Source organism: Daphnia pulex, chromosome 10 (genome assembly GCF_021134715.1).
Source record: "Daphnia pulex isolate KAP4 chromosome 10, ASM2113471v1".
NCBI lineage: Eukaryota > Metazoa > Arthropoda > Branchiopoda > Diplostraca > Daphniidae > Daphnia > Daphnia pulex.
Window position 1 is genome coordinate 7962637 of NC_060026.1, and position 121896 is coordinate 8084532.

General features: G+C 35.1%; 1 protein-coding gene across 1 annotated transcript; it reads left to right on the forward strand.

Annotated features, from left to right (window-relative positions):
• The first annotated feature begins 63370 nt into the window (after nucleotides 1-63370).
• LOC124203482 (myosin-11-like) lies at nucleotides 63371-120934 on the forward strand. The gene is made up of 10 exons (XM_046600157.1): nucleotides 63371-63551; nucleotides 63604-63783; nucleotides 82210-82339; nucleotides 82432-82631; nucleotides 82684-82863; nucleotides 101319-101448; nucleotides 101541-101740; nucleotides 101793-101972; nucleotides 120487-120616; nucleotides 120709-120934. Exons 1-10 carry the CDS (start codon nucleotides 63371-63373, stop codon nucleotides 120932-120934), a joined length of 1737 nt encoding a protein of 578 aa, XP_046456113.1.
• The last annotated feature ends 962 nt before the right edge of the window (nucleotides 120935-121896 follow it).

Sequence of the window (121896 nt, forward strand, 5' to 3'; positions counted from 1 at the left end):
AATCATATGTTGTCTCTTGCTGGAGTCATTCCTTGGAAGAAATGCGTTCAACTCGTCTGCAAAGGAAATTAAAACAAAAGATGTTTCTAGCATTTTTGAAAAAGCAAAATATCCTGTTAAAAAAAATTAGGTTGATGAGTACTATTGTTTGGAGGTTTGGTGCTAAATCTTTTCACACGAACAAAGTAATTTAGTGGACCTTTGATATGTCTGTCCATAAAAAAGAAATCCTGTATAGACACAATAACATAATCTATTGTGAAATTGAGGAACACCAAAATTATAGTTATATACCCTTGGACTCTTTGAGTATTTGACGATGTGTTTTCTGTTGATGGGTAGACATTTCCGATGGACTTGGCCATCTTTAATATCTCCTGTGATTGTAGGATAATTTTCTTTCGACCTTAACCTTTATAAAAATGATAATTGAACGTTCCTTTATACTCAATAGATTCATTGACAGGAACAATAAATGATTTCTTGTTGGTCTAAAGAAGTGGAACTGATGATTTCGAGGTTGAAAAAAGTTCACAATTTTTATTTGAATTACTACGTTTCCACATCGTGAAATTTAAATTCTTAATTTCTTCTCCGAAAATGCCTCGCCCTAAATCCCATCGAGAAATTGACTTCAAAATTGTTTGAAATAAGCATTTCACAAAAAATGTATTGCTCAGCTGTAAAGAAAATTAAGAATGTTTTTTAAATCTGGCGGATTGGGATTGGATTATTAAATTTTAGTTTGAATTAGTTTTTTTAATTCGCCTGACGAAATGTGATGAAACGGACGAGAGTTGGAATTGCAGTTTTCTCGATTCTATTTCCAGATAATTTCCTAATCTTAAAATAATAGATAAATGGTCTTTGCAGCATAAGAACCATCTTGCAGTTCTACTTCAGCTAAACCTATTCTGAATTTTGGAATCCGAATTTTGAAGTCCAGAATATTTTTCCTAAACAGCCTCTGTTACAAAAATTGGCTAACAACAATACCAACTTCAGATGTAGGAATCCAAATCACCCATTGCCAAAGTTTGTCTAATACTGCTACCACATTCTAGTTATAAAACCCTTTATTTCATTATAACAAATTGTAATGAGCTAACTTATTAGACCAAACTATACCAATATATCTTTAATATAGATATCCGATACATCTCAAATCTGTATTTGATGAAATATCGCCAGCACTAGTTTTGTTATCTGCTTGACCGTTTCTAAACTTAATCAACGTCTTAATTACGTCAAATACAAAAGGCCAACACAATGACAATACTGGTATGTGTTAACTTAGATGATCCCTTTAGATGATCCCATTTCAAAGCACTTATCCAGTTAAATGGGAAAATCGACTATACTTTAATGTGTTTATCCGTGCTCTTGTTCAAGAAACTAGATTTGCAATAAAAGCAATCGCCTTAAGGCAAATTAGAATCACAAACGAGCACAGCCTTGGGAATGATCTCTAATGTAATCTTAATGAATTTATAAAAACACACGTGTAACTAGGCTACAAGACCTTAGGCTTTCTATGACATTAGAAAGCCGCCCTTCTAACTATTGGAGCATAAGAAACAACAACTCACTTTACAGTTGGCGGTCGCATACACACTCAAACTCACTGCCAAAACTGCAAAAATATTTCACAGTTTGCTTGGTGTTATCATACTCAAACTTGTTCAAAACTCCAATTTTCTTACATAAATTGCTTGGTGTTAATTCTATCAAACTCAATAAATTAGTGGAGAATAAGTGATAAAGAAGAATAAGGAATATTTCAGTTAGTTATAAGCCAAGTACCAGTAGCTTTTTTCCCCATGCAATAACCTGTCTCGGTTGCTGCTCACTTTAAACTCAAATAATCTTCCAATTAAATCTCGGGCAGTCTCCCCAAACAGTTTCACACATTTTTATAAGAATTTCGTCAACTGGATAGAATAGTTTTCAAACAAAGAGACATAGTTATCTATATAGGAGATATAGCAAACTAAACTTAAAGAAATTCTTGTGTCGACTGCTGGATTTCTGACAGCTGTCTGGATCGTTATTTTCATTATTTTGATTGCTGTTTTCTGACTGAATTTAAATGAATTGTATTGTAGTATTTTCAATTCTCTCATTCTGGATGGACAGTAGTTTGCTTCGTCTTGTTCCTCCTACGTACATAATGATGACAAAAATGAAAAAGGTAACCATGCACATTTACAGAGACGGATAAACATTCTTAAGAAAATATTAAGTGAAATCGTTCTTGTTGCTGGGAGCCTGGGGCACATCACTGGCAGTAGCTACTTTCGCCTATTATAGTTTTAATATATAGAGGCACTTTATTGTACAACATTACTAAAACTTCGTCGTCGGAAATAATTGTACCACAGCAAGTTACAATGTCACACACACCATTTAGCTCGTGTGCTTCGACACCTAAAATAAAAGAACATTATAAATCAACATAAAAAAGGAAATAAATTTTCACACACCTTTGAATTTTTTGCCTGATAGGTAATGAAGGGGGAAAACTTTTTCGGAATTCTTAAATAGATTTTGATTAGATGGGACTGGCTATGTAAGAAAAAACGTTAAATTTGAGGCCATAATTAAATCCACTTTTTTGGATTGCATTCTGACACCGATTTTCTTAGCAAACACTGCTTAGATTTTGAATGAAATTTTCGGTAAAGTGATTCTCGGCTTGGAAGTTCCTGGTCCGCTGCCCACAAGAGAAAATTCGATTTCAGTAATGCCTCCAGGTAAAAAATTGAGAATGATAAGTATCTCGTTGTCAGTTTATGGATCTCGATAAGCTTCGATCAAAACTGATTGTTTGTGGTGGAAAATTTGGAAATTCATTTTTCCCAGGTTTCCAGTTTCATCTTCGGTTTTCGATCTTTGAACATTTCAGAAAAACAGTGCTGTTGCCAGAGTTACTAACACACAGCTGCCGTCATCAACTGCTTCATATAGTTTCCTTTACTATTATTTAACAAATAGAAAGATTAAGTTTTTAGATTATATAAAGTCGCGTGTTTTATGATAGGAAGAAGATATGAACTTTATCAACGACGAATATAACATAAAATATTCAGAAAAAATTAAGCCTTTTGTAAAAATTAATTTTAGAAGCAATTCTTTCGGCTGGGTGGTTCGAATTCCACACTTTATAGGAGGAGATCACTTAAGAACATTTCAAAAATGGAAAAAAAATCATTAAAAATAAGTTGAAAGCTCCTAATACAAAACCAGTTCAACAATACAAAAACCTTTTTGAATGGTGAATATTATAAAATACTTACATGCTGTCTCAGCTCGTTAAACCCTGTTTGAAATACATTTAAATTGTATTTCTGGAATTCTTGATCCAGAGAGATTAAGGAGTATCATCTGCAGTAATCTTGTCATCTTTAACATTTGTCAACAATTGTGTAAGCCCGACAAGGGTTTGGGTAACGTTTCAACTTAATAGATGTCATAATAAGGAATCATGTCAAATCGTATCATTATGTGTCTAGTGGGTAATAAGTTCGCTTTTCAAACTCAGAATTAAAGGTTCAAGACTCCATAGGTTTATATACCTTTTGTTTAATTGAAACATTTCTTATCGAATAGCGCTTCAAAAATAGCCATGTAGTTTCATAACTTTTGATTTTCAGAAAACGCGAGATGCGATACGAACCTTTTTTCTCAAAATTTTTGCACAATTTTTGCAAAGTCTTTTTTCAAGACTGATACACAAAGTTTCGTTCGAGAGTAGTAGAATAAACAAGAATAATCACAAACATTCAGTCGCCATTAAATATGGAAAAAATAGAAACTTAACGGGAAAAAATGAAAGTAAAGGAAGAAGGCAAAGTCGACCTCATTCTGGATTGAAAGTAATATAAAGAATATGAAGTCCAAAACTAATAACCTGTTAATATTATGAGTGTTGCGACTTAGGTTTGGTGGAGGCGCCACCCCACGTCGCTTTTCATGTTTAGATTAAGTTATAGCAACATTTATTACTATAGTAACATGGAATTAGAAAAATTATTAGTTACATATAAACTATAAGGAAATAGATGTGCTCTTATAGAAGTTAGATTAAACCATCGCTGAAAAAAATCTTTTTTCAGGCATGTAACCTAAGTTTTTTACGACCGGTTCCGCAATCGATACCGATGGTAGCTTCGCTAGCGATATTACCATAGCTTTACTTCGTATTTCGTTACATTGTTTGGTGTACACACCAACCGGACCAAGCTTTCCCTTATAACTCAAGTCAATGTTGGTCTAATAATTTGCAACCCGGGCTGCCACTCATATAATTTAGGGTTCGAATATCGAACAAGACGCCTAGGAAAATTAAATTTGAAATTTTTGAAAAATTACACTTTTAAAAAGCCTTCGGGGTAAATGGAAGTGGAAGATCGGTGGTAACTCTTAACGACCACCAAAAGATCTTGATGACTGTGGAGAGGACAAGGGAAGAAGAGAGAGATGACCCAGAGCTTCAAAACGAGTATAATCAAACATTTTAAAAATGTTCCTCAACTTCTTGGTTGATGACTAACTGTTTAAAAAGGAGGAATAGAAATTTTAGCTGATTAAAAAATTTGTTAAAATCAAGACAAAAAACAGTTAACAAAAAGAGGTAATAATAAAACATAAGAGTTAAAAAAGTAATAATGGGAAAATACAAAGTAAAAAGAACAATAAAGACGAAATCGAACAAGAACAATAAAAATCAAATCAAATAAGAAAAATAAATATAACTCAGGGATAAAACTATTTTTCTTTCCGCTTTTTAAATTAAGAGTTCACAGATTGTAGTACCATACCATATTTAAAACAAATTTAAACGAAACATTCCGAATTTGAGTTTTGAGCTTGATCTTTCACGAAACAGGAACGGAGGGAACAAAAACGCGATGATTCCAATGAAGATTGCAATATAGACGAATATTTAATTTATTTCTTCCCATCTTTATTTTCTTTCTTAAAAAAATCCGCGATTCATGTAGTGTTGCCAAGTTCTTTCAATAGGTTTTTTGCTCAGCTGATTTATAGAATAGGTGTGATGCAATCAAACATACTATAAATGATATTGTAAGTAAACCACAGGGTTATAAGTTAAAACAAACTTTATAATGTAGGAAATTAGTTGATTAACAAAGCTCATTTATTGTTTTTCATAAAAAAACTAGAAAAATTTACACAATTAATTAAATGAAATGGTTTTTTAGAAAATTGAATTTTATCCTATCGCTTTTTATTAATTTAAATAGGCCTATGTTCGCCACCAAATTTCTCGGGAGCTTTTGAATTGCAGATTCCTAAAAATTGCATTTTTTCATAAAAGAATTTCGATATTAACACGCAGTTGCTTTTTTGGTCATATACATCCTAAAGAAATCTAAAAAAATGAAAAAGTCCATGTATTAAATTGCAAAAACAATTAAACGTATGTTACCTTTTTCTATGTTTTCAAATAAAGCTGAACAAGCTTGGACTTATATGATCTCTCATATCTTGGAAGTAAAAGTCTCATGAAGTCACTCTTATATTTGGAAACCATTTCATATTCTCGAATTTTGCCAATTGAAGTTTGATGTTTTGCTACGCATGGATCCAAGAACGAAAAAAGATGAATGTCCAGCCATGTCTTGGAAACAACATGCGTAATGGCTCTCTCGTCATTCCGAATTCGGTTCAGCAACGCGAGACAAGAAAAAACTACGCAAATATTCTACCCTTTTCACGTGGATCATAAACATCAGAGGAATGAAGGGAGTTTCCTCAAATTCCGTGTATCTATAAGTAAAAACAGTCGCATAGAAATATTGGGTATCAAAAGTAGTTCCGAAGAAAGACATATTGTAGCCAAATAATCGAGAGCAATCAGTAGTTTAAAATTCTACGCAGTTTAAAAAACAATTTTTGAAGCAAATGAAAATTTCATAAGGAGAGATGACGATGTAATGGATGAAATGCGTTTCTTCGTTTCTCTTCATTCTCTAAACGTGATTTTATTCTTTCTCGAATGATTTTATTTTGCTCTTGCTTCAAGTCACGAACAATATCTGCATTTTGTCTAACTTCTTTCACATCATTCCCTTATGCCTCTACTAACATTTCACAGTTCACTTTCATTGAATATTTGGTCTTCTGATTCATACTAAAATTAAGGAACGTCAATTCACCGAAAACAAAAATTTGAACGTGGCAAAACAAAGTGTTCGTTCCTATATACAGCGACATGGGTTGTATTCCATTTTGTATAAGGGGAACTCGGAATGCTTCGTCTCCAAACAATAGGAAATTATAGATCCGATTTTCTTGTCATCACGGAAATTGAAGCTTAACCGCGGAAGGAAAGGATAAAAAAAACTTTGTTTCTGGTTGAGTATCAAAACGTTGTGTGCACGAGTCTTTTCAACCCGTGATGAGTGACAGGTATTTGAGGTAGTTTCAAGTAGGATTAATAGATTTTAAGTGATTGGTTTGTCCAAGTTCATTGCATACAGCCAAGTTATTGACTAAAGTAAGGAATTTATTTCCAGTTTTTTGTAAAGAGAGTGATGTAACATAGCTATATCCCATAACATTATAATATGACATGCCACGCGCTGCTATGTAACGAGTGTTGTCACGCAACGTCAACGCATTGTCACTACATTCACAGTAGTGCAGTTATTCAAGATATGCCCCGTGCACTGTGTAGCCCATAAAAGCATATCCGTCAATAAACACGGAACACTCCAATGAAAGCACTCAGATTAAGTATATCTAGCTTAACAGATCTTACAAATGATGTTTTAACAGCCAATGGTACTTTCGTTTTGATCGGGAAATTCAATTAGGATTGTATAGAGTTGTATTTTATGCCTAATAATTAAATTCAGCAGCCATAAATTAATGGCTCGTATTTGTTGTTCTACTAACGTTTTTTTTACAATACAAAATGCTTGTGGTCAAATGAACACCAAACTCATCCATGCAGCTCTTTCGTCTTTTTTGTTTCTTCTTTCCGAAAAAAGATGGACGGTTATGTTGACGATACCCGACAGCTACAAATCATCCTTTCGTTTTCCGTCATTCGTATGTCTGAATGCAAAATGCAACACTGAAAGAAAAAAAGGACAAATTTCTTGGGAAGAACGTTATATTTTAAAACCTGTTCAAGATACTTTGAAAAGCGACTGTATATGGTAGAAATGAGATGTGAGTTATAGAAGACTTTTCAATTTTTTTTTTAGAAATTTGCGAGGTTTTCAAAGAGGATAGCGTTTTTGCAGAGTAGATGAGGTTGGGAAGGCCTAATTTTTGAGAGTTACAGTTATAACTGGGCTAGCGGGACTCGATCGATGTTGCTTGAGAAGGATGTATCTGTATAGAAAATGTTTGATGGACTCGCTTGTTGTACCGCAATTGAATATAGGGGAAGCAAATAGGTTGACATAGAATAAGTGTTCATTTAGGAAGATGTGTCTGGATAATAACTGCGTGAAGGATGGAGGTATGTTTGGCGTGGTGTGAAAAGGGGTTTGTTGTCTGGCAATTGGGAGATAGGAGTGGCGGTGGTTTACTTTTTTTTACATCGGCTCAATTCTGAGTTCCTATTTTTCCTGCTTTTTTGAATGGAAACGATTTCTTTTGTGGATTCTCGGAATAAAGGATGTCATTTCAGGGAGATTAATTGTGCTGGAATTTGCTAGGAGGTTCGCCATGTTGTTCCCTTCATGTTTTCTGTGGCTTGCGATCCAGAAAAGATTGATAGTCATCGGGGTTTCGTTGAGAAATTTTTGTATCTCTTCTATGGTGCTTGATACATTTTTGGTTGATACGCAGGCCAAGAGGGCTGCTTTTTTGGAGTCGGTGAGTATGTCAATAGAAGTGATGAAGACTAGCTGGTCGCATTTAATTGCACATTCAAGCCATTTAAGAATCGACAACTTCAGCTATGTAGACCTTGACATGACATTCTACATTGGATTTTTTTGTATCTTTGGTTTTTCGTAGATTGCAATGTCATGTTGGATGCGTTGAGCGATAGTTTTGTGGATGAAACCCATTGTTAGATGGATGAACATATGTGTAAGTCACCTGAAACACATGGAAAGGATCGGTTGCAGTTTTGCGCATTTGTGATTAATTTTTATATAATTTTAAAATTTTTTTATTATTTATTATTTTTTATTAAAAAACCCATTACGTTATCCCAAAAATTGACATAATTCTGCACAGCTATGTATCGGAAACCTCGAAAGAAAAATATTTAAACATCGATACTTTACCTAAAAGCAAATTCAATATAAACAAATCTGTTAGCGCGATGATGTTGGGAACTTTCACACATGCATATTTAAGATATTAATATAACAATTCATAAAATATATCTGATTGCATATATATATTTCTAATAGGTCACACAAAGTCAGGACAAGGTGGAAAAAGGGAACTTAAATGCGGAAACCTATGGATACGAAATATTTGGGCCTTATAACTAATAATATAATTTAATATCTTAGTAATGTAATAGGTAACAGTTTATCCTTTTTTGTATGTTTAGATCAACTTGTGAAGCTGTGGAAAAACCTACCTTGAGCAACGAAAGAAAAACTTTAACAACTAATCAGTAAGGGACTGACCATGTTCTTTAATAATTATGGAAAAGAATGTGCAAGACAAAAAAAAAATGACTGTAGCTCCATCTAATACAAACAACTATAGACTTTAAAGCAAGAATAAACAAAAAGAGTCAAAGATTTTAATAAGATCAGAATCGACGACGTATACAGAAAAGCTTACAGCGTATTCCCAGCCACGAGCCAAGACGCAGATGTGACAGCACTCTTCAGAAGTGGAGCATAGATCGTCGTTTTGCCAAACGGATTGAAAACCCCCATAGCAGATCTAGTCTAGGATATACCCAACATCCTGAAAACAACTTATACAGAAGCCTTCGATCTTGCAGAAGAATGTGAAAAAGTTGTTGAAATCAAGAAGATATCAAATAATAAAGATTTGTCTTCTGCTATTACAATGATATCAAAAGAAAATGAAATACCGAAGAGATCAACGACCTAAAAGGACTCAAAATTTTGATATTCACAAGATGATGACAACTTCAATCTATCACTCAGTCATAAACAGAAGTACTAGAACCAAAGATAATAGCCACACTAAACAGATTCGCAATAAACAAACTAGACGGCAAATCGCCTGATAGGAACTGCGAGAAGTTACCGTCGTGGACGAAATAGAAACCCGAACAATTGGTTCCAGAGGAGCAGAAGCGAAGAAAACTTGCAAGATCAACCGCTAAAGGAAAAATTTAAAACAGCAAAGAAAGTATCACGTAAATACCCAATATTCATAAATACAAGTTATTCCACGTAGAAATCAGAATAGATAATTAGTAGACACTGGAGCATCAGTGAGTGCAATGTTCCAATATTTTTCCTCTAGCTTATCAAAAAATATAGTTAAAAATAAAGTAGAATGTCAAGATAAAAAACTTCATAGTATTTGTGGACGGAAAATGAAAATTTCAATATTATTTATGAGATACCGATCAGTGTAGATTCGAACGCAAACACAATCAAACAACAATTTTACGTGAGACCAAATCTAACAGAAAGTTTTATTTTAGGAATGGACTTTATCACAACAAATTCTGTTATATTTAAAGGTATAGCTAGAAAACTTTCACACGTTGTAAACAAGAAAAGAATCACAATTGAAGGCAGAATTTAAAACATTAGACAGAATAAAGTAACGATGAAAGGTGTAAAAATATATCAGTAAATGAAGAAGCCGACCCAATTAAAATAGAAGATCCAAGTCTAGAGATACACAGAGAAAAAAAAGCTAAACTGATAGAAAAATACAAAGATATGACAGCAGATAAACTGTATGAACTAGGAAAAGCAGAAGGCATTAAACACAATTTACCAAAAACTGTCGAAATAGCTTATCAAAGGTCTGGACGACAAGCGAAAACATTACAGAACTTTGTAAAAGAAGAAATTTAAAAAAATTTTAACTTATGGAAAAATAGGCCTGAGCACAAGCCCGTTTCCATCCACCTTGCTAAAAAGAAAGGAGGAGGACACCGATTTTGTATGGATTTTCGCCAATTAAATTCGTTAAACACAAAAGATAAATTCCCACTTCCAGAAATTGACGAGACATCACAATTTTTCTCAACACACGACCTGATCAGAATCCAGATTTCAATAGTTATTTCATCCAAATTGTTATTTTCATGAAATTATTCTTTATCAGTTTGGATAAGTTCGTTGACTTTGTTTTCTGGATCAATGAAAGTACGACGTCAGTCAACAGTAGTCAGTGTGGGAAACTGAGTTGACCTTAAAATGATTTAGCAGATTGTTGGACAAAATTAAATCCATTGTGCATTTATTGTCATTTACAAGAGTAAAAAAGACATTTAGTCCATTCTTCAGTTAGCCTACCTTTTTTGTAACGGCAGTCTCTGCTGGTGTTTTCATTGTTATATCGGTTTATTCAAAGTGTTGCTGTTTTGGTGGACTGTTTAAAATCAAATCGCAAAAATATGTACAACTTTTAACACCTGAATGAAAGACAACAATGATGTAATGATTACAATTTCTTTGCAATTGGGTTGAAACAAAGCTTTCGATTCAATTAATATTGATTTGGTTTTAGCAAATTGATTATATATCTAGTATTGATTACGATATTTATTTTGAATTTCTTGTTTTTTAATTCAATAATGTCAGAAAGAGAACAGGCTAGCCATGTCAGTTTCAAAATTTTGTTGTTATTTTTCACAGAAAATTGTTTTTTTAAGACAAGATCTTGTGCCATAGTTTCCACCCCTTGTTTTATTTCGTGCCTTGCAACAAGGGGCTGCAACAAACATTTAACGACCCAAAAAATATAGAAGAGAAAAATCGTGTTCCGTTTTCCAGTTTTGAGCAGACTTTTTATGCACAGGTGGCAATTTATGCAAAGTTCAGTCCAATTTTTTTCTATGCCATTTTTTGAATTTCCATGCTTTTGCATAGCTTTTTATTTCATCTTATGTTGAATTTTTTTAGGAATGGCTAGCACTCAGGAGTTGGAAGCTGAATTCTATCATCAAGTTGCAAACTTGGCCCTGTACATGGCCAAAGGAGTATTTGGAGTAACGACCATTGAGGTGGAAAAGGTGATACTGTGGCCTGCCATTCAATATTATCTACAGAGCATTGGCGTTTACGAGAACTGGCCTCCTCGTTCCAAGGGTAAGCCTTCTCATTTAAGTTTTAAGTTATAAAAATTTTTTAATTTTTTCTTAAGCAGGGTCACAAGATGACAAAAAGTCTCCTACGTTGATGAGGAGTCTCCTCCTGATCCCAGTTCTTCAAACGTAGCTGTTACTGCTGGTAAAGGTTGTGACCGCTGTCACTACCACATCGAACATGAAGCTGAGACCTCCAAGCTTAAAACAACCAAGAAACCATCGACGAGATCATCACGAAGCCACCGGCAACCACTAAAAAGCCAATATTTTTCGGGAGAAGGTCGATTAAGGACCAATTTATCGCCGATGGATCTCGCGCTGCAGCTGCAGCGTCAATATTCGTCGTTAATGGATCCTCAATAAGCAGTCCTACTACCAGATTTCAAATATAAATTTGCTTGATGACCTGGACCACATACTCAGAATCGACATCTTCTGATCTAGAAGCCGGTATTGGCAAATTTCGATCGAAGAAGCTAGACGACAAACCCAAAGCAGCCTTCTCGACAGAAGATGGATATTATTAATTTCAAAGAATGCCATTTGGTTTAACAAACGCACCTGCTACTTTCCAGCGTTTTCTGGACGAAATCTTGAAATCAGTAAATAGGAAATTTGCGTTAGTTATACCTCGACGACGTAATCATATATTCAACCACTATAGAAAAGCGAAGCATGTTAAATATATAGACCAAGTATTAGCAGGGTGTCTGCTCATAACATGTCTCGCTTTTCCATGACTTTTGAAAGAGTTCCAGACTAAAAAAAAGAATTCCCTGACTTTTGCTAGAGCAAAATTTAACAAAATAATTAAGTGACTAGTCATTTCAGTATTGCATTTTTAAAACATGAACTTAACTAGGTTAAACGGTCTGTGTTTCCACTTAAATTTCAAATGATAGAAAGATGATTCGATAAGGTTTGGGATGACTTGAAAAGGCTGAAATAAAATCTACATTTGCGACAACTGCGTTTCAAGTCGTCTTCGTTCCATTGATAATTGTTTCGAGTCATTCGTATTTTTAGCTCCACGAGTTTCTGTTTCGTTTTTATTTTTTTTTAACTCCTCCAATAACAACTTTCTTTTCCGCTCTTCTATAGAATAACTTGCTTCTTGCCTCTTTTTGCTCTTTTCAAAAGCCTGCCGATAGCGACTACGGAAAGTCGACATGCCGTCATCATCTTCTTTATAACTGGAACGTCCGCCAGTACTCTACCATAAAAATTGATGTTGTCGCTCATTTTCTTAGATTGACAAGGGGCACTTCATGAACTTTTTGAGAGAGAAACAAATTTCGTTGCAGAAAAAACAACTTTCGACGTGAGCTATATCAAGTGGTCGTAATCCATTGCTGTACCGTTTTTCAGTTTAAAAACACTTTGCAGGTATGTGGATTTACGATCTGGTTGTTTTGAATTGTGGTTTTTCGGATCATCGTTACAATCATGGTCGTAATCCATTGTTGGCCCGTTTTGGGGTAACAAAAAACTTTGCAGGTATGTGGATTTAGAAGTTGGTTGTTGACTTGTTCGGACCATCTTGACAATCAAGTGGTCTTAATCCAATCTGTCCTTTGTTGGACCGTTGGAAATGCTGTTAAAAGAAAACCGATAAGTTAATGAAATGTCAAGATTTCGGTTGGTTTATGGCTTCTATTATTTTATTACTCTTGATTGTTCGGCTTTTTTTTAATGCATATGAAGAAAGACATCAATAACATTTTGAAACTAGGAACAATAAGGCAGGTCCAGTGAAGATTTTACGAGCACGGCCCACCGTACACATCGAAATAGTCAAAATAAAATCGTCGGGCGAAGGTTAAGTCTTAAATAAGGCTAATTGCAATTGCGACGAAGCCTCCTGTATTTCAAGTGGCTCGACAAACTACTCTCAGTCTCTCACCATAGAAATTCTCTTACATTCTCGTTGGAAATCGTTTTTCATTAATTGCAACTGTTTAGCAACACAGAAGAAAAGTAAGACTGATCAACAAGATTATGGAAGAAGAGGGAATATTAATCAAATACCAATATAAAATTTACAAATAACAAAGCAATAATTACATTACTACATAGTGAAACCCATACTACACGGTCTACGATGCAATTCATATTTGTAGTTATTGAAAACATTGCGAAAAAATGATAACCTTTTTTCTGTATACATCTAATTTCTGCTGTGCAATGCAATCCCTGGAGAAATTCCGAATAAAATATTTTTCAAGAAACATTAGTTCTTATTTATTCACGAACGACATCAATTCGCATAGCTTTTACCTTCTCAAAAATGACAAATCAACCAGCAAAATGATTTCATGTTCTATCGAATGATCAACATTAAGTAAAACCGGAGATTAGGCACGCTAAAGAAAACAAATCCAAAAGAAATTTTACTTATTAATGTCTGATGCAGAAATTTTGTTGAATGTGGCAGAGTGGGAATAAAAATCATGTGACTAAATCTTTTTTGCCAATCTAATCAGACTTGGGTTATACGTAGCAAGACAAAAATGTTGTCAGTTCGACGAAATGTTTATTGATGAAGGGAGTGATTCCACTCTCATATCCAGACCTTGTGCCTCGACATTAAACCTGTGCGGAGATCTGCAAATATTACAAGTAGACGGCGTCGTCTGTACTTGCTGGTCGAAAAAGGGTCGACTTGGGAATGATGCGCCTTGAAATTAAATCCGCCGACGGCAGATCGTATTTGAAAGGTTTATTTACCTTCAGGCTCGATGACAAATTTCTCCAGTAACTGTTTAACCACAGACTAAGAGGATAAAGACTACGAACGGGGATAGGCCTGAGAAGAATGGTTAAAGACATGGTCGTCCTATGCCGTATGGTGGCGGTTCGATCAGATGATCTTCTACAAATTATTTTTCCTCGTCTCCCTACTGACTTGAGTCTTCATACACCGTAAGTTTGTAATTAAACCAATTAACATTTCAAGGATTGTATTTATTTTTAAATAGACTTTGATATTCCCCATATTGTATTATATACTTCATATTTCCATGTGTTCTCGAGACATGATCCATAAATTACTTTATTAAACCCTCTTTTTCCCTTTTTCAAGCCCATTTTAGAGAATCGTTAAACGCTGCATTGTTGATTTATTGGCAGATATTTTCATTAAACAGCGGTGAAAGATTTACAGAAATAAGCAGGAAAATGGGAAAAAGCGGGTTATTAATAAAAATTCAAATAACTGAGTTGTGGATGGAAAATAAATAAAAATGGTTAAAATAAGAACACGTGAAATAAATAAACCGAACACAACGTGTAATAATTGCACAATAATGAAAATGGCAGGTGTTAGCTAGACATTACAGAACAGATTAGAGACTCCTAAATTGACCCACTAACGCCTAATGTAAAAAAAATCAATATTTTGCGTCACTTGTTTGAATAACCTTGCATTTACAGTGAAGGTCGCTCACAACAGTCAAATTACACGTGCTGCGTCATCAAATCGCTCAGTCTACTTTTCGTCCTGAAAAACCAAGACATGATTTCAAATGTTTTGCGTGTATTTAAAGATGCTAATGACATCTCACAGCACATTAAAATTTTTGTTACGTTCAGATAAACATTGCTATGCATATTTTATTATCACTTTTATTTTTGGGCCTTACATTCAGTTGATTCCTTCTTGTTGTAAATTGTCCTGCGGGTAATGTATTACATTCTAATGGGTAGATCTAATTTGGGTATTCAAGCATAATTTTGATTCTACGTTATAAATGTGGGAACAATTTTTGTTAAAGATGAGTAAATGATATTTTTTAATTTGTGGAGGGTTAGTTGCGAATTTCAAGAGTGTTACTTCTGTAGATGTAATGTAATTGGCCTGGAGCGTCTACAAGTTTAAAAGTTTCTTCGTCAATTCTTGTTATCACACCAGCGCCTTCTCTTAATTCTTTGATTTCGCATTCTTTTGACAGATCTCGTTTTTGTTGAATCCATACAATGACTGAGTCTTGATGGATCACAAAAGTTTCATTTGGATGAGCTTTTTACTCCAAAATGAAGAGGTGATCGGACAATCGATACAATATTAAAAAAATAATAATATTCAGGACCAAGCAGTTTTCTGCTTTATAAGTTTCCTTTTGCATCCATACGCCTTCTTCCTTGGGATTAGACGTGAACGAAAATTTATTTTTATCTCCTATCATTTCTTTTTATTTGCACCGTTTAGTTTGTTTCACTTGCCAACAATCTCGTTCAGATAGATGCTGTGCTTCAGAGGAGAATACAGTATCTTATCCTCCGTAGAAGAATCCATCTATTGTCTTCTTTTTCACCCATGCTTTACACAGCTATCCTTCCCGTGACATGTGAGGTTTTTCTTTTATAAAGAAACTGTAGTAAGCAAGGATAATATCTTCAGTTACTTGTTTAAGACAATAGGCCGGAGTTTCTGTGTCCAAAATTCCGATATTTTTGTTTTTCAGTGATTTTCAGGGGTGATGATGATGGGGTTATTGATATGAGTGTAAACAGGAAAATTTAAGTCGAAAAAGATGCCATCTAAAAGGATGAATTTTATCTGTAGTGAGTTTGCATGCGGATAGATTTCCTTCAAGAATATCTGGATTCCTTTGTTAGGCTATCTTCTTTATTTGGAACAATATCTTTCTCTTTTGTTTTCTCAATAGCTACTTGTTCGATGACATCCTTTCCGTGAAATTTTTTCATTCTGTCTACGTGGACTTTCTTCATCTTTTTATCGTCGGTTGAATATATGTTATAATTACATTCGCTGTTTTTATAATTTCCAGCGCATGTTGAACTTGCCTGGTGTGTTGGCCATTTCTTTAAATATAGAACCTGATCTCAAATTCTTGCCTCTTTTTTTATTTCTATCGTAACAATTTTATTTTTATTTTGCTTCCTCTTGATTTTCTTTTGCTATTTCTAGTGCAACATACCACATTTGTGCAAAAATATGTTCGCCAAAAAATAAATCAGTCATATTCCGATTTCTGACCGACTGCATCATGTTTTGTGGTTCTGTTGCTTCTCTTCCATACATTATTAGGTAGAAGGGACTGTATCCTCTAATTTAATGAACTGCTGTCAAGATGGTCAGAAAACCAACAAGTCAACCACCAGATCGTAAATCAAAACCCATCTTAACTAAGCTGTTGTGGAAACAACATATCCAAAAGAAGATATTGTCATATTTGAGTCTGTTTTTCGTTAAATACATAAAGACTGACCGCACAAGTATTCTTAAAAGTGATATGTCAAATCATGAATATTTATAATCATATTCTCATTGTCATTATATGAGTATGATCAATACTTTCTTTTGTTTCAGATTGTGTCGTTATAGTTCCCTACCATCAGTTGTAGCTCATGGTCATCAAGTTACCAAAACTATAGTTGAAGCGCGTGCTAATCAAGTTGACACATCTATAGTTGCAGCATGTGCTAGTCAAGCTGCCACACCTGTAGCTACAGTTCGTGCTAATCAAGCTGTCACACTTATATTATGCTGTTACACAAACACACTTCAATTGCGGAATATTTTGAAGGCTCCTAACAACCACGATATTAATGTAGCTACGACAACTGCCTCGCTGTTCTTTCTGAACATTCGTCCTTCCGTTAATAATCCCACAGGTAATAATCTGTTCATTGTATCTAATCAAAACATTTCAATATAATAAGTTTTGCATTATTTTGTTAAGATAACAAAAGGTGACCGGCAGTACCATCAGCACACGAATTTGTAACTAATTCGTTCTCCCTGAACTTCTTTTCGAGGGCCATCAACTGCTGGGTGGTGAACGGCGTTCTCGGCTTGCGGTTGGGCTTGTGCTTGCGAAAATTGCCTCGGAGTTGACTGCCCGGCGGCAGTTTGGACAGACAGTCCAGGAGGTGGTAGTGGTGGTGATTTAGGCCTTGATGGTGAAGAGTCTTCACCATCAAGCCCATCAAGGTCATACTTGCTAGCCATTCTCCAGTGAATACTGGCTAGAAAATTTCCTTACATCAGATCCATCTTCTAGAGAGAGAAAAAGAGAGAAAACAAAAGGTAAATTAAACAATTGAAATTGGAGGATTTCGTAGAAATAAGACTTGATTCTATCCCTCCCTTTTACGTGAACTGCCGTACAAACACACATCGGAGAGACAACAAGAATGAAATAGATTTTTTAATGAGATTTTTGAAGCTTAGCTTATTCTCTCCCCCCACCAACTGCTGCTGGTGGATATGCCCCCGCTAATTAATCCTCCCCATGGCGATTTAATAAAGCCATCTATCTCCCTTGAGTGTGTGTGGATTGTCCGACCCAAACAGAAAATGAAAACAGAAAAAGGTTGAGTGACTCACGCTACCAAACATCATTAGAAGACGTTCTCATCACACAATAGTTCCGATTAACCGACCGCACGCGTTTCCCAAGCCAAAGCACAACCCTACACACACAACAAGCTTTCATATAAGTTGGACGGAAATGTATAATTATCTTTTCCCCCTTCTTCTTCTCCTTGTGACCATCCGGCCCCAAAATCGCTCTCTCGCCCCTTAATTGCGTCACTTGTTGTTCTTGTTCCCGACCTCGTTTCTTATGCCCATCAGCAGCCGTGCAACAAAAACAACAACAACTTCATTAATCAGAATTTCACCCGTTATCAATTTCTGTTTTCTCTTGCCCTCAACTTTGTGATTAGGCAATCAAAAACTTCTTTTTTTTCACTTTATAATCCGACGGACAAGTAATAACAGAATCCTCATTTTTAAATTTTCCCACAATTGTAATTGAACTTGTAAATGGTTCATCTCTTTATAGGCCCCCCGTATAATTTAATGGTAATGAAAGAACAAGAAAAAGAAAAGAAAAGAAAACGTGAAACTTCCTGGTAACAAATTGAGATGCGTGCTGATCCCAGGCGGCTGCGGCCATTCCGTAAGGTAAGGGCCATCCGTGCGAGACCGGGCCAACGGCTGAACCGGGGAACTGAGACGGACCACCGATGGATGCACCGGAATTGGAGTTAGTTGGTAATGACTCATGAGGTTGGCTAGATGGTGCGATTGGTTGTGGTGGAACATGCTTGCGGCCACTGAGGCCAACGTGGGATACGGACGGGAGATTTTGACGTTGGGCGTCGAGTCAGAAGTCTTTGACATTCCCTCCTCTTCTTCGATGTCTACATCCTTGTCGTCTTCGTCGATATCGACATCACAGTCGACCTCCTCCTCGAGTCCAACATGGATTTGTTGTACTCCTCGTCGCTGGACGTGCGGAACCTTCGTTGCTACCGGTTATCGTATGTTGTCGTTGTTGCAGACGGAGCGGAGATGGGTCTGGTGTTGCGGCTTCTGGGCCGATGAAGACGAGGTCCGGCGGACGTAACGATGACCACGTTTGACCCTGTTTTGACTTGTATAAAACCCAAGCCAACTGAGCTATTCTTCAGTCAACGCTAGGCTCCTGTTTAGTCAATGCCAGGCTGTTCAGTCGGTCTGGTGTTGGCTCACTCCTTCTAGAGCTCAGTCTTCCTAGCCCATTTTCTGTTGTTCAATTGTCACTAGTTGTTCAGGCGGGATGAGGCCTCAGAAAGTACGCTGGGAGTTATTCCCCGTCTGTATAGCTGGTAGTAATCGGCTATGTTCTTTCTCTATCCTGTCTGACCTAATTTGTGTAATTGCTGAATGTATTGCCCGTCTCATGCTAGAGAAGTCTCACGCTTCGCATGTAGTCTCATAAAATTAATATGATTAGTACCATGAGGCGTTGTCTCTACACAGAGGGAGAATATGATGAGTATTTTCTCTTAATATTATCAGGCCATTCTCCCTCGATGGCTATGATGATGACGATAATATGTTGGGGCTTATGAAGCGATGGCTGCCCTTTTTATTCTTCGGTTCCATTTTTTTCTTTGGTGCTGATCGCCGTCACCTTATTTCCATGCAACCAGCAAGTGGGCACGCGCAACAACAGCTCACTCGAATGTGTGATCCATCATCGATTGCCGACCTCTTACGTAAAATCGCTTTCTTATTATTTTCAGATCAACGCTAATATATATCGAACAGCATCACAGGCTGTCAGTTTATCGCATCAATCTCTGGCGCACATTCAACTTTTTTTCTTCTCTTTCTTTTATACCGAAAAATTTTCCCAAGTCTAAAAAAAGATAATTATCTATTACGATGAGAGAGAAAGAGGGTCTTCATTCTATGATTAAAAAAAATGCTGTAAATGTCTCTGGCTAAATGAGAAAAACACATGTTTCCAAATCACTTAAAAGCTCAATTGGTTTCTTCTCAGTGATATTAATTTGGCGATGTTGCGCTTTTTGCCTAGAAGTTGCTTTCTTGATGCAATTATCTCATGTATCAACCCCACCCAATTCAATGTTTCAGTTTCCAAAAGATTATGTGATTGTCGTTTTCTACTCATTTCATTTTTCTACCTTGACAGGGATCGATCCAACTAACTTGAAGCTATGATTTCGTAGCTCCGATATCTATCAACTGAGCTACCTGTTATTACATCATGTCATATCCGATTAAAAAATACGACGATTGGAATTAAGAAATGTTTTAGAAAAATGAAAGATACGCGAATGTTAAACTAAGCCGCTTGTTAACAAGCAAGAAGCATAGACATCAAATGGGTTATAGGCTTATAGCCCATATATTTCTATTAAAATTATTTTTTGACTATGCAGCATCACATTTCAAAAATTTCATAATTTTTGAATTTAGACTTTGCCGTTTATTACAAAGGGCAATTAATGCAATGGATTGCTGCCATGTTTCTTCCACTGATATTCAAGTGGGTGGTGAACACCTGCTATTAAAAATAGAGAATGAGGTAGGAGAGGACAAAAGGGGGTGTGAAAAGAGGATCAGATCATCAGAAGCATACTGCCTTCTAAGGGGGAGTATAAGAGTACGGGAGATGATGTTGGCCTTCGTTCCCCTTTTTTGCCAGCGAAAGTAAAGGAAAGGGAACGAAAAATACAACTCTTCAAAGCAAGAGAGGGCGGAAGTGAGGTCACACAAAATGCAGATGGAAAGAGTGTCGTCTCTTTGTTGGACAAAATGGCACGTCTTCATTTTTCGGCTTCTAGTGTTCGTCGTTCTAGTTTTTTTTTGCTGTTTTCTAGACTATACAGCATAGATATTTAATCAATAGTAAAATATACGGTTAAAGGGAACAAATTTGTCGTCTTTTTCATGACTGTGTATCGCATAAGTGCAATCGACAAGCCATTGTCGCCTTTTTCACAACAACCATTTTGAGAGAGTGGTTTATATGGGAACTCGTAAAAAAAACAGACTCTGCCCTAGTATTTTCACTGATTGTTTTGCCTGTGGTGATGTAGTTTCCATTACCCAATTGAAGTATATAGTATGGGAAAAGCGATATCGCAAAACAGACCTAATATTAGATCTGTTTCGTCTTTCTATTTTCACTTATGCCGTTTTGCCATTTGACTAATGATCAAAAACCAGAGCAAGAGGTCCCATTTTTTGACACTCTCACCCTCAAGTCATAAGCAGTGTTCCATAATGTACTGCGTATAATAATCCTTTGTAGATGGAGAGCGCAACATTCTTTTTTTTCGGGTGTCCTTTCATCATTTTTCGATATTATACACACGTGGATCGTTGCGACCAAACGACTCGACCGAGCGCCCCAAATTAGCTGCACTCATAACGAGCAACATCTGCGGTATACGGTAGCTAATGATGAGCATGGGAGGTAAGAACATTGAAGCGGACGGCAACGAAAAAATCCGTCCAATTGTTGGATATCCACCAACCGAACCTGCTGACTGCTGGGCACCTATATCTCAAATGTCTATAGCTAATGGATATACACAAAAGGAGACCCGTTTCTACTCTAAATTCCCAATTTATAATTTATAATAATATGTAGCCGGAGCGTGTGTGTGCGCCGACACTGAGGGCTCTCTTATAACAGTCACCCCTTTTTGCTGGGCAGTATCCCAACCGGGTTGGTTTTTTTTCTAATGGACGAACGAGAAGAGAGTCATAATCTAACAGTTAAGAAATTACATTAGAATTACATTACATAAGAACTAGCTTCAGGAACGCCATGTGGCTCGAATAAAATACAAATAAAACTATTTCGTCTCTCAATGCTGTTTGTACACACCCTAATCTTTTTGGGGGAATGGATTTGCTGTCGGGTCAGATCGGGATCAGATCAGAAGAAAAAGAAAACCAACGAGTTGACAAACACTTTAAAGTATATAGTTTCATATCGAGAGAGAAAAAAGAGTATATCTTTCCAAAATAAGGAAAAAACGAAATGGTCAAACAAATCAAATTTCCTGGATACTGTTTTCGGAGTAACAACTAACAGTCAAAGTGTCTTTTTGTCCTATCTTGAATTTCATCACTAATCCAGAATAAATTCCACACATTTTCATCCGTTTTAAGTTCGCTGAATCCAATTTTTGAAAAAAGCACCCGAGGGAAGAATTTTCATTTTTAATTTTGAAGTGGTGAGTAATGACTCAATGAGTAAAGACTCGAGCAATTACCCGCCAAACCGAAGTTTACCCTGGCCGTCAGTTGAAATAAAAAATCCACGCACTCAGTCACTAGAGAACCAGTTCATACCTGTCACTGGGTCCTCCATACTTCACGGTTTCATAAATATTCCTTTCGAGCGACGTCATTAGCTCATTACACATAGCTCTTGTTTAATATAAGGAAACTAGAAGGAAAGCAAGAATGACGTAATATTCCATCATATCATTGGCACAATTTTACATAGTTAAAAACAGCTAAACAATTTGTGGAATCTCCGAGAGGTCTTAATAATTCCGCTGACAGAGGACTTCAATTAATTTCCAATTACAAGAATTCATGCTTTGGCGTAGAGGAGAGATAATTTCTTGCCCAGGTAGTTGAAATACACAATATGAGCTTCAAAGAACCATCGGGACGCAAAATACAATAACAAAATCATGAGATCTGTTTTCCAGCAATAACTTATGTTTTTCATAAATGTTCAGTTCATTCAGTCAATTATTGTGAGAGGTCTCAAAATCATTTATAAGCATTTTTCATTCTTTACAAATCTTACAAGCTCATTTATTAGATGTCGCAATCATCTTGACATTCGATTGCATTTCAATTAATTAAAATATTGCGTGTTGAAAACTTTTGAAATGTTCCCGGAAATTGTGTTTACCCGGTCTCCGGAATTTCTGTATTACTTTACTAAAAGAACTACTAAACGCTTCAAAAAAATATTGCTGAAACACGGACCACTATAGCATTTAATGTACCATAGCACCATAGTAGAATTTGCATTTACCCGGGTCGTGTCCGGATTTTTCTGCCAACTAAACGCTCAGAAAAACTTATTACAGAAAAACGGACCGCCATAGGGATCCCCAACAGGGGTCCACAGTACCCACCCAAAATATTACACACCGGGAAGTTTTTAGGCCATTTTTACATGGCCTCTTATGTTAGAACGACTATGAAGACCCCTGGTGGGCGCATCTTGAATGTTCCACCACTACACCTGCAACTAAAGCCATTTCATACATTCACCCCCAGTGGTCGGAAAAGACAACTTTACTCGTTCCACTATGATAAGTTTCCCATGGAAGGGAAACAAAATTTTGGGTCGTAGAAATCCAGTAATCTTAGGGACTTTTACGGACTAAACCAAAAATTTCTTGATTATACAGGAATAAAATTTAGCTTATTCTTCTCACGGGAAAAAATTTGAAGTTCTTGCGACTTTTTGTTTGAAATATATGCACGAAAGAAAAAAGGGAAATTTAAGGGGGGGGGGGTTCACTTATAAAGAAAATGTCGGAACGAAACGGAATAAAGGGAGAAATTTTCTACACCCAAATGCACTTAAACCGTTCAGGGTATAAGACACACATAGATGCGCCAAACATGGTTTGAAAGAGAACTCATCCATGAGTTTGATGATTTTATTTTATTTTTATAGCTATTACTGCTGAGCAGTTAAGTTAAAAGGGGGGAGGGCATAGTGCAATAAGATGCCATGTAAAGCGTTTATTATTTTGGGTGGGTACTGTATGTCTTATTCCATTAATTCAGACCAGGATAATTATTTGAAATCTGTTGTAATTTCACACGATACAGATTTCAGGATTCCTAACTTAGTAGATTGAGTTATTAAGGGATCATTGAGTCATCCAAGTAAGAAACAGATTTTTTTTATTTTCTGCTTAATTACAACTTTTCATTTTTGATTAATTCTCACAATTGTGTGACAATTGTGAAAATGAATTACCAATTTAATTGGTAATTGACGAATAGATTTAAGTTCTGTTCTGCCATGGAAGAAAAGGCTAGACCACTTATATGAACAAGAGCAGTAAATTTTAACAGGCAAAAAATAAATAATTTCAAATCGATTTGGTAGGTGATTTGAAAAAATTAACGTCTCGTCGTTCTTCCAAAGCCCGAAGCAGTTCAAGTTCCTCTGCTCGAAGGGAGTCTATTTCGTTCTTTCTATTTCCGATCATTAGACACATTAATTGTGGTAGGTCTGGAAACCGTATAAGGAACAGGTCCCGCAAAGGGCACATAAAAATCAACGTATGACCCTGATAGAATATCGCATGAGCTAGATCTTTGGGACCAATCATGGCAATTCAATCAATCCAAAAATTGTTGTTACCAATAGTAAAACACCCAAGTAGATAAAAAAGATGGTCATATACGACAGTTCCGTTCATGTTCCTTGGTTAGTTGGTGGCTCAATTTCTTTGATCGGAATACGTGGATGACTATTTTTTTTCCTTCAATAGTGAAATCGATATTATATTCCAACTGCAATTACCGTTTGTTTATACACACAGAATTAAGATTAACTGTAAAGATAAATTTTACTCCATAGTAACCAAAATAGTCATATCCTTCACACATGGCCATAAGTTTTTTTTCGAATTGGTAAGCATTGTTCATGTCTGTTTTACACATCCAGCCCGTTTATAGGTAATTCAATTTTATCTTTGATTCTCACGTTGCACCATATTATGAAATAAAAATAGGGAAATGAGTCAAAATTAAAGCTTGTCAAAATAAGTACAGAATTCCAACCAAGCATTTATCCAACACATTTCCATTTGGGAACAGCTGGTACCCGTCTACTATTGGTCATTTACCCATGGTTAAGGGTCAGTTCCTCAATTTTACACATTTGTATTTAGTGGTCTACAATTAAGAAAGTTAATTCCATTTAAATCTTAACAATGTTTAACACTGTTTTTACCTGGATTTAAGGTACCAAATTTGATATGAAGGCAGAAAAACCCTGAAATCACTGTCTTTATGTTTATTAGCATTTTATTTTAACATATAATTGGCTATTGACCTTCGTGCTCACAGAATTCAGGATGTGAAGGAAACAAATTAATCCAGTGATGCTACCAGCTTTAACTTTTCATGTTTCGTCACAACGACTACGTTACGTAGTTCGTAATGTGATTAACTTTTGGGATTATAAGTTTCTGTAAATTGTTAAAAAAATATTCCTAGTAAAGATGACATTTTCTACCATAAAGTTGAAATAATCATTGAAATAACCAAAATTTTATATCTGAATGGATCATTTTCCATTTGTTCATTGCATTTGTTCTAACGTTTAGTATGCAATAAATGCATCACGTCAGACCTAAAATATAATTTGTAACGCCAATGACCATATTATTTTCATATACTTAAACTTTTTAGTGCCTCCTTTTAAGCATTTGTTGCAGTCAGAGACAACGAAGTGTGAGTTAATTTAATCTTCCAATAATTTTTTCCCCAATTTTAGTTGGTGGAATGAATCAATCCATAGTTGGTATTTCGAAGTAAGAACGTTGGTTTAGACTAGAACTGTATTAGTTTTTTAATTTGGCATTTTTCGGACCAAAATAATGATTTTCCGAAACTTTCCTCGAAATCCGATTTTGAACCCGAAATCTAGTTTAGCAGATTTTGACGTTTCATTGATGTTGTTTGTATGACAGAAATTGAATGTCATTATGATAAAATTGCATTCCAGTAATACAAATGAACTGTTATTACTACTAAATTATATACTTATTTTCTCATTACATTCTTATAGCTTACGAGGGTAAGCTATAAGCTATATTTACATCCAATTTTTAAGCGTTTAATTCGTCGGTCCATAAATGTAAGGAATTGGCTAGAGACACAGCAGCAACACACAAGTCATGTGACTGACTAAAGCCAGTGACCTTCGTTGCCCTCACTTCTGCGAGGTCAAGCTAACGGTTCTCGGCCAGAAAAGTGACCCCATTTGGAAAAACCGAAGCTTGACCTGCAGACATATCGTCAATATCGACTCAAAATGTTACGAGGTTCCACCCACCTATCACACATGACAAAGGTATTAAATAGAAAAGGAAAGTAAGGAAGCGAATAGTTGAGTTTGAACTTGAAAATTGAAGCCGATACCAGTTTTGTTCAGACCGAATGACCCATTCCATTGACCAGACCTTTGACTGAATCCTACCGATTACTTAAGATGAGCAGAATATTATGGTAAAGCCATGATTTCCCAACTCTACATTATTCTTCATGTTGATAGCGTAATTCTTACCAAGTGACTTATTACATAAACGATGTGTCATTTTCTTTGCCTTTCACAAGAATAAGTTTTTTTTACTTATTTTGCATCTCAGCTTCCGTTCATGCGTCAAAAGAGGTGGGTTTTTAGTTTGGAAAGAGTCGGTTGTCGATAGTGCATCAGTTGTGTCGTCGCTTTTGATCTCGTTGCTCTACTGATGATCATTAACTATGGTATGAAAGTAAAAATTCACAAAAACTTCTTCTCATCACGTGTAATTCAAGCAAATTGCACAAATTACGCAAAACATAACGCAAATTACGCAAATTTTCGTACACCTAAGACATCAGTGGTGAGCCCCTCTACATTTTTTAACCATTAAGCAGACGAATAAAACTTTAAGAACCTTCGGTATATTCGTAAGAATGAATGTTACCCTTCTGACGTGATGCATTTATTGCATACTAAACGTTAGAACAATTGCAATGAACAATTGGAAAATGATCCATTCAGATTTGGTTATTTCAATGATTATTTCAACTTTATGGGGGGAAAATGTAATTTTTACTAGGAATATTTAAAAAAAAATCAGTAACTTATAATCCCCAAAGTTAAACACATTACGGGCTACGTAACGTAGTCGTTGTGACGAAACATGGAAAGTTAAAGCTGGTAGATCACTGGCTTTTTTGTTTCCTTCACATCCTGAATTCTGTAAGCACGAAGGTCAATAGCCAATTAAAGTTAAAATAATATGCTAATAAACAGAAAGACAGTTATTTTAGTGTTTTCTGCCAAACAGTGTTAAACATTGTTGGGATTTTAATGGAATTAACTTTCTTAATTGTAGACCACTCAATATAAATGTGTAAAATTTAGGAACTGACCCTTAACCATGGGGAAATGACAAATAGTAGATGGGTACCAGATGTTCCCACATTGAAATGTGTTGGAGAAATGCTTGGTCGGAATTCTGTACTTATTTTGACAAGCTTTAATTTTGACTCATTTCCCTATTTCTATTTCATAGTATGGTGCAACGTGAGAATAAAAGATCAAATTGAATTTAAATTAAAAGGGGTGGGTGTGTAAAACAAACATGAACAATGCTTACCAATTTGAAAAACTTATGGACATGTGTGAAGGATGTGACTATTTTGGTTATCAGTATGTTTTAGGTGTATCCTATGGAGTAAAATTTATTTTTACAGTTCATCTTAATGCTGTGTGTATAAACAAACTGTAATTTCAGTTGGAATATAATATCGATTTCACTATTGAAGAAAAAAAATAGTCATCCACGTATTCCGATAATAGAAATCGAGCCAATAACCAACCAAGGAACATGAACGGAACTGTCGTATATGACCATCTTTCTTATCTACTTGGGTGTTTTACTATTGGTAACTACGATTTTCAGATTGATTTCTAGACCTACCACAATTGATGTATCTAATGATCGGAAATAGACTGAACGAAATAGACTCCCTTCGCTAAGGGTTAACTGCGTTTTTCACATCTGCTTGTTTTTTATTTTCATGGACTTCTTCTAGTCAAATTATTATAAGTTATATCATATATCTTTAAATGTTTAAATGTTTAAATTCAGTTGTTTCCGTTTTAACACCAATAAGATTATTATAGTTACTGCGAGAAAATTGGGTGATGAAAAACATACAATGATTATATATGTGAATGCAATTTAATCAGAATTTTAAAAGATTCCTTTTCATCCGCCATTGGTGGTTGAAAATTTCCATGCAAAAATGAATTGGAGTTGATTGTAGCAAAATTAAGAAAAAGCTTTATGGGAAATGTTTTCAATTAGAAATTGCCAGGGTTTGTTTATCAATCTCAATTGACTTTGCACTTTTTAACTTCGACATATTACTGATGGCATGAAATACATATAAAAGTTATCAAGAAAGATTAAGATCGTCGTTTGTTACTTTACTTACTTTTTTAAATTGTGTTCTGGCGGAATCTGGCCCAGTCAATCAGACGAGACCTAGGTATACATTTTCAAAGATGAATAAAACATTTGGAAAAGTATTATTAATTAAATTTGATATTATCTAAAAGGATTTATTGCTACATAAAGTTAATTTAATTACTTTTTGTTTTGTTTTTTGTAATAAATAGAAATTTAACAAAGGACCATGATGGAAGGCGTTTGGATTTTGTGATGTAAAGCAATTTATCGGCACTAGGATTAAATTTTATTGGAGAAAAGGAATAAGTTAGAAATGAGCTTACCACAAAATAACTAAATTGAGAGTTTCCACCATAGAAAGTTATCCTATTTATGAATCATTGACTATGTAAGACAATTTTTTAAATAGCCCAAAAATGAATCAATACAACCGACTTTAAACAATCAGAATCCTAAAAAAGCTCTATAATGTAACTCAGGCTTAACATCAGATAACAAAATAAAACTTTGTGTATTCGTTTTCGCTTTTTTTTCCTTTGCTCTTTTTATCCTTGGACATTTTAAGAAATTGAGGCTGTTAAATCAAGAAAAACTTTTTTTGATCAGGGGCCGTATTCTAGCCTTGGCTTAAATTCTGGTCTTAAACTTACTAAAATATCTTATAAAATTTCCTCACGTAAGCTAAGAAAATATGTAAGTTCGTTATTTCAATAAACACGTATTCTAGCTTAAATTTTCTTACTTTTATTTCTGAACTTAGTATAAGTTGAAATTATAAGATCAGATTTTTCAAGCATAGAATTTTTTATTTTCTTAGAGGGCGGGGCATATCGCAGCCAATAAGATCAGTCGTTTCATGACATTGCGTACAATAATAGATGCTGTTTAGCTTACTTAAGGAAATTTCCAAAGTCTGCTAGAATTTTGTTTGAAAGTTTTAAGACTTTTGTATTGCAAATTATAGGAATTTGAACTTTTAACTAGTGTTTTATTGTCCCAGTAAACAATTAACGTGCGTTCTTTCCCCAGCAGCAAAATAAAAAGCTGTTATGACCAAAATATTTGGTTGTGAAATGAATCGCAAGATAGGTAACTATACAATTGTGCTTAAGTTACTATAATTTTAACTTAATTATTGCTTGTCTTTGGTCTAGAACCATGTTTTTCTTCTTGTCTTGAAGCTGGATACCAAATGAAGTGATGGTATCACATGCAGCATATTAATTGGTAACCCAAGTATTGCTGAATCTATGCGAAGGGTGACAAGACAGGTATTCCAGCATTACGTTAACTATTTTTTTTTTGTAGGTGGTGGGTCACAGAACAGTGAAACTAAGGCAATTGCTTTTCAAAATGTTTTCGCTTATGGAAAACAAAAGCTGGCTCTTCAACAGAGTTCTAAAATCTTAGCTTTAAGAACGCAATGAAATTTCTAAAGTTTTAAATTGCATGTATGTAAAAATATGTATTCTAATAAACCATAACACATAACAAACATGAAATTGATTTACTTTAATTAATCTGGCACTTTGCAAAACTTTGTTATACAGTAAGAGTTATAGTTAGGAGCAAATGTTTAGGGAAATATAGGGAATTGACACGTGAAAATACTAAAAACTAGAACAACAATAGCTGTAAGCATTAGCTTTAGCACGGAATTGTAAGAAAATAACCGCTGTAATCCAACAAATAGTTGGATTACAAAAATTTGCTAACTTAAGCTTAAATAGACAAGTTAAAAATATTTCTTAAGCAAAAAAGGTGAGTTGAAAAAAGCTAGAATACGGTTTTAGGAAAATCCAAGCATAAATTGGATTTTTAAGCAAAAAACAGTAAGTTAAGAAAAAAATCCGTGCTTAAGTCAAGGCTAGAATACGGCCCCCGATATCACATTAAGAAATGAAACATTGCGAATCGTTTTGGGTTTTTGCCCACAAACGAAATGTGGCCGGTAGATGATTATTTTTTCGCTTTGAAAATGCCATCCCCAGTTCATATTCCCCTCTTTCCTTTCTCTTTGATTACGCTAAACATCGTCAATTAAAATTATTAAGCTAAAGGAATGCATAACTGTTACTTATTTTTATTTTTGCAAACTTAGAGACCCGAATGTTTAGCCAGAAGGCATCTAGTTTAGTTTTCTGTAGCATAGCCTACTGTATTTAGGAAGCCGAAAGGTTTGGCCTTTTTCTTGAAGCAAATATGCCTTCCCTTCCTCCAATGTTACCCAGCCTTCAAGTGGATCCACGGCAGCCGTTGTATCGCCTAGTGGCGATACATGAAAACTTAATTTTTCTATCGATATGATTACGTTCGCTTGGTGGCCTTTGTTTGTTTGTGAGTTGTGTTGTTTGTGTGTTGTGTTTGTTTGTTTCTGGATAAATTTCACATACTGCAATAAGTGCTTTTGGTAATAGTAAGCCGTCCCGTGTGCCTTCGTCAGCCCTTACGGCAAAATATTAATGGGGCGTTCATAAATTACCGCTCATAAGCCCGGGTGATTCCTTCCCCCTCCCCTACATAATTTCAACCACCAGGTGGCTCCCGTGGGTCCACTTGGAGGATGGGAAATTGGAGGAAAGGTGAGCAAAATGTGCTTCAATTTTCCACACGGCGGGGATGCCAAACCTTTCGGCTTCCTATATAGAGTAGGCTATGTCTGTAGATGGCAATATATTCTAATTTCAAATTGTAATTGGCAATGCTGTATATTTTTCAGCAAAAAACACTAGTTGATTTACTTAAATGGACGGGAAAAAAGCTCTGTCTCTAACATAGAATTTCCTTTAGTAAAATTTAAAAATATTTCCCCACACAAAGTTTCCAAAGTGATGGTTTTTGTTGATTTTCTATTCATGTTCTCCAAATTTTTTAACGAAATTTTTTTGAGATATAACGCCTCATCTAAACAGAATTTCAATTTTTACATTTTTTAAACATTTTAAAGATAAACCAGCATTAGCTGTGAATTTATAATGCCATAAACTGTTCTTCGGGGAATTCTGATGTCGCTTATTAAAGGAAATTATGGATTTGTAGTTCTATTTTTTGGAAATTAAAGTAATAACAAAATGTATATAGTTCTTCTCTTTAAATGTTCTTCGGAAACTGGAGTTGTTCGGTCGGATTTGTTATTTTTTATTTGAAAGTATAGTTCCATGTCTAGAATTTGTGTTTGCTTGGAGTTCTAATGTTAAAAATACATTCATAAATTTTATGCATGCGGCCTTGATGGCGTTTCCAAGTATCCCCTGGGATGTATTTATGTGTTATTACCTGTGGCACCTCTTCTTTAACCCTCTCCCTTCTTAAAGTCACACTATCTTCTTTGCATGGAATCGTCTTTGGTTTATCTCATTCTTTTTACTTTCTTTACGTTCTTCTACATCGTATTTCATTAATAGATGTCGTTTAAATAAAACATCTTTAAAAAAGTTCTCTAATTTTACTTAATAAAAAATGCAATTAAAAATACCAATTACGATCCCAAACGGAAAAAAAATTGTTCACGCCAAACATGCCATTCTCTGGCTTTTCCTATTTGATTCTCCCCAGTCATTAGCAAATATGGTCCATTAGTGATTTCAAAAAGATTTAGGAGCACAATTGATTTAGATTAGGCTCATAATCAGATGAACTCAATTAGATAAATTACAATCATCAGATGCTGTATATGTATATGCCACTTTCACTGGTTATTTAATGATCCCTTAATGAGTTTATCAACAAAAATGGCAAGAGAAGACAGTTCAGTCAGGCGCATTGCTCAGGAATAACCTTACTCCTTATTTATAATCAACGCCCCAAAACAGTAAAAAAAAACATTCATGATCGTGATGACGTTCTCAGGCAAAGCCAACTCGTAGAACGGAGTCTGTAGCGAAGGTGTTAGAAACACAAGAATTCAAGCGCGATATTACATTATAAGAATTTACCTTTACGAGAAGAAGGAATAACCCTACGAATACATCGAATACATTGTACAGCGAAAGTAGAATAAATAGATTTTTATGCTCAGGTAGTGTGACCTGCCGTAATCCCGTATTGGTTGGTTTTCTATATCAACAGCCATCATTCTACTTTGAATTGAATTTTAATTTAGAAGATACTCTGACTGGACGTCTGGCCTATCTAAGAGTCTATAACCACACTGAAAATCATGGCATGAATGGATCTTGTACCTCACTGAAAACGTTTGAAAACGTTTGGTTGTTCGAAAATTTTTTTAACCTTTCTCCGAATTTCCACGTACACGGTTAGCAAGGTGAACTCTTTCGCCGAATTAAGTACAAGGTCAACGATAATCACGTCATTGCTTATGGATTGAAAACTACAGATTTGTGTCGAATAACGCAATCTAATATGAACTCATGGAGGAACGAATCGACACGATAGTGTCAATGTAAGCTCCTCAATGGAAAATATCGACTGATTGCACCAGCTGATGACGGCCACACGACAACTCGTTCCACTCATGATTGATGTCCATCTTTTATTGCTGCTAACGATAATGGCAGAATGCAAAAGTATCATTAATCACGAGCTCAACAAGTAAAATATCCTGTAAAAATTGTATTAAGCGCTAAGTCGTCTAGGATCAAAACCTGGAATACGACCTCTACTCGTCCTTCAACTTTTTACTTGTTAGACGAAAGAGTTCGATTTGTAACGTTTACTAATTTTCTTAAGTCATGATGGCATAATTATTTTATTAAGAGCTGAATTGAGCTAACTTTTAATAAGAAGGATATAGACTTTCGTTTAATAAAAACTGCTTTGTATTACAAATTACTTAATTTCAAATAAATGGCGGTAAAAGTGATCTCAGAAGAATTTTGAATTGATACTAGGCAGAGATAGTATGCTAGGATAATATGACAATAGGAATAAGGAGAAGCGAAACCAACGTTTTAAGAGCAGAGCGAGAGGCAGAGTCAAAAAATTAAGTTGGAGAACAGAAAATAATTACTTAAGTCTTGTACACAAAGAGAGCACTAATCCCTTGACAAATAATGACTATACCCATAAAAAAAATCATTACGACATAAAAAATGAACTGATTGCTGATAAAATCTTTATAACACATTCCTAACCCAAGAAGCTCATCAGAAGTTGTCGTTTCATCCGGAAAATGAACAGCCAACTTGGTCTTAAGTGAAGAAATTGAATACAAGCAGGGCACGATGAGAAGTAGTGCATGCAGAACTACGGAAATCTGTACCATAGTAATTACTGGAGCCATTTTTCTTCTAAAATGAAACGAATAATATTTAGTCTATCAGCAGTTTGCGCACGAATGAATGATTACTTACTTTTCAATGTTTTCTGCATACAAAACATACAAAAACAGCCATTGTTATCAGCTGGAATCCGCAACTAAATTTGATTCGGTCTAGGACCTTGAAATATTAACCACATATTTCATATCAATATAGGGGCTAAATACGTTGGCAGTAAAAATTTAAGTAATAAATATTAGCTATCAATTGCTTTACTTGTGCAAAGAAAATATATAACGCCATGGTCGAATTGCAGAGTGACAACAAAAAGAAGAGAACTTTACGCTCCGACGACGGGATGATCATTCTCCACAGCCGGTACTGGATGTTCTTCGATAACAAGTGCAACAATTTTACTTCTAAATTTCAAGCCAAGAAAACTTTGAGTTCAATTGGATTTGGAACCAACACGAACGACACGACTGACCTATCAAAGAGTCGAGATGCAGTTCACTGAAAACTTTACGAAATGATTTGTTGGAGTTTGGAGTGAAAGAGCCGAAGTAGTTGACTGTGACACTAGTCAACAGTGTTAGTGTACTCGTCCGAGTCAACTGTATTCTTAACACGGCTGCACCTTGAATTTCAATTTGTAATCCGTTAGTTAAGTTTCAAAGTAATGGCATTGCCATAAAAAAGAGCTGCGTTAACTGATCGGTTGGATGTAAAAGAAACAATAGTCAAATTTTGATTGCAATAGAATTGGCTAAGGACGAAGGGGTCGCTACAGTGGTTCCCAAATCCACATAAAGTACAAAAATCTGGTTCAAAAATACGAGAAAATCCGGGATGCTACAGGACCACGAAAGATTTGGAAATTCTTCGATGTTTTTAACGATGCATTGCGCAATAAACCTGAAATTGCCCTTCCCAATATCAGAGATATTGGAGAAAAAAATAAGGTATTATTGATATTCACAAGACTATTTATAATTCCCAGCACAGTAATCTGACATTTAATTTTAATTGGTAGATTAGGTTAGGTTAAAATATTTTTATATCCCTTTTTAACAAAAAAGTATAAGTTATTTTAACTATGGAGATTCTGATGATAGTGGCCCAAAAAAGATGAAGAAGGAAATTAAAAGCATCAGATTACTAAGAGGAAGTAATGCTTCAAGAAAGAAGGCGAGAGGAGAAGGAAGATCAGCGTTACCGAAGCAGCAAAGCAAACAAAGAAATGTGACTAGGCTTCGTCAGAGGCTTTAAATGAATTTAGTGAAAGAAAGGCCATTCAAGCCGAAACGAATAGTCAGCAATTTGCAGCACTGGCTTCTGGCAAATCCTCAAAGTAGTTCTCGGACTGTTCTTACACTATTTGAAGTGTGATTTTACAACAACTCAAGAAGATCCCTAAGACCCCCCCCCCCCCAAATATTATCCCCAGAATCAAGAAGGGGGACAATAGATTTCACTTTTTTTTTTGCTTAACATGGCATTCACACACGTAACTAGCAGAGATGTTCAAGTCTTTTATTAAAAACTTGAATTGTATTGCTATATGACAATGATGAGATTTTGGAAAACAAGTAAGTACCTTCGTCCCCGAGTAACATTTTGTAAGTTTTATTAATTGTATCTGAGAGTTTTGACAATAATTGAGATATTTGCCATCATAATCAATGGAAGACCAAGAAGTGAGTAGAATAATTGACCTATAATCCATAATTAATACAGGAGATTTTTAATTTCTCCTCCAACCACAGTAGGACAAAGGACATTTCAGATATGCTCAAACTAAGATAAAAAAAAGGTCGTCCAAAATAGATATTGTAAACAATTATAGGCCTTTAATGCAGAAATTTACAATTCTAGCCCTAATGAAGGTAAAATAATGTTTTGACAATTTTTTTTTGCCAGATAATGATGGCATTTTTTTGTTTTAGATGACTTTCAAACATTTTGGTACCAAACGCTGCTTGTAAATCAGATCATTGGCCACCCCTGCCAACATTATTTCTTTCTTTCTCTTGACCAGACTGTTGAAAACTGATTATCACCTATTATCAAACACCTACAAAAAAATGAAGCCAAACCCATTAGCAATTACGGATTTGACTGGAAGTTCCTTCAAAAACATTGTGCAATTGGCAGATTTGCAGATGGGAGGAAAAAACTTGAAAGTTTTTTTATTAAAACAACATCATCAGCTTTTAATCAAGATGAAATTTAAAGTGTTTTCCATCAAATAACCCACTTGTCTTATTATTCGGCAATCTTGTGAGAAACATTCAAACAAATAAAGTACATTCATCTTGATTTTTTTTAAAATTTATCATTTATCTTGTATCTAGATATAATGTTTAATCACTTATCAAGATGTGGGCCATCTTGAAATAAACACATTCTGTGAAAGAGCGCTGCATATCTCATAGCAACAACAAGAAAAAGTAAAGCCAAACACATTAGCATCAGTTCTTTGGAAACTCCCCAGAGTAGTCTTTTATGTTACATGAAAACAACATCTAAATTCCATTTTTGAATTGCATAAAGGAAAAAAAGACTTTCTTCATGGAAATTTTCTTTTTTCCAATCTCGTCGACCGTTCCTGATTGACTAACCCCCGCAATGAAAATAAAAAAGTCCACTCTAAATATTTGAACACAATTAGGGGTATTCAATTGAAATAAATTAAATCCTTTTTTTTTTTAATTTAGTATACCGTTTACAAAGATAAGGAGTACATTCCTAAGTTTAACATATAATCAATTCCTCCCTAACACCAAATAAACAGTTTGAAAATAATTTTTTTTGAATGTCTACTATCTATATGTTTCTCCATAGGCCCTATACTGTTTGCACCTGATGATTTCGTGAATTCATACATGCAAATTGACCCTACGGCCGGTAGGCCGTTGGAAATTTGTTGAGTTCATAGGCCTTGCTTGATTAGATTGAAGGCCGATGCATTATTAAAGGGAAAAAATTTATCAGGAATAAGTATGACCAATAGAAAAGCTTAAGAAGTAAATTCTGAAGTGAAAGCTGAACGTGATTCAAAAAATGTTTAAATAAACTAAAAAATCATACTTTCCCATTGAATAATAAGACATTAATCCCTTCAAATTTTTTCGAGAAAAGGTCAATAAGATGTTGCAACGAGAAAAATGAAATTATCTTATTTTAAATCCTGTCCCCACATAAAAAATTGATACGTATACATGTCTTGTTATAACGTAGACGAAATGAAAGAAATTGCTCATCTATTTTTTTTTAATTTAATAATTTAAAGTTCTATCAAAACTATCATTATTTACTTGGACTTGTATAGGATAATCACAAGAAGCAATGTGAAACATTGCTCTTTGAGTTATGAATCCACATTTATTATCACTAATGTGTGCCTCTGTTTCCTTTACTAAAAAAAGTCATGTTATTTTATAAATAAATAGTTTTAGAATTTATAATATCTAAATTTTCTTTCCATTGACTTTATCCAAAATAAAACAGACCAAATTGGAGACATGACATTTCCAACTTTAAATTCGAACAATGTTGTGGAGTGACCCTAAAATATAATATGGAATTGAATTTATTTACCACATAGCATTCACATATTTCACGTTTTATTGAATAAAGATAGATTTTAGCCATAATTTTTTTTCAATCTTTTTGGATCCACAGATTAATGTCGTATTATTATTTAGATGTGGTGAGGCCCATGTTTTTTTATTTGGCAGGTAAGTAAAGTGAGTGTGATAAAGAAGGCAGCCAAAGCTGCCATACGTCTTTGGGTCCATGTCCCTTTGTCGACGGCTTCCACGAGGTGATAGGCAAAGTGGCTAGAGACACGATCGTATTTAAATCAGCATCAACGCCTAACCAAAATAGGGGGCCAAATCATCCACTTTAAAATTTCTTTCGTGGTGACTATTGCCTGATAATTCAATCGGAATTGTTCCTTGCGGGAGGAGCCGACTGATTTTTTAATATTTTGACCTTTCTCACCAAATCCCCGAATCTCGGGGTGAGGAGGGGATCAATTTGAAAATTCAGCTTCAATGGCCTCTGACTTAGACCAGAGAATGTATCTGGTCCGAACATATCTGATGCATTGTCCCAATCATCATATACAACATCAAAATCAAATGCACTGTCAAAGCCATATAAGCCTTTCAGCTCTTGCATGACGTTAATCCAGTCGGTTTTTTCTACCAGGGTGCAAAAACATCTTCAAATAACCCATGGCCACCTAACCGCCCAAAAAAGGAAATGGAGTTTTTGTATTGATTCCGACACCACATGGTGGCATAGATAGGATGCGTCGGGTTTACTCGAGAAGTTGGTCTTGTCCTTGCTCCTTCCCCGTATTTTGAAAATTAACGTTATCGAATACACAATACAGTCTCAATCGCCGAACTTTTCCTTCTAGCTCCACACAAAGCTGATAAACTCGGCCATCTTTAAAATTCAAATAATTTTGCTGGTCCATACTCCATACCAAAAATTCTGGACCACACAAGCCAAAGGGGGGGGGGTGGTCTAAAGGCCGTGGACATCAAGGTGGATCTCCAAAATCAAAGGTACTCACCGTCTAAATTTTAAAATTAAGTGTCGTCAAACCCAGAAGGGGGTCGCCTTTTTGTGGCGATTGACGATGGTTCCAAGAGATTGTTTTAGGATAGTGTATGTTCCATCACATCAAACCCTTGGGTATTAGGCTATTATTGAGAATCCTACTTCAAGACATAGTTTCATCCCATTCTTCCCTTTTTCAATGTTGCAAAGAGCAATCGCAAAATTACGTGTGTCGGAAGTTCAATAACTACGTAGTATAGATAATAATAATAACCTATAGTGCTAGAAAGCTGCAATGTTCTTCGAGTGTCTAACTCTGCATGCGTAATAGACAATTTCTCGAACATTTCATTTTTCTCTGTAGTATTTATCTCTATAGAAACACAAAGAAACTTTCCCCCAATGATTTCGCAAAAACAGTCGTTATCAAAACACGACAAAAAACCTGAGTTAAGAAAAGTTAAGTTCTCTTTTAAAACCATAGTCTGTTACCTTAAGCTAATCTAATTAAATACTGATTCCTTCAACGCGATTGCAAAAAGGGAGATCAGAATGCTCACGTGTTGGCTTTCGCAGCTGGTAAAGAGTCGAATGAGCGAGACCTTCTTCTAACTACACGCACTTCCTCCATCTTATATTTGTTTAATGCTACTGACATGATATTTTTTCTAAAAAAGGGATTCAAGCATGATCTATAACTCAACTCAATTCATTTCTGATTCTAATGGACCTTACATTTAAACTGAAAGTTCCACATTCACAGAGTTTTAGCCAGTTTGACGTGTTTTTGTATGAAAAACACTAAAATTGATGTAGAAGAAGCCATTCAATTTCAATTACCACATTGCAGCAAAGAAAGCTGAAAGAAAAGGCCCCGATGAAAGAATTAGGAAAGCGACCTTGAAACGCGACGTAATTGGATAAATTGTGCAATTTCCAGGAAAAAAATGTAGACATGGCGAAAGTTTCGTCGTATCCACTTAAACCGCAACCCCTTATGTTTCAGTCACATCAATGGCCAAATTTGAAAATTCCTTGTCTTCTCCTCTTTCATTTTTTCAAGAAAAATCTAGCATTAAGAGACCCGTCAATACATCTTGGTCTTTTCTTTTTTGTTTTCTTCTTTGCGTGTCTGGCTGTAGCACATGCTGTTGTTGTTGCTGCTAATGTTATTGTCACTAAAGTTCCAGCACCCGCTCCCGCTCCCTCTCAAGCACCCGCCCCGGCTCCAGCTCCAGCTTCAACCCCTGCTTTCGCTGCAGCTGATCCTGTTGAAATTGAAACGAAATTCACAAGTTTATTTCACGGAAACACATCAGTTTCCCATTTCCATTTTTTTGTGAACTAAACTTTTTTTTTAAATATAAAACGAAAACGAACACGAATACAAAACGTTGCTAAACTTTTAATGTATTTATCATGAACAATTACAATTTTTTCAAATGATTGAAAATATTTGTATATTTGTTTGTATGAATCAAGGGTTTATTCATCAATACAAATTGGACTTGATACATAGGAAAGAATGAAAAAGCGAAGGAGTGGACAAAAAAGGTTGCAAAAAACACATAAACTGAAAACGGCAACGCCAAATGAAATGGCTCAACAATGGGTCGAAAATCACAATAATCGTGATATCTCAGACATCTGAACGAATTTAAAAAAATGCTTTTGGATTCTGAAAGAAGGATGAAACAGCTACATTTTCCATCAATTAGTTGTTTCTACAAGCCGAATATACGGTGAAGAGCGATGCGGACGGAAGAGAAGACTTTGGGTTTTCGTGATATTTCACGAATTTGAATACCGATTATCTCGGGAACGAAAAAAAAACAATCTGGAATGTAGACCGCTGGAAAAGCCTTGTGATTCTGAGTAGGATAGACCTATTCCGGATTTTTAAAGTTTCTTTCCGGATTACGATCCAAAAACTACCTCCGGAAAAGGGGGTATTTCGGACGCCTTTGAGTCACGGATCACTTGTTAGAAATCAGAAGGATGAAGAGTAGTCACTTCAATATCTAAGGGAAAATAATAAGTTCGTATGTGCAATCTAAGTATACTAAAAAAAATTGGGGGTAATCAAATTTCTGTTGTGGTTACTATACATACAATAATCAAAGGACATCAAAGATTTCTATCCATGACATATCCTGAATATAATGTTATAAAGAGGTTTTTCTCATTCCGTACGGCGAGGATGAATTCTTGGCGACATGACGTCCAATAGACGTCTCCCAGATGACAGAGGCCTAGGATAGATCGATAATAAAATCTTCTGTGATAATTACTGTTCGTCCAATAAGAGTTGTTTTATAATCAACAAAAACTATAGAAATTTAGGAAAAAGTCTGGATGACGGAAGTTCTTCAACGACGTTTTCTCCTAGTTCTTTTTCCCCCTCTCCCTTTGTATGAGAGTAACGTAGCTAACCCTGTCGTTTTTCTTCGACGGAAATCTATACACTATTACAAATCGCTAACGCACTAGACTAAACAAGCGGTAACCACTAAAGTGTAGTTTCGTGGGGAATCGGCAATGGTGTGCTTACACACTTTTAAGTGTGTCACTATCCATTTTGAAATTTACGATTTCAAAGTCTAACATTTATAACGGAAGCTCCCAAACTTTTTGGGTTTCCAAATTTTGGTCTAAAGGAGTATATTCTTTTTATGATTTAAAATGTCAAAATAAATTAAAAATCAATAGCATATTTTTAAAAAATAAACGATATAACTTGTAAATGATGTTGGTGTGATTCAAAAGTTAAACGCAGCACAAGCCATTATTTATCTGGCAACCAAGCGTGGAGAACGAGTTGGGACCACGCTGCGTTGCCAGATAAAAAAGAAAAACAAAACATCCATAAAATGGCCTATTTGTCAGCATTTATGTAAATAATTGAAATTTTTTAAGGAAGTTTATAAAAGAAAAGTTATTTCAGTCCTTGAAGAGTTCTGAAGAGATGAATAGTCCTATATTGGGCTAAGTGTTTTTTATTTTTAGTAGAATATTATTTAAAAATATTTCCTTCCTGACTTTTTTTTGTTTGTTTAAATTTTTGCCAACTTTTTCTGTGAAAGACATGAAACACATAATGTTTCGTAAATGGCAAATAAAAAAGATTCCATTCAATGGAAAATTGAACAGCATGCAATCTCATGGTTGAAGTCATCGATACCCACCCAGCCACCATTGTTAAAAACTTATCGTAAAAAACTTAACAAACCTACCCTAACCTAACCTATCCTAACCCACAGAGGAAGAGATGAAGGAGAGACAACGCCATGTTAATAAAACGACTACCAGCAACACCCCTTCTAAAAAGTTGCCAGGTTGAGAAAATTGTACTGCATGACCAGGATTGCCAGTAGGGTTCAGGTGACTTATATTTTGAATTCGGTTGTCATGAAAATTTTCCTGTTTTGACAGTTGTCTTTTGCTTTTTTCATTATATCAATATGTCAGTCAGCGTGTCACACAACAAAACGAGTCACTTTGAACAGACGACACGACTGTCGTCATGGAAGCAGAATTTTTCAACTCTTTAACTACAAGGAAGTTTTTTTCAAAACTGGCACCCTTTATCATCCAGTATTTCATATTCCAGTCCAATTTCCTCAATCTGGCATCTTTTAGTAGGGGGTTTATAAGTAGGTCCAATTCGTTCTGTTGGGGTTATGGAGCGTTGTCTCTCCTTCTCTCATCCTCAATGCCTAACCTAACCTAACATGCTTTAATGTCAAATAAAGAAATGGTATTTCTTGGAAATAGCCAAATATTATGTGTTTACCATGACATAAGAGACTTGAGAGAAACGGTTGCCACTTGGTGGTTCGAGTTTGCCATCTTGGATGATCATTTTTCCACCTTCGTTGCAGCCACTACTCCAATTATAGGCATGTTTTGGGTTTTTTCTTAAGCAAGGGGAAGAAAGGAGGTACTGATGGAAAGACAAAAAAAGAGTGAAAAAAGAGGGATCGAACCCTTTCTTCCCCAATCTATTTTTCCCTTCTTTTACTGTTTAACGGAAAGGACCCCCAAATTACGTTCTGTCTCAGAACGTACTCCGTCTGCAGAAGTATGGCCGTGGGTTCATGGCTCGCAAGAGATACCTGCAATTGGTATGCAATCCCAAGGCATTTATGATTTAAAAAATGGTTCACGGTTTCTTAGCCGGACGACGTTATCTTCGTGCACGTAAGAGCATCATCCTATTGCAGTGCTGCTAGCGTCGTTGGTTCATACAAAACTCTTCGTTTGAAGGCCCGATCTATCAAGCACGTCAAGAATCTCAACAAATGCTTGGAAAAAAAAATACGATGCAACATAAAATTGAAGAAATAAACAAAGAGCTGATTTAGTGTGAACTAGTGTGAAGCAAACCACGGATTAGCCAATAAGTTAAAAGTTTCTGTAGGACTGATTGGTGAACTCGAACTATTAGTAAAACCATTGCAAACCCAACTGGATCGTGAGAGAGATGAAAAGATGGATCTCGTACAAGAACGTGACAGGGTTGAAATGTACGATTTGACAATATTCAGAAAGAGCTCGTTGAGTCAACTGAAATCAACCAAACTTGAAATCAGGAAGTTGAATAATCCATCCTATGAAGACTGGACCAGGAACGAGTTATGCTGGATCAGGAATATGATCAAGAAAAAGCAGCCTACCAGAAATTGCTTCAGGACTACCACGAGCTGGAAGAGCGCATGGAAGAAGCTGAGAGAGAACTTGAACTTCTTTGTGAGGAACCAGAGAAAAGCAGCAGGAGTGAAACTGTTCTTGGCTATTCCTGCAACGCTTCGAACATTTGTATGCTCAGCAATGCCAGTGAATGAATCGCAGATCTTTATGATAATGGTAGTTATGGATCAGTTCTTCCCTAATCGGTCGGACAGCGAAGATAATGGTCTGGTTGTTAAGCTGAAACAGCGGTTGAAAACGTCTCGTCGTTCTTCCAAAGCCCGAAGCAGTTCAAGTTCCTCTGCTCGAATGGAGTCTATTTCGTTCTTTCTATTTCCGATCATTAGACACATTAATTGTGGTAGGTCTGGAAACCATATAAGGAACAGGTCCCGCAAAGGGCACATAAAAATCAACGTATGACCCTGATAGCATATCGCATGAGCTAGATCTTTGGGACCAATCATGGCAATTCATTCAATCCAAAAATCGTTGTTACCAATAGTAAAACACCCAAGTAGATAAAAAAGATGGTCATATACGACAGTTCCGTTCATGTTCCTTGGTTAGTTGGTGGCTCAATTTCTTTGATCGGAATACGTGGATGACTATTTTTTTTTCCTTCAATAGTGAAATCGATATTATATTCCAACTGCAATTACCGTTTTTTTATACACTCAGAATTAAGATTAACTGTAAAAATAGATTTTACTCCATAGAAACCAAAATAGTCATATCCTTCACACATGGCCATAAATTTTTTTTCGAATTGGTAAGCATTGTTCATGTCTGTTTTACACATCCAGCCCGTTTATAGGTAATTCAATTTTATCTTTGATTCTCACGTTGCACCATATTATGAAATAAAAATAGGGAAATGAGTCAAAATTAAAGCTTGTCAAAATAAGTACAGAATTCCAACCAAGCATTTATCCAACACATTTCCATTTGGGAACAGCTGGTACCCGTCTACTATTGGTCATTTCCACATGGTAAAGGGTTAGTTCCTCAATTTTACACATTTGTATTTAGTGGTCTACAATTAAGAAAGTTAATTCCATTTAAATCTTAACAATGTTTAACACTGTTTTAACCTGGATTTAAGGTACCAAATTTGATATGAAGGCAGAAAAACCCTGAAATCACTGTCTTTATGTTTATTAGCATTTTCTTTTAACATTTAATTGGCTATTGACCTTCGTGCTCACAGAATTCAGGATGTGAAGGAAACAAAAAAATCTAGTGATGCTACCAGCTTTAACTTTTCATGTTTCGTCACAACGACTACGTTACGTAGTTCGTAATGTGATTAACTTTTGGGATTATAAGTTTCTGTAAATTGTTAAAAAAATATTCCTAGTAAAGATGACATTTTCTACCATAAAGTTGAAATAATCATTGAAATAACCAAAATTTTATATCTGAATGGATCATTTTCCATTTGTTCATTGCATTTGTTCTAACGTTTAGTATGCAATAAATGCATCACGTCAGACCTAAAATATAATTTGTAACGCCAATGACCATATTATTTTCATATACTTAAACTTTTTAGTGCCTCCTTTTAAGCATTTGTTGCAGTCAGAGACAACGAAGTGTGAGTTAATTTAATCTTCCAATAATTTTTTCCCCAATTTTAGTTGGTGGAATGAATCAATCCATAGTTGGTATTTCGAAGTAAGAACGTTGGTTTAGACTAGAACTGTATTAGTTTTTTAATTTGGCATTTTTCGGATCAAAATAATGATTTTCCAAAACTTTCCTCGAAATCCGATTTTGAACCCGAAATCTAGTTTAGCAGATTTTGACGTTTCATTGATGTTGTTTGTATGACAGAAATTGAATGTCATTATGATAAAATTGCATTCCAGTAATACAAATGAACTGTTATTACTGCTAAATTATATACTTATTTTCTCATTACATTCTTATAGCTTACGAGGGTAAGCTATAAGCTATATTTATATCCAATTTTTAAGCGTTTAATTCGTCGGTCCATAAATGTAAGGAATTGGCTAGAGACACAGCAGCAACACACAAGTCATGTGACTGACTAAAGCCAGTGACCTTCGTTGCCCTCACTTCTGCGAGGTCAAGCTAACGGTTCTCGGCCAGAAAAGTGACCCCATTTGGAAAAACCGAAGCTTGACCTGCAGACATATCGTCAATATCGACTCAAAATGTTACGAGGTTCCACCCACCTATCACACATGACAAAGGTATTAAATAGAAAAGGAAAGTAAGGAAGCGAATAGTTGAGTTTGAACTTGAAAATTGAAGCCGATACCAGTGTTGTTCAGACCGAATGACCCATTCCATTGACCAGACCTTTGACTGAATCCTACCGATTACTTAAGATGAGCAGAATATTATGGTAAATCCATGATTTCCCAACTCTACATTATTCTTCATGTTGATAGCGTAATTCTTACCAAGTGACTTATTACATAAACGATGTGTCATTTTCTTTGCCTTTCACAAGAATAAGTTTTTTTTACTTATTTTGCATCTCAGCTTCCGTTCATGCGTCAAAAGAGGTGGGTTTTTAGTTTGGAAAGAGTCGGTTGTCGATAGTGCATCAGGTGTGTCGTCACTTTTGATCTCGTTGCTCTACTGATGATCATTAACTATGGTATGAAAGTGTAAAAATTCACAAAAACTTCTTCTCATCACGTGTAATTCAAGCAAATTGCACAAATTACGCAAAACATAACGCAAATTACGCAAATTTTCGTACACCTAAGACATCAGTGGTGAGCCCCTCTACATTTTTTAACCATTTTTAAGAATTTTCGGTATCAATTAGAAGGTATTTTGGGAGTTTCTTTCGTTTTTAAACACGAACAATTATTATTTTGTAACCGTTTAGGGGATTACATCAACTTTAGTTATGTGATCCCTAAACAAGATTCAAAGACAACTGAATAGCTCACCTATTGCCAGAACAAATCCTAAAGGCCACCACAAAGTGGTGTTATTTTTTTTGATTCTATCAATTTTATGCTGCTTTTGTATACCACATTTGATGCATGACTTTAGACATTAATTTGACATTACAATTATCAAATTACGAGTCAGCGTCAGCTATATGTTACAACACCCTAAATTTCCAATTTTCTCTGCTGTGATTTACGTAAAAAACAAGATTCCTTTGGAACTAGCCTTCGGGTAATTTTTTTCCTGTTTTTTCTCGAGGTTCTAGCTAATAACGGGGTTTCGCTCGCTAGCATTATCTAATGCTGGATCTAAAGGAGCGATTATCTTTCTGTTAAGTTCCTCATCATGTTCGAACAACATTCTAGTCTACGCTGGGTTGGGATATGTAATGTATCTTTTAGACACTGAAAGAGATTGATTGATTTAAAATAGAATACAGTTAATACATAGGTAGATTGGAAACTTTCGAGGTCTAAATTTCCATCATTAACATATGAAATACCAGCTCTGTTTTAACAACTTTCTGAAATGGAACAAATGCCAACTCTGTTCGAACATCTTTTTGGGCTGGAATGTAAAGTATAGATATAGATAAACACATAGGTCAACTGACATGGTCTAATTTTCCACCATTAACACAAAAATTCCCAGCTCTTTTCGAACAACTTTCTGGGCTTAGATGAATGCCAGCTTTGCTCGAAAAAGTTTTTATGCCTGTAGTTAAAGTAATTAAAGTGTAAGTAAAGTATTTAAAGTATTTTTTTAATACTAAAACAGGAAGATTTAAAGTTAAGCTAAAACTTATATATATAGCTAGATTGCAAACTTATGGCTATAATAAACTTATAACACTAAAAAGTGATGTGTCAGCTTTGTTCAAACAACTTTCTGAGATGGTCAATTGCCAGCTCTGTTCGAACAACTTTTAAGGCTGATATGTAAAGTATCTCTTCCACATTGAAACAGAAAGATTAAAAGTTAAGCTTTAACCTAATACGTAGCTAGATTGTAAAAAAATTACCTGTGCTTAACTTGACAATAAACTGACAGCTCTGTTCGAGCAACTTTCTGAGAAGAGATGAATGCCAACTCTGTTCAAAAAACTTTTTAGGCTTGGATGTAAATAATCTGTTGAACACTAACAACAAATTAAAGTTAAGCTTGAACCAAATTTAAATGTAGACTGGAATAAAATTACATCGCCTTATCTTCCAACATTAATATTTCAATTTTGAGCTTTGTTTGAACCAATTTTTGAGATTGCTCAAATGTCAGCTCTATTTGGACATTTTTCCGGTTCTTTATTTTAAATACTCCCAATTAATGTTTTTAAAACCCCACTTTCGAGCCTAGAGCAGACGAATAAAACTTTAAGAACCTTCTGTATATTCGTAAGAATGAATGTTACCCTTCTGACGTGATGCATTTATTGCATACTAAACGTTAGAACAATTGCAATGAACAATTGGAAAATGATCCATTCAGATTTGGTTATTTCAATGATTATTTCAACTTTATGGGGGAAAATGTAATTTTTACTAGGAATATTAAAAAAAAAATCAGTAACTTATAATCCCCAAAGTTAAACACATTACGGGCTACGTAACGTAGTCGTTGTGACGAAACATGGAAAGTTAAAGCTGGTAGATCACTGGCTTTTTTGTTTCCTTCACATCCTGAATTCTGTAAGCACGAAGGTCAATAGCCAATTAAAGTTAAAATAATATGCTAATAAACAGAAAGACAGTTATTTTAGTGTTTTCTGCCAAACAGTGTTAAACATTGTTGGGATTTTAATGGAATTAACTTTCTTAATTGTAGACCACTCAATATAAATGTGTAAAATTTAGGAACTGACCCTTAACCATGGGGAAATGACAAATAGTAGATGGGTACCAGATGTTCCCACATTGAAATGTGTTGGAGAAATGCTTGGTCGGAATTCTGTACTTATTTTGACAAGCTTTAATTTTGACTCATTTCCCTATTTCTATTTCATAGTATGGTGCAACGTGAGAATAAAAGATCAAATTGAATTTAAATTAAAAGGGGTGGGTGTGTAAAACAAACATGAACAATGCTTACCAATTTGAAAAACTTATGGACATGTGTGAAGGATGTGACTATTTTGGTTATCAGTATGTTTTAGGTGTATCCTATGGAGTAAAATTTATTTTTACAGTTCATCTTAATGCTGTGTGTATAAACAAACTGTAATTTCAGTTGGAATATAATATCGATTTCACTATTGAAGAAAAAAATAGTCATCCACGTATTCCGATAATAGAAATCGAGCCAATAACCAACCAAGGAACATGAACGGAACTGTCGTATATGACCATCTTTCTTATCTACTTGGGTGTTTTACTATTGGTAACTACGATTTTCAGATTGATTTCTAGACCTACCACAATTGATGTATCTAATGATCGGAAATAGACTGAACGAAATAGACTCCCTTCGCTAAGGGTTAACTGCGTTTTTCACATCTGCTTGTTTTTTATTTTCATGGACTTCTTCTAGTCAAATTATTATAAGTTATATCATATATCTTTAAATGTTTAAATGTTTAAATTCAGTTGTTTCCGTTTTAACACCAATAAGATTATTATAGTTACTGCGAGAAAATTGGGTGATGAAAAACATACAATGATTATATATGTGAATGCAATTTAATCAGAATTTTAAAAGATTCCTTTTCATCCGCCATTGGTGGTTGAAAATTTCCATGCAAAAATGAATTGGAGTTGATTGTAGCAAAATTAAGAAAAAGCTTTATGGGAAATGTTTTCAATTAGAAATTGCCAGGGTTTGTTTATCAATCTCAATTGACTTTGCACTTTTTAACTTCGACATATTACTGATGGCATGAAATACATATAAAAGTTATCAAGAAAGATTAAGATCGTCGTTTGTTACTTTACTTACTTTTTTAAATTGTGTTCTGGCGGAATCTGGCCCAGTCAATCAGACGAGACCTAGGTATACATTTTCAAAGATGAATAAAACATTTGGAAAAGTATTATTAATTAAATTTGATATTATCTAAAAGGATTTATTGCTACATAAAGTTAATTTAATTACTTTTTGTTTTGTTTTTTGTAATAAATAGAAATTTAACAAAGGACCATGATGGAAGGCGTTTGGATTTTGTGATGTAAAGCAATTTATCGGCACTAGGATTAAATTTTATTGGAGAAAAGGAATAAGTTAGAAATGAGCTTACCACAAAATAACTAAATTGAGAGTTTCCACCATAGAAAGTTATCCTATTTATGAATCATTGACTATGTAAGACAATTTTTTAAATAGCCCAAAAATGAATCAATACAACCGACTTTAAACAATCAGAATCCTAAAAAAGCTCTATAATGTAACTCAGGCTTAACATCAGATAACAAAATAAAACTTTGTGTATTCGTTTTCGCTTTTTTTTCCTTTGCTCTTTTTATCCTTGGACATTTTAAGAAATTGAGGCTGTTAAATCAAGAAAAACTTTTTTTGATCAGGGGCCGTATTCTAGCCTTGGCTTAAATTCTGGTCTTAAACTTACTAAAATATCTTATAAAATTTCCTCACGTAAGCTAAGAAAATATGTAAGTTCGTTATTTCAATAAACACGTATTCTAGCTTAAATTTTCTTACTTTTATTTCTGAACTTAGTATAAGTTGAAATTATAAGATCAGATTTTTCAAGCATAGAATTTTTTATTTTCTTAGAGGGCGGGGCATATCGCAGCCAATAAGATCAGTCGTTTCATGACATTGCGTACAATAATAGATGCTGTTTAGCTTACTTAAGGAAATTTCCAAAGTCTGCTAGAATTTTGTTTGAAAGTTTTAAGACTTTTGTATTGCAAATTATAGGAATTTGAACTTTTAACTAGTGTTTTATTGTCCCAGTAAACAATTAACGTGCGTTCTTTCCCCAGCAGCAAAATAAAAAGCTGTTATGACCAAAATATTTGGTTGTGAAATGAATCGCAAGATAGGTAACTATACAATTGTGCTTAAGTTACTATAATTTTAACTTAATTATTGCTTGTCTTTGGTCTAGAACCATGTTTTTCTTCTTGTCTTGAAGCTGGATACCAAATGAAGTGATGGTATCACATGCAGCATATTAATTGGTAACCCAAGTATTGCTGAATCTATGCGAAGGGTGACAAGACAGGTATTCCAGCATTACGTTAACTATTTTTTTTTGTAGGTGGTGGGTCACAGAACAGTGAAACTAAGGCAATTGCTTTTCAAAATGTTTTCGCTTATGGAAAAACAAAAGCTGGCTCTTCAACAGAGTTCTAAAATCTTAGCTTTAAGAACGCAATGAAATTTCTAAAGTTTTAAATTGCATGTATGTAAAAATATGTATTCTAATAAACCATAACACATAACAAACATGAAATTGATTTACTTTAATTAATCTGGCACTTTGCAAAACTTTGTTATACAGTAAGAGTTATAGTTAGGAGCAAATGTTTAGGGAAATATAGGGAATTGACACGTGAAAATACTAAAAACTAGAACAACAATAGCTGTAAGCATTAGCTTTAGCACGGAATTGTAAGAAAATAACCGCTGTAATCCAACAAATAGTTGGATTACAAAAATTTGCTAACTTAAGCTTAAATAGACAAGTTAAAAATATTTCTTAAGCAAAAAAGGTGAGTTGAAAAAAGCTAGAATACGGTTTTAGGAAAATCCAAGCATAAATTGGATTTTTAAGCAAAAAACAGTAAGTTAAGAAAAAAATCCGTGCTTAAGTCAAGGCTAGAATACGGCCCCCGATATCACATTAAGAAATGAAACATTGCGAATCGTTTTGGGTTTTTGCCCACAAACGAAATGTGGCCGGTAGATGATTATTTTTTCGCTTTGAAAATGCCATCCCCAGTTCATATTCCCCTCTTTCCTTTCTCTTTGATTACGCTAAACATCGTCAATTAAAATTATTAAGCTAAAGGAATGCATAACTGTTACTTATTTTTATTTTTGCAAACTTAGAGACCCGAATGTTTAGCCAGAAGGCATCTAGTTTAGTTTTCTGTAGCATAGCCTACTGTATTTAGGAAGCCGAAAGGTTTGGCCTTTTTCTTGAAGCAAATATGCCTTCCCTTCCTCCAATGTTACCCAGCCTTCAAGTGGATCCACGGCAGCCGTTGTATCGCCTAGTGGCGATACATGAAAACTTAATTTTTCTATCGATATGATTACGTTCGCTTGGTGGCCTTTGTTTGTTTGTGAGTTGTGTTGTTTGTGTGTTGTGTTTGTTTGTTTCTGGATAAATTTCACATACTGCAATAAGTGCTTTTGGTAATAGTAAGCCGTCCCGTGTGCCTTCGTCAGCCCTTACGGCAAAATATTAATGGGGCGTTCATAAATTACCGCTCATAAGCCCGGGTGATTCCTTCCCCCTCCCCTACATAATTTCAACCACCAGGTGGCTCCCGTGGGTCCACTTGGAGGATGGGAAATTGGAGGAAAGGTGAGCAAAATGTGCTTCAATTTTCCACACGGCGGGGATGCCAAACCTTTCGGCTTCCTATATAGAGTAGGCTATGTCTGTAGATGGCAATATATTCTAATTTCAAATTGTAATTGGCAATGCTGTATATTTTTCAGCAAAAAACACTAGTTGATTTACTTAAATGGACGGGAAAAAAGCTCTGTCTCTAACATAGAATTTCCTTTAGTAAAATTTAAAAATATTTCCCCACACAAAGTTTCCAAAGTGATGGTTTTTGTTGATTTTCTATTCATGTTCTCCAAATTTTTTAACGAAATTTTTTTGAGATATAACGCCTCATCTAAACAGAATTTCAATTTTTACATTTTTTAAACATTTTAAAGATAAACCAGCATTAGCTGTGAATTTATAATGCCATAAACTGTTCTTCGGGGAATTCTGATGTCGCTTATTAAAGGAAATTATGGATTTGTAGTTCTATTTTTTGGAAATTAAAGTAATAACAAAATGTATATAGTTCTTCTCTTTAAATGTTCTTCGGAAACTGGAGTTGTTCGGTCGGATTTGTTATTTTTTATTTGAAAGTATAGTTCCATGTCTAGAATTTGTGTTTGCTTGGAGTTCTAATGTTAAAAATACATTCATAAATTTTATGCATGCGGCCTTGATGGCGTTTCCAAGTATCCCCTGGGATGTATTTATGTGTTATTACCTGTGGCACCTCTTCTTTAACCCTCTCCCTTCTTAAAGTCACACTATCTTCTTTGCATGGAATCGTCTTTGGTTTATCTCATTCTTTTTACTTTCTTTACGTTCTTCTACATCGTATTTCATTAATAGATGTCGTTTAAATAAAACATCTTTAAAAAAGTTCTCTAATTTTACTTAATAAAAAATGCAATTAAAAATACCAATTACGATCCCAAACGGAAAAAAAATTGTTCACGCCAAACATGCCATTCTCTGGCTTTTCCTATTTGATTCTCCCCAGTCATTAGCAAATATGGTCCATTAGTGATTTCAAAAAGATTTAGGAGCACAATTGATTTAGATTAGGCTCATAATCAGATGAACTCAATTAGATAAATTACAATCATCAGATGCTGTATATGTATATGCCACTTTCACTGGTTATTTAATGATCCCTTAATGAGTTTATCAACAAAAATGGCAAGAGAAGACAGTTCAGTCAGGCGCATTGCTCAGGAATAACCTTACTCCTTATTTATAATCAACGCCCCAAAACAGTAAAAAAAAACATTCATGATCGTGATGACGTTCTCAGGCAAAGCCAACTCGTAGAACGGAGTCTGTAGCGAAGGTGTTAGAAACACAAGAATTCAAGCGCGATATTACATTATAAGAATTTACCTTTACGAGAAGAAGGAATAACCCTACGAATACATCGAATACATTGTACAGCGAAAGTAGAATAAATAGATTTTTATGCTCAGGTAGTGTGACCTGCCGTAATCCCGTATTGGTTGGTTTTCTATATCAACAGCCATCATTCTACTTTGAATTGAATTTTAATTTAGAAGATACTCTGACTGGACGTCTGGCCTATCTAAGAGTCTATAACCACACTGAAAATCATGGCATGAATGGATCTTGTACCTCACTGAAAACGTTTGAAAACGTTTGGTTGTTCGAAAATTTTTTTAACCTTTCTCCGAATTTCCACGTACACGGTTAGCAAGGTGAACTCTTTCGCCGAATTAAGTACAAGGTCAACGATTATCACGTCATTGCTTATGGATTGAAAACTACAGATTTGTGTCGAATAACGCAATCTAATATGAACTCATGGAGGAACGAATCGACACGATAGTGTCAATGTAAGCTCCTCAATGGAAAATATCGACTGATTGCACCAGCTGATGACGGCCACACGACAACTCGTTCCACTCATGATTGATGTCCATCTTTTATTGCTGCTAACGATAATGGCAGAATGCAAAAGTATCATTAATCACGAGCTCAACAAGTAAAATATCCTGTAAAAATTGTATTAAGCGCTAAGTCGTCTAGGATCAAAACCTGGAATACGACCTCTACTCGTCCTTCAACTTTTTACTTGTTAGACGAAAGAGTTCGATTTGTAACGTTTACTAATTTTCTTAAGTCATGATGGCATAATTATTTTAAAAAGAGCTGAATTGAGCTAACTTTTAATAAGAAGGATATAGACTTTCGTTTAATAAAAACTGCTTTGTATTACAAATTACTTAATTTCAAATAAATGGCGGTAAAAGTGATCTCAGAAGAATTTTGAATTGATACTAGGCAGAGATAGTATGCTAGGATAATATGACAATAGGAATAAGGAGAAGCGAAACCAACATTTTAAGAGCAGAGCGAGAGGCAGAGTCAAAAAATTAAGTTGGAGAACAGAAAATAATTACTTAAGACTTGTACACAAAGAGAGCACTAATCCCTTGACAAATAATGACTATACCCATAAAAAAATCATTACGACATAAAAAATGAACTGATTGCTGATAAAATCTTTATAACACATTCCTAACCCAAGAAGCTCATCAGAATTTGTCGTTTCATCCGGAAAATGAACAGCCAACTTGGTCTTAAGTGAAGAAATTGAATACAAGCAGGGCACGATGAGAAGTAGTGCATGCAGAACTACGGAAATCTGTACCATAGTAATTACTGGAGCCATTTTTCTTCTAAAATGAAACGAATGATATTTAGTCTATCAGCAGTTTGCGCACGAATGAATGATTACTTACTTTTCAATGTTTTCTGCATACAAAACATACAAAAACAGCCATTGTTATCAGCTGGAATCCGCAACTTAATTTGATTCGGTCTAGGACCTTGAAATATTAACCACATATTTCATATCAATATAGGGGCTAAATACGTTGGCAGTAAAAATTTAAGTAATAAATATTAGCTATCAATTGCTTTACTTGTGCAAAGAAATATATAACGCCATGGTCGAATTGCATAGTGACAACAAAAAGAAGAGAACTTTACGCTCCGACGACGGGATGATCATTCTCCACAGCCGGTACTGGATGTTCTTCGATAACAAGTGCAACAATTTTACTTCTAAATTTCAAGCCAAGAAAACTTTGAGTTCAATTGGATTTGGAACCAACACGAACGACACGACTGACCTATCAAAGAGTCGAGATGCAGTTCACTGAAAACTTTACGAAATGATTTGTTGGAGTTTGGAGTGAAAGAGCCGAAGTAGTTGACTGTGACACTAGTCAACAGTGTTAGTGTACTCGTCCGAGTCAACTGTATTCTTAACACGGCTGCACCTTGAATTTCAATTTGTAATCCGTTAGTTAAGTTTCAAAGTAATGGCATTGCCATAAAAAAGAGCTGCGTTAACTGATCGGTTGGACGTAAAAGAAACAATAGTCAAATTTTGATTGCAATAGAATTGGCTAAGGACGAAGGGGTCGCTACAGTGGTTCCCAAATCCACATAAAGTACAAAAATCTGGTTCAAAAATACGAGAAAATCCGGGATGCTACAGGACCACGAAAGATTTGGAAATTCTTCGATGTTTTTAACGATGCATTGCGCAATAAACCTGAAATTGCCCTTCCCAATATCAGAGATATTGGAGAAAAAAATAAGGTATTATTGATATTCACAAGACTATTTATAATTCCCAGCACAGTAATCTGACATTTAATTTTAATTGGTAGATTAGGTTAGGTTAAAATATTTTTATATCCCTTTTTAACAAAAAAGTATAAGTTATTTTAACTATGGAGATTCTGATGATAGTGGCCCAACAAAGATGAAGAAGGAAATTAAAAGCATCAGATTACTAAGAGGAAGTAATGCTTCAAGAAAGAAGGCGAGAGGAGAAGGAAGATCAGCGTTACCGAAGCAGCAAAGCAAACAAAGAAATGTGACTAGGCTTCGTCAGAGGCTTTAAATGAATTTAGTGAAAGAAAGGCCATTCAAGCCGAAACGAATAGTCAGCAATTTGCAGCACTGGCTTCTGCATTAATTTCTTACATTAATCAAACAAATCCTCAAAGTAGTTCTCGGACTGTTCTTACACTATTTGAAGTGTGATTTTACAGCAACTCAAGAAGATCCCTAAGACCCCCCCCCCCAAATATTATCCCCAGAATCAAGAAGGGGGACAATAGATTTCACTTTTTTTTTTGCTTAACATGGCATTCACACACGTAACTAGCAGAGATGTTCAAGTCTTTTATTAAAAACTTGAATTGTATTGCTATATGACAATGATGAGATTTTGGAAAACAAGTAAGTACCTTCGTCCCCGAGTAACATTTTGTAAGTTTTATTAATTGTATCTGAGAGTTTTGACAATAATTGAGATATTTGCCATCATAATCAATGGAAGACCAAGAAGTGAGTAGAATAATTGACCTATAATCCATAATTAATACAGGAGATTTTTAATTTCTCCTCCAACCACAGTAGGACAAAGGACATTTCTTCAGATATGCTCAAACTAAGATAAAAAAAGGTCGTCCAAAATAGATATTGTAAACAATTATAGGCCTTTAATGCAGAAATTTACAATTCTAGCCCTAATGAAGGTAAAATAATGTTTTGACAATTTTTTTTTGCCAGATAATGATGGCATTTTTTTGTTTTAGATGACTTTCAAACATTTTGGTACCAAACGCTGCTTGTAAATCAGATCATTGGCCACCCCTGCCAACATTATTTCTTTCTTTCTCTTGACCAGACTGTTGAAAACTGATTATCACCTATTATCAAACACCTACAAAAAAATGAAGCCAAACCCATTAGCAATTACGGATTTGACTGGAAGTTCCTTCAAAAACATTGTGCAATTGGCAGATTTGCAGATGGGAGGAAAAAACTTGAAAGTTTTTTTATTAAAACAACATCATCAGCTTTTAATCAAGATGAAATTTAAAGTGTTTTCCATCAAATAACCCACTTGTCTTATTATTCGGCAATCTTGTGAGAAACATTCAAACAAATAAAGTACATTCATCTTGATTTTTTTTAAAATTTATCATTTATCTTGTATCTAGATATAATGTTTAATCACTTATCAAGATGTGGGCCATCTTGAAATAAACACATTCTGTGAAAGAGCGCTGCATATCTCATAGCAACAACAAGAAAAAGTAAAGCCAAACACATTAGCATCAGTTCTTTGGAAACTCCCCAGAGTAGTCTTTTATGTTACATGAAAACAACATCTAAATTCCATTTTTGAATTGCATAAAGGAAGAAAAGACTTTCTTCATGGAAATTTTCTTTTTTCCAATCTCGTCGACCGTCCCTGATTGACTAACCCCCGCAATGAAAATAAAAAAGTCCACTCTAAATATTTGAACACAATTAGGGGTATTCAATTGAAATAAATTAAATCTATTTTTTTTTTAATTTAGTATACCGTTTACAAAGATAAGGAGTACATTCCTAAGTTTAACATGTAATCAGTTCCTCCCTAACACCAAATAAACAGTTTTAAAATAATTTTTTTTGAATGTCTACTATCTATATGTTTCTCCATAGGCCATATACTGTTTGCACCTGATGATTTCGTGAATTCATACATGCAAATTGACCCTACGGCCGGTAGGCCGTTGGAAATTTGTTGAGTTCATAGGCCTTGCTTGATTAGATTGAAGGCCGATGCATTATTAAAGGGAAAAAATTTATCAGGAATCAGTATGACCAATAGAAAAGCTTAAGAAGTAAATTCTGAAGTGAAAGCTGAACGTGATTCAAAAAATGTTTAAATAAACTAAAAAATCATACTTTCCCATTGAATAAAAAGACATTAATCCCTTCAAATTTTTTCGAGAAAAGGTCAATAAGATGTTGCAACGAGAAAAATGAAATTATCTTATTTTAAATCCTGTCCCCACATAAAAAATTGATACGTATACATGTCTTGTTATAACGTAGACGAAATGAAAGAAATTGCTCATCTATTTTTTTTTAATTTAATAATTTAAAGTTCTATCAAAACTATCATTATTTACTTGGACTTGTATAGGATAATCACAAGAAGCAATGTGAAACATTGCTCTTTGAGTTATGAATCCACATTTATTATCACTAATGTGTGCCTCTGTTTCCTTTACTAAAAAAAGTCATGTTATTTTATAAATAAATAGTTTTAGAATTTGTAATATCTAAATTTTCTCTCCATTGACTTTATCCAAAATAAAACAGACCAAATTGGAGACATGACATTTCCAACTTTAAATTCGAACAATGTTGTGGAGTGACCCTAAAATATAATATGGAATTGAATTTATTTACCACATAGCATTCACATATTTCACGTTTTATTGAATAAAGATAGATTTTAGCCATAATTTTTTTTCAATCTGTTTGGATCCACAGATTAATATCGTATTATTATTTAGATGTGGTGAGGCCCATGTTTTTTTATTTGGCAGGTAAGTTAAGTGAGTGTGATAAAGAAGGCAGCCAAAGCTGCCATACGTCTTTGGGTCCATGTCCCTTTGTCGACGGCTTCCACGAGGTGATAGGCAAAGTGGCTAGAGACACGATCGTATTTAAATCAGCATCAACGCCTAACCAAAATAGGGGGCCAAATCATCCACTTTAAAATTTCTTTCGTGGTGACTATTGCCTGATAATTCAATCGGAATTGTTCCTTGCGGGAGGAGCCGACTGATTTTTTAATATTTTGACCTTTCTCACCAAATCCCCGAATCTCGGGGTGAGGAGGGGATCAATTTGAAAATTCAGCTTCAATGGCCTCTGACTTAGACCAGAGAATGTATCTGGTCTGAACATATCTGATGCATTGTCCCAATCATCATATACAACATCAAAATCAAATCCCTGCTAGCACAAGATATCCATAGGATATCCTATGTTAGTCCCTTCATCCAAGGGACGTCTCGCCCTTTTGGGAACAACTAGGGATATCCATAGGATAATTTTTTTTGGTCATCAAATAGACGTCCAATTTTTACGTCCGAAGGATGGAAAAGTTGGACGCATTTAGGACAATAAATATTGAATGTCCTGTTGACATCCATCTACCTTCCCAGTTCCCACCGTATATAATCCATACATGATAAAGTCTTTAAAAATCATATTGGAGATGAGCGGTGTAATAAAACATTATTTTAACTTAATTATCTGTAAATCTACGATATGATTTCTTTGTAATTATAAAAAATACATTATTTTTTGTAAATATTAAATTGAAATAAAATCTTCGCTTTATTCCATATTTAATATTCTCTCCTCCTTAAAATATTGTTGCAATAATTCAATCTAAAACTTTATTACTAAGTGCAAATATAAGAACTAGGTTATTATTCTATTCATTGTACAACTAAAATAAGGAAATATGCCACATCAGATGAAGACGTGGTAAAGAAACAAAAATGCAGCAGCATCGGTGAAAGAAGTAGTTGGATGGGTGACCCGACTCACCCGCGCCAATTTCTTTTCTTCAATCCCCAAAATTTTCTTTCCCTACTAATGTCCTTTGGTGACGTCCATTGACTGTCCACGGTGGGACATCCTTGGGCGCGACATTTGGATGTCCCGCGTACGGACTCAGGACGGACCGATGGGATATCCCATCGTCCGGAAAGGACACACACAGTCCGTCCTGGCGACGTAAAATTGCTAGCAGGGATGCACTGTCAAAGCCATATAAGCCTTTCAGCTCTTGCATGACGTTAATCCAGTCGGTTTTTTCTACCAGGGTGCAAAAACATCTTCAAATAACCCATGGCCACCTAACCGCCCAAAAAAGGAAATGGAGTTTTTGTATTGATTCCGACACCACATGGTGGCATAGATAGGATGCGTCGGGTTTACTCGAGAAGTTGGTCTTGTCCTTGCTCCTTCCCCGTATTTTGAAAATTAACGTTATCGAATACACAATACAGTCTCAATCGCCGAACTTTTCCTTCTAGCTCCACACAAAGCTGATAAACTCGGCCATCTTTAAAATTCAAATAATTTTGCTGGTCCATACTCCATACCAAAAATTCTGGACCACACAAGCCAAAGGGGGGGGGGGGGGGTGGTCTAAAGGCCGTGGACATCAAGGTGGATCTCCAAAATCAAAGGTACTCACCGTCTAAATTTTAAAATTAAGTGTCGTCAAACCCAGAAGGGGGTCGCCTTTTTGTGGCGATTGACGATGGTTCCAAGAGATTGTTTTAGGATAGTGTATGTTCCATCATATCAAACCCTTGGGTATTAGGCTATTATTGAGAATCCTACTTCAAGACATAGTTTCATCCCATTCTTCCCTTTTTCAATGTTGCAAAGAGCAATCGCAAAATTACGTGTGTCGGAAGTTCAATAACTACGTAGTATAGATAATAATAATAACCTATAGTGCTAGAAAGCTGCAATGTTCTTCGAGTGTCTAACTCTGCATGCGTAATAGACAATTTCTCGAACATTTCATTTTTCTCTGTAGTATTTATCTCTATAGAAACACAAAGAAACTTTCCCCCAATGATTTCGCAAAAACAGTCGTTATCAAAACACGACAAAAAACCTGAGTTAAGAAAAGTTAAGTTCTCTTTTAAAACCATAGTCTGTTACCTTAAGCTAATCTAATTAAATACTGATTCCTTCAACGCGATTGCAAAAAGGGAGATCAGAATGCTCACGTGTTGGCTTTCGCAGCTGGTAAAGAGTCGAATGAGCGAGACCTTCTTCTAACTACACGCACTTCCTCCATCTTATATTTGTTTAATGCTACTGACATGATATTTTTTCTAAAAAAGGGATTCAAGCATGATCTATAACTCAACTCAATTCATTTCTGATTCTAATGGACCTTACATTTAAACTGAAAGTTCCACATTCACAGAGTTTTAGCCAGTTTGACGTGTTTTTGTATGAAAAACACTAAAATTGATGTAGAAGAAGCCATACAATTTCAATTACCACATTGCAGCAAAGAAAGCTGAAGGAAAAGGCCCCGATGAAAGAATTAGGAAAGCGACCTTGAAACGCGACGTAATTGGATAAATTGTGCAATTTCCAGGAAAAAAAAGTAGATATGGCGAAAGTTTTGTCGTATCCACTTAAACCGCAACCCCTTATGTTTCAGTCACATCAATGGCCAAATTTGAAAATTCCTTGTCTTCTCCTCTTTCATTTTTTCAAGAAAAATCTAGCATTAAGAGACCCGTCAATACATCTTGATCTTTTCTTTTTTGTTTTCTTCTTTGCGTGTCTGGCTGTAGCACATGCTGTTGTTGTTGCTGCTAATGTTATTGTCACTAAAGTTCCAGCACCCGCTCCCGCTCCCTCTCAAGCACCCGCCCCGGCTCCAGCTCCAGCTTCAACCCCTGCTTTCGCTGCAGCTGATCCTGTTGAAATTGAAACGAAATTCACAAGTTTATTTCACGGAAACACATCAGTTTCCCATTTCCATTTTCTTGTGAACTAAACTATTTTTTTAAAATATAAAACGAAAACGAACACGAATACAAAACGTTGCTAAACTTTTAATGTATTTATCATGAACAATTACAATTTTCTCAAATGATTGAAAATATTTGTATATTTGTTTGTATGAATCAAGGGTTTATACATCAATACAAATTGGACTTGATACATAGGAAAGAATGAAAAAGCGAAGGAGTGGACAAAAAAGGTTGCAAAAAACACATAAACTGAAAACGGCAACGCCAAATGAAATGGCTCAACAATGGGTCGAAAATCACAATAATCGTGATATCTCAGACATCTGAACGAATTTAAAAAAATGCTTTTGGATTCTGAAAGAAGGATGAAACAGCTACATTTTCCATCAATTAGTTGTTTCTACAAGCCGAATATACGGTGAAGAGCGATGCGGACGGAAGAGAAGACTTTGGGTTTTCGTGATATTTCACGAATTTGAATACCGATTATCTCGGGAACGAAAAAAAAACAATCTGGAATGTAGACCGCTGGAAAAGCCTTGTGATTCTGAGTAGGATAGACCTATTCCGGATTTTTAAAGTTTCTTTCCGGATTACAATCCAAAAACTACCTCCGGAAAAGGGGGTATTTCGGACGCCTTTGAGTCACGGATCACTTGTTAGAAATCAGAAGGATGAAGAGTAGTCACTTCAATATCTAAGGGAAAATAATAAGTTCGTATGTGCAATCTAAGTATACTAAAAAAATTGGGGGTAATCCAATTACTGTTGTGGGTACTATACATACAATAATCAAAGGACATCAAAGATTTCTATCCATGACATATCCTGAATATAATGTTATAAAGAGGTTTTTCTCATTCCGTACGGCGAGGATGAATTCTTGGCGACATGACGTCCAATAGACGTCTCCCAGATGACAGAGGCCTAGGATAGATCGATAATAAAATCTTCTGTGATAATTACTGTTCGTCCAATAAGAGTTGTTTTATAATCAACAAAAACTATAGAAATTTAGGAAAAAGTCTGGATGACGGAAGTTCTTCAACGACGTTTTCTCTTAGTTCTTTTTCCCCCTCTCCCTTTGTATGAGAGTAACGTAGCTAACCCTGTCGTTTTTCTTCGACGGAAATCTATACACTATTACAAATCGCTAACGCACTAGACTAAACAAGCGGTAACCACTAAAGTGTAGTTTCGTGGTGAATCGGCAATGGTGTGCTTACACACTTTTAAGTGTGTCACTATCCATTTTGAAATTTACGATTTCAAAGTCTAACATTTATAACGGAAGCTCCCAAACTTTTTGGGTTTCCAAATTTTGGTCTAAAGGAGTATATTCTTTTTATGATTTAAAATGTCAAAATAAATTAAAAATAAATAGCATATTTTTAAAAAATAAACGATATAACTTGTAAATGATGTTGGTGTGATTCAAAAGTTAAACGCAGCACAAGCCATTATTTATCTGGCAACCAAGCGTGGAGAACGAGTTGGGACCACGCTGCGTTGCCAGATAAAATAGAAAAACAAAACATCCATAAAATGGCCTATTTGTCAGCATTTATGTAAATAATTGAAATTTTTTAAGGAAGTTTATAAAAGAAAAGTTATTTCAGTCCTTGAAGAGTTCTGAAGAGATGAATAGTCCTATATTGGGCTAAGTGTTTTTTTTTTTAGTAGAATATTATTTAAAAATATTTCCTTCCTGACTTTTTTTTGTTTGTTTAAATTTTTGCCAACTTTTTCTGTGAAAGACATGAAACACATAATGTTTCGTAAATGGCAAATAAAAAAGATTCCATTCAATGGAAAATTGAACAGCATGCAATCTCATGGTTGAAGTCATCGATACCCACCCAGCCACCATTGTTAAAAATTTATCGTAAAAAACTTAACAAACCTACCCTAACCTAACCTATCCTAACCCACAGAGGAAGAGATGAAGGAGAGACAACGCCATGTTAATAAAACGACTACCAGCAACACCCCTTCTAAAAAGTTGCCAGGTTGAGAAAATTGTACTGCATGACCAGGATTGCCAGTAGGGTTCAGGTGACTTATATTTTGAATTCGGTTGTCATGAAAGTTTTCCTGTTTTGACAGTTGTCTTTTGCTTTTTTCATTATATCAATATGTCAGTCAGCGTGTCACACAACAAAACGAGTCACTTTGAACAGACGACACGACTGTCGTCATGGAAGCAGAATTTTTCAACTCTTTAACTACAAGGAAGTTTTTTTCAAAACTGGCACCCTTTATCATCCAGTATTTCATATTCCAGTCCAATTTCCTCAATCTGGCATCTTTTAGTAGGGGGTTTATGAGTAGGTCCAATTCGTTCTGATGGGCTTATGGAGCGTTGTCTCTCCTTCTCTCATCCTCAATGCCTAACCTAACCTAACATGCTTTAATGTCAAATAAAGAAAAGGTATTTCTTGGAAATAGCCAAATATTATGTGTTTACCATGACATAAGAGACTTGAGAGAAACGGTTGCCACTTGGTGGTTCGAGTTTGCCATCTTGGATGATCATTTTTCCACCTTCGTTGCAGCCACTACTCCAATTATAGGCATGTTTTGGGTTTTTTCTTAAGCAAGGGGAAGAAAGGAGGTACTGATGGAAAGACAAAAAAAGAGTGAAAAAAGAGGGATCGAACCCTTTCTTCCCCAATCTATTTTTCCCTTCTTTTACTGTTTAACGGAAAGGACCCCCAAATTACGTTCTGTCTCAGAACGTACTCCGTCTGCAGAAGTATGGCCGTGGGTTCATGGCTCGCAAGAGATACCTGCAATTGGTATGCAATCCCAAGGCATTTATGATTTAAAAAATGGTTCACGGTTTCTTAGCCGGACGACGTTATCTTCGTGCACGTAAGAGCATCATCCTATTGCAGTGCTGCTAGCGTCGTTGGTTCATACAAAACTCTTCGTTTGAAGGCCCGATCTATCAAGCACGTCAAGAATCTCAACAAATGCTTGGAAAAAAAATACGATGCAACATAAAATTGAAGAAATAAACAAAGAGCTGATTTAGTGTGAACTAGTGTGAAGCAAACCACGGATTAGCCAATAAGTTAAAAGTTTCTGTAGGACTGATTGGTGAACTCGAACTATTAGTAAAACCATTGCAAACCCAACTGGATCGTGAGAGAGATGAAAAGATGGATCTCGTACAAGAACGTGACAGGGTTGAAATGTACGATTTGACAATATTCAGAAAGAGCTCGTTGAGTCAACTGAAATCAACCAAACTTGAAATCAGGAAGTTGAATAATCCATCCTATGAAGACTGGACCAGGAACGAGTTATGCTGGATCAGGAATATGATCAAGAAAAAGCAGCCTATCAGAAATTGCTTCAGGACTACCACGAGCTGGAAGAGCGCATGGAAGAAGCTGAGAGAGAACTTGAACTACTTTGTGAGGAACCAGAGAAAAGCAGCAGGAGTGAAACTGTTCTTGGCTATTCCTGCAACGCTTCGAACATTTGTATGCTCAGCAATGCCAGTGAATGAATCGCAGATCTTTATGATAATGGTAGTTATGGATCAGTTCTTCCCTAATCGGTCGGACAGCGAAGATAATGGTCTGGTTGTTAAGCTGAAACAGCGGTTGAAAACGTCTCGTCGTTCTTCCAAAGCCCGAAGCAGTTCAAGTTCCTCTGCTCGAATGGAGTCTATTTCGTTCTTTCTATTTCCGATCATTAGACACATTAATTGTGGTAAGTCTGGAAACCATATAAGGAACAGGTCCCGCAAAGGGCACATAAAAATCAACGTATGACCCTGATAGCATATCGCATGAGCTAGATCTTTGGGACCAATCATGGCAATTCATTCAATCCAAAAATCGTTGTTACCAATAGTAAAACACCCAAGTAGATAAAAAAGATGGTCATATACGACAGTTCCGTTCATGTTCCTTGGTTAGTTGGTGGCTCAATTTCTTTGATCGGAATACGTGGATGACTATTTTTTTTTCCTTCAATAGTGAAATCGATATTATATTCCAACTGCAATTACCGTTTTTTTATACACTCAGAATTAAGATTAACTGTAAAAATAAATTTTACTCCATAGAAACCAAAATAGTCATATCCTTCACACATGGCCATAAATTTTTTTTCGAATTGGTAAGCATTGTTCATGTCTGTTTTACACATCCAGCCCGTTTATAGGTAATTCAATTTTATCTTTGATTCTCACGTTGCACCATATTATGAAATAAAAATAGGGAAATGAGTCAAAATTAAAGCTTGTCAAAATAAGTACAGAATTCCAACCAAGCATTTATCCAACACATTTCCATTTGGGAACAGCTGGTACCCGTCTACTATTGGTCATTTCCACATGGTAAAGGGTTAGTTCCTCAATTTTACACATTTGTATTTAGTGGTCTACAATTAAGAAAGTTAATTCCATTTAAATCTTAACAATGTTTAACACTGTTTTTACCTGGATTTAAGGTACCAAATTTGATATGAAGGCAGAAAAACCCTGAAATCACTGTCTTTATGTTTATTAGCATTTTCTTTTAACATTTAATTGGCTATTGACCTTCGTGCTCACAGAATTCAGGATGTGAAGGAAACAAAATAATCCAGTGATGCTACCAGCTTTAACTTTTCATGTTTCGTCACAACGACTACGTTACGTAGTTCGTAATGTGATTAACTTTTGGGATTATAAGTTTCTGTAAATTGTTAAAAAAATATTCCTAGTAAAGATGACATTTTCTACCATAAAGTTGAAATAATCATTGAAATAACAAAAATTTTATATCTGAATGGATCATTTTCCATTTGTTCATTGCATTTGTTCTAACGTTTAGTATGCAATAAATGCATCACGTCAGACCTAAAATGTAATTTGTAACGCCAATGACCATATTATTTTCATATACTTAAACTTTTTAGTGCCTCCTTTTAAGCATTTGTTGCAGTCAGAGACAACGAAGTGTGAGTTAATTTAATCTTCCAATAATTTTTTCCCCAATTTTAGTTGGTGGAATGAATCAATCCATAGTTGGTATTTCGAAGTAAGAACGTTGGTTTAGACTAGAACTGTATTAGTTTTTTTAATTTGGCATTTTTCGGATCAAAATAATGATTTTCCGAAACTTTCCTCGAAATCCGATTTTGAACCCGAAATCTAGTTTAGCAGATTTTGACGTTTCATTGATGTTGTTTGTATGAAATTGAATGTCATTATGATAAAATTGCATTCCAGTAATACAAATGAACTGTTATTACTGCTAAATTATATACTTATTTTCTCATTACATTCTTATAGCTTACGAGGGTAAGCTATAAGCTATATTTATATCCAATTTTTAAGCGTTTAATTCGTCGGTCCATAAATGTAAGGAATTGGCTAGAGACACAGCAGCAACACACAAGTCATGTGACTGACTAAAGCCAGTGACCTTCGTTGCCCTCACTTCTGCGAGGTCAAGCTAACGGTTCTCGGCCAGAAAAGTGACCCCATTTGGAAAAACCGAAGCTTGACCTGCAGACATATCGTCAATATCGACTCAAAATGTTACGAGGTTCCACCCACCTATCACACATGACAAAGGTATTAAATAGAAAAGGAAAGTAAGGAAGCGAATAGTTGAGTTTGAACTTGAAAATTGAAGCCGATACCAGTGTTGTTCAGACCGAATGACCCATTCCATTGACCAGACCTTTGACTGAATCCTACCGATTACTTAAGATGAGCAGAATATTATGGTAAATCCATGATTTCCCAACTCTACATTATTCTTCATGTTGATAGCGTAATTCTTACCAAGTGACTTATTACATAAACGATGTGTCATTTTCTTTGCCTTTCACAAGAATAAGTTTTTTTTACTTATTTTGCATCTCAGCTTCCGTTCATGCGTCAAAAGAGGTGGGTTTTTAGTTTGGAAAGAGTCGGTTGTCGATAGTGCATCAGGTGTGTCGTCACTTTTGATGTCGTTGCTCTACTGATGATCATTAACTATGGTATGAAAGTGTAAAAATTCACAAAAACTTCTTCTCATCACGTGTAATTCAAGCAAATTGCACAAATTACGCAAAACATAACGCAAATTACGCAAATTTTCGTACACCTAAGACATCAGTGGTGAGCCCCTCTACATTTTTTAACCATTTTTAAGAATTTTCGGTATCAATTAGAAGGTATTTTTGGGAGTTTCTTTCGTTTTTAAACACGAACAATTATTATTTTGTAACCGTTTAGGGGATTACATCAACTTTAGTTATGTGATCCCTAAACAAGATTCAAAGACAACTGAATAGCTCACCTATTGCCAGAACAAATCCTAAAGGCCACCACAAAGTGGTGTTATTTTTTTTGATTCTATCAATTTTATGCTGCTTTTGTATACCACATTTGATGCATGACTTTAGACGTAAATTTGACATTACAATTATCAAATTACGAGTCAGCGTCAGCTATATGTTACAACACCCTAAATTTCCAATTTTCTCTGCTGTGATTTACGTAAAAAACAAGATTCCTTTGGAACTAGCCTTCGGGTAATTTTTTTCCTGTTTTTTCTCGAGGTTCTAGCTAATAACGGGGTTTCGCTCGCTAGCATTATCTAATGCTGGATCTAAAGGAGCGATTATCTTTCTGTTAAGTTCCTCATCATGTTCGAACAACATTCTAGTCTACGCTAGGTTGGGATATGTAATGTATCTTTTAGACACTGAAAGAGATTGATTGATTTAAAATAGAATACAGTTAATACATAGGTAGATTGGAAACTTTCGAGGTCTAAATTTCCATCATTAACATATGAAATACCAGCTCTGTTTTAACAACTTTCTGAAATGGAACAAATGCCAACTCTGTTCGAACATCTTTTTGGGCTGGAATGTAAAGTATAGATATAGATAAACACATAGGTCAACTGACATGGTCTAATTTTCCACCATTAACACAAAAATTCCCAGCTCTTTTCGAACAACTTTCTGGGCTTAGATGAATGCCAGCTTTGCTCGAAAAAGTTTTTATGCCTGTAGTTAAAGTAATTAAAGTGTAAGTAAAGTATTAAAAGTATTTTTTTAATTCTAAAACAGGAAGATTTAAAGTTAAGCTAAAACTTAATATATATAGCTAGATTGCAAACTTATGGCTATAATAAACTTATAACACTAAAAAGTGATGTGTCAGCTTTGTTCAAACAACTTTCTGAGATGGTCAATTGCCAGCTCTGTTCGAACAACTTTTAAGGCTGATATGTAAAGTATCTCTTTCACATTGAAACAGAAAGATTAAAAGTTAAGCTTTAACCTAATACGTAGCTAGATTGTAAAAAAATTACCCGTGCTTAACTTGACAATAAACTGACAGCTCTGTTCGAGCAACTTTCTGAGAAGAGATGAATGCCAACTCTGTTCAAAAAACTTTTTAGGCTTGGATGTAAATAATCTGTTGAACACTAACAACAAATTAAAGTTAAGCTTGAACCAAATTTAAATGTAGACTGGAATAAAATTACATCGCCTTATCTTCCAACATTAATATTTCAATTTTGAGCTTTGTTTGAACCAATTTTTGAGATTGCTCAAATGTCAGCTCTATTTGGACATTTTTCCGGTTCTTTATTTTAAATACTCCCAATTAATGTTTTTAAAACCCCACTTTCGAGCCTAGAGCAGAGGAATAAAACTTTAAGAACCTTCGGTATATTCGTAAGAATGAATGTTACCCTTCTGACGTGATGCATTTATTGCATACTAAACGTTAGAACAATTGCAATGAACAATTGGAAAATGATCCATTCAGATTTGGTTATTTCAATGATTATTTCAACTTTATGGGGGAAAATGTAATTTTTACTAGGAATATTTAAAAAAAAATTCAGTAACTTATAATCCCCAAAGTTAAACACATTACGGGCTACGTAACGTAGTCGTTGTGACGAAACATGGAAAGTTAAAGCTGGTAGATCACTGGCTTTTTTGTTTCCTTCACATCCTGAATTCTGTAAGCACGAAGGTCAATAGCCAATTAAAGTTAAAATAATATGCTAATAAACAGAAAGACAGTTATTTTAGTGTTTTCTGCCAAACAGTGTTAAACATTGTTGGGATTTTAAAGGAATTAACTTTCTTAATTGTAGACCACTCAATATAAATGTGTAAAATTTAGGAACTGACCCTTAACCATGGGGAAATGACCAATAGTAGATGGGTACCAGATGTTCCCACATTGAAATGTGTTGGAGAAATGCTTGGTCGGAATTCTGTACTTATTTTGACAAGCTTTAATTTTGACTCATTTCCCTATTTCTCTTTCATAGTATGGTGCAACGTGAGAATAAAAGATCAAATTGAATTTAAATTAAAAGGGGTGGGTGTGTAAAACAAACATGAACAATGCTTGCCAATTTGAAAAACTTATGGACATGTGTGAAGGATGTGACTATTTTGGTTATCAGTATGTTTTAGGTGTATCCTATGGAGTAAAATTTATTTTTACAGTTCATCTTAATGCTGTGTGTATAAACAAACTGTAATTTCAGTTGGAATATAATATCGATTTCACTATTGAAGAAAAAAAATAGTCATCCACGTATTCCGATAATAGAAATCGAGCCAATAACCAACCAAGGAACATGAACGGAACTGTCGTATATGACCATCTTTCTTATCTACTTGGGTGTTTTACTATTGGTAACTACGATTTTCAGATTGATTTCTAGACCTACCACAATTGATGTATCTAATGATCGGAAATAGACTGAACGAAATAGACTCCCTTCGCTAAGGGTTAACTGCGTTTTTCACATCTGCTTGTTTTTTATTTTCATGGACTTCTTCTAGTCAAATTATTATAAGTTATATCATATATCTTTAAATGTTTAAATGTTTAAATTCAGTTGTTTCCGTTTTAACACCAATAAGATTATTAGAGTTACTGCGAGAAAATTGGGTGATGAAAAACATACAATGATTATATATGTGAATGCAATTTAATCAGAATTTTAAAAGATTCCTTTTCATCCGCCATTGGTGGTTGAAAATTTCCATGCAAAAATGAATTGGAGTTGATTGTAGCAAAATTAAGAAAAAGCTTTATGGGAAATGTTTTCAATTAGAAATTGCCAGGGTTTGTTTATCAATCTCAATTGACTTTGCACTTTTTAACTTCGACATATTACTGATGGCATGAAATACATATAAAAGTTATCAAGAAAGATTAAGATCGTCGTTTGTTACTTTACTTACTTTTTTAAATTGTGTTCTGGCGGAATCTGGCCCAGTCAATCAGATGAGACCTAGGTATACATTTTCAAAGATGAATAAAACATTTGGAAAAGTATTATTAATTAAATTTGATATTATCTAAAAGGATTTATTGCTACATAAAGTTAATTTAATTACTTTTTGTTTTGTTTTTTTTGTAATAAATAGAAATTTAACAAAGGACCATGATGGAAGGCGTTTGGATTTTGTGATGTAAAGCAATTTATCGGCTCTAGGATTAAATTTTATTGGAGAAAAGGAATAAGTTAGAAATGAGCTTACCACAAAATAACTAAATTGAGAGTTTCCACCATAGAAAGTTATCCTATTTATGAATCGTTGACTATGTAAGACAATTTTTTAAATAGCCCAAAAATGAATCAATACAACCGACTTTAAACAATCAGAATCCTAAAAAAGCTCTATAATGTAACTCAGGCTTAACATCAGATAACAAAATAAAACTTTTTGTATTCGTTTTCGCTTTTTTTTCCTTTGCTCTTTTTATCCTTGGACATTTTAAGAAATTGAGGCTGTTAAATCAAGAAAAACTTTTTTTGATCAGATATCACATTAAGAAATGAAACATTGCGAATCGTTTTGGGTTTTTGCCCACAAACGAAATGTGGCCGGTAGATGATTATTTTTTCGCTTTGAAAATGCCATCCCCAGTTCATATTCCCCTCTTTCCTTTCTCTTTGATTACGCTAAACATCGTCAATTAAAATTATTAAGCTAAAGGAATGCATAACTGTTACTTATTTTTATTTTTGCAAACTTAGAGACCCGAATGTTTAGCCAGAAGGCATCTAGTTTAGTTTTCTGTAGCATAGCCTACTGTATTTAGGAAGCCGAAAGGTTTGGCCTTTTTCTTGAAGCAAATATGCCTTCCCTTCCTCCAATGTTACCCAGCCTTCAAGTGGATCCACGGCAGCCGTTGTATCGCCTAGTGGCGATACATGAAAACTTAATTTTTCTATCGATATGATTACGTTCGCTTGGTGGCCTTTGTTTGTTTGTGAGTTGTGTTGTTTGTGTGTTGTGTTTGTTTGTTTCTGGATAAATTTCACATACTGCAATAAGTGCTTTTGGTAATAGTAAGCCGTCCCGTGTGCCTTCGTCAGCCCTTACGGCAAAATATTAATGGGGCGTTCATAAATTACCGCTCATAAGCCCGGGTGATTCCTTCCCCCTCCCCTACATAATTTCAACCACCAGGTGGCTCCCGTGGGTCCACTTGGAGGATGGGAAATTGGAGGAAAGGTTGGCAAAATGTGCTTCAATTTTCCACACGGCGGGGATGCCAAACCTTTCGGCTTCCTATATAGAGTAGGCTATGTCTGTAGATGGCAATATATTCTAATTTCAAATTGTAATTGGCAATGCTGTATATTTTTCAGCAAAAAACACTAGTTGATTTACTTAAATGGACGGGAAAAAAGCTCTGTCTCTAACATAGAATTTCCTTTAGTAAAATTTAAAAATATTTCCCCACACAAAGTTTCCAAAGTGATGGTTTTTGTTGATTTTCTATTGATGTTCTCCAAATTTTTTAACGAAATTTTTTTGAGATATAACGCCTCATCTAAACAGAATTTCAATTTTTACATTTTTTAAACATTTTAAAGATAAACCAGCATTAGCTGTGAATTTATAATGCCATAAACTGTTCTTCGGGGAATTCTGATGTCGCTTATTAAAGGAAATTATGGATTTGTAGTTCTATTTTTTGGAAATTAAAGTAATAACAAAATGTATATAGTTCTTCTCTTTAAATGTTCTTCGGAAACTGGAGTTGTTCGGTCGGATTTGTTATTTTTTATTTGAAAGTATAGTTCCATGTCTAGAATTTGTGTTTGCTTGGAGTTCTAATGTTAAAAATACATTCATAAATTTTATGCATGCGGCCTTGATGGCGTTTCCAAGTATCCCCTGGGATGTATTTATGTGTTATTACCTGTGGCACCTCTTCTTTAACCCTCTCCCTTCTTAAAGTCACACTATCTTCTTTGCATGGAATCGTCTTTGGTTTATCTCATTCTTTTTACTTTCTTTACGTTCTTCTACATCGTATTTCATTAATAGATGTCGTTTAAATAAAACATCTTTAAAAAAGTTCTCTAATTTTACTTAATAAAAAATGCAATTAAAAATACCAATTACGATCCCAAACGGAAAAAAAATTGTTCACGCCAAACATGCCATTCTCTGGCTTTTCCTATTTGATTCTCCCCAGTCATTAGCAAATATGGTCCATTAGTGATTTCAAAAAGATTTAGGAGCACAATTGATTTAGATTAGGCTCATAATCAGATGAACTCAATTAGATAAATTACAATCATCAGATGCTGTATATGTATATGCCACTTTCACTGGTTATTTAATGATCCCTTAATGAGTTTATCAACAAAAATGGCAAGAGAAGACAGTTCAGTCAGGCGCATTGCTCAGGAATAACCTTACTCCTTATTTATAATCAACGCCCCAAAACAGTAAAAAAAAACATTCATGATCGTGATGACGTTCTCAGGCAAAGCCAACTCGTAGAACGGAGTCTGTAGCGAAGGTGTTAGAAACACAAGAATTCAAGCGCGATATTACATTATAAGAATTTACCTTTACGAGAAGAAGGAATAACCCTACGAATACATCGAATACATTGTACAGCGAAAGTAGAATAAATAGATTTTTATGCTCAGGTAGTGTGACCTGCCGTAATCCCGTATTGGTTGGTTTTCTATATCAACAGCCATCATTCTACTTTGAATTGAATTTTAATTTAGAAGATACTCTGACTGGACGTCTGGCCTATCTAAGAGTCTATAACCACACTGAAAATCATGGCATGAATGGATCTTGTACCTCGCTGAAAACGTTTGGTTGTTCGAAAATTTTTTTAATCTTTCTCCGAATTTCCACGTACACGGTTAGCAAGGTGAACTCTTTCGCCGAATTAAGTACAAGGTCAACGATTATCACGTCATTGCTTATGGATTGAAAACTACAGATTTGTGTCGAATAACGCAATCTAATATGAACTCATGGAGGAACGAATCGACACGATAGTGTCAATGTAAGCTCCTCAATGGAAAATATCGACTGATTGCACCAGCTGATGACGGCCACACGACAACTCGTTCCACTCATGATTGATGTCCATCTTTTATTGCTGCTAACGATAATGGCAGAATGCAAAAGTATCATTAATCACGAGCTCAACAAGTAAAATATCCTGTAAAAATTGTATTAAGCGCTAAGTCGTCTAGGATCAAACCTGGAATACGACCTCTACTCGTCCTTCAACTTTTTACTTGTTAGACGAAAGAGTTCGATTTGTAACGTTCACTAATTTTCTTAAGTCATGATGGCATAATTATTTTAAAAAGAGCTGAATTGAGCTAACTTTTAATAAGAAGGATATAGACTTTCGTTTAATAAAAACTGCTTTGTATTACAAATTACTTAATTTCAAATAAATGGCGGTAAAAGTGATCTCAGAAGAATTTTGAATTGATACTAGGCAGAGATAGTATGCTAGGATAATATGACAATAGGAATAAGGAGAAGCGAAACCAACATTTTAAGAGCAGAGCGAGAGGCAGAGTCAAAAAATTAAGTTGGAGAACAGAAAATAATTACTTAAGACTTGTACACAAAGAGAGCACTAATCCCTTGACAAATAATGACTATACCCATAAAAAAAATCATTACGACATAAAAAATGAACTGATTGCTGATAAAATCTTTATAACACATTCCTAACCCAAGAAGCTCATCAGAATTTGTCGTTTCATCCGGAAAATGAACAGCCAACTTGGTCTTAAGTGAAGAAATTGAATACAAGCAGGGCACGATGAGAAGTAGTGCATGCAGAACTACGGAAATCTGTACCATAGTAATTACTGGAGCCATTTTTCTTCTAAAATGAAACGAATGATATTTAGTCTATCAGCAGTTTGCGCACGAATGAATGATTACTTACTTTTCAATGTTTTCTGCATACAAAACATACAAAAACAGCCATTGTTATCAGCTGGAATCCGCAACTTAATTTGATTCGGTCTAGGACCTTGAAATTCATCTCAAACGACATATTAACCACATATTTCATATCAATATAGGGGCTAAATACGTTGGCAGTAAAAATTTAAGTAATAAATATTAGCTATCAATTGCTTTACTTGTGCAAAGAAATATATAACGCCATGGTCGAATTGCATAGTGACAACAAAAAGAAGAGAACTTTACGCTCCGACGACGGGATGATCATTCTCCACAGCCGGTACTGGATGTTCTTCGATAACAAGTGCAACAATTTTACTTCTAAATTTCAAGCCAAGAAAACTTTGAGTTCAATTGGATTTGGAACCAACACGAACGACACGACTGACCTATCAAAGAGTCGAGATGCAGTTCACTGAAAACTTTACGAAATGATTTGTTGGAGTTTGGAGTGAAAGAGCCGAAGTAGTTGACTGTGACACTAGTCAACAGTGTTAGTGTACTCGTCCGAGTCAACTGTATTCTTAACACGGCTGCACCTTGAATTTCAATTTCTAATCCGTTAGTTAAGTTTCAAAGTAATGGCATTGCCATAAAAAAGAGCTGCGTTAACTGATCGGTTGGACGTAAAAGAAACAATAGTCAAATTTTGATTGCAATAGAATTGGCTAAGGACGAAGGGGTCGCTACAGTGGTTCCCAAATCCACATAAAGTACAAAAATCTGGTTCAAAAATACGAGAAAATCCGGGATGCTACAGGAACACGAAAGATTTGGAAATTCTTCGATGTTTTTAACGATGCATTGCGCAATAAACCTGAAATTGCCCTTCCCAATATCAGAGATATTGGAGAAAAAAATAAGGTATTATTGATATTCACAAGACTATTTATAATTCCCAGCACAGTAATCTGACATTTAATTTTAATTGGTAGATTAGGTTAGGTTAAAATATTTTTATATCCCTTTTTAACAAAAAAGTATAAGTTATTTTAACTATGGAGATTCTGATGATAGTGGCCCAACAAAGATGAAGAAGGAAATTAAAAGCATCAGATTACTAAGAGGAAGTAATGCTTCAAGAAAGAAGGCGAGAGGAGAAGGAAGATCAGCGTTACCGAAGCAGCAAAGCAAACAAAGAAATGTGACTAGGCTTCGTCAGAGGCTTTAAATGAATTTAGTGAAAGAAAGGCCATTCAAGCCGAAACGAATAGTCAGCAATTTGCAGCACTGGCTTCTGCATTAATTTCTTACATTAATCAAACAAATCCTCAAAGTAGTTCTCGGACTGTTCTTACACTATTTGAAGTGTGATTTTACAACAACTCAAGAAGACCCCTAAGACCCCCCCCCCCCCCAAATATTATCCCCAGAATCAAGAAGGGGGACAATAGATTTCACTTTTTTTTTGCTTAACATGGCATTCACACACGTAACTAGCAGAGATGTTCAAGTCTTTTATTAAAAACGTGAATTGGATTGCTATATGACAATGATGAGATTTTGGAAAACAAGTAAGTACCTTCGTCCCCGAGTAACATTTTGTAAGTTTTATTAATTGTATCTGAGAGTTTTGACAATAATTGAGATATTTGCCATCATAATCAATGGAAGACCAACAAGTGAGTAGAATAATTGACCTATAATCCATAATTAATACAGGAGATTTTTAATTTCTCCTCCAACCACAGTAGAACAAAGGACATTTCTTCAGATATGCTCAAACTAAGATAAAAAAAGGTCGTCCAAAATAGATATTGTAAAATATTATAGGCCTTTAATGCAGAAATTTACAATTCTAGCCCTAATGAAGGTAAAATAATGTTTTGACAATTTTTTTTTGCCAGATAATGATGGCATTTTTTTGTTTTAGATAACTTTCAAACATTTTGGTACCAAACGCTGCTTGTAAATCAGATCATTGGCCACCCCTGCCAACATTATTTCTTTCTTTCTCTTGACCAGACTGTTGAAAACTGATTATCACCTATTATCAAACACCTACAAAAAAATGAAGCCAAACCCATTAGCAATTACGGATTTTACTGGAAGTTCCTTCAAAAACATTGTGCAATTGGCAGATTTGCAGATGGGAGGAAAAAACTTGAAAGTTTTTTTATTAAAACAACATCATCAGCTTTTAATCAAGATGAAATTTAAAGTGTTTTCCATCAAATAACCCACTTGTCTTATTATTCGGCAATCTTGTGAGAAACATTCAAACAAATAAAGTACATTCATCTTGATTTTTTTTAAAATTTATCATTTATCTTGTATCTAGATATAATGTTTAATCACTTATCAAGATGTGGGCCATCTTGAAATAAACACATTCTGTGAAAGAGCGCTGCATATCTCATAGCAACAACAAGAAAAAGTAAAGCCAAACACATTAGCATCAGTTCTTTGGAAACTCCCCAGAGTAGTCTTTTATGTTACATGAAAACAACATCTAAATTCCATTTTTGAATTGCATAAAGGAAAAAAAGACTTTCTTCATGGAAATTTTCTTTTTTCCAATCTCGTCGACCGTTCCTGATTGACTAACCCCCGCAATGAAAATAAAAAAGTCCACTCTAAATATTTGAACACAATTATGGGTATTCAATTGAAATAAATTAAATCCTTTTTTTTTTTAAATTTAGTATACCGTTTACAAAGATAAGGAGTACATTCCTAAGTTTAACATATAATCAATTCCTCCCTAACACCAAATAAACAGTTTGAAAATAATTTTTTTTGAATGTCTACTATCTATATGTTTCTCCATAGGCCCTATACTGTTTGCACCTGATGATTTCGTGAATTCATACATGCAAATTGACCCTACGGCCGGTAGGCCGTTGGAAATTTGTTGAGTTCATAGGCCTTGCTTGATTAGATTGAAGGCCGATGCATTATTAAAGGGAAAAAATTTATCAGGAATAAGTATGACCAATAGAAAAGCTTAAGAAGTAAATTCTGAAGTGAAAGCTGAACGTGATTCAAAAAATGTTTAAATAAACTAAAAAATCATACTTTCCCATTGAATAATAAGACATTAATCCCTTCAAATTTTTTCGAGAAAAGGTCAATAAGATGTTGCAACGAGAAAAATGAAATTATCTTATTTTAAATCCTGTCCCCACATAAAAAATTGATACGTATACATGTCTTGTTATAACGTAGACGAAATGAAAGAAATTGCTCATCTATTTTTTTTTAATTTAATAATTTAAAGTTCTATCAAAACTATCATTATTTACTTGGACTTGTATAGGATAATCACAAGAAGCAATGTGAAACATTGCTCTTTGAGTTATGAATCCACATTTATTATCACTAATGTGTGCCTCTGTTTCCTTTACTAAAAAAAGTCATGTTATTTTATAAATAAATAGTTTTAGAATTTATAATATCTAAATTTTCTTTCCATTGACTTTATCCAAAATAAAACAGACCAAATTGGAGACATGACATTTCCAACTTTAAATTCGAACAATGTTGTGGAGTGACCCTAAAATATAATATGGAATTGAATTTATTTACCACATAGCATTCACATATTTCACGTTTTATTGAATAAAGATAGATTTTAGCCATAATTTTTTTTCAATCTTTTTGGATCCACAGATTAATGTCGTATTATTATTTAGATGTGGTGAGGCCCATGTTTTTTTATTTGGCAGGTAAGTAAAGTGAGTGTGATAAAGAAGGCAGCCAAAGCTGCCATACGTCTTTGGGTCCATGTCCCTTTGTCGACGGCTTCCACGAGGTGATAGGCAAAGTGGCTAGAGACACGATCGTATTTAAATCAGCATCAACGCCTAACCAAAATAGGGGGCCAAATCATCCACTTTAAAATTTCTTTCGTGGTGACTATTGCCTGATAATTCAATCGGAATTGTTCCTTGCGGGAGGAGCCGACTGATTTTTTAATATTTTGACCTTTCTCACCAAATCCCCGAATCTCGGGGTGAGGAGGGGATCAATTTGAAAATTCAGTTTCAATGGCCTCTGACTTAGACCAGAGAATGTATCTGGTCCGAACATATCTGATGCATTGTCCCAATCATCATATACAACATCAAAATCAAATGCACTGTCAAAGCCATATAAGCCTTTCAGCTCTTGCATGACGTTAATCCAGTCGGTTTTTTCTACCAGGGTGCAAAAACATCTTCAAATAACCCATGGCCACCTAACCGCCCAAAAAAGGAAATGGAGTTTTTGTATTGATTCCGACACCACATGGTGGCATAGATAGGATGCGTCGGGTTTACTCGAGAAGTTGGTCTTGTCCTTGCTCCTTCCCCGTATTTTGAAAATTAACGTTATCGAATACACAATACAGTCTCAATCGCCGAACTTTTCCTTCTAGCTCCACACAAAGCTGATAAACTCGGCCATCTTTAAAATTCAAATAATTTTGCTGGTCCATACTCCATACCAAAAATTCTGGACCACACAAGCCAAAGGGGGGGGGGGGTGGTCTAAAGGCCGTGGACATCAAGGTGGATCTCCAAAATCAAAGGTACTCACCGTCTAAATTTTAAAATTAAGTGTCGTCAAACCCAGAAGGGGGTCGCCTTTTTGTGGCGATTGACGATGGTTCCAAGAGATTGTTTTAGGATAGTGTATGTTCCATCATATCAAACCCTTGGGTATTAGGCTATTATTGAGAATCCTACTTCAAGACATAGTTTCATCCCATTCTTCCCTTTTTCAATGTTGCAAAGAGCAATCGCAAAATTACGTGTGTCGGAAGTTCAATAACTACGTAGTATAGATAATAATAATAACCTATAGTGCTAGAAAGCTGCAATGTTCTTCGAGTGTCTAACTCTGCATGCGTAATAGACAATTTCTCGAACATTTCATTTTTCTCTGTAGTATTTATCTCTATAGAAACACAAAGAAACTTTCCCCCAATGATTTCGCAAAAACAGTCGTTATCAAAACACGACAAAAAACCTGAGTTAAGAAAAGTTAAGTTCTCTTTTAAAACCATAGTCTGTTACCTTAAGCTAATCTAATTAAATGCTGATTCCTTCAACGCGATTGCAAAAAGGGAGATCAGAATGCTCACGTGTTGGCTTTCGCAGCTGGTAAAGAGTCGAATGAGCGAGACCTACTTCTAACTACACGCACTTCCTCCATCTTATATTTGTTTAATGCTACTGACATGATATTTTTTTAAAAAAGGGATTCAAGCATGATCTATAACTCAACTAAATTCATTTCTGATTCTAATGGACCTTACATTTAAACTGAAAGTTCCACATTCACAGAGTTTTAGCCAGTTTGACGTGTTTTTGTATGAAAAACACTAAAATTGATGTAGAAGAAGCCATCCAATTTCAATTACCACATTGCAGCAAAGAAAGCTGAAGGAAAAGGCCCCGATGAAAGAATTAGGAAAGCGACCTTGAAACGCGACGTAATTGGATAAATTGTGCAATTTCCAGGAAAAAAAAGTAGATATGGCGAAAGTTTTGTCGTATCCACTTAAACCGCAACCCCTTATGTTTCAGTCACATCAATGGCCAAATTTGAAAATTCCTTGTCTTCTCCTCTTTCATTTTTTCAAGAAAAATCTAGCATTAAGAGACCCGTCAATACATCTTGATCTTTTCTTTTTTGTTTTCTTCTTTGCGTGTCTGGCTGTAGCACATGCTGTTGTTGTTGCTGCTAATGTTATTGTCACTAAAGTTCCAGCACCCGCTCCCGCTCCCTCTCAAGCACCCGCCCCGGCTCCAGCTCCAGCTTCAACCCCTGCTTTCGCTGCAGCTGATCCTGTTGAAATTGAAACGAAATTCACAAGTTTATTTCACGGAAACACATCAGTTTCCCATTTCCATTTTCTTGTGAACTAAACTATTTTTTTAAAATATAAAACGAAAACGAACACGAATACAAAACGTTGCTAAACTTTTAATGTATTTATCATGAACAATTACAATTTTCTCAAATGATTGAAAATATTTGTATATTTGTTTGTATGAATCAAGGGTTTATACATCAATACAAATTGGACTTGATACATAGGAAAGAATGAAAAAGCGAAGGAGTGGACAAAAAGGTTGCAAAAAACACATAAACTGAAAACGGCAACGCCAAATGAAATGGCTCAACAATGGGTCGAAAATCACAATAATCGTGATATCTCAGACATCTGAACGAATTTAAACAAATGCTTTTGGATTCTGAAAGAAGGATGAAACAGCTACATTTTCCATCAATTAGTTGTTTCTACAAGCCGAATATACGGTGAAGAGCGATGCGGACGGAAGAGAAGACTTTGGGTTTTCGTGATATTTCACGAATTTGAATACCGATTATCTCGGGAACGAAAAAAAAACAATCTGGAATGTAGACCGCTGGAAAAGCCTTGTGATTCTGAGTAGGATAGACCTATTCCGGATTTTTAAAGTTTCTTTCCGGATTACAATCCAAAAACTACCTCCGGAAAAGGGGGTATTTCGGACGCCTTTGAGTCACGGATCACTTGTTAGAAATCAGAAGGATGAAGAGTAGTCACTTCAATATCTAAGGGAAAATAATAAGTTCGTATGTGCAATCTAAGTATACTAAAAAAATTGGGGGTAATCCAATTACTGTTGTGGGTACTATACATACAATAATCAAAGGACATCAAAGATTTCTATCCATGACATATCCTGAATATAATGTTATAAAGAGGTTTTTCTCATTCCGTACGGCGAGGATGAATTCTTGGCGACATGACGTCCAATAGACGTCTCCCAGATGACAGAGGCCTAGGATAGATCGATAATAAAATCTTCTGTGATAATTACTGTTCGTCCAATAAGAGTTGTTTTATAATCAACAAAAACTATAGAAATTTAGGAAAAAGTCTGGATGACGGAAGTTCTTCAACGACGTTTTCTCTTAGTTCTTTTTCCCCCTCTCCCTTTGTATGAGAGTAACGTAGCTAACCCTGTCGTTTTTCTTCGACGGAAATCTATACACTATTACAAATCGCTAACGCACTAGACTAAACAAGCGGTAACCACTAAAGTGTAGTTTCGTGGTGAATCGGCAATGGTGTGCTTACACACTTTTAAGTGTGTCACTATCCATTTTGAAATTTACGATTTCAAAGTCTAACATTTATAACGGAAGCTCCCAAACTTTTTGGGTTTCCAAATTTTGGTCTAAAGGAGTATATTCTTTTTATGATTTAAAATGTCAAAATAAATTAAAAATAAATAGCATATTTTTAAAAAATAAACGATATAACTTGTAAATGATGTTGGTGTCATTCAAAAGTTAAACGCAGCACAAGCCATTATTTATCTGGCAACCAAGCGTGGAGAACGAGTTGGGACCACGCTGCGTTGCCAGATAAAATAGAAAAACAAAACATCCATAAAATGGCCTATTTGTCAGCATTTATGTAAATAATTGAAATTTTTTAAGGAAGTTTATAAAAGAAAAGTTATTTCAGTCCTTGAAGAGTTCTGAAGAGATGAATAGTCCTATATTGGGCTAAGTGTTTTTTTTTTTTAGTAGAATATTATTTAAAAATATTTCCTTCCTGACTTTTTTTTGTTTGTTTAAATTTTTGCCAACTTTTTCTGTGAAAGACATGAAACACATAATGTTTCGTAAATGGCAAATAAAAAAGATTCCATTCAATGGAAAATTGAACAGCATGCAATCTCATGGTTGAAGTCATCGATACCCACCCAGCCACCATTGTTAAAAACTTATCGTAAAAAACTTAACAAACCTACCCTAACCTAACCTATCCTAACCCACAGAGGAAGAGATGAAGGAGAGACAACGCCATGTTAATAAAACGACTACCAGCAACACCCCTTCTAAAAAGTTGCCAGGTTGAGAAAATTGTACTGCATGACCAGGATTGCCAGTAGGGTTCAGGTGACTTATATTTTGAATTCGGTTGTCATGAAAGTTTTCCTGTTTTGACAGTTGTCTTTTGCTTTTTTCATTATATCAATATGTCAGTCAGCGTGTCACACAACAAAACGAGTCACTTTGAACAGACGACACGACTGTCGTCATGGAAGCAGAATTTTTCAACTCTTTAACTACAAGGAAGTTTTTTTCAAAACTGGCACCCTTTATCATCCAGTATTTCATATTCCAGTCCAATTTCCTCAATCTGGCATCTTTTAGTAGGGGGTTTATGAGTAGGTCCAATTCGTTCTGATGGGCTTATGGAGCGTTGTCTCTCCTTCTCTCATCCTCAATGCCTAACCTAACCTAACATGCTTTAATGTCAAATAAAGAAAAGGTATTTCTTGGAAATAGCCAAATATTATGTGTTTACCATGACATAAGAGACTTGAGAGAAACGGTTGCCACTTGGTGGTTCGAGTTTGCCATCTTGGATGATCATTTTTCCACCTTCGTTGCAGCCACTACTCCAATTATAGGCATGTTTTGGGTTTTTTCTTAAGCAAGGGGAAGAAAGGAGGTACTGATGGAAAGACAAAAAAAGAGTGAAAAAAGAGGGATCGAACCCTTTCTTCCCCAATCTATTTTTCCCTTCTTTTACTGTTTAACGGAAAGGACCCCCAAATTACGTTCTGTCTCAGAACGTACTCCGTCTGCAGAAGTATGGCCGTGGGTTCATGGCTCGCAAGAGATACCTGCAATTGGTATGCAATCCCAAGGCATTTATGATTTAAAAAATGGTTCACGGTTTCTTAGCCGGACGACGTTATCTTCGTGCACGTAAGAGCATCATCCTATTGCAGTGCTGCTAGCGTCGTTGGTTCATACAAAACTCTTCGTTTGAAGGCCCGATCTATCAAGCACGTCAAGAATCTCAACAAATGCTTGGAAAAAAAATACGATGCAACATAAAATTGAAGAAATAAACAAAGAGCTGATTTAGTGTGAACTAGTGTGAAGCAAACCACGGATTAGCCAATAAGTTAAAAGTTTCTGTAGGACTGATTGGTGAACTCGAACTATTAGTAAAACCATTGCAAACCCAACTGGATCGTGAGAGAGATGAAAAGATGGATCTCGTACAAGAACGTGACAGGGTTGAAATGTACGATTTGACAATATTCAGAAAGAGCTCGTTGAGTCAACTGAAATCAACCAAACTTGAAATCAGGAAGTTGAATAATCCATCCTATGAAGACTGGACCAGGAACGAGTTATGCTGGATCAGGAATATGATCAAGAAAAAGCAGCCTACCAGAAATTGCTTCAGGACTACCACGAGCTGGAAGAGCGCATGGAAGAAGCTGAGAGAGAACTTGAACTACTTTGTGAGGAACCAGAGAAAAGCAGCAGGAGTGAAACTGTTCTTGGCTATTCCTGCAACGCTTCGAACATTTGTATGCTCAGCAATGCCAGTGAATGAATCGCAGATCTTTATGATAATGGTAGTTATGGATCAGTTCTTCCCTAATCGGTCGGACAGCGAAGATAATGGTCTGGTTGTTAAGCTGAAACAGCGGTTGAAAACGTCTCGTCGTTCTTCCAAAGCCCGAAGCAGTTCAAGTTCCTCTGCTCGAATGGAGTCTATTTCGTTCTTTCTATTTCCGATCATTAGACACATTAATTGTGGTAAGTCTGGAAACCATATAAGGAACAGGTCCCGCAAAGGGCACATAAAAATCAACGTATGACCCTGATAGCATATCGCATGAGCTAGATCTTTGGGACCAATCATGGCAATTCATTCAATCCAAAAATCGTTGTTACCAATAGTAAAACACCCAAGTAGATAAAAAAGATGGTCATATACGACAGTTCCGTTCATGTTCCTTGGTTAGTTGGTGGCTCAATTTCTTTGATCGGAATACGTGGATGACTATTTTTTTTTCCTTCAATAGTGAAATCGATATTATATTCCAACTGCAATTACCGTTTTTTTATACACTCAGAATTAAGATTAACTGTAAAAATAAATTTTACTCCATAGAAACCAAAATAGTCATATCCTTCACACATGGCCATAAATTTTTTTTCGAATTGGTAAGCATTGTTCATGTCTGTTTTACACATCCAGCCCGTTTATAGGTAATTCAATTTTATCTTTGATTCTCACGTTGCACCATATTATGAAATAAAAATAGGGAAATGAGTCAAAATTAAAGCTTGTCAAAATAAGTACAGAATTCCAACCAAGCATTTATCCAACACATTTCCATTTGGGAACAGCTGGTACCCGTCTACTATTGGTCATTTCCACATGGTAAAGGGTTAGTTCCTCAATTTTACACATTTGTATTTAGTGGTCTACAATTAAGAAAGTTAATTCCATTTAAATCTTAACAATGTTTAACACTGTTTTTACCTGGATTTAAGGTACCAAATTTGATATGAAGGCAGAAAAACCCTGAAATCACTGTCTTTATGTTTATTAGCATTTTCTTTTAACATTTAATTGGCTATTGACCTTCGTGCTCACAGAATTCAGGATGTGAAGGAAACAAAATAATCCAGTGATGCTACCAGCTTTAACTTTTCATGTTTCGTCACAACGACTACGTTACGTAGTTCGTAATGTGATTAACTTTTGGGATTATAAGTTTCTGTAAATTGTTAAAAAAATATTCCTAGTAAAGATGACATTTTCTACCATAAAGTTGAAATAATCATTGAAATAACCAAAATTTTATATCTGAATGGATCATTTTCCATTTGTTCATTGCATTTGTTCTAACGTTTAGTATGCAATAAATGCATCACGTCAGACCTAAAATGTAATTTGTAACGCCAATGACCATATTATTTTCATATACTTAAACTTTTTAGTGCCTCCTTTTAAGCATTTGTTGCAGTCAGAGACAACGAAGTGTGAGTTAATTTAATCTTCCAATAATTTTTTCCCCAATTTTAGTTGGTGGAATGAATCAATCCATAGTTGGTATTTCGAAGTAAGAACGTTGGTTTAGACTAGAACTGTATTAGTTTTTTTAATTTGGCATTTTTCGGATCAAAATAATGATTTTCCGAAACTTTCCTCGAAATCCGATTTTGAACCCGAAATCTAGTTTAGCAGATTTTGACGTTTCATTGATGTTGTTTGTATGAAATTGAATGTCATTATGATAAAATTGCATTCCAGTAATACAAATGAACTGTTATTACTGCTAAATTATATACTTATTTTCTCATTACATTCTTATAGCTTACGAGGGTAAGCTATAAGCTATATTTATATCCAATTTTTAAGCGTTTAATTCGTCGGTCCATAAATGTAAGGAATTGGCTAGAGACACAGCAGCAACACACAAGTCATGTGACTGACTAAAGCCAGTGACCTTCGTTGCCCTCACTTCTGCGAGGTCAAGCTAACGGTTCTCGGCCAGAAAAGTGACCCCATTTGGAAAAACCGAAGCTTGACCTGCAGACATATCGTCAATATCGACTCAAAATGTTACGAGGTTCCACCCACCTATCACACATGACAAAGGTATTAAATAGAAAAGGAAAGTAAGGAAGCGAATAGTTGAGTTTGAACTTGAAAATTGAAGCCGATACCAGTGTTGTTCAGACCGAATGACCCATTCCATTGACCAGACCTTTGACTGAATCCTACCGATTACTTAAGATGAGCAGAATATTATGGTAAATCCATGATTTCCCAACTCTACATTATTCTTCATGTTGATAGCGTAATTCTTACCAAGTGACTTATTACATAAACGATGTGTCATTTTCTTTGCCTTTCACAAGAATAAGTTTTTTTTACTTATTTTGCATCTCAGCTTCCGTTCATGCGTCAAAAGAGGTGGGTTTTTAGTTTGGAAAGAGTCGGTTGTCGATAGTGCATCAGGTGTGTCGTCACTTTTGATGTCGTTGCTCTACTGATGATCATTAACTATGGTATGAAAGTGTAAAAATTCACAAAAACTTCTTCTCATCACGTGTAATTCAAGCAAATTGCACAAATTACGCAAAACATAACGCAAATTACGCAAATTTTCGTACACCTAAGACATCAGTGGTGAGCCCCTCTACATTTTTTAACCATTTTTAAGAATTTTCGGTATCAATTAGAAGGTATTTTGGGAGTTTCTTTCGTTTTTAAACACGAACAATTATTATTTTGTAACCGTTTAGGGGATTACATCAACTTTAGTTATGTGATCCCTAAACAAGATTCAAAGACAACTGAATAGCTCACCTATTGCCAGAACAAATCCTAAAGGCCACCACAAAGTGGTGTTATTTTTTTTGATTCTATCAATTTTATGCTGCTTTTGTATACCACATTTGATGCATGACTTTAGACATTAATTTGACATTACAATTATCAAATTACGAGTCAGCGTCAGCTATATGTTACAACACCCTAAATTTCCAATTTTCTCTGCTGTGATTTACGTAAAAAACAAGATTCCTTTGGAACTAGCCTTCGGGTAATTTTTTTCCTGTTTTTTCTCGAGGTTCTAGCTAATAACGGGGTTTCGCTCGCTAGCATTATCTAATGCTGGATCTAAAGGAGCGATTATCTTTCTGTTAAGTTCCTCATCATGTTCGAACAACATTCTAGTCTACGCTGGGTTGGGATATGTAATGTATCTTTTAGACACTGAAAGAGATTGATTGATTTAAAATAGAATACAGTTAATACATAGGTAGATTGGAAACTTTCGAGGTCTAAATTTCCATCATTAACATATGAAATACCAGCTCTGTTTTAACAACTTTCTGAAATGGAACAAATGCCAACTCTGTTCGAACATCTTTTTGGGCTGGAATGTAAAGTATAGATATAGATAAACACATAGGTCAACTGACATGGTCTAATTTTCCACCATTAACACAAAAATTCCCAGCTCTTTTCGAACAACTTTCTGGGCTTAGATGAATGCCAGCTTTGCTCGAAAAAGTTTTTATGCCTGTAGTTAAAGTAATTAAAGTGTAAGTAAAGTATTAAAAGTATTTTTTTAATTCTAAAACAGGAAGATTTAAAGTTAAGCTAAAACTTAATATATATAGCTAGATTGCAAACTTATGGCTATAATAAACTTATAACACTAAAAAGTGATGTGTCAGCTTTGTTCAAACAACTTTCTGAGATGGTCAATTGCCAGCTCTGTTCGAACAACTTTTAAGGCTGATATGTAAAGTATCTCTTTCACATTGAAACAGAAAGATTAAAAGTTAAGCTTTAACCTAATACGTAGCTAGATTGTAAAAAAATTACCCGTGCTTAACTTGACAATAAACTGACAGCTCTGTTCGAGCAACTTTCTGAGAAGAGATGAATGCCAACTCTGTTCAAAAAACTTTTTAGGCTTGGATGTAAATAATCTGTTGAACACTAACAACAAATTAAAGTTAAGCTTGAACCAAATTTAAATGTAGACTGGAATAAAATTACATCGCCTTATCTTCCAACATTAATATTTCAATTTTGAGCTTTGTTTGAACCAATTTTTGAGATTGCTCAAATGTCAGCTCTATTTGGACATTTTTCCGGTTCTTTATTTTAAATACTCCCAATTAATGTTTTTAAAACCCCACTTTCGAGCCTAGAGCAGAGGAATAAAACTTTAAGAACCTTCGGTATATTCGTAAGAATGAATGTTACCCTTCTGACGTGATGCATTTATTGCATACTAAACGTTAGAACAATTGCAATGAACAATTGGAAAATGATCCATTCAGATTTGGTTATTTCAATGATTATTTCAACTTCATGGGGGAAAATGTAATTTTTACTAGGAATATTTAAAAAAAAATTCAGTAACTTATAATCCCCAAAGTTAAACACATTACGGGCTACGTAACGTAGTCGTTGTGACGAAACATGGAAAGTTAAAGCTGGTAGATCACTGGCTTTTTTGTTTCCTTCACATCCTGAATTCTGTAAGCACGAAGGTCAATAGCCAATTAAAGTTAAAATAATATGCTAATAAACAGAAAGACAGTTATTTTAGTGTTTTCTGCCAAACAGTGTTAAACATTGTTGGGATTTTAAAGGAATTAACTTTCTTAATTGTAGACCACTCAATATAAATGTGTAAAATTTAGGAACTGACCCTTAACCATGGGGAAATGACCAATAGTAGATGGGTACCAGATGTTCCCACATTGAAATGTGTTGGAGAAATGCTTGGTCGGAATTCTGTACTTATTTTGACAAGCTTTAATTTTGACTCATTTCCCTATTTCTCTTTCATAGTATGGTGCAACGTGAGAATAAAAGATCAAATTGAATTTAAATTAAAAGGGGTGGGTGTGTAAAACAAACATGAACAATGCTTGCCAATTTGAAAAACTTATGGACATGTGTGAAGGATGTGACTATTTTGGTTATCAGTATGTTTTAGGTGTATCCTATGGAGTAAAATTTATTTTTACAGTTCATCTTAATGCTGTGTGTATAAACAAACTGTAATTTCAGTTGGAATATAATATCGATTTCACTATTGAAGAAAAAAAATAGTCATCCACGTATTCCGATAATAGAAATCGAGCCAATAACCAACCAAGGAACATGAACGGAACTGTCGTATATGACCATCTTTCTTATCTACTTGGGTGTTTTACTATTGGTAACTACGATTTTCAGATTGATTTCTAGACCTACCACAATTGATGTATCTAATGATCGGAAATAGACTGAACGAAATAGACTCCCTTCGCTAAGGGTTAACTGCGTTTTTCACATCTGCTTGTTTTTTATTTTCATGGACTTCTTCTAGTCAAATTATTATAAGTTATATCATATATCTTTAAATGTTTAAATGTTTAAATTCAGTTGTTTCCGTTTTAACACCAATAAGATTATTATAGTTACTGCGAGAAAATTGGGTGATGAAAAACATACAATGATTATATATGTGAATGCAATTTAATCAGAATTTTAAAAGATTCCTTTTCATCCGCCATTGGTGGTTGAAAATTTCCATGCAAAAATGAATTGGAGTTGATTGTAGCAAAATTAAGAAAAAGCTTTATGGGAAATGTTTTCAATTAGAAATTGCCAGGGTTTGTTTATCAATCTCAATTGACTTTGCACTTTTTAACTTCGACATATTACTGATGGCATGAAATACATATAAAAGTTATCAAGAAAGATTAAGATCGTCGTTTGTTACTTTACTTACTTTTTTAAATTGTGTTCTGGCGGAATCTGGCCCAGTCAATCAGACGAGACCTAGGTATACATTTTCAAAGATGAATAAAACATTTGGAAAAGTATTATTAATTAAATTTGATATTATCTAAAAGGATTTATTGCTACATAAAGTTAATTTAATTACTTTTTGTTTTGTTTTTTTTGTAATAAATAGAAATTTAACAAAGGACCATGATGGAAGGCGTTTGGATTTTGTGATGTAAAGCAATTTATCGGCTCTAGGATTAAATTTTATTGGAGAAAAGGAATAAGTTAGAAATGAGCTTACCACAAAATAACTAAATTGAGAGTTTCCACCATAGAAAGTTATCCTATTTATGAATCGTTGACTATGTAAGACAATTTTTTAAATAGCCCAAAAATGAATCAATACAACCGACTTTAAACAATCAGAATCCTAAAAAAGCTCTATAATGTAACTCAGGCTTAACATCAGATAACAAAATAAAACTTTGTGTATTCGTTTTCGCTTTTTTTTCCTTTGCTCTTTTTATCCTTGGACATTTTAAGAAATTGAGGCTGTTAAATCAAGAAAAACTTTTTTTGATCAGATATCACATTAAGAAATGAAACATTGCGAATCGTTTTGGGTTTTTGCCCACAAACGAAATGTGGCCGGTAGATGACTATTTTTTCGCTTTGAAAATGCCATCCCCAGTTCATATTCCCCTCTTTCCTTTCTCTTTGATTACGCTAAACATCGTCAATTAAAATTATTAAGCTAAAGGAATGCATAACTGTTACTTATTTTTATTTTTGCAAACTTAGAGACCCGAATGTTTAGCCAGAAGGCATCTAGTTTAGTTTTCTGTAGCATAGCCTACTGTATTTAGGAAGCCGAAAGGTTTGGCCTTTTTCTTGAAGCAAATATGCCTTCCCTTCCTCCAATGTTACCCAGCCTTCAAGTGGATCCACGGCAGCCGTTGTATCGCCTAGTGGCGATACATGAAAACTTAATTTTTCTATCGATATGATTACGTTCGCTTGGTGGCCTTTGTTTGTTTGTGAGTTGTGTTGTTTGTGTGTTGTGTTTGTTTGTTTCTGGATAAATTTCACATACTGCAATAAGTGCTTTTGGTAATAGTAAGCCGTCCCGTGTGCCTTCGTCAGCCCTTACGGCAAAATATTAATGGGGCGTTCATAAATTACCGCTCATAAGCCCGGGTGATTCCTTCCCCCTCCCCTACATAATTTCAACCACCAGGTGGCTCCCGTGGGTCCACTTGGAGGATGGGAAATTGGAGGAAAGGTTGGCAAAATGTGCTTCAATTTTCCACACGGCGGGGATGCCAAACCTTTCGGCTTCCTATATAGAGTAGGCTATGTCTGTAGATGGCAATATATTCTAATTTCAAATTGTAATTGGCAATGCTGTATATTTTTCAGCAAAAAACACTAGTTGATTTACTTAAATGGACGGGAAAAAAGCTCTGTCTCTAACATAGAATTTCCTTTAGTAAAATTTAAAAATATTTCCCCACACAAAGTTTCCAAAGTGATGGTTTTTGTTGATTTTCTATTGATGTTCTCCAAATTTTTTAACGAAATTTTTTTGAGATATAACGCCTCATCTAAACAGAATTTCAATTTTTACATTTTTTAAACATTTTAAAGATAAACCAGCATTAGCTGTGAATTTATAATGCCATAAACTGTTCTTCGGGGAATTCTGATGTCGCTTATTAAAGGAAATTATGGATTTGTAGTTCTATTTTTTGGAAATTAAAGTAATAACAAAATGTATATAGTTCTTCTCTTTAAATGTTCTTCGGAAACTGGAGTTGTTCGGTCGGATTTGTTATTTTTTATTTGAAAGTATAGTTCCATGTCTAGAATTTGTGTTTGCTTGGAGTTCTAATGTTAAAAATACATTCATAAATTTTATGCATGCGGCCTTGATGGCGTTTCCAAGTATCCCCTGGGATGTATTTATGTGTTATTACCTGTGGCACCTCTTCTTTAACCCTCTCCCTTCTTAAAGTCACACTATCTTCTTTGCATGGAATCGTCTTTGGTTTATCTCATTCTTTTTACTTTCTTTACGTTCTTCTACATCGTATTTCATTAATAGATGTCGTTTAAATAAAACATCTTTAAAAAAGTTCTCTAATTTTACTTAATAAAAAATGCAATTAAAAATACCAATTACGATCCCAAACGGAAAAAAAATTGTTCACGCCAAACATGCCATTCTCTGGCTTTTCCTATTTGATTCTCCCCAGTCATTAGCAAATATGGTCCATTAGTGATTTCAAAAAGATTTAGGAGCACAATTGATTTAGATTAGGCTCATAATCAGATGAACTCAATTAGATAAATTACAATCATCAGATGCTGTATATGTATATGCCACTTTCACTGGTTATTTAATGATCCCTTAATGAGTTTATCAACAAAAATGGCAAGAGAAGACAGTTCAGTCAGGCGCATTGCTCAGGAATAACCTTACTCCTTATTTATAATCAACGCCCCAAAACAGTAAAAAAAAACATTCATGATCGTGATGACGTTCTCAGGCAAAGCCAACTCGTAGAACGGAGTCTGTAGCGAAGGTGTTAGAAACACAAGAATTCAAGCGCGATATTACATTATAAGAATTTACCTTTACGAGAAGAAGGAATAACCCTACGAATACATCGAATACATTGTACAGCGAAAGTAGAATAAATAGATTTTTATGCTCAGGTAGTGTGACCTGCCGTAATCCCGTATTGGTTGGTTTTCTATATCAACAGCCATCATTCTACTTTGAATTGAATTTTAATTTAGAAGATACTCTGACTGGACGTCTGGCCTATCTAAGAGTCTATAACCACACTGAAAATCATGGCATGAATGGATCTTGTACCTCGCTGAAAACGTTTGGTTGTTCGAAAATTTTTTTAATCTTTCTCCGAATTTCCACGTACACGGTTAGCAAGGTGAACTCTTTCGCCGAATTAAGTACAAGGTCAACGATTATCACGTCATTGCTTATGGATTGAAAACTACAGATTTGTGTCGAATAACGCAATCTAATATGAACTCATGGAGGACGAATCGACACGATAGTGTCAATGTAAGCTCCTCAATGGAAAATATCGACTGATTGCACCAGCTGATGACGGCCACACGACAACTCGTTCCACTCATGATTGATGTCCATCTTTTATTGCTGCTAACGATAATGGCAGAATGCAAAAGTATCATTAATCACGAGCTCAACAAGTAAAATATCCTGTAAAAATTGTATTAAGCGCTAAGTCGTCTAGGATCAAACCTGGAATACGACCTCTACTCGTCCTTCAACTTTTTACTTGTTAGACGAAAGAGTTCGATTTGTAACGTTCACTAATTTTCTTAAGTCATGATGGCATAATTATTTTAAAAAGAGCTGAATTGAGCTAACTTTTAATAAGAAGGATATAGACTTTCGTTTAATAAAAACTGCTTTGTATTACAAATTACTTAATTTCAAATAAATGGCGGTAAAAGTGATCTCAGAAGAATTTTGAATTGATACTAGGCAGAGATAGTATGCTAGGATAATATGACAATAGGAATAAGGAGAAGCGAAACCAACATTTTAAGAGCAGAGCGAGAGGCAGAGTCAAAAAATTAAGTTGGAGAACAGAAAATAATTACTTAAGACTTGTACACAAAGAGAGCACTAATCCCTTGACAAATAATGACTATACCCATAAAAAAAATCATTACGACATAAAAAATGAACTGATTGCTGATAAAATCTTTATAACACATTCCTAACCCAAGAAGCTCATCAGAATTTGTCGTTTCATCCGGAAAATGAACAGCCAACTTGGTCTTAAGTGAAGAAATTGAATACAAGCAGGGCACGATGAGAAGTAGTGCATGCAGAACTACGGAAATCTGTACCATAGTAATTACTGGAGCCATTTTTCTTCTAAAATGAAACGAATGATATTTAGTCTATCAGCAGTTTGCGCACGAATGAATGATTACTTACTTTTCAATGTTTTCTGCATACAAAACATACAAAAACAGCCATTGTTATCAGCTGGAATCCGCAACTTAATTTGATTCGGTCTAGGACCTTGAAATTCATCTCAAACGACATATTAACCACATATTTCATATCAATATAGGGGCTAAATACGTTGGCAGTAAAAATTTAAGTAATAAATATTAGCTATCAATTGCTTTACTTGTGCAAAGAAATATATAACGCCATGGTCGAATTGCATAGTGACAACAAAAAGAAGAGAACTTTACGCTCCGACGACGGGATGATTATTCTCCACAGCCGGTACTGGATGTTCTTCGATAACAAGTGCAACAATTTTACTTCTAAATTTCAAGCCAAGAAAACTTTGAGTTCAATTGGATTTGGAACCAACACGAACGACACGACTGACCTATCAAAGAGTCGAGATGCAGTTCACTGAAAACTTTACGAAATGATTTGTTGGAGTTTGGAGTGAAAGAGCCGAAGTAGTTGACTGTGACACTAGTCAACAGTGTTAGTGTACTCGTCCGAGTCAACTGTATTCTTAACACGGCTGCACCTTGAATTTCAATTTCTAATCCGTTAGTTAAGTTTCAAAGTAATGGCATTGCCATAAAAAAGAGCTGCGTTAACTGATCGGTTGGACGTAAAAGAAACAATAGTCAAATTTTGATTGCAATAGAATTGGCTAAGGACGAAGGGGTCGCTACAGTGGTTCCCAAATCCACATAAAGTACAAAAATCTGGTTCAAAAATACGAGAAAATCCGGGATGCTACAGGAACACGAAAGATTTGGAAATTCTTCGATGTTTTTAACGATGCATTGCGCAATAAACCTGAAATTGCCCTTCCCAATATCAGAGATATTGGAGAAAAAAATAAGGTATTATTGATATTCACAAGACTATTTATAATTCCCAGCACAGTAATCTGACATTTAATTTTAATTGGTAGATTAGGTTAGGTTAAAATATTTTTATATCCCTTTTTAACAAAAAAGTATAAGTTATTTTAACTATGGAGATTCTGATGATAGTGGCCCAACAAAGATGAAGAAGGAAATTAAAAGCATCAGATTACTAAGAGGAAGTAATGCTTCAAGAAAGAAGGCGAGAGGAGAAGGAAGATCAGCGTTACCGAAGCAGCAAAGCAAACAAAGAAATGTGACTAGGCTTCGTCAGAGGCTTTAAATGAATTTAGTGAAAGAAAGGCCATTCAAGCCGAAACGAATAGTCAGCAATTTGCAGCACTGGCTTCTGCATTAATTTCTTACATTAATCAAACAAATCCTCAAAGTAGTTCTCGGACTGTTCTTACACTATTTGAAGTGTGATTTTACAACAACTCAAGAAGACCCCTAAGACCCCCCCCCCCCCCAAATATTATCCCCAGAATCAAGAAGGGGGACAATAGATTTCACTTTTTTTTTGCTTAACATGGCATTCACACACGTAACTAGCAGAGATGTTCAAGTCTTTTATTAAAAACGTGAATTGGATTGCTATATGACAATGATGAGATTTTGGAAAACAAGTAAGTACCTTCGTCCCCGAGTAACATTTTGTAAGTTTTATTAATTGTATCTGAGAGTTTTGACAATAATTGAGATATTTGCCATCATAATCAATGGAAGACCAACAAGTGAGTAGAATAATTGACCTATAATCCATAATTAATACAGGAGATTTTTAATTTCTCCTCCAACCACAGTAGAACAAAGGACATTTCTTCAGATATGCTCAAACTAAGATAAAAAAAGGTCGTCCAAAATAGATATTGTAAAATATTATAGGCCTTTAATGCAGAAATTTACAATTCTAGCCCTAATGAAGGTAAAATAATGTTTTGACAATTTTTTTTTGCCAGATAATGATGGCATTTTTTTGTTTTAGATAACTTTCAAACATTTTGGTACCAAACGCTGCTTGTAAATCAGATCATTGGCCACCCCTGCCAACATTATTTCTTTCTTTCTCTTGACCAGACTGTTGAAAACTGATTATCACCTATTATCAAACACCTACAAAAAAATGAAGCCAAACCCATTAGCAATTACGGATTTTACTGGAAGTTCCTTCAAAAACATTGTGCAATTGGCAGATTTGCAGATGGGAGGAAAAAACTTGAAAGTTTTTTTATTAAAACAACATCATCAGCTTTTAATCAAGATGAAATTTAAAGTGTTTTCCATCAAATAACCCACTTGTCTTATTATTCGGCAATCTTGTGAGAAACATTCAAACAAATAAAGTACATTCATCTTGATTTTTTTTAAAATTTATCATTTATCTTGTATCTAGATATAATGTTTAATCACTTATCAAGATGTGGGCCATCTTGAAATAAACACATTCTGTGAAAGAGCGCTGCATATCTCATAGCAACAACAAGAAAAAGTAAAGCCAAACACATTAGCATCAGTTCTTTGGAAACTCCCCAGAGTAGTCTTTTATGTTACATGAAAACAACATCTAAATTCCATTTTTGAATTGCATAAAGGAAAAAAAGACTTTCTTCATGGAAATTTTCTTTTTTCCAATCTCGTCGACCGTTCCTGATTGACTAACCCCCGCAATGAAAATAAAAAAGTCCACTCTAAATATTTGAACACAATTAGGGGTATTCAATTGAAATAAATTAAATCCTTTTTTTTTTTAATTTAGTATACCGTTTACAAAGATAAGGAGTACATTCCTAAGTTTAACATATAATCAATTCCTCCCTAACACCAAATAAACAGTTTGAAAATAATTTTTTTTGAATGTCTACTATCTATATGTTTCTCCATAGGCCCTATACTGTTTGCACCTGATGATTTCGTGAATTCATACATGCAAATTGACCCTACGGCCGGTAGGCCGTTGGAAATTTGTTGAGTTCATAGGCCTTGCTTGATTAGATTGAAGGCCGATGCATTATTAAAGGGAAAAAATTTATCAGGAATAAGTATGACCAATAGAAAAGCTTAAGAAGTAAATTCTGAAGTGAAAGCTGAACGTGATTCAAAAAATGTTTAAATAAACTAAAAAATCATACTTTCCCATTGAATAATAAGACATTAATCCCTTCAAATTTTTTCGAGAAAAGGTCAATAAGATGTTGCAACGAGAAAAATGAAATTATCTTATTTTAAATCCTGTCCCCACATAAAAAATTGATACGTATACATGTCTTGTTATAACGTAGACGAAATGAAAGAAATTGCTCATCTATTTTTTTTTAATTTAATAATTTAAAGTTCTATCAAAACTATCATTATTTACTTGGACTTGTATAGGATAATCACAAGAAGCAATGTGAAACATTGCTCTTTGAGTTATGAATCCACATTTATTATCACTAATGTGTGCCTCTGTTTCCTTTACTAAAAAAAGTCATGTTATTTTATAAATAAATAGTTTTAGAATTTATAATATCTAAATTTTCTTTCCATTGACTTTATCCAAAATAAAACAGACCAAATTGGAGACATGACATTTCCAACTTTAAATTCGAACAATGTTGTGGAGTGACCCTAAAATATAATATGGAATTGAATTTATTTACCACATAGCATTCACATATTTCACGTTTTATTGAATAAAGATAGATTTTAGCCATAATTTTTTTTCAATCTTTTTGGATCCACAGATTAATGTCGTATTATTATTTAGATGTGGTGAGGCCCATGTTTTTTTATTTGGCAGGTAAGTAAAGTGAGTGTGATAAAGAAGGCAGCCAAAGCTGCCATACGTCTTTGGGTCCATGTCCCTTTGTCGACGGCTTCCACGAGGTGATAGGAAAAGTGGCTAGAGACACGATCGTATTTAAATCAGCATCAACGCCTAACCAAAATAGGGGGCCAAATCATCCACTTTAAAATTTCTTTCGTGGTGACTATTGCCTGATAATTCAATCGGAATTGTTCCTTGCGGGAGGAGCCGACTGATTTTTTAATATTTTGACCTTTCTCACCAAATCCCCGAATCTCGGGGTGAGGAGGGGATCAATTTGAAAATTCAGCTTCAATGGCCTCTGACTTAGACCAGAGAATGTATCTGGTCCGAACATATCTGATGCATTGTCCCAATCATCATATACAACATCAAAATCAAATGCACTGTCAAAGCCATATAAGCCTTTCAGCTCTTGCATGACGTTAATCCAGTCGGTTTTTTCTACCAGGGTGCAAAAACATCTTCAAATAACCCATGGCCACCTAACCGCCCAAAAAAGGAAATGGAGTTTTTGTATTGATTCCGACACCACATGGTGGCATAGATAGGATGCGTCGGGTTTACTCGAGAAGTTGGTCTTGTCCTTGCTCCTTCCCCGTATTTTGAAAATTAACGTTATCGAATACACAATACAGTCTCAATCGCCGAACTTTTCCTTCTAGCTCCACACAAAGCTGATAAACTCGGCCATCTTTAAAATTCAAATAATTTTGCTGGTCCATACTCCATACCAAAAATTCTGGACCACACAAGCCAAAGGGGGGGGGTGGTCTAAAGGCCGTGGACATCAAGGTGGATCTCCAAAATCAAAGGTACTCACCGTCTAAATTTTAAAATTAAGTGTCGTCAAACCCAGAAGGGGGTCGCCTTTTTGTGGCGATTGACGATGGTTCCAAGAGATTGTTTTAGGATAGTGTATGTTCCATCATATCAAACCCTTGGGTATTAGGCTATTATTGAGAATCCTACTTCAAGACATAGTTTCATCCCATTCTTCCCTTTTTCAATGTTGCAAAGAGCAATCGCAAAATTACGTGTGTCGGAAGTTCAATAACTACGTAGTATAGATAATAATAATAACCTATAGTGCTAGAAAGCTGCAATGTTCTTCGAGTGTCTAACTCTGCATGCGTAATAGACAATTTCTCGAACATTTCATTTTTCTCTGTAGTATTTATCTCTATAGAAACACAAAGAAACTTTCCCCCAATGATTTCGCAAAAACAGTCGTTATCAAAACACGACAAAAAACCTGAGTTAAGAAAAGTTAAGTTCTCTTTTAAAACCATAGTCTGTTACCTTAAGCTAATCTAATTAAATACTGATTCCTTCAACGCGATTGCAAAAAGGGAGATCAGAATGCTCACGTGTTGGCTTTCGCAGCTGGTAAAGAGTCGAATGAGCGAGACCTTCTTCTAACTACACGCACTTCCTCCATCTTATATTTGTTTAATGCTACTGACATGATATTTTTTCTAAAAAAGGGATTCAAGCATGATCTATAACTCAACTCAATTCATTTCTGATTCTAATGGACCTTACATTTAAACTGAAAGTTCCACATTCACAGAGTTTTAGCCAGTTTGACGTGTTTTTGTATGAAAAACACTAAAATTGATGTAGAAGAAGCCATACAATTTCAATTACCACATTGCAGCAAAGAAAGCTGAAGGAAAAGGCCCCGATGAAAGAATTAGGAAAGCGACCTTGAAACGCGACGTAATTGGATAAATTGTGCAATTTCCAGGAAAAAAAAGTAGATATGGCGAAAGTTTTGTCGTATCCACTTAAACCGCAACCCCTTATGTTTCAGTCACATCAATGGCCAAATTTGAAAATTCCTTGTCTTCTCCTCTTTCATTTTTTCAAGAAAAATCTAGCATTAAGAGACCCGTCAATACATCTTGGTCTTTTCTTTTTTGTTTTCTTCTTTGCGTGTCTGGCTGTAGCACATGCTGTTGTTGTTGCTGCTAATGTTATTGTCACTAAAGTTCCAGCACCCGCTCCCGCTCCCTCTCAAGCACCCGCCCCGGCTCCAGCTCCAGCTTCAACCCCTGCTTTCGCTGCAGCTGATCCTGTTGAAATTGAAACGAAATTCACAAGTTTATTTCACGGAAACACATCAGTTTCCCATTTCCATTTTTTTGTGAACTAAACTATTTTTTTAAAATATAAAACGAAAACGAACACGAATACAAAACGTTGCTAAACTTTTAATGTATTTATCATGAACAATTACAATTTTCTCAAATGATTGAAAATATTTGTATATTTGTTTGTATGAATCAAGGGTTTATACATCAATACAAATTGGACTTGATACATAGGAAAGAATGAAAAAGCGAAGGAGTGGACAAAAAAGGTTGCAAAAAACACATAAACTGAAAACGGCAACGCCAAATGAAATGGCTCAACAATGGGTCGAAAATCACAATAATCGTGATATCTCAGACATCTGAACGAATTTAAAAAAATGCTTTTGGATTCTGAAAGAAGGATGAAACAGCTACATTTTCCATCAATTAGTTGTTTCTACAAGCCGAATATACGGTGAAGAGCGATGCGGACGGAAGAGAAGACTTTGGGTTTTCGTGATATTTCACGAATTTGAATACCGATTATCTCGGGAACGAAAAAAAAACAATCTGGAATGTAGACCGCTGGAAAAGCCTTGTGATTCTGAGTAGGATAGACCTATTCCGGATTTTTAAAGTCTCTTTCCGGATTACGATCCAAAAACTACCTCCGGAAAAGGGGGTATTTCGGACGCCTTTGAGTCACGGATCACTTGTTAGAAATCAGAAGGATGAAGAGTAGTCACTTCAATATCTAAGGGAAAATAATAAGTTCGTATGTGCAATCTAAGTATACTAAAAAAAATTGGGGGTAATCCAATTACTGTTGTGGGTACTATACATACAATAATCAAAGGACATCAAAGATTTCTATCCATGACATATCCTGAATATAATGTTATAAAGAGGTTTTTCTCATTCCGTACGGCGAGGATGAATTCTTGGCGACATGACGTCCAATAGACGTCTCCCAGATGACAGAGGCCTAGGATAGATCGATAATAAAATCTTCTGTGATAATTACTGTTCGTCCAATAAGAGTTGTTTTATAATCAACAAAAACTATAGAAATTTAGGAAAAAGTCTTGATGACGGAAGTTCTTCAACGACGTATTTTCCTAGTTCTTTTTCCCCCTCTCCCTTTGTATGAGAGTAACGTCGCTAACCCTGTCTTTTTTCTTCGACGGAAATCTATACACTATTACAAATTGCTAACGCACTAGACTAAATAAGCGGTAACCACTAAAGTGTAGTTTCGTGGGGAATCGGCAATGGTGTGCTTACACACTTTTAAGTGTGTCACTATCCATTTTGAAATTTACGATTTCAAAGTCTAACATTTATAACGGAAGCTTCCAAACTTTTTGGGTTTCCAAATTTTGGTCTAAAGGAGTATATTCTTTTTAGGATTTAAAATGTCAAAATAAATTAAAAATAAATAGCATATTAAAAAAAAATAAACGATATAACTTGTAAATGATGTTGGTGTGATTCAAAAGTTAAACGCAGCACAAGCCATTATTTATCTGGCAACCAAGCGTGGAGAACGAGTTGGGACCACGCTGCGTTGCCAGATAAAATAGAAAAACAAAACATCCATAAAATGGCCTATTTGTCAGCATTTATGTAAATAATTGAAATTTTTTAAGGAAGTTTATAAAAGAAAAGTTATTTCAGTCCTTGAAGAGTTCTGAAGAGATGAATAGTCCTATATTGGGCTAAGTGTTTTTTATTTTTAGTAGAATATTATTTAAAAATATTTCCTTCCTGACTTTTTTTTGTTTGTTTAAATTTTTGCCAACTTTTTCTGTGAAAGACATGAAACACATAATGTTTCGTAAATGGCAAATAAAAAAGATTCCATTCAATGGAAAATTGAACAGCATGCAATCTCATGGTTGAAGTCATCGATACCCACCCAGCCACCATTGTTAAAAACTTATCGTAAAAAACTTAACAAACCTACCCTAACCTAACCTATCCTAACCCACAGAGATGAAGGAGAGACAACGCAATGTTAATAAAACGACTACCAGCAACACCCCTTCTAAAAAGTTGCCAGGTTGAGAAAATTGTACTGCATGACCAGGATTGCCAGTAGGGTTCAGGTGACTTATATTTTGAATTCGGTTGTCATGAAAGTTTTCCTGTTTTGACAGTTGTCTTTTGCTTTTTTCATTATATCAATATGGCATGTCAGTCAGCGTGTCACACAACAAAACGAGTCACTTTGAACAGACGACACGACTGTCGTCATGGAAGCAGAATTTTTCAACTCTTTACAACTACAAGGAAGTTTTTTTCAAAACTGGCACCCTTTATCATCCAGTATTTCATATTCTAGTCCAATTTCCTCAATCTGGCATCTTTTAGTAGGGGGTTTATGAGTAGGTCCAATTCGTTCTGATGGGCTTATGGAGCGTTGTCTCTCCTTCTCTCATCCTCAATGCCTAACCTAACCTAACATGCTTTAATGTCAAATAAAGAAATGGTATTTCTTGGAAATAGCCAAAGATTATGTGTTTACCATGACATAAGAGACTTGAGAGAAACGGTTGCCACTTGGTGGTTCGAGTTTGCCATCTTGGATGATCATTTTTCCACCTTCGTTGCAGCCACTACTCCAATTATAGGCATGTTTTGGGTTTTTTCTTAAGCAAGGGGAAGAAAGGAGGTACTGATGGAAAGACAAAAAAAGAGTGAAAAAAGAGGGATCGAACCCTTTCTTCCCCAATCTATTTTTCCCTTCTTTTACTGTTTAACGGAAAGGACCCCCAAATTACGTTCTGTCTCAGAACGTACTCCGTCTGCAGAAGTATGGCCGTGGGTTCATGGCTCGCAAGAGATACCTGCAATTGGTATGCAATCCCAAGGCATTTATGATTTAAAAAATGGTTCACGGTTTCTTAGCCGGACGACGTTATCTTCGTGCACGTAAGAGCATCATCCTATTGCAGTGCTGCTAGCGTCGTTGGTTCATACAAAACTCTTCGTTTGAAGGCCCGATCTATCAAGCACGTCAAGAATCTCAACAAATGCTTGGAAAAAAAAATACGATGCAACATTCCTTCCGCTATTTCGCATGGATTTAACGGAAAATTGAAGAAATAAACAAAGAGCTGATTTAGTGTGAACTAGTGTTAAGCAAACCACGGATTAGCCAATAAGTTAAAAGTTTCTGTAGGACTGATTGGTGAACTCAAACTATTAGTAAAACCATTGCAAACCCAACTGGATCGTGAGAGAGATGAAAAGATGGATCTCGTACAAGAACGTGACAGGGTTGAAATGTACGATTTGACAATATTCAGAAAGAGCTCGTTGAGTCAACTGAAATCAACCAAACTTGAAATCAGGAAGTTGAATAATCCATCCTATGAAGACTGGACCAGGAACGAGTTATGCTGGATCAGGAATATGATCAAGAAAAAGCAGCCTACCAGAAATTGCTTCAGGACTACCACGAGCTGGAAGAGCGCATGGAAGAAGCTGAGAGAGAACTTGAACTACTTTGTGAGGAACCAGAGAAAAGCAGCAGGAGTGAAACTGTTCTTGGCTATTCCTGCAACGCTTCGAACATTTGTATGCTCAGCAATGCCAGTGAATGAATCGCAGATCTTTATGATAATGGTAGTTATGGATCAGTTCTTCTCTAATCGGTCGGACAGCGAAGATAATGGTCTGGTTGTTAAGCTGCAACAGCGGTTGAAAACGTCTCGTCGTTCTTCCAAAGCCCGAAGCAGTTCAAGTTCCTCTGCTCGAATGGAGTCTATTTCGTTCTTTCTATTTCCGATCATTAGACACATTAATTGTGGTAGGTCTGGAAACCATATAAGGAACAGGTCCCGCAAAGGGCACATAAAAATCAACGTATGACCCTGATAGCATATCGCATGAGCTAGATCTTTGGGACCTATCATGGCAATTCATTCAATCCAAAAATCGTTGTTACCAATAGTAAAACACCCAAGTAGATAAAAAAGATGGTCATATACGACAGTTCCGTTCATGTTCCTTGGTTAGTTGGTGGCTCAATTTCTTTGATCGGAATACGTGGATGACTATTTTTTTTCCTTCAATAGTGAAATCGATATTATATTCCAACTGCAATTACCGTTTTTTTATACACTCAGAATTAAGATTAACTGTAAAAATAAATTTTACTCCATAGAAAACAAAATAGTCATATCCTTCACACATGGCCATAAATTTTTTTTCGAATTGGTAAGCATTGTTCATGTCTGTTTTACACATCCAGCCCGTTTATTGGTAATTCAATTTTATCTTTGATTCTCACGTTGCACCATATTATGAAATAAAAATAGGGAAATGAGTCAAAATTAAAGCTTGTCAAAATAAGTACAGAATTCCAACCAAGCATTTATCCAACACATTTCCATTTGGGAACAGCTGGTACCCGTCTACTATTGGTCATTTCCACATGGTAAAGGGTTAGTTCCTCAATTTTACACATTTGTATTTAGTGGTCTACAATTAAAAAAGTTAATTCCATTTAAATCTTAACAATGTTTAACACTGTTTTTAAGTGGATTTAAGGTACCAAGTTTGATATGAAGGCAGAAAAACCGTAAAATCACTGTCTTTATGTTTATTAGCATTTTCTTTTAACATTTAATTGGCTATTGACCTTTGTGCTCACAGAATTCAGGATGTGAAGGAAACAAAATAATCCAGTGATGCTAACAGCTTTAACTTTTCAAGTTTCGTCACAACGACTATGTTACGTAGTTCGTAATGTGATTAACTTTTGGGATTCGAAGTTTCTGTAAATTGTTAAAAAATATTCCTAGTAAAGATGACATTTTTTACCATAAAGTTGAAATAATCATTGAAATAACCAAAATTTTATATCTGAATGGATCATTTTCCATTTGTTCATTGCATTTGTTCTAACGTTTAGTATGCAATAAATGCATCACGTCAGACCTAAAATATAATTTGTAACGCCGATGACCATATTATTTTCATAAACTTAAACTTTTTGGTGCCTCCTTTTAAGCATTTGTTGCAGTCAGAGACAACGAAGTGTGAGTTAATTTAATCTTCCAATAATTTTTTCCCCAATTTTAGTTGGTGGAATGAATCGATCCATAGTTGGTATTCCGAAGTAAGAACGTTGGTTTAGACTAGAACTGTATTAGTTTTTTTAATTTTGCATTTTTCGGATCAAAATAATGATTTTCCGAAACTTTCCTCGAAATCCGATTTTGAACCCGAAATCTAGTTTAGCAGATTTTGACGTTTCATTGATGTTGTTTGTATGACAGAAATTGAATGTCATTATGAAAAAATTGCATTCCAGTAATACAAATGAACTGTTATTTCTACTAAATTACATACTTTTTTTCTCATTTCATCCTTATAGCTTACGAGGGTAACTCCTCAACACACGTTGTACATAGAAATTATGCATATAAAATAAAAATCATTAGAAACAGGAAAAAAAGATGCTGATTTCTTTACATCAAATTTTTAAGCGTTTAATTCTTCGGTCCATAAATGTAAGGAATTGGCTAGAGACACAGCAGCAACACAAAAGTCATGTGACTGACTAAAGCCAGTGACCTTCGTTGCCCTCACTTCTGCGAGGTCAAGCTAACGGTTCTCGGCCAGAAAAGTGACCCCATTTGGAAAAACCGAAGCTTGACCTGCAGACATATCGTCAATATCGACTCAAAATGCTACGAGGTTCCACCCACCTATCACACATGACAAAGGTATTAAATAGAAAGGGAAAGTAAGGAAGCGAATAGTTGAGTTTGAACATGAAAATTGAAGCCGATACCAGTGTTGTTCAGACCGAATGACCCATTCCATTGACCAGACCTTTGACTGAATCCTACCGATTACTTAAGATGAGCAGAATATTATGGTAAATCCATGATTTCCCAACTCTACATTATTCTTCATGTTGATAGCGTAATTCTTACCAAGTGACTTATTACATAACGATGTGTCATTTTCTTTGCCTTTCACAAGAATAAGTTTTTTTACTTATTTTTCATCTCAGCTTCCGTTCATGCGTCAAAAGAGGTGGGTTTTTAGTTTGGAAAGAGTCGGTTGTCGATAGTGCATCAGGTGTGTCGTCGCTTTTGATCTCGTTGCTCTACTGATGATCATTAACTATGGTATGAAAGTGTAAAAATTCACAAAAACTTCATCTCATCACGTGTAATTCAAGGAAATTGCACAAATTACGCAAAACATAACGCAAATTTTCGAACACCTAAGACCTCAGTGGTGAGCCCCTCTACATTTTTTAACCATTTTTAAGAATTTTCGGTATCAATTAGAAGGTATTTTGGGATTTCTTTCGTTTTTAAACACGAAAAATTATTATTTTGTAACCGTTTAGGGGATTACATCAACTTTAGTTATGTGATCCCTAAACAAGATTCAAAGACAACTGAACAGCTCACCTATTGCCAGAACGAATCCTAAAGGCCACCACAAAGTGGTGTTATTTGTTTTGATTCTATCAATTTTATGCTGCTTTTGTATACCACATTTGATGCATGACTTTAGACGTAAATTTGACATTACAATTATCAAATTACGAGTCAGCGTCAGCTATATGTTACAACACCCTAAATTTCCAATTTTCTCTGCTGTGATTTACGTAAAAAACAAGATTCCTTTGGAACTAGCCTTCGGGTAATTTTTTTCCTGTTTTTTCTCGAGGTTCTAGCTAATAACGGGGTTTCGCTCGCTAGCATTAACTAATGCTGGATCTAAAGGAGCGATTATCTTTCTGTTAAGTTCCTCATCATGTTCGAACAACATTCTAGTCTACGCTGGGTTGGGATATGTAATGTATCTTTTAGACACTGAAAGAGATTGATTGATTTAAAATAGAATACAGTTAATACATAGGTAGATTGGAAACTTTCGAGGTCTAAATTTCCATCATTAACATATGAAATACCAGCTCTGTTTTAACAACTTTCTGAAATGGAACAAATGCCAACTCTGTTCGAACATCTTTTTGGGCTGGAATGTAAAGTATAGATATAGATAAACACATAGGTCAACTGACATGGTCTAATTTTCCACCATTAACACAAAAATTCCCAGCTCTTTTCGAACAACTTTCTGGGCTTAGATGAATGCCAGCTTTGCTCGAAAAAGTTTTTATGCCTGTAGTTAAAGTAATTAAAGTGTAAGTAAAGTATTAAAAGTATTTTTTTAATTCTAAAACAGGAAGATTTAAAGTTAAGCTAAAACTTAATATATATAGCTAGATTGCAAACTTATGGCTATAATAAACTTATAACACTAAAAAGTGATGTGTCAGCTTTGTTCAAACAACTTTCTGAGATGGTCAATTGCCAGCTCTGTTCGAACAACTTTTAAGGCTGATATGTAAAGTATCTCTTTCACATTGAAACAGAAAGATTAAAAGTTAAGCTTTAACCTAATACGTAGCTAGATTGTAAAAAAATTACCCGTGCTTAACTTGACAATAAACTGACAGCTCTGTTCGAGCAACTTTCTGAGAAGAGATGAATGCCAACTCTGTTCAAAAAACTTTTTAGGCTTGGATGTAAATAATCTGTTGAACACTAACAACAAATTAAAGTTAAGCTTGAACCAAATTTAAATGTAGACTGGAATAAAATTACATCGCCTTATCTTCCAACATTAATATTTCAATTTTGAGCTTTGTTTGAACCAATTTTTGAGATTGCTCAAATGTCAGCTCTATTTGGACATTTTTCCGGTTCTTTATTTTAAATACTCCCAATTAATGTTTTTAAAACCCCACTTTCGAGCCTAGAGCAGAGGAATAAAACTTTAAGAACCTTCGGTATATTCGTAAGAATGAATGTTACCCTTCTGACGTGATGCATTTATTGCATACTAAACGTTAGAACAATTGCAATGAACAATTGGAAAATGATCCATTCAGATTTGGTTATTTCAATGATTATTTCAACTTTATGGGGGAAAATGTAATTTTTACTAGGAATATTTAAAAAAAAATTCAGTAACTTATAATCCCCAAAGTTAAACACATTACGGGCTACGTAACGTAGTCGTTGTGACGAAACATGGAAAGTTAAAGCTGGTAGATCACTGGCTTTTTTGTTTCCTTCACATCCTGAATTCTGTAAGCACGAAGGTCAATAGCCAATTAAAGTTAAAATAATATGCTAATAAACAGAAAGACAGTTATTTTAGTGTTTTCTGCCAAACAGTGTTAAACATTGTTGGGATTTTAAAGGAATTAACTTTCTTAATTGTAGACCACTCAATATAAATGTGTAAAATTTAGGAACTGACCCTTAACCATGGGGAAATGACCAATAGTAGATGGGTACCAGATGTTCCCACATTGAAATGTGTTGGAGAAATGCTTGGTCGGAATTCTGTACTTATTTTGACAAGCTTTAATTTTGACTCATTTCCCTATTTCTCTTTCATAGTATGGTGCAACGTGAGAATAAAAGATCAAATTGAATTTAAATTAAAAGGGGTGGGTGTGTAAAACAAACATGAACAATGCTTGCCAATTTGAAAAACTTATGGACATGTGTGAAGGATGTGACTATTTTGGTTATCAGTATGTTTTAGGTGTATCCTATGGAGTAAAATTTATTTTTACAGTTCATCTTAATGCTGTGTGTATAAACAAACTGTAATTTCAGTTGGAATATAATATCGATTTCACTATTGAAGAAAAAAAATAGTCATCCACGTATTCCGATAATAGAAATCGAGCCAATAACCAACCAAGGAACATGAACGGAACTGTCGTATATGACCATCTTTCTTATCTACTTGGGTGTTTTACTATTGGTAACTACGATTTTCAGATTGATTTCTAGACCTACCACAATTGATGTATCTAATGATCGGAAATAGACTGAACGAAATAGACTCCCTTCGCTAAGGGTTAACTGCGTTTTTCACATCTGCTTGTTTTTTATTTTCATGGACTTCTTCTAGTCAAATTATTATAAGTTATATCATATATCTTTAAATGTTTAAATGTTTAAATTCAGTTGTTTCCGTTTTAACACCAATAAGATTATTATAGTTACTGCGAGAAAATTGGGTGATGAAAAACATACAATGATTATATATGTGAATGCAATTTAATCAGAATTTTAAAAGATTCCTTTTCATCCGCCATTGGTGGTTGAAAATTTCCATGCAAAAATGAATTGGAGTTGATTGTAGCAAAATTAAGAAAAAGCTTTATGGGAAATGTTTTCAATTAGAAATTGCCAGGGTTTGTTTATCAATCTCAATTGACTTTGCACTTTTTAACTTCGACATATTACTGATGGCATGAAATACATATAAAAGTTATCAAGAAAGATTAAGATCGTCGTTTGTTACTTTACTTACTTTTTTAAATTGTGTTCTGGCGGAATCTGGCCCAGTCAATCAGACGAGACCTAGGTATACATTTTCAAAGATGAATAAAACATTTGGAAAAGTATTATTAATTAAATTTGATATTATCTAAAAGGATTTATTGCTACATAAAGTTAATTTAATTACTTTTTGTTTTGTTTTTTTTGTAATAAATAGAAATTTAACAAAGGACCATGATGGAAGGCGTTTGGATTTTGTGATGTAAAGCAATTTATCGGCTCTAGGATTAAATTTTATTGGAGAAAAGGAATAAGTTAGAAATGAGCTTACCACAAAATAACTAAATTGAGAGTTTCCACCATAGAAAGTTATCCTATTTATGAATCGTTGACTATGTAAGACAATTTTTTAAATAGCCCAAAAATGAATCAATACAACCGACTTTAAACAATCAGAATCCTAAAAAAGCTCTATAATGTAACTCAGGCTTAACATCAGATAACAAAATAAAACTTTGTGTATTCGTTTTCGCTTTTTTTTCCTTTGCTCTTTTTATCCTTGGACATTTTAAGAAATTGAGGCTGTTAAATCAAGAAAAACTTTTTTTGATCAGATATCACATTAAGAAATGAAACATTGCGAATCGTTTTGGGTTTTTGCCCACAAACGAAATGTGGCCGGTAGATGACTATTTTTTCGCTTTGAAAATGCCATCCCCAGTTCATATTCCCCTCTTTCCTTTCTCTTTGATTACGCTAAACATCGTCAATTAAAATTATTAAGCTAAAGGAATGCATAACTGTTACTTATTTTTATTTTTGCAAACTTAGAGACCCGAATGTTTAGCCAGAAGGCATCTAGTTTAGTTTTCTGTAGCATAGCCTACTGTATTTAGGAAGCCGAAAGGTTTGGCCTTTTTCTTGAAGCAAATATGCCTTCCCTTCCTCCAATGTTACCCAGCCTTCAAGTGGATCCACGGCAGCCGTTGTATCGCCTAGTGGCGATACATGAAAACTTAATTTTTCTATCGATATGATTACGTTCGCTTGGTGGCCTTTGTTTGTTTGTGAGTTGTGTTGTTTGTGTGTTGTGTTTGTTTGTTTCTGGATAAATTTCACATACTGCAATAAGTGCTTTTGGTAATAGTAAGCCGTCCCGTGTGCCTTCGTCAGCCCTTACGGCAAAATATTAATGGGGCGTTCATAAATTACCGCTCATAAGCCCGGGTGATTCCTTCCCCCTCCCCTACATAATTTCAACCACCAGGTGGCTCCCGTGGGTCCACTTGGAGGATGGGAAATTGGAGGAAAGGTTGGCAAAATGTGCTTCAATTTTCCACACGGCGGGGATGCCAAACCTTTCGGCTTCCTATATAGAGTAGGCTATGTCTGTAGATGGCAATATATTCTAATTTCAAATTGTAATTGGCAATGCTGTATATTTTTCAGCAAAAAACACTAGTTGATTTACTTAAATGGACGGGAAAAAAGCTCTGTCTCTAACATAGAATTTCCTTTAGTAAAATTTAAAAATATTTCCCCACACAAAGTTTCCAAAGTGATGGTTTTTGTTGATTTTCTATTGATGTTCTCCAAATTTTTTAACGAAATTTTTTTGAGATATAACGCCTCATCTAAACAGAATTTCAATTTTTACATTTTTTAAACATTTTAAAGATAAACCAGCATTAGCTGTGAATTTATAATGCCATAAACTGTTCTTCGGGGAATTCTGATGTCGCTTATTAAAGGAAATTATGGATTTGTAGTTCTATTTTTTGGAAATTAAAGTAATAACAAAATGTATATAGTTCTTCTCTTTAAATGTTCTTCGGAAACTGGAGTTGTTCGGTCGGATTTGTTATTTTTTATTTGAAAGTATAGTTCCATGTCTAGAATTTGTGTTTGCTTGGAGTTCTAATGTTAAAAATACATTCATAAATTTTATGCATGCGGCCTTGATGGCGTTTCCAAGTATCCCCTGGGATGTATTTATGTGTTATTACCTGTGGCACCTCTTCTTTAACCCTCTCCCTTCTTAAAGTCACACTATCTTCTTTGCATGGAATCGTCTTTGGTTTATCTCATTCTTTTTACTTTCTTTACGTTCTTCTACATCGTATTTCATTAATAGATGTCGTTTAAATAAAACATCTTTAAAAAAGTTCTCTAATTTTACTTAATAAAAAATGCAATTAAAAATACCAATTACGATCCCAAACGGAAAAAAAATTGTTCACGCCAAACATGCCATTCTCTGGCTTTTCCTATTTGATTCTCCCCAGTCATTAGCAAATATGGTCCATTAGTGATTTCAAAAAGATTTAGGAGCACAATTGATTTAGATTAGGCTCATAATCAGATGAACTCAATTAGATAAATTACAATCATCAGATGCTGTATATGTATATGCCACTTTCACTGGTTATTTAATGATCCCTTAATGAGTTTATCAACAAAAATGGCAAGAGAAGACAGTTCAGTCAGGCGCATTGCTCAGGAATAACCTTACTCCTTATTTATAATCAACGCCCCAAAACAGTAAAAAAAAACATTCATGATCGTGATGACGTTCTCAGGCAAAGCCAACTCGTAGAACGGAGTCTGTAGCGAAGGTGTTAGAAACACAAGAATTCAAGCGCGATATTACATTATAAGAATTTACCTTTACGAGAAGAAGGAATAACCCTACGAATACATCGAATACATTGTACAGCGAAAGTAGAATAAATAGATTTTTATGCTCAGGTAGTGTGACCTGCCGTAATCCCGTATTGGTTGGTTTTCTATATCAACAGCCATCATTCTACTTTGAATTGAATTTTAATTTAGAAGATACTCTGACTGGACGTCTGGCCTATCTAAGAGTCTATAACCACACTGAAAATCATGGCATGAATGGATCTTGTACCTCGCTGAAAACGTTTGGTTGTTCGAAAATTTTTTTAATCTTTCTCCGAATTTCCACGTACACGGTTAGCAAGGTGAACTCTTTCGCCGAATTAAGTACAAGGTCAACGATTATCACGTCATTGCTTATGGATTGAAAACTACAGATTTGTGTCGAATAACGCAATCTAATATGAACTCATGGAGGACGAATCGACACGATAGTGTCAATGTAAGCTCCTCAATGGAAAATATCGACTGATTGCACCAGCTGATGACGGCCACACGACAACTCGTTCCACTCATGATTGATGTCCATCTTTTATTGCTGCTAACGATAATGGCAGAATGCAAAAGTATCATTAATCACGAGCTCAACAAGTAAAATATCCTGTAAAAATTGTATTAAGCGCTAAGTCGTCTAGGATCAAACCTGGAATACGACCTCTACTCGTCCTTCAACTTTTTACTTGTTAGACGAAAGAGTTCGATTTGTAACGTTCACTAATTTTCTTAAGTCATGATGGCATAATTATTTTAAAAAGAGCTGAATTGAGCTAACTTTTAATAAGAAGGATATAGACTTTCGTTTAATAAAAACTGCTTTGTATTACAAATTACTTAATTTCAAATAAATGGCGGTAAAAGTGATCTCAGAAGAATTTTGAATTGATACTAGGCAGAGATAGTATGCTAGGATAATATGACAATAGGAATAAGGAGAAGCGAAACCAACATTTTAAGAGCAGAGCGAGAGGCAGAGTCAAAAAATTAAGTTGGAGAACAGAAAATAATTACTTAAGACTTGTACACAAAGAGAGCACTAATCCCTTGACAAATAATGACTATACCCATAAAAAAAATCATTACGACATAAAAAATGAACTGATTGCTGATAAAATCTTTATAACACATTCCTAACCCAAGAAGCTCATCAGAATTTGTCGTTTCATCCGGAAAATGAACAGCCAACTTGGTCTTAAGTGAAGAAATTGAATACAAGCAGGGCACGATGAGAAGTAGTGCATGCAGAACTACGGAAATCTGTACCATAGTAATTACTGGAGCCATTTTTCTTCTAAAATGAAACGAATGATATTTAGTCTATCAGCAGTTTGCGCACGAATGAATGATTACTTACTTTTCAATGTTTTCTGCATACAAAACATACAAAAACAGCCATTGTTATCAGCTGGAATCCGCAACTTAATTTGATTCGGTCTAGGACCTTGAAATTCATCTCAAACGACATATTAACCACATATTTCATATCAATATAGGGGCTAAATACGTTGGCAGTAAAAATTTAAGTAATAAATATTAGCTATCAATTGCTTTACTTGTGCAAAGAAATATATAACGCCATGGTCGAATTGCATAGTGACAACAAAAAGAAGAGAACTTTACGCTCCGACGACGGGATGATTATTCTCCACAGCCGGTACTGGATGTTCTTCGATAACAAGTGCAACAATTTTACTTCTAAATTTCAAGCCAAGAAAACTTTGAGTTCAATTGGATTTGGAACCAACACGAACGACACGACTGACCTATCAAAGAGTCGAGATGCAGTTCACTGAAAACTTTACGAAATGATTTGTTGGAGTTTGGAGTGAAAGAGCCGAAGTAGTTGACTGTGACACTAGTCAACAGTGTTAGTGTACTCGTCCGAGTCAACTGTATTCTTAACACGGCTGCACCTTGAATTTCAATTTCTAATCCGTTAGTTAAGTTTCAAAGTAATGGCATTGCCATAAAAAAGAGCTGCGTTAACTGATCGGTTGGACGTAAAAGAAACAATAGTCAAATTTTGATTGCAATAGAATTGGCTAAGGACGAAGGGGTCGCTACAGTGGTTCCCAAATCCACATAAAGTACAAAAATCTGGTTCAAAAATACGAGAAAATCCGGGATGCTACAGGAACACGAAAGATTTGGAAATTCTTCGATGTTTTTAACGATGCATTGCGCAATAAACCTGAAATTGCCCTTCCCAATATCAGAGATATTGGAGAAAAAAATAAGGTATTATTGATATTCACAAGACTATTTATAATTCCCAGCACAGTAATCTGACATTTAATTTTAATTGGTAGATTAGGTTAGGTTAAAATATTTTTATATCCCTTTTTAACAAAAAAGTATAAGTTATTTTAACTATGGAGATTCTGATGATAGTGGCCCAACAAAGATGAAGAAGGAAATTAAAAGCATCAGATTACTAAGAGGAAGTAATGCTTCAAGAAAGAAGGCGAGAGGAGAAGGAAGATCAGCGTTACCGAAGCAGCAAAGCAAACAAAGAAATGTGACTAGGCTTCGTCAGAGGCTTTAAATGAATTTAGTGAAAGAAAGGCCATTCAAGCCGAAACGAATAGTCAGCAATTTGCAGCACTGGCTTCTGCATTAATTTCTTACATTAATCAAACAAATCCTCAAAGTAGTTCTCGGACTGTTCTTACACTATTTGAAGTGTGATTTTACAACAACTCAAGAAGACCCCTAAGACCCCCCCCCCCCCCAAATATTATCCCCAGAATCAAGAAGGGGGACAATAGATTTCACTTTTTTTTTGCTTAACATGGCATTCACACACGTAACTAGCAGAGATGTTCAAGTCTTTTATTAAAAACGTGAATTGGATTGCTATATGACAATGATGAGATTTTGGAAAACAAGTAAGTACCTTCGTCCCCGAGTAACATTTTGTAAGTTTTATTAATTGTATCTGAGAGTTTTGACAATAATTGAGATATTTGCCATCATAATCAATGGAAGACCAACAAGTGAGTAGAATAATTGACCTATAATCCATAATTAATACAGGAGATTTTTAATTTCTCCTCCAACCACAGTAGAACAAAGGACATTTCTTCAGATATGCTCAAACTAAGATAAAAAAAGGTCGTCCAAAATAGATATTGTAAAATATTATAGGCCTTTAATGCAGAAATTTACAATTCTAGCCCTAATGAAGGTAAAATAATGTTTTGACAATTTTTTTTTGCCAGATAATGATGGCATTTTTTTGTTTTAGATAACTTTCAAACATTTTGGTACCAAACGCTGCTTGTAAATCAGATCATTGGCCACCCCTGCCAACATTATTTCTTTCTTTCTCTTGACCAGACTGTTGAAAACTGATTATCACCTATTATCAAACACCTACAAAAAAATGAAGCCAAACCCATTAGCAATTACGGATTTTACTGGAAGTTCCTTCAAAAACATTGTGCAATTGGCAGATTTGCAGATGGGAGGAAAAAACTTGAAAGTTTTTTTATTAAAACAACATCATCAGCTTTTAATCAAGATGAAATTTAAAGTGTTTTCCATCAAATAACCCACTTGTCTTATTATTCGGCAATCTTGTGAGAAACATTCAAACAAATAAAGTACATTCATCTTGATTTTTTTTTAAATTTATCATTTATCTTGTATCTAGATATAATGTTTAATCACTTATCAAGATGTGGGCCATCTTGAAATAAACACATTCTGTGAAAGAGCGCTGCATATCTCATAGCAACAACAAGAAAAAGTAAAGCCAAACACATTAGCATCAGTTCTTTGGAAACTCCCCAGAGTAGTCTTTTATGTTACATGAAAACAACATCTAAATTCCATTTTTGAATTGCATAAAGGAAAAAAAGACTTTCTTCATGGAAATTTTCTTTTTTCCAATCTCGTCGACCGTTCCTGATTGACTAACCCCCGCAATGAAAATAAAAAAGTCCACTCTAAATATTTGAACACAATTAGGGGTATTCAATTGAAATAAATTAAATCCTTTTTTTTTTTAATTTAGTATACCGTTTACAAAGATAAGGAGTACATTCCTAAGTTTAACATATAATCAATTCCTCCCTAACACCAAATAAACAGTTTGAAAATAATTTTTTTTGAATGTCTACTATCTATATGTTTCTCCATAGGCCCTATACTGTTTGCACCTGATGATTTCGTGAATTCATACATGCAAATTGACCCTACGGCCGGTAGGCCGTTGGAAATTTGTTGAGTTCATAGGCCTTGCTTGATTAGATTGAAGGCCGATGCATTATTAAAGGGAAAAAAATTATCAGGAATAAGTATGACCAATAGAAAAGCTTAAGAAGTAAATTCTGAAGTGAAAGCTGAACGTGATTCAAAAAATGTTTAAATAAACTAAAAAATCATACTTTCCCATTGAATAATAAGACATTAATCCCTTCAAATTTTTTCGAGAAAAGGTCAATAAGATGTTGCAACGAGAAAAATGAAATTATCTTATTTTAAATCCTGTCCCCACATAAAAAATTGATACGTATACATGTCTTGTTATAACGTAGACGAAATGAAAGAAATTGCTCATCTATTTTTTTTTAATTTAATAATTTAAAGTTCTATCAAAACTATCATTATTTACTTGGACTTGTATAGGATAATCACAAGAAGCAATGTGAAACATTGCTCTTTGAGTTATGAATCCACATTTATTATCACTAATGTGTGCCTCTGTTTCCTTTACTAAAAAAAGTCATGTTATTTTATAAATAAATAGTTTTAGAATTTATAATATCTAAATTTTCTTTCCATTGACTTTATCCAAAATAAAACAGACCAAATTGGAGACATGACATTTCCAACTTTAAATTCGAACAATGTTGTGGAGTGACCCTAAAATATAATATGGAATTGAATTTATTTACCACATAGCATTCACATATTTCACGTTTTATTGAATAAAGATAGATTTTAGCCATAATTTTTTTTCAATCTTTTTGGATCCACAGATTAATGTCGTATTATTATTTAGATGTGGTGAGGCCCATGTTTTTTTATTTGGCAGGTAAGTAAAGTGAGTGTGATAAAGAAGGCAGCCAAAGCTGCCATACGTCTTTGGGTCCATGTCCCTTTGTCGACGGCTTCCACGAGGTGATAGGCAAAGTGGCTAGAGACACGATCGTATTTAAATCAGCATCAACGCCTAACCAAAATAGGGGGCCAAATCATCCACTTTAAAATTTCTTTCGTGGTGACTATTGCCTGATAATTCAATCGGAATTGTTCCTTGCGGGAGGAGCCGACTGATTTTTTAATATTTTGACCTTTCTCACCAAATCCCCGAATCTCGGGGTGAGGAGGGGATCAATTTGAAAATTCAGCTTCAATGGCCTCTGACTTAGACCAGAGAATGTATCTGGTCCGAACATATCTGATGCATTGTCCCAATCATCATATACAACATCAAAATCAAATGCACTGTCAAAGCCATATAAGCCTTTCAGCTCTTGCATGACGTTAATCCAGTCGGTTTTTTCTACCAGGGTGCAAAAACATCTTCAAATAACCCATGGCCACCTAACCGCCCAAAAAAGGAAATGGAGTTTTTGTATTGATTCCGACACCACATGGTGGCATAGATAGGATGCGTCGGGTTTACTCGAGAAGTTGGTCTTGTCCTTGCTCCTTCCCCGTATTTTGAAAATTAACGTTATCGAATACACAATACAGTCTCAATCGCCGAACTTTTCCTTCTAGCTCCACACAAAGCTGATAAACTCGGCCATCTTTAAAATTCAAATAATTTTGCTGGTCCATACTCCATACCAAAAATTCTGGACCACACAAGCCAAAGGGGGGGGGGGTGGTCTAAAGGCCGTGGACATCAAGGTGGATCTCCAAAATCAAAGGTACTCACCGTCTAAATTTTAAAATTAAGTGTCGTCAAACCCAGAAGGGGGTCGCCTTTTTGTGGCGATTGACGATGGTTCCAAGAGATTGTTTTAGGATAGTGTATGTTCCATCATATCAAACCCTTGGGTATTAGGCTATTATTGAGAATCCTACTTCAAGACATAGTTTCATCCCATTCTTCCCTTTTTCAATGTTGCAAAGAGCAATCGCAAAATTACGTGTGTCGGAAGTTCAATAACTACGTAGTATAGATAATAATAATAACCTATAGTGCTAGAAAGCTGCAATGTTCTTCGAGTGTCTAACTCTGCATGCGTAATAGACAATTTCTCGAACATTTCATTTTTCTCTGTAGTATTTATCTCTATAGAAACACAAAGAAACTTTCCCCCAATGATTTCGCAAAAACAGTCGTTATCAAAACACGACAAAAAACCTGAGTTAAGAAAAGTTAAGTTCTCTTTTAAAACCATAGTCTGTTACCTTAAGCTAATCTAATTAAATGCTGATTCCTTCAACGCGATTGCAAAAAGGGAGATCAGGATGCTCACGTGTTGGCTTTCGCAGCTGGTAAAGAGTCGAATGAGCGAGACCTACTTCTAACTACACGCACTTCCTCCATCTTATATTTGTTTAATGCTACTGACATGATATTTTTTTAAAAAAGGGATTCAAGCATGATCTATAACTCAACTAAATTCATTTCTGATTCTAATGGACCTTACATTTAAACTGAAAGTTCCACATTCACAGAGTTTTAGCCAGTTTGACGTGTTTTTGTATGAAAAACACTAAAATTGATGTAGAAGAAGCCATCCAATTTCAATTACCACATTGCAGCAAAGAAAGCTGAAGGAAAAGGCCCCGATGAAAGAATTAGGAAAGCGACCTTGAAACGCGACGTAATTGGATAAATTGTGCAATTTCCAGGAAAAAAAAGTAGATATGGCGAAAGTTTTGTCGTATCCACTTAAACCGCAACCCCTTATGTTTCAGTCACATCAATGGCCAAATTTGAAAATTCCTTGTCTTCTCCTCTTTCATTTTTTCAAGAAAAATCTAGCATTAAGAGACCCGTCAATACATCTTGGTCTTTTCTTTTTTGTTTTCTTCTTTGCGTGTCTGGCTGTAGCACATGCTGTTGTTGTTGCTGCTAATGTTATTGTCACTAAAGTTCCAGCACCCGCTCCCGCTCCCTCTCAAGCACCCGCCCCGGCTCCAGCTCCAGCTTCAACCCCTGCTTTCGCTGCAGCTGATCCTGTTGAAATTGAAACGAAATTCACAAGTTTATTTCACGGAAACACATCAGTTTCCCATTTCCATTTTTTTGTGAACTAAACTATTTTTTTTAAATATAAAACGAAAACGAACACGAATACAAAACGTTGCTAAACTTTTAATGTATTTATCATGAACAATTACAATTTTCTCAAATGATTGAAAATATTTGTATATTTGTTTGTATGAATCAAGGGTTTATACATCAATACAAATTGGACTTGATACATAGGAAAGAATGAAAAAGCGAAGGAGTGGACAAAAAAGGTTGCAAAAAACACATAAACTGAAAACGGCAACGCCAAATGAAATGGCTCAACAATGGGTCGAAAATCACAATAATCGTGATATCTCAGACATCTGAACGAATTTAAAAAAATGCTTTTGGATTCTGAAAGAAGGATGAAACAGCTACATTTTCCATCAATTAGTTGTTTCTACAAGCCGAATATACGGTGAAGAGCGATGCGGACGGAAGAGAAGACTTTGGGTTTTCGTGATATTTCACGAATTTGAATACCGATTATCTCGGGAACGAAAAAAAAACAATCTGGAATGTAGACCGCTGGAAAAGCCTTGTGATTCTGAGTAGGATAGACCTATTCCGGATTTTTAAAGTCTCTTTCCGGATTACGATCCAAAAACTACCTCCGGAAAAGGGGGTATTTCGGACGCCTTTGAGTCACGGATCACTTGTTAGAAATCAGAAGGATGAAGAGTAGTCACTTCAATATCTAAGGGAAAATAATAAGTTCGTATGTGCAATCTAAGTATACTAAAAAAAAATTGGGGGTAATCCAATTACTGTTGTGGGTACTATACATACAATAATCAAAGGACATCAAAGATTTCTATCCATGACATATCCTGAATATAATGTTATAAAGAGGTTATTCTCATTCCGTACGGCGAGGATGAATTCTTGGCGACATGACGTCCAATAGACGTCTCCCAGATGACAGAGGCCTAGGATAGATCGATAATAAAATCTTCTGTGATAATTACTGTTCGTCCAATAAGAGTTGTTTTATAATCAACAAAAACTATAGAAATTTAGGAAAAAGTCTGGATGACGGAAGTTCTTCAACGACGTATTTTCCTAGTTCTTTTTCCCCCTCTCCCTTTGTATGAGAGTAACGTCGCTAACCCTGTCTTTTTTCTTCGACGGAAATCTATACACTATTACAAATTGCTAACGCACTAGACTAAATAAGCGGTAACCACTAAAGTGTAGTTTCGTGGGGAATCGGCAATGGTGTGCTTACACACTTTTAAGTGTGTCACTATCCATTTTGAAATTTACGATTTCAAAGTCTAACATTTATAACGGAAGCTTCCAAACTTTTTGGGTTTCCAAATTTTGGTCTAAAGGAGTATATTCTTTTTAGGATTTAAAATGTCAAAATAAATTAAAAATAAATAGCATATTAAAAAAAAATAAACGATATAACTTGTAAATGATGTTGGTGTGATTCAAAAGTTAAACGCAGCACAAGCCATTATTTATCTGGCAACCAAGCGTGGAGAACGAGTTGGGACCACGCTGCGTTGCCAGATAAAATAGAAAAACAAAACATCCATAAAATGGCCTATTTGTCAGCATTTATGTAAATAATTGAAATTTTTTAAGGAAGTTTATAAAAGAAAAGTTATTTCAGTCCTTGAAGAGTTCTGAAGAGATGAATAGTCCTATATTGGGCTAAGTGTTTTTTATTTTTAGTAGAATATTATTTAAAAATATTTCCTTCCTGACTTTTTTTTGTTTGTTTAAATTTTTGCCAACTTTTTCTGTGAAAGACATGAAACACATAATGTTTCGTAAATGGCAAATAAAAAAGATTCCATTCAATGGAAAATTGAACAGCATGCAATCTCATGGTTGAAGTCATCGATACCCACCCAGCCACCATTGTTAAAAACTTATCGTAAAAAACTTAACAAACCTACCCTAACCTAACCTATCCTAACCCACAGAGATGAAGGAGAGACAACGCAATGTTAATAAAACGACTACCAGCAACACCCCTTCTAAAAAGTTGCCAGGTTGAGAAAATTGTACTGCATGACCAGGATTGCCAGTAGGGTTCAGGTGACTTATATTTTGAATTCGGTTGTCATGAAAGTTTTCCTGTTTTGACAGTTGTCTTTTGCTTTTTTCATTATATCAATAGGGCATGTCAGTCAGCGTGTCACACAACAAAACGAGTCACTTTGAACAGACGACACGACTGTCGTCATGGAAGCAGAATTTTTCAACTCTTTACAACTACAAGGAAGTTTTTTTCAAAACTGGCACCCTTTATCATCCAGTATTTCATATTCTAGTCCAATTTCCTCAATCTGGCATCTTTTAGTAGGGGGTTTATGAGTAGGTCCAATTCGTTCTGATGGGCTTATGGAGCGTTGTCTCTCCTTCTCTCATCCTCAATGCCTAACCTAACCTAACATGCTTTAATGTCAAATAAAGAAATGGTATTTCTTGGAAATAGCCAAAGATTATGTGTTTACCATGACATAAGAGACTTGAGAGAAACGGTTGCCACTTGGTGGTTCGAGTTTGCCATCTTGGATGATCATTTTTCCACCTTCGTTGCAGCCACTACTCCAATTATAGGCATGTTTTGGGTTTTTTCTTAAGCAAGGGGAAGAAAGGAGGTACTGATGGAAAGACAAAAAAAGAGTGAAAAAAGAGGGATCGAACCCTTTCTTCCCCAATCTATTTTTCCCTTCTTTTACTGTTTAACGGAAAGGACCCCCAAATTACGTTCTGTCTCAGAACGTACTCCGTCTGCAGAAGTATGGCCGTGGGTTCATGGCTCGCAAGAGATACCTGCAATTGGTATGCAATCCCAAGGCATTTATGATTTAAAAAATGGTTCACGGTTTCTTAGCCGGACGACGTTATCTTCGTGCACGTAAGAGCATCATCCTATTGCAGTGCTGCTAGCGTCGTTGGTTCATACAAAACTCTTCGTTTGAAGGCCCGATCTATCAAGCACGTCAAGAATCTCAACAAATGCTTGGAAAAAAAAATACGATGCAACATTCCTTCCGCTATTTCGCATGGATTTAACGGAAAATTGAAGAAATAAACAAAGAGCTGATTTAGTGTGAACTAGTGTTAAGCAAACCACGGATTAGCCAATAAGTTAAAAGTTTCTGTAGGACTGATTGGTGAACTCAAACTATTAGTAAAACCATTGCAAACCCAACTGGATCGTGAGAGAGATGAAAAGATGGATCTCGTACAAGAACGTGACAGGGTTGAAATGTACGATTTGACAATATTCAGAAAGAGCTCGTTGAGTCAACTGAAATCAACCAAACTTGAAATCAGGAAGTTGAATAATCCATCCTATGAAGACTGGACCAGGAACGAGTTATGCTGGATCAGGAATATGATCAAGAAAAAGCAGCCTACCAGAAATTGCTTCAGGACTACCACGAGCTGGAAGAGCGCATGGAAGAAGCTGAGAGAGAACTTGAACTACTTTGTGAGGAACCAGAGAAAAGCAGCAGGAGTGAAACTGTTCTTGGCTATTCCTGCAACGCTTCGAACATTTGTATGCTCAGCAATGCCAGTGAATGAATCGCAGATCTTTATGATAATGGTAGTTATGGATCAGTTCTTCTCTAATCGGTCGGACAGCGAAGATAATGGTCTGGTTGTTAAGCTGCAACAGCGGTTGAAAACGTCTCGTCGTTCTTCCAAAGCCCGAAGCAGTTCAAGTTCCTCTGCTCGAATGGAGTCTATTTCGTTCTTTCTATTTCCGATCATTAGACACATTAATTGTGGTAGGTCTGGAAACCATATAAGGAACAGGTCCCGCAAAGGGCACATAAAAATCAACGTATGACCCTGATAGCATATCGCATGAGCTAGATCTTTGGGACCTATCATGGCAATTCATTCAATCCAAAAATCGTTGTTACCAATAGTAAAACACCCAAGTAGATAAAAAAGATGGTCATATACGACAGTTCCGTTCATGTTCCTTGGTTAGTTGGTGGCTCAATTTCTTTGATCGGAATACGTGGATGACTATTTTTTTTCCTTCAATAGTGAAATCGATATTATATTCCAACTGCAATTACCGTTTTTTTATACACTCAGAATTAAGATTAACTGTAAAAATAAATTTTACTCCATAGAAAACAAAATAGTCATATCCTTCACACATGGCCATAAATTTTTTTTCGAATTGGTAAGCATTGTTCATGTCTGTTTTACACATCCAGCCCGTTTATTGGTAATTCAATTTTATCTTTGATTCTCACGTTGCACCATATTATGAAATAAAAATAGGGAAATGAGTCAAAATTAAAGCTTGTCAAAATAAGTACAGAATTCCAACCAAGCATTTATCCAACACATTTCCATTTGGGAACAGCTGGTACCCGTCTACTATTGGTCATTTCCACATGGTAAAGGGTTAGTTCCTCAATTTTACACATTTGTATTTAGTGGTCTACAATTAAAAAAGTTAATTCCATTTAAATCTTAACAATGTTTAACACTGTTTTTAAGTGGATTTAAGGTACCAAGTTTGA

Excerpts from the sequence above, each read along its gene's own strand:
- LOC124203482 (XM_046600157.1), top strand. The coding sequence starts at position 63,371 with ATGCTGGATCAGGAATATGATCAAGAAAAAGCAGCCTATCAGAAATTG. Across the intron at positions 63,552-63,603 it reads CTGCAACGCTTCGAACATTT|TTATGGATCAGTTCTTCCCT; the intron begins GTATGCTCAGCA and ends TGATAATGGTAG. Across the intron at positions 82,340-82,431 it reads GAACGTGACAGGGTTGAAAT|ACTGGACCAGGAACGAGTTA; the intron begins GTACGATTTGAC and ends CATCCTATGAAG.